This window comes from Epinephelus lanceolatus, chromosome 20 (genome assembly GCF_041903045.1).
Source record: "Epinephelus lanceolatus isolate andai-2023 chromosome 20, ASM4190304v1, whole genome shotgun sequence".
NCBI classification, from domain to species: Eukaryota; Metazoa; Chordata; class Actinopteri; order Perciformes; family Serranidae; genus Epinephelus; species Epinephelus lanceolatus.
In genome coordinates this window covers 4,156,947-4,301,125 of record NC_135753.1, presented here as the reverse complement: position 1 = coordinate 4,301,125, position 144,179 = coordinate 4,156,947, and the positions used below count along the sequence as shown (strand labels likewise).

The 144,179-nt window shown below is 40.2% G+C and overlaps 1 protein-coding gene, 1 long non-coding RNA gene and 1 pseudogene across 12 annotated transcripts; 1 reads left to right on the top strand and 2 right to left on the bottom strand.

The window, feature by feature from the left end:
- Positions 1 to 26,786: 26,786 nt before the first annotated feature.
- LOC144458970 (uncharacterized) lies at positions 26,787 to 65,478 on the bottom strand (annotated as a pseudogene). The gene is made up of 10 exons (XR_013488299.1): positions 65,166 to 65,478; positions 32,490 to 32,595; positions 32,221 to 32,367; positions 31,835 to 31,918; positions 31,406 to 31,587; positions 30,904 to 31,040; positions 30,701 to 30,794; positions 29,958 to 30,290; positions 29,673 to 29,847; positions 26,787 to 29,576 (listed from the first exon to the last, which is right to left on the bottom strand). The product of XR_013488299.1 is annotated as an uncharacterized LOC144458970 (transcript).
- Positions 65,479 to 65,487: 9 nt separating this feature from the next.
- Positions 65,488 to 70,081, bottom strand: LOC144458971 (uncharacterized). 2 transcript variants are annotated; one of them, XR_013488301.1, is made up of 3 exons: positions 69,867 to 70,081; positions 68,410 to 68,820; positions 65,488 to 66,220 (listed from the first exon to the last, which is right to left on the bottom strand). It is a non-coding gene; the product is annotated as an uncharacterized LOC144458971 (long non-coding RNA). The 2 variants fall into 2 exon arrangements; XR_013488300.1 differs by lacking the exon at positions 65,488 to 66,220 and having other exon boundaries at positions 68,241 to 68,499; positions 68,715 to 68,820.
- A 5,115-nt stretch (positions 70,082 to 75,196) lies between these two features.
- On the top strand, positions 75,197 to 126,641 carry LOC117264751 (NACHT, LRR and PYD domains-containing protein 3-like). 9 transcript variants are annotated; one of them, XM_078162989.1, is made up of 19 exons: positions 75,206 to 75,458; positions 75,898 to 76,030; positions 83,064 to 83,201; positions 83,838 to 84,073; positions 84,230 to 86,210; positions 87,882 to 88,055; positions 89,637 to 89,813; positions 93,144 to 93,317; positions 96,290 to 96,463; positions 96,805 to 96,978; positions 97,292 to 97,465; positions 98,843 to 98,922; positions 102,005 to 102,150; positions 102,499 to 102,554; positions 111,656 to 111,873; positions 112,217 to 112,482; positions 115,189 to 115,305; positions 115,451 to 115,592; positions 123,929 to 126,641. In XM_078162989.1, the coding sequence occupies exons 3-19, from the start codon at positions 83,074 to 83,076 to the stop codon at positions 124,264 to 124,266; spliced, it is 4,755 nt and encodes a 1,584-aa protein (XP_078019115.1). In that variant the 5' UTR covers positions 75,206 to 75,458; positions 75,898 to 76,030; positions 83,064 to 83,073; the 3' UTR covers positions 124,267 to 126,641. The 9 variants fall into 9 exon arrangements, 8 of the variants coding, with proteins under 8 accessions (XP_078019114.1, XP_078019115.1, XP_078019113.1 ...); XM_078162988.1 differs by lacking the exon at positions 75,898 to 76,030 and having other exon boundaries at positions 75,197 to 75,458; XM_078162987.1 differs by lacking the exons at positions 75,206 to 75,458; positions 75,898 to 76,030 and adding an exon at positions 76,090 to 76,136 and having other exon boundaries at positions 102,008 to 102,150.
- The last annotated feature ends 17,538 nt before the right edge of the window (positions 126,642 to 144,179 follow it).

Genomic DNA, 144,179 nt, shown 5'->3' with positions numbered 1-144,179 from the left:
ATTCAATAAAGTTGGAGGTATTGAGTTCTTATTAGCATGTGATTATGAAATATCTAAATTGCTTATTAAACTCTCTACTTTTCATCAACAGGTATTGTTACAGTGGAAAATGATCTTCAAACATAACTTCAGCCCTCATAATGTTCCATTATGGAACAACAGAGTCATATTGAGTAGAAGGAAATCTATATTTATGGAAGACTGGATGGAGAAACAAATATGGTCAATTGTACATATAATGGATGAAAATTGTAATATACTTGAATGGATGAATTTAATACTAAATATAATACTGACTGCTCCATTGAGAATTATAAAGAGGTAACAAAGAACATCCCAAGCGCCCTCATTCAATCAATAAAGAACAATTTACTAAACATTACAACACCAAGATTACACAAGATTAAAATTGATTATGTGGACCTTGTGAATGAAAAATGTAACAATAAATTTCTGAGACAATACTTAGTAAACACTGTGTACCCGGGTAGAACAAGAAGCACACTCATCCTTCAAAATTATGACAAATCTGGCATATCAACAATTAGAACAAAATTCTTAAAATTTCCAATTCCCCCTAAATATAAGGAAATGTACTTTAAAATAATAAATAACATATCCATCTAACAAATTCATAAGGAAAAGATTTAAATTTGAAGTGTCATATTTGTAGTACAAATGTTGAAACGACAGAGCATCTGTTTTATTGGTGTGAAACAGTTCAGAATTTATGGAGATTGCTTCACAACTTGTCCTCCAAATCTATATATGTGGATTTCTTTTCTTGTCAAAATATTCAGATGGGAGTAATCCTCAGAAATAAAAAAAAATGAATTTTTGGTTAACAATTTAATCATAGCAACAAAATGTTATGTACACAAGTGTCGATTCGCTAAGTCCTCCCCCTCATGGTCTGCACTTAAAAATGAACTCTCCCTGCTTCAAAGATGTCTTAATAAGATTGATAATGCCCAGGCTAAGAAACTGTATACACTTATGGAAACACTTCAGCTGTGCTAAGTCCCTTGTACTTTTTGTTTAATTATTATTTATTTTCATTGTTTTTTTTTCCTATTACCTTTATATCTTCTTCCTTGTCATGTATGTTACACAAGCTTTATGGCAGGTGTTTTTGATATCTGGCACAATGCAGGAGATGTGATTTTCTTTTTGCTTTGACATGAGTTGTACAGATGGACAGAAATGAGTATGTTGCTGTTTTATAATGTTCTATTGTTCTATATCTTCAATTAAGGAGAGAAAAAAAACAGGACACAGCTGATAGCAGGAATTAGTGAGCAGCTAGTAGCAAGAGGGAAACGCAAACTTGAAAAACACAGTAAAGATGGGGGAGACGGGGAGACAAGGAATTACCTCCCACGTCACTGTTTACATCACACGCTGAGATACGTTTTGTTACTTGCTCAGGCAAAATATTGCCCCGAAAAAGGCACATTCTGTATAAACAAAAGTAGGCAGGCGGCATTTTGCTGCACTCCCTGATTTTGCTTTTATACTGCCAATGCTGAAAGAAGACTGATCAGGCTTTCTTGCAAATTTGCACAATTCCTGTTTAGAAAGGGCTATAAACTGCTCAAACCAAGACAGACATTTAATATTGTCATACAAACTAGCATCTCAAAAGTTACATTGTATTTAGAATCAAATATACCCTTTTCTTCCTTGTCGGTAGAATCGTTTGCGTTCATTTGATTGTAAAGTGTTGTATATTTACATCCTCATGCAAAAAACTGCTTCTAAACATCAGAGTGAAAAACAAGATGTTCACAAAAAAGTGCCAGAAATGAAGCTTGGGGGATATGTTTTATTTCTGTTGATTGAGTTATTGATTTAGTCACTGATTTAAATGACAACAGGATAAGATACAAACAATCTGGTAAGCAATATCAAATAGAAGTGATCCACATACATATGAAAATGTGTTATGTCTCACCATGGTTAAGAACAGTTTCTGTTGCTGCTGCAGAGAGGGAAATTTGTCCTGAAGCTTGCTATTGGATTTATCCCCTCCACCTTAATGAAGGGAGCTTCATTCAGCTGTGATGGTGACTACAGACAGAGTGGGGAGGGTCTGGGAAAGGTTGTCATTTTATTTTCAAAGTTGTGACCTGAACAGTCTTCCTGTTAACTGGAGTCTGATTTGTTTTATTGTGAAAGTCATGAGTGGAAGTCACATGGTTTGTGTTTCTTATATGAAACCAGCCAGTAAACCCTGCCAGGAAAATCAGCGCGGATGAGGAGTATGTCTCTCTGAGCACACTATGGGAGCTACTTGACCAGCAAAAGCTCCTCTACAAGAATGATGGACCTACAAGAAAATAACTTTAAAACCTTCCTCACGGTAATTATGGAAACAAACGAATAGATGATCTTGTAAAAGACGGCAGGCCCCAGTTAAAACACAGTTTGGATAAGAGTCTTTGGTGGAGCTGCTCGGGGGCGGTGAGCCGCGGAAGCTAGGTAGCGATGGACGCAATACACGAGCCAGAGCAGAGCAAAGCAAAGTGGAGCAAAACCTGAGCAGCGGCACAAAGCAGCAACGAGACAAAGCAGCGTGGAGACAAAGCATCGGTAGGACAAAGCAGCAGCGAGACAAAGCAGCGTGGAGACAAAGCATCGGTAGGACAAAGCAGCAACGAGACAAAGCAGCGTGGAGACAAAGCATCGGTAGGACAAAGCAGCAGCGACCCCAATAAGCTGATTGCAGTTACCCCTGATCATGGGAAAAATACTGTTAGTGTTGCTACATTTACCAGGAAATACTGCGATTGCTTGCTACACTAAAACACACATACCTGTTTATGACCAAACATGGGGACACACACACCAACTCGCACAGGAGGAGGGAGGGAGAGAGGATTCCGGTCGCCGTCGGCGTTTACCTGGGACCACACTAGCGTTAGCCGTCAGACAGCATCAACCACAACGCCGAGAGGGAGGATACTTACCAAGCGAAAAATACACAGCAGCACATAAGGGGAACCCGGAGCAGCACGCAAGCAGTCGCTCTACAAAACAACACAAATGCTGTGAGCACACGGAGAGAACCAGGTGACCAACGTGGTGAAGCAGCGGGCAGCCATACCTGTCGGGCCAAACAACCTTGGGCCTGGAAGTGACGCACCAGGGACGACAGGGGCGCTAAAGGAAGAGCTGGTGGAGGATGGCCGCTTTTATACCGGCCCATCTCATGACGGCCACCAGTGGCGCTAAATACAAGCAGTGGCACAAAATAACATAGATGGCACATCAATCAATCAATCAATTTTATTTATAAAGCCCAATATCACAAATCACAATTTGCCTCACAGGGCTTTACAGCATACGACATCCCTCTGTCCTTATGACCCTCACAGCGGATAAGGAAAAACTCCCCAAAAAAAACCCTTTAACGGGGAAAAAATCTATGCTGCTACAATAGTATGGAGTTCACACAGGCGGAGATGGAGGAACTGAAGAGCGCACAGACAGCCAATCTGAGCGCCTTCAAAACCATCAATGTAAACTTTGATGAACTTCAAAAAACATCAGAAGCTCTGATGAGATGGATTATATTAAAAACCAGACAAGAAGGAATAATATTCTCATTGATGGCATCAAGGACGATAGAACAGAAACCTGGCATGACACTAAAGTAAAGGCCAAGAAATTCATGGCTAAACACTTCAAGCTGGATCCTAAGCTAATCGAGATGGAAAGAGCGCACCAAAATGGCACTTTGCAACCTGACGGGAGACCCAGAACCATGGTTGTCAAATTCCTTTGATAAGGAAGAAATCCTCAAAGGAGCAAAGTGTCTGAAGGGCACAAAGTTCTTCATCAACGAGGACTTCTCCGAAAGGGTGCGCTCCAAAAGGAAGGATCTACTGCCACGACTTAAGGAAGAACGAAAGAAAGGAAACATTGCCTATCTGAAGTATGACCAGCTGATTGTCCATTCCCCCACATCGAAGCCTGTTTCACCTGACAATGCAAGCGCATGAGTCTTTTGTGGGCAGTTCTAGTTATGATTCTTGACTTAGGCGTAGCCTTTAGTGTTTCTTTGTTTTTATTTTCTTTGATCACACTATGACTGAGACACTAACAGATGTAAACCAAAAGGAACATGTCTTCAACCCTTTTGATTCAAATGGAGATGATAAATACATTGACTGTCAATCCAGACTCTAAAATTTACCAGCAATGTGTCTACCACTTGAGAATATTATAATGTCCAACAATTTAAAGTTCATATGAGGATATCCCCTACTTATTTTTTCCACGTCACCTGAATGTCCGCAGTCTGCCTAAAAATTATGACGATTTCACTAATTAGCTACTTATCTTCTCTCAACCATGAATTTTCTATTATTGCTCTGTCAGAAACATGGCTAATAGATTCCATTGGAATGTTATATGATATACCTTTGTATAAGGCAGTTCACCACTATAGAACACAGGGAGCTGGGGGAGGTGTGTCCATTTATGTTCATAACAGCCTCATAACAGAGAGGATTTGGCTCTTGCATTGAGAAGCATTGATGCTGAAGCTCTCTTCATTGAAATTACTTCCTGCTCATTGTTCGTTGGTAGAAATGTTATTGTTGGATGTGTTTACAGGCCTCCTGACACAGATATAGGAGGTTTTAATGATGTGCTTGCTTCAACTCTGGCCATGATCAATTTAGAAAGGCAATTGTGTTTTCTATCCTCTTATTTATAAGCCAACAAGAGTGACTAAATCATCTGCCACCCTAATTGACAACATCTTTACAAACTCCTTGATTAACACAACTAAATCAGGCATACTTTTCACTGATATTTCAGATCATTTCCATATCTTTCATTTCTCCCTCTCTGGTAAGACCGGGCACGTTGGTACAAACTCCTGCACTAAATATAGAAAATATAATTCTCTAAAAACTGAGCGGTTCAAAAGATTGATTGATAACATTTCATGGAAAAATGTTTATAAACATATGGATGTTGAGTCTGCATACCAGAACTTAATGACAACTTTCATTTCTGCATTTCATACATGCTTTCCTTTAGTCAAAGCAAAAAAGAAAGTTGCTGAAGTGACCAGGAAACCCTGGTATACACCTGGCCTACATAAATCCACAATCACTAAAAATAAATTATACAAGAGCTTACTTACCAATCCCACATCACTGAATTTGGCAAAGTATAAAAAATATAGAAATAAATACAACCATTTGATTCGGATATCTAAAAAATATACTTCAGCAACAAATTTAAAGAACATTCTGATAACATCAAGTCTATCTGGAATGTAATCACTCAACTCATGAACAAAAGAAAGGGTCCTGCACTTCACCCATCAGAGTTCAATGAGGGAGGTGTAACATTTAATGATCCCTATGTCATTTCTTGTGAATTTAATACCTTTTTTGCTCATGTGGGTTCCTCTTCGGCAAAGAACATTAAACCATCTAATGGTAATCCATTGGCTTATATAAAGGGTATTTTTATTTTTGAAAATACTGATTCAGTAGAAGTGCTGGAAATCATTGGCAAGTTGAAATTGTATGCTGCAGGCCATGGTGATATTGATGCTTCGTTGATTAAATCTGTTTCTTCATCTATTTTAGAACCATTAGCATACTGTATATCTTCAATTTATTGTTACAGACAGGGTCTGTGCCTAAAGACCTAAAAATTGCTAAAGTTATCCCCTTTCATAAAAATGGGGACCCAAAATCTTTCAATAATTATCGACCAATTTCTATTTTACCATGTTTCTCTAAAATCTTAGAAAAGCTATTATATAAAAGAATATTAACTCATCTAAATAATCACAGTATTTTATACAAGCATCAATATGGTTTTCGGAAAAGTCACTCTACCAATATGGCCCTCTTACATCTTGTGGGTTAGGGTCTTGTGTGAAGGAGAGACTTAGGAGAACAGAGATCCACTGCTCCCAGTAAAAACACCAAAACTGAGTCATATTTATGTAATAGATATTGGGTGTAAGTGCAACATTTTGCACACAGTTGTATTATAATGGTTTTGGAGCATTTACATTTTTGTTGATTTATTTTATTTATGTTTAACACGATGAAGCTGACTAACTTGTGTTGACATTATGGCTGTTCTTTAGCCTATATACATTCAGATGTTGTTTAATGAATTACACAATTGTAAAACATACAGTATGTTTTCCTCAGGCTACAACAATCAAAATCTATGACTGCTGCATCTCAAATTGTCCCACTGTTCACATGTCTTGCATCAATATATTTTTTTGTCAGATGACAAGTAGTAGAGAGACTGGAGGAGATGGAGGAGGTGGAGGAGGAGAGGCAGGAAGAGAGACAGAAGGAAATGGAAGAGAGACAGGAGGAGATAGAGGAGAGACAGGAGCCTCACAGGTGAGATTGAATCGTGAAGGATATATGTTGATAGTGAGATTCAGCATGTGACTAGGGGTAAGTAAAAATATTGATTCATGCATAATATACAGTACAGGCCAAAAGTTTGGACACACCTTCTCATTCAATGCATTTTCTTTATTTTCATGACTATTTACATTGTAGATTCTCACTGAAGGCATCAAAACTATGAATGAACACGTGGAGTTATGTACTTAACAAAAAAAGGTGAAATAACTGAAAACATGTTTTATATTCTAGTTTCTTCAAAATAGCCACCCTTTGCTCTGATTACTGCTTTGCACACTCTTGGCATTCTCTGGATGAGCTTCAAGAGGTAGTCACCTGAAATGGTTTTCCAACAGTCTTGAAGGAGTTCCCAGAGGTGTTTAGCACTTGTTGGCCCCTTTGCCTTCACTCTGCGGTCCAGCTCACCCCAAACCATCTCGATTGGGTTCAGGTCCGGTGACTGTGGAGGCCAGGTCATCTGCCGCAGCACTCCATCACTCTCCTTCTTGGTCAAATAGCCCTTACACAGCCTGGAGGTGTGTTTGGGGTCATTGTCCTGTTGAAAAATAAATGATCGTCCAACTAAACGCAAACCGGATGGGATGGCATGTCGCTGCAGGATGCTGTGGTAGCCATGCTGGTTCAGTGTGCCTTCAATTTTGAATAAATCCCCAACAGTGTCACCAGCAAAACACCCCCACACCATCACACCTCCTCCTCCATGCTTCACAGTGGGAACCAGGCATGTGGAATCCATCCGTTCACCTTTTCTGCGTCTCACAAAGACACGGCGGTTGGAACCAAAGATCTCAAATGTGGACTCATCAGACCAAAGCACAGATTTCCACTGGTCTAATGTCCATTCCTTGTGTTTCTTGGCCCAAACAAATCTCTTCTGCTTGTTGCCTCTCCTTAGCAGTGGTTTCCTAGCAGCTATTTGACCATGAAGGCCTGATTTGCGCAGTCTCCTCTTAACAGTTGTTCTAGAGATGGGTCTGCTGCTAGAACTCTGTGTGGCATTCATCTGGTCTCTGATCTGAGCTGCTGTTAACTTGCCATTTCTGAGGCTGGTGACTCGGATGAACTTATCCTCAGAAGCAGAGGTGACTCTTGGTCTTCCTTTCCTGGGTCGGTCCTCATGTGTGCCAGCTTCGTTGTAGCGCTTGATGGTTTTTGCGACTCCACTTGGGGACACATTTAAAGTTTTTGCAATTTTCCGGACTGACTGACCTTCATTTCTTAAAGTAATGATGGCCACTCGTTTTTCTTTAGTTAGCTGATTGGTTCTTGCCATAATATGAATTTTAACAGTTGTCCAATAGGGCTGTCGGCTGTGTATTAACCTGACTTCTGCGCAACACAACTGATGGTCCCAACCCCATTGATAAAGCAAGAAATTCCACTAATTAACCCTGATAAAGCACACCTGTGAAGTGGAAACCATTTCAGGTGACTACCTCTTGAAGCTCATGGAGAGAATGCCAAGAGTGTGCAAAGCAGTAATCAGAGCAAAGGGTGGCTATTTTGAAGAAACTAGAATATAAAACATGTTTTCAGTTATTTCACCTTTTTTTGTTAAGTACATAACTCCACATGTGTTCATTCATAGTTTTGATGCCTTCAGTGAGAATCTACAATGTAAATAGTCATGAAAATAAAGAAAACGCATTGAATGAGAAGGTGTGTCCAAACTTTTGGCCTGTACTGTATGTTTTTACCCGATATCAATATCAATTCGGATCACTATTACCAACCCAACTGCAGACCGCAGGCTGGTACTGAAGTTACGCCCTTTCGGAGTATACTGTTATTGGATTGGTGGACAGTACCATACTGCCATGTGATTGGTTGACAGGATTTGCTGGAATCCTCAAGTTGTTTTCTGCCTTTTTGATCGTTGCCTAGCTAAAGCTTATTAGGTCTATATATAAACGACTCAGTAAGACTGACAGCTGATTTGCCCAAATATTTCCGCCATCAACAAGTGCGGAGGCTAGGGAGACATCATGGCTCATTTTAAGGAGCCTTTGCAGGTATGTCAAATTTTGCCTAAAAAAAAGACTGCCTCCTTCCTACGTCTCTGACCGAAGCGACCATGACAATATGCTATCAAGTGGGTAGCACTGGGCCTGAAAAAGATTCTATTAAAACAGATTACACCGTAACTACCGGGTAGTTACGGTGTAATCTATTGTACTAACGGTGTACCAGTGTAGTACGTACCAATACATATATGTAGGTACAGGGGAACAAGATGTTAAGTTATGGAATAAGGGGCTAACAATTCGTGAATTTACAGAGAATTTATATTATAGGTTTTTTTAACTACTGGGTACCTATTCTATTATAACAGGGTATGTGCGACCTACTGATTAATAATATGGACGTTTGGGGGGAATTTACAGAGAACTTACACAACAGGTATTTTTAACTACTGGGTACCTATTCTATTATAACAGGGTATGTGCGATCTGCTGATCAATAATATGGACGTTTGGGGGGAATTTACAGAGAACTTATACAATAGGTATTTTTAATTACAGGGTACTTATTCAAAACTGAAAAATTGGAGGGAAGATGGAGTGATGACTTCTGCATCAAGTAATAAATCAGATGTGATTTTATTTCAAAATGACCTAATTACAAACAAACAGTCAATCTACATTGTTCCTTTATATTTTCAGCAGGTAGCCTATACAACTACAGGGTACATCTGTGCGTTTACTTCGGAACAAAGGTCCAGGTGACGGTATGTTGTCATGGATACTGTTGGCGTCTGAAGACCGTCTCAGCTGTTGCTCACCTCACCAGCATTACATTACTTGACTTCATGACTCTGCTTGCCATCGGCAGACAGATTTCACCCACCCTAGATGTGACTCACTTGTGTTTTGGTGTAAACATGCTGACAATTTTGAAGTCATTAAAATGTTGAAGGTCTTCTCCCTGGCAATTGTGTTCGTCCGGCATTACGGCTCCTCAACATGGAAGCTTACCTTTTTCCAGCTCTGTGCACGCTCTCCTTTCATCCCAGGAAATAAATACAAATATAGCAAGATAAAACACAACGCATATGGTTGATATGCTTTACTGACAGCTTACTGTGCAGTTAATTTACAGTTTGTTATTCCATGTTTTGAGGCAAATAAAATCAAAACAAACATCTCACATTGTTCTCTGTATTTACAGAACAAGTGATATATGCAGTGGTAGTTTTCCTCTTGTTTACATTTAGTTACAGGGTAAATACAGCTATAAAAGCGCCAATAGTTCCCCCGTAGTAACATTTAGTTACAGGGTAAGTACAGGGTATGCGGGCTGTATTCTAAAGCGCCAATAGTTCCCCCGTAGTAACATTTAGTTACAGGGTAAGTACAGGGTATGCGGGCTGTATTCTAAAGCACTAATGGTTCCCCATAGTTACATTTAGTTACAGGGTAAGTACAGGGTATGCGGGCTGTATTCTAAAGCGCTAATGGTTCCCCATAGTTACATTTAGTTACAGGGTAAGTACAGGGTATGTGGGCTGTATTCTAAAACACTAAAATAGTTCCCCATAGTTACATTTAGTTACAGGGTAAGTACAGGGTATGCGGGCTGTATTCTAAAGCGCTAATGGTTCCCCATAATTACATTTATTTACAGGGTAAGTACAGGGTATGTGGGCTTTATTCTAAAACACTAAAATAGTTCCCCATAGTTACATTTAGTTACAGGGTAAGTACAGGGTATGTGGGCTGTATTCTAAAGCGCTAATGGTTCCCCATAGTTACATTTATTTACAGGGTAAGTACAGGGTATGTGGGCTGTATTCTAAAGCGCTAATGGTTCCCCATAGTTACATTTATTTACAGGGTAAGTACAGGGTATGTGGGCTTTATTCTAAAACACTAAAATAGTTCCCCATAGTTACATTTAGTTTAGTTACAGGGTAAGTACAGGGTATGTGGGCTGTATTCTAAAGCGCTAATGGTTCCCCATAGTTACATTTAGTTACAGGGTAAGTACAGGGTATGTGGGCTTTATTCTAAAACACTAAAATAGTTCCTCATAGTTACATTTAGTTACAGGGTAAGTACAGGGTATGCGGACTGTATTCTAAAGCGCTAATGGTTCCCCATAGTTACATGTAGTTACAGGGTAAGTACAGGGTATGCGGGCTGTATTCTAAAGCACTAAAATAGTTCCCCATAGTTACATTTAGTTACAGGGTAAGTACAGGGTATGCAGGTTATAATACTAAATGTAAATTGTACATTGTATATCATTTAAAAAACAAAATATTACATCCTTAACTTAGAGCCTTTACTTAACATACTTCTTAATTCAAAATAAGTAAACTGATAGCATTTAATTCTTTATTTCTTAGTTTTTCTTGCATTGCTTCATTTTGTCCTTCTTTTTCATCTTCCTTTCCACTCCTGATGAAGATGACACGGTTGAGATGAGGGGAAAGAATCTGGTGCACCTTGTCCATATGTTGAACCTATAGAGAAAAACTGTTAGTTTCAGTCTCTTAACCATAATATATAGTCTGAGATATCTGGATTTCTGACAGCCATGATGTCTCCCAGTTGGTGAGAAGCCATCAAACTGTTGGCCACACAGCCGCAAAGCCATCATTGCTGGCACTCTAGGTGTGAATAAATACAATATTAATGGTCTACATAAGGCTATACAAGAAATACTGTATAGCTAACTAAAATCAGCGCCTAATTTCTAGTTTGTCAACAGACCATTACAAATATGTAGCACATTAATAATGGAAAAGTTGCAGTTACCGTGTGGAACAAGCTTGCAACAACAGTAGCCATCTAGCAATAAGCCATGAAACCAGAAGCATGAGTGACTTTCCCTCTTATTTTATTTTACTGACAAAACCTAAATGCAGCATAGGACATGTTTGATATGCTGCTAATTGGCAGCAAAGCAATAATAAGTGTATATAAGTTCACAGGAGGAAAGTTTAGCCAGCGCAGTAACAACACTAAAGTTAGCTTCTGATTTGTAGCTTCCGAATCCCAGTTAAGTTAAACATTATTAATGGGTCATTCTCCTGTTTTGCACCACTAACACTTATTAAAGAGTGTTACGCATCATAGCAAAAGCCTTAAAACACAGTTTCGGAATCGTGAAACCTTTATTTTGCTTATGAAAACAGAAAAAGGGCGATTTCACTGATATTTCTCCATCAACCACATTAGACCAGGTCCAGATCAAATAACACTATGCTTATTATACTCAGACATATTTTTACCTTTTGAAATACGATCACACAATATCTCTTTAGAATACATTGTCAAATCTGTTTAATGTGGTCTGGGTGGGAAAAAAGCAGTGAAATTACCTTTTTTCAGTTTTCCCCAAAAGAATAAAGGTTTCACAAATTTTAAACTGTGTTTTAGTGAGTCTTAGTAAGTGTCCTTAGTAATTTAGTCCAGATTTGACAAGTCTAAGTATAACGTTAGTGGTTTTTGATTCATAAATATCATTGAAATCACCCTTTTTTCATAAGCAAAACAAAGGTTTCAAAATTCTTAAACTGTGTTTAACAGCGTTAAGACCTTTGCTACGATGTCTAACACTAACACTTTAATAAGTATAAGTGGTGCAAAAATGGAGAATCCGCCGCTAAATATCATTATTTATATTCCCTAAACTTTTCCTTTCATCCTGAATCAGATGCGACGAGTCGCAAGCTAACTTCAGTGCTGTAGTGCACGACAGGACAGTAAGGTTAGCAGATTAGCTTACTGAAAGTTGCTATGTGAATAAAATCACCTGAACATGTTTCTGTGTCTGTAAGACACAAACCCACATGCATTATATTCTATTGCATTGAATGTAATGACACTTTAAATTCTATTAGAGCAATCATAAGTGTCAGGTTGTAAAAGCTGCAGGGTAAAGTTAACTCTTTGCTCTTTTAGCTGGACGCACAGCGTTTGGATGTGAACATCCGGTAGTAAATGATTAGTGAGCTAACACTCCAACAACATCTTTCATTTGTTCAGTTAACGCTACATTTGACATGAGCCACAAACCAGACTGTTTTGTGCCAGTAAATATATTCAAGTTATTACCCACCGTATGTTTGCTGTAAAGTAGGTTAACAGCAGTGCCATCTACATCTCTCTGGTTAGCAGGAAACAGGTTAGGTACATTGCCTCATCTCACCAGCGTACGCCAAAGTGTGGGCGAGCGGAGAGCTTCTTCTGTTTCCTTATACACAATATCTCGTCTTCGTCTGGCCTGGGAACGCCTTGGGGTCCCCCAGGAGGAGCTGGAAAGTGTTGCCGGGGAGAGGGCTGTCTGGGGTGCTTTGCTTGGCCTGCTGCCCCCGCGACCCGGCCTCGGATAAGCGAATGAAGATGGATGGATGGATGGACAACACTGTCGCCCCCTGCTGTCATTTGATATTAATGAAGCGGACCCATTCAAATCGCACTGAACTTTGATGAGGCTGATGTGAAAGGTTATAGGTCACAAGTTTGATTAAAAAACAACAACATAGTACTACATCCATGAGTACTCTTGGCTTATTATTATATATATTATGCCTTATTGGCATTGCTTTTTATCGTTTTTCCTAACCAAATCTGTGTCACTTATTTTTTTTGAATACTTTATTTTATTGTCATCATGGCATTTCATACATTTAACCCATGTTATATAGCCTATGTAACGATGACAAAACATTTTTGACATACAGTACAGGCCAAAAGTTTGGACACACCTTCTCATTCAATGCGTTTTCTTTATTTTCATGACTATTTACATTGTAGATTCTCACTGAAGGCATCAAAACTATGAATGAACACGTGGAGTTATGTACTTAACAAAAAAAGGTGAAATAACTGAAAACATGTTTTATATTCTAGTTTCTTCAAAATAGCCACCCTTTGCTCTGATTACTGCTTTGCACACTCTTGGCATTCTCTCGATGAGCTTCAAGAGGTAGTCACCTGAAATGGTTTCTACTTCACAGATGTGCCTTATCAGGGTTAATTAGTGGAATTTCTTGCTTTATCAATGGGGTTGGGACCATCAGTTGTGTTGTGCAGAAGTCAGGTTAATACACAGCCGACAGCCCTATTGGACAACTGTTAAAATTCATATTATGGCAAGAACCAATCAGCTAACTAAAGAAAAACGAGTGGCCATCATTACTTTAAGAAATGAAGGTCAGTCAGTCCGGAAAATTGCAAAAACTTTAAATGTGTCCCCAAGTGGAGTCGCAAAAACCATCAAGCGCTACAACGAAGCTGGCACACATGAGGACCGACCCAGGAAAGGAAGACCAAGAGTCACCTCTGCTTCTGAGGATAAGTTCATCCGAGTCACCAGCCTCAGAAATGGCAAGTTAACAGCAGCTCAGATCAGAGACCAGATGAATGCCACACAGAGTTCTAGCAGCAGACCCATCTCTAGAACAACTGTTAAGAGGAGACTGCGCGAATCAGGCCTTCATGGTCAAATAGTTGCTAGGAAACCACTGCTAAGGAGAGGCAACAAGCAGAAGAGATTTGTTTGGGCCAAGAAACACAAGGAATGGACATTAGACCAGTGGAAATCTGTGCTTTGGTCTGATGAGTCCAAATTTGAGATCTTTGGTTCCAACCGCCGTGTCTTTGTGAGACGCAGAAAAGGTGAACGGATGGATTCCACATGCCTGGTTCCCACTGTGAAGCATGGAGGAGGAGGTGTGATGGTGTGGGGGTGTTTTGCTGGTGACACTGTTGGGGATTTATTCAAAATTGAAGGCACACTGAACCAGCATGGCTACCACAGCATCCTGCAGCGACATGCCATCCCATCCGGTTTGCGTTTAGTTGGACGATCATTTATTTTTCAACAGGACAATGACCCCAAACACACCTCCAGGCTGTGTAAGGGCTATTTGACCAAGAAGGAGAGTGATGGAGTGCTGCGGCAGATGACCTGGCCTCCACAGTCACCGGACCTGAACCCAATCGAGATGGTTTGGGGTGAGCTGGACTGCAGAGTGAAGGCAAAGGGGCCAACAAGTGCTAAACACCTCTGGGAACTCCTTCAAGACTGTTGGAAAACCATTTCAGGTGACTACCTCTTGAAGCTCATCCAGAGAATGCCAAGAGTGTGCAAAGCAGTAATCAGAGCAAAGGGTGGCTATTTTGAAGAAACTAGAATATAAAACATGTTTTCAGTTATTTCACCTTTTTTTGTTAAGTACATAACTCCACGTGTTCATTCATAGTTTTGATGCCTTCAGTGAGAATCTACAATGTAAATAGTCATGAAAATAAAGAAAACGCATTGAATGAGAAGGTGTGTCCAAACTTTTGGCCTGTACTGTACATAAATAACGTGTGTAGGTGTGTCACCCAGTGATACATCGTACAATAAATTATACAATAAATTAAAATAAATAAATAATGACAATATTTGCAGTACAGATTTAAATTACACAATACAATGTTGTAATAATTCTGAATTAATAGAAAAACGTCCTTCTTCCACCTTCTTCCTTAGAAGAAGAAGAAGGGGGTGAAAAAATCCCAAAACAAAACACTTTGGGCTGGATCTACTAAGATCCCAATTTGCGTGTACTAATTTGCCTGCGCAATCTAGAATTTTGCGTGTGGGGCTGAACCGCGGTTTGATTTACCTAGAGTGCTTGCGCAAATGACAACAGGTGCAAACGTGTTGGAGACACTCTATTTAAATGAAGGTTTTGCGTGTTTTATGGTTTGCAGCATGGCAAGTTTGGAGAGAAAGCGCAAAGTGAAATTCGACCCTATGGAATTAGAGGTGTTGGTAGATGAGGCCAATAAACACTTAAAGGCGCTGTATGTAAGAATGTGGCCAAAACGGTTACTGCACTCAAATTCAAAATACTGCCGCGAGTCATGTCCGTCCCCCCTCCCCTACAGATTCGAGATTGTTTGACAGCGGCACGCTGGAGACTGATTTGTTTGCCCACAGGCGGCTGCTGTGGCAGGGCTGCGTTGCCGTGTCCTTGATCTTTGGTTTTCCAGCGGACCGTTCAAGCAAGTCCGGCTTCTCTGCTGCTAACGCTGCTGCCGGGATACAGCTGAGCAGACTGCTAATGCTATGTACCGGGACACTGCTAATGCTGCTTGCCGTGCTGCTGTAGCTCAGTCGTAACTGTAACTGATGCTGAGACTCTACTGACTGTGTGACTGGTAGATGGCGGTGGGTGGCGCAACAGGCCAAAACACAAATTCAAAACATAAACATGATTTGCGGACCGTAAAAATGTTTTTTAAATGCGAATATTCTGGCTGTACTATTGTTGTCGGTGAGATCAGTATGTTATATTAACATTATTCCTTAGTCTCTGTGACATATTAGGATGATTTTATGACTATTTGCTTTAGATTTCTTACATATAGCTCCTTTAAATGAGCTACAGGAAAGAAACCTGACTGTCTCACAAAGGAACGCTACATCACTAGGACCACCAGGATTATAGCGCCCCTCCAAGCACCGCAACGGCCAGACCATCATATGTAACTTCATTGTTTATGCTGCCCGTGTGCTCAGAAGCACACAAAAATGCATTTTTGAGTAATTTCCAAGAAGTTATGATAAAATAAAATAAAATATTACAGACTATAGAATAGGACTGACAACCTGTCCAATGTCTCATGTCAATTAATTAACACTATTGGCCTTTTATAATGCCTTTTTTTTTTTTTTTTTTTTTGCTGCTGCTGCACTGTGTCGCCAGTTATAAGTGGCTTTGCTAAACAAACACACACACACACTGAACTCGCGATTGAATGAATGAATGAACATTGGAAGCGGTTCAGCTGCAGACCTGCCGGCTGGCGCGGTCACTGTTGAGATTAGGCTACATTCGTTTTTTATTATTAACGAAATGTTTTAGTGTGCTTTTACAGAGTTTTGCAATGCCCCCTTAGTTTAAGTTTTGTGTAACATAGTAAATCTGCAAAAACAACAAAAATACTGGTCCAACCGACCAGTATATTGTATAAGTTCTCTCTAAATTCCCCCAAACGTCCATATTATTGATCAGCAGGTCGCACATACCCTGTTATAATAGAATAGGTACCCAGTAGTTAAAAATACCTGTTGTATAAGTTCTCTGTAAATTCCCCCCAAACGTCCATATTATTAATCAGTAGGTCGCACATACCCTGTTATAATAGAATAGGTTCCCAGTAGTTAAAAATACCTATAATATAAGTTCTCTGTAAATTCACGAATTGTTAGCCCCTTATTCCATAACTTAACATCTTGTTCCCCTGTACCTACATATATGTATTGGTACGTACTACACTGGTACACTGTTAGTACAACAGATTATACTGTAACTACCTGATAGTTACGGTGTAAATTGTGGGCTGTAATCTAAAGCGTTACCAAACGTGATAATGACAGATATTATAGTTTACCCTGGGAAGCACATACAGACAGATGTGATGAAGTTATCAGTGTATATTCATGTAACTGATAACATTAGAGAATACATTAACCAAGACATTCTTGTATTTAGTGTAGATACCTAAATATGCATTATAAAGCAATGATCAGTTTCACATGACGTGATATTGCATTAAAAAATCATCAGCGTATAGGTCGCCGCCATGGAGCACTTTCATGTCCCTACCAATGTGAAAGTCAAACCTACGCCCTTGGTACTACACATAGCCACTTTTCCTTTACTTACGGAGGGAACCTGGAACTATGGAACTCTCATCTCCATATAGCAGAAACATCTTCATCTTTGATAAATTTCAAGTCAAAATTGAAGGCCTATTTGATAAATCTAGACTCCTTTAGTGTACTTTGGTTTATACTCCAGACAAATCCACACATGTACTCCCACTCATACACATCATTTCATACATACACTCACTCATAATTTCACTTTAACCTTGTTATTGTTAAGGTATTGATATTTTATTGTTTGTTCAACTTTTGTTTCCTCTTCGGGGAAGTATTTTTGTAAGCCCATTAGGGTTTTCAACCTCTCCGGCACTTAATGCTATTGTTTTGTCTCTGTTTTTTGTAATTGTTATTGTTTTTTATGGTGCAAATAAATAAACTCTAAACTCTAAAACTCTAAACTTGCTGCAGACATAAAAGCCCCTTTTTACACTGCCAGATTTTCCGCGAATGTTGGTCCGTTTTGCCGGCAAGCTGCGAGTGTTTAGACACACAGAGCCGGATTGGCGAGTTGATCAGAGGTGCCCAATTTTCCACCTCTTAGGGTATTCATATTGGCGGAACCCTTTTAGTTTAAACAGACCGAGGCCGCCTTCCGCAACAGGAGGGGCTGTTGAAGACTTGTGGGAGGAGCTGTTGATGACGCCGCACGTGTGACCCACTGGTGGTGGATAAACAGGAAACAGCTGATAGCAGGAATTAGCGAGCAGCTAGTAGCAAGAGGGAAACGCAAACCTGACAGACACTGTAAAGATGAGCAACTGGGGAGACAAGGAATTGCGCGCCCTCCTTGCCCTCGCAAACAAAGAGACCATTAACCGTCAGATGAAGGAAACGGTGAGGAACGGGCCGACTTACAAGAGAATCGCCAAAGGACTGACCAGCTGCGGCTTCCCTCCCACGTCACTATTTACGTCACACGCTGAGCTACACGTTTTGTTACTTGCTCACACCCCCCATTGCCCCGAAAAAAGTGCATTCTGTATAGACAAAAATAGGTAGGCGGCATTTTGCCGCAGTCCCTGATTTTGTTTTTATACTGCCAATGCTGAAAGAAGACTGATTGGGCTTTCCTGCAAATTTGCACAATTCCTTTCTAAAAGGGCTACAGAGAGTTTATGTTGTCTGCCTGTGCAGCTACAGTCACAGACAGATACAGCGATATCAAAGATATCCTATAAATCATCTCTGTCAAGCAAACTCCATCTGATCTGTGGTCAGGTTAGTGCATCAAAAGATCTCTGTTGTTCCTACATGATAATAGACAGCCCAGTATTTGTTCCACTGATCATGTGAGCGATAGATCTGCAGTATTATATATACACTGTAGCTGTGTCCCAATTCAGGGTCTGCATCCTTTGGAGGACGCGGCCTACGCGGCCTACGCAGCCTTCGAAAGCTAATCAAGTCGTCAACCGTTGCTAAATGGGACGGTCTAGCCTACGGAGGATTCCCTGGTTGCGTCAACACGTCATGATTCCTGTCGCCCAAGCCCGGGAAAAACACAAAAACAAAACAGAACTGATGGCAGGAACAAACTGGCAACAAATATGGAGCCAGAATTTGTCATTTTGGTTTTTTTTATTTACTTCTTGATTGAGGAAGAGGAGAGGTGGCTCTGGCGACACCGGCGGCTCATTTATCTCCGGCTGAGAGAGAGTCGTGGCGAGGTAAACCTGTTATTTTAACGCACATTAACGTTCATATAGCTAGCATAGTTCGTGGTAATTAATATACCTGTTAATAAACGATACCGTTAAGTGACAAACGCCAGCCTAAGCTATAGATTAGCATATATGGTTAATGTCATTCAACCATTAGACTTGGTACAGGGTTCATACAGGTGCTTAAAATCTTTGAAAATGCTGTAATTTTAATGCTGTGTTTTCACGGTCTGAAAAGTGCTTGAATTTCAGTTTAAATGCTTGAAAAGCAGAGCTCTACGGTGCGAGCATTTTACTCGCATTTGCGACTAAAAATAGTTTTGTGCGAGCAAAAGAAATCATTCAGGAGCAGCTGTGCGAGCACAGATTTCAACCAGCAGCAGAAAGGCGAATCCTGCCGGTTGTGGGTTGAACGGGGGTCACAGACAGGAATACAACGCAGCACTATGGCCACCGCCGCAAGAGAACGGTTTACCGGCGACCGAGAAGCCCGGTGTCCTGACAAATAGAGCTACTGCTAAGAATGACCTACCAACACGATGTGCGCATGTGCAGAGCGAAAAAAAATTCTCCAGAGGACACGCCCATAATTTTAAACTACCCGGGATCTTCACAGGTCGGAAATATCTATCAGAATGCACTATTATCTCTCTAAATGTGATTATAAGTAGAGTAGCTCATTCTGTCAGGTAGGAAATATCTATCAGAATGGACTGTTACCTCTCTAAATGTAATTATAAGTAGAGTAGCTCATTCTGTCAGGTAGGAAATATCTATCAGAATGGACTATTACCTCTATAAATGTAATTATAAGTAGAGTAGCTCATTCTGTCAGGTAGGAAATATCTATCAGAATGGACTATTACCTCTCTAAATGTGGTTATAAGTAGAGTAGCTCATTCTGTCAGGCAGGAAATATCCATCACAATGGACTATTACCTCTATAAATATGGTTATAAGTAGAGTAGCTCATTCTGTCAGGTAGGAAATATCTATCAGAATGGACTATTACCTCTATAAATGTGGTTATAAGTAGAGTAGCTCATTCTGTCAGCTATGAAATATTTATCAGAATGGACTGTTACCTCTATACCACTGTCAGAGACTGAATTTAATGTTTCTAACGAACAAAGAGAAAATGGATTATCTTCACGAAACTGGAGCCATAAAGTCGGCAAAAGACAGCAGGCAGACAGACAATCTGGCCCAAACGTCAAGGTCAGAGATACGCTGCTGATAGGAGACGGTGCTATCAGTAGCATAAACCACGGAAGAATTCAAACATGCTGCTGTCCCAGTGCCACTGTCTCTGAGATGACAACACTCCTCCCAAAAGTTTTGTTTACACACCGAGGAGTCAAACAGCTGATCGTGCACGTGGGTGCAGTGGACATCAGAAAGGAACCGTCTGAAGTCTTGAAAAGGGATTTCACTAAGTTCTTCAAGGAGCTTGATAAAGTGGAGGTCAAGGCATTCATTAGTGGACCTTTTCCAAACATAGACAGGAAGATAAACAAGTTCAGCCGGCTGCTTCAGCTGAACACATGGCTGTCCAAAGAGTGTGCGCACAGAGGATTGCACTACATTGAGAACTTTTATCTGTTCTGGAAACGAGAGGACCTGTTCAAGGGAAAGGGCCCACACCTGTGCAGAGGTGGGAGGAGAGTGCTGACGGAACACCTCCTCCACGCTCTGAGGCATCAGAATGGGCCGGGACAGGGTCCTGAGCGACCAGTGAGAGAAAAGAGGAACGAGAGAAGCATCTCTGTCGCAGAAGCCAGAGACCGAGCCAGTGTTTCAGCACCAGCTGCACCACAACAGCCTCCACCGCCTCCAGCGAAGGATTCAGCTCCAGCACCACAACAGCCTCCACTGCCCCCAGTGAAGGATTCAGGCCCGTCATCGGTTCCACCTCCCCCCGGGCCCTCATCACAGGCCTTGGACTCGTCTGTGATGGCCCCAGCAGAAGTTTCAGACCCGGCAGCACCCCCATCACCTCCTCTACCCACAGACCAGCCCTGGGCCCCCCCTGCCACATCTACCCCCTCTAGAGACTTGTCCCTCTCCTTTTCATCCCCACCTTCCCCCATGGGCTTTCCCAGCCATCTTGAAAGCCTGATCAAATCAGGGATTAAGATGGTTCCCCTCACCCCTAATACAGCAAGGTCAAGACTTCTATCACCAACTATGCTGAACTCTTCCCCGTATAAAACTGTGCCCCTCAAGTCACACAGGAGCTTCAACTCTCCTACTTCACAAACTAAAGCTCCCCCAGCTCCTCCCCCTCGGTTTTCATCTGGTCCATCACCCAAACTTCCCCCTGCTCGTCCTCCCCTGCCTGCCCCCAGAGCTGGTATCCCTAAGAGCTAGGATGCACAGGGCCTCTGCTGTAATATCAAGCTGGGGCCCTGTGAGACAATATTCTCCCCTAGTGCTATATCTACAGCCACACCACATAGACCAGATTACAGGACAGTTAGACTGTCCAATCAGAGAAATTTAATCCATATCCCTTGTAAGAAGATAATGTCCAGTCCTACTGAAACTAATCTGAAACTTGCTGTGCTTAATGTCAGATCCTTGTCTAACAAATCATTTTTAATTAATAATTTGATCTCTTCATATAATCTTGATTTTATGTTTTTAACTGAAACATGGCTTGACAAAAACACAGGTAATGCTGTTCTAACGGAATCAGCTCCACCCAACTACAAATTTGAATCTGAAACATGAGAAAACAAAAAGGGTGGAGGTGTCTGTGCAATATTTAGAGATCATATGGTTATGCACAGGTTGTCATTTGGGGTATTTTCATCATTTGAGTATGTATCCTTTAAAATGGAGCTAAAACAATCTCCATCCATACTCTATGTAGTTATATACAAGCCTCCCCAGCACCGTCAAAGTTTTATTGATGATTTTACCAGGATGCTTTCAATTGTATGCACAGACTTTGATGGTTTGGTCATTACAGGTGATTTTAATGTACATGTGGATAATGTCTGTGACAGAAATGCTAAAGAGCTCAGTGCTGTCCTTGAAACCTTTGGCCTGACTCAGCATGTGTGTGAGCCCACCCACAGCAGAGCGCAGCACACTCTGGACCTGCTCATTACAAAGGGGGTTAATATTTCAAACGTCAATGTGGTTGATGTTGCTCTGTCTGATCATTTCTGTGTCTTCTTTGACCTGTCTGTTTCTCCCAAACCACCGGCTGGCCCTGCAGTTGTTCGGAGGAGACACATAAATAACAGTACAGGTGCTCTGTTCATGGAAATGATAAACTTTGAAAATGCCTCATGTTCTAATGTTGATGATTTGTTGAACTCTGTTACTTCGAGTGTTTTGAATGTTCTGGACACCATTGCCCCTGTGAAGGTTAAAATGGTTAAAAATAAGCAGAAGGCGCCATGGAGGAATGACAACTCAGTCAGGGCACAGAAAAGGGAGTGTCAGAGGGCCGAGCGGAAATGGCGCAAGTCAAAGCTTCATGTTCATTATGAAATTTATAAAAAAAAGTTGTACGTGTTCAACCAGATCTTACATAGAACAAGGGAGAGGTACTTTTCTGAAATTATTGGAAACTGCAGTAACAACTCGCGTGTCTGATTTGCAACAGTGAACAGATTAACAAACCCTCCAGCTCAACTGCCGTTGGAACTGATCTCCACATCTAAGTGTAATGAGTTTGCAGTATTCTTTTGCGACAAGGTTCAGACCATTAAAAATGCCATCAATTCCACAACACCAATAACAACCCTGCAGCCACCTAGACACTTAGAGCTGACTCATTTTGCACCTGTAACTGACAAAACTGTCCAAGAGATCATCACCAGTCTGAGTTCATCTACATGCTGCCTCGATGTGTTACCCACTAGATTTCTAAAGTCTGTGCTGAGCAGTTTGTTACCACCACTCGCTCACATAGTTAACATGTCACTACAATCTGGAATATTCCCAAAGGCCTTGAAAACTGCGGTCATAAAGCCTCTCCTAAAGAAGAGCAGTCTTGATGCCACAGTACTGAACAACTACCGGCCCATTTCAAATCTGCCGTTTTTAGGCAAAGTCCTTGAGAAAGTTGTTTACCAACAGCTTACTGACTTTCTCCTAATGAACAACTCCTTTGATGTTTTCCAGTCAGGTTTTAGACCCCATCACAGCACTGAGACCGCTCTTATTAAGGTGACAAATGACATCCGCCTGAACACTGACGCAGGCAAAGTCTCAGTTTTAGTCCTGCTAGATCTGAGTGCTGCTTTTGACACTGTCGATCATGAGATCCTTTCACAGAGACTAGAGGACTGGGTGGGCATCTCTGGCACTGCCCTAAATTGGTTGAAGTCCTATCTAGAAGACAGGAAGTACTTTGTTGAAATTGGTAACTGTGTCTCAGACCACATGGCCTTGACCTGTGGGGTGCCCCAAGGGTCAATCCTGGGACCCCTTCTGTTCAATCTCTACATGCTGCCTTTAGGCCAGTTAATACAAAGTAATAATGTGTCCTACCACAATTATGCAGACGACACTCAGATCTATATCTCACTGACAGTAGGTGAATATGGACCAGTGTATTCACTCTGTCACTGCATCCAACAGGTCAGTGTGTGGATGCAAAACAACTTTCTCCAGCTAAATTCAGACAAGACTGAAGTCATCGTATTTGGTCCACAGAAACAAAGAGAAAGTGTCAGCAGTCACCTCCAGTCTCTCTCTCTAAAACCTACAAATCAGGTTAGAAATCTCAGGGTAATAATGGACTCAGACTTGAACTTTAACAGCCACATCAAATCAATAACATCAGCAGCTTTTTACCATCTAAAAAACATTGCCAAAATTAAAGGTATAGTGTTTTTTGTTTGTTATTGTCTCTAGTAGGTTAGACTACTGTAACAGCCTGCTCACTGGCCTCTCCAAACGGGCCATAAGACAGCTGCAGTACATCCAGAATGCTGCTGCTCGGGTCCTGACCAGAACCAGGAAGTATGAGCACATTAGTCCTGTGCTCAGGTCTCTACACTGGCTTCCTGTGGCTCAGAGAATAGACTTTAAAGCAGCTCTGCTTGTGTACAAGTCTCTCCACAGCCTAGCACCAGAGTACATCTCTGACATGTTAGTGCCATATGAACCATCTTGGACTCTGAGGACCTCAGGGACCGGCCTCCTGCTGGTGCCCAGAGTCAGGACTAAACATGGGGAATCAGGATTCCAGTTTTATGCAGCTAAAATCTGGAACAGTCTTTCTGAAGATGTGAGACAGGCCTCTACTCTGACAATGTTCAAATCTAGGCTCAAAACAGCTCTATTTCACTGTGCATATGACTGAAAGGATCTTATCTGCACTCTTCTCTTTTAAAGTTCATTTTATAATGATTATTTATGTTTTTATTTTGTATTGTGATTTTAATGCATTTTCTTGCTCTGTAAAGCATTTTGAATTACTTTGTGTACGAATTGTGCTCTACAAATAAACTTGCCTTGCCTTGCCTATAAATTTGGTTATAAGTAGAGAAGCTCATTCTGTCAGGTAGGAAATATCCATCAGAATGGACTGTTACCTCTATAAATTTGGTTATAAGTAGAGTGACTCATTCTGTCAGGTGGGAAATATCTATCAGAATGGACTATTGCCTCTATAAATGTGATTATAAGTAGAGTAGCTCATTCTGTCAGGTAGGAACTATCTATCAGAATGGACTATTACCTCTATAAATGTGATTATAAGTAGAGTAGCTCATTCTGTCAGGTAGGAACTATCTATCAGAATGGACTATTACCTCTCTAAATGTAATTATAAGTAGAGTAGCTCATTCTATCAGGTAGGAAATATCTATCAGAATGGACTATTACCTCTCTAAATGTGATTATAAGTAGAGTGGCTCATTCGGTCAGGTAGGAAATATCCATCAGAATGGACTATTACCTCTATAAATGTAATTATAAGTAGAGTAGCTCATTCTGTCAGGTAGGAAATATCCATCAGAATGGACTATTGCCTCTATAAATGTGATTATAAGTAGAGTAGCTCATTCTGTCAGGTAGGAAATATCTATCAGAATGGACTATTACCTCTCTAAATGTGATTATAAGTAGAGTGGCTCATTCTGTCAGGTAGGAAATATCTATCAGAATGGACCATTACCTCTCTAAATGTAATTATGAGTAGAGTAGCTCATTCTGTCAGGTAGGAAATATCTATCAGAATGGACTATTACCTCTCTAAATGTAATTATAAGTAGAGTAGCTCATTCTGTCAGGTAGGAAATATCCATCAGAATGGACTATTACCCCTATAAATGTGGTTCTAAGTAGAGTAGCTCATTCTGTCAGGTAGGAAATATCTATCAGAATGGACTATTACCTCTCTAAATGTAATTAAAAATATGGTAGCTCATTCTGTCAGGTAGGAAATATCTATCAAAATGGACTATTACCTCAGTGTGACATTTGTCTCCAATGGGCACATCATGACTCTGAAATCTGTTTCTGCAAATGGAAACGAAACTTACATTTGCTTGAAGTGCAAAGAATAAAGAAAAAAAAGTTTGCATTTTCTTGAGAAAATGGGTGTGCTTGTGAGATAGCAAATAATAATGAAAATAAGTGATAAATGTGTTTGTGTGTACATGTTTTGGGTGCCTATTATAAGCTACTCTACTTTTGAACATAATTATAGTAGTCCATTCTGATAGATATTTCCTACCTGACAGAATGAGCTACCATATTTTTACAGTAATTACATTTATAGAGGTAATAGTCCATTCTGATAGATATTTCCTACCTGACAGAATGAGCTACCATATTTTTAATTACATTTACTAGTCCATACCCATTGAGTGCACAGTTAAATGTGTTATTTAAAATTTTCACTGCGCTCCTAAATTCCTTTGTGTGCTCCTACATTTTTTCAGTTAGGAGCACATGTGCTCCTAGTGAAAAAGGTTAGCATAGAGCCCTGGTGGAAGGGCTTATAAAGTGCTTGAATTGGACCTAGTAAATTGTGTACAAACCCTGTAAATAGCCCTGACTTAATTTCAGTATTAAAATGTTTTGTCATTACACATCAAAACCATATTGAGAAGCCAAAGTGGATAGATGGACAGATATAGCATTGTTTATCTAGGCTATAGCATTAACTAGAATTTTCATAACTAAAATTAAATAGCTATTGTTTGTGATTATTTATGTACTCCTGTTCTTACCCTCCTTTCCCCATCCAGACCAGGCCCCTGTACTGCAGGTAAACCTGGCTGTACTGGTGCTGCAGAATTTTTTTTAACAAGGATGACACCAGGCGAGATTTCAGGCTGAGCAGAGAGTCCCTGGAGGTGCTGCTGGACCTTCTCCAATGGGACATCATACACAGCAAAATCGTGAGTGTTAATTCAACTCCCACAGTGTTAATTTTAACACTTTTTCTGAGTTTATATAATTCTCACAGATTGAGTTAAAATTACACTTTGCAAAGTGTTAATATTTTAACTCTTTAATAGTGTTAGATATTTGACACTCTTGGTGTTGTTTTATGACACCGCATAAGTGCACTTTTAACTTGAAATTGTGTTATTCCCTTTCACTGAGTGTTAATTTTTAACATAGTGTTATTTTATGACACATTAAAGTGTGGTTTTAACACTAAAATTGTGTTATTCCCTTTCACTGTGAGTGTTAATTTTTAACATAGTGTTATTTTATGACACATTAAAGTGTGGTTTTAACACTAAAATCGTGTTATTCCCTTTCACTATGAGTGTTAATTTTAACATAACCAGTGTTATTTTATGACACATTAAAGTGTATTTTTAACCCTAAACTCGTGTTTTTTCCTTTCACTAGTGTGTTAATTAGCATCGTTTTGTTTTACAATACATTACAGTAAAAGTGCCTTCTGTGTTTACTAGCCTAACATACAAGTTACCAAATCTGAAAATTCTTGTAGTCACCTGCAAGGCTACAGAAAGTTACCAGTTCAAATGTGTTGACCAGCAACAGTGACCAAGTAATAAAATCATTCAAACATACATCTCTTTTTTTCTTTTTATTTCAAAAAATATGTAACTCCCCAGCACCATAGGAATTAGCACAATAATAAGATCAGGCACAAGTTAAACATTTACAAAGTAAATAATGGCACAATATATTGGCTCTCATCTCCACCATAAGCACTTTGTAAGTCAAAGGGCTTATAAATCACAAGACTATCTGCTTTAACAACATCTTTGTCATTACTTTCAAGTACTTTGTAAGCATGAAAATGTTCACTGAAATGGTCAACCACAAGCTTGTTTACAAGGAACCAGATAACACCGTCAACAACAATTATTTTTTCTATTCTGCAAAACACAGGTATGTCATGTGCAATCTCACTGCAAATTATCAGTCCTGCCCTGTACTCTGTCCCACTGATTGTAACCCAGTTAGTTGCATGGATGTCTTGCGATACAGACTCAACATGCAACGCTCGAGCCAACACATCTCCATAGTCCTCATTGTCCACATTAATAGATTTCATTGGTCCATACTCAATACATTTTGAATGTGATGTCTCCCAATGACATGCAATAGACATTTGATGTTTTTTGCAAGAGATTTTGTGATGTTTTTGAAGTTTTTAAGAGTATTTTTGAAAATCCTGTGTTTCGCCTCAAACCTCATGCTCCACATATGTATTAGTGGTCCAATTTTTCGGATACAAGACGGATAATGAATCATGAAGTGATGTTTTGGGATCAGGTTTCTATCAGGATACAGCGCTTTGAACAACTCATGATGTTCCATTATCAAATGCTTGAGAAGCACAGTCATGCCACGTGTAACAGATGGAGAAAATATAATGTTGATTATCTGCAGTAAAAGCAGCAGCAAAAACCAGTTTCGGTTTCCTTCTGGCACAATGTTACCAAAAAGCAGAGGAATGTTTCTTACAAGACAAAGAGTCTGAATGGAATTCAGCCCTATATTATTGCCACTACTGTCCAGGTTAATCCTTGTAGGACGATTTTTGCGCTCCACATACCCATAGTCAAAGGCATAAATTCTTAACAGGTCAGGTTTCGACAAAACATTTTCTGAGAGATATTCCAACAGTAACTTCAGCTCATACTGAGCCACGCCCTCAAGAATGTCATGCATAATGTCCAAAGAATTTGCATTTCAAAAAGTTCCTTTCCACGCAAGATTATCTTGGGGTCATCCTCATTGTAAACAATCTGGCCATCACCTTTTTCTATCAAACATAAACGACAAAAATAACGTCCATTGAAAGATTCTGTAAAACCCAGAATTGCGTGCATCCCCAAGTTGTCCCCAGTTATCTGACATATAGTGCCATGGACTTTTTCAGCTGAAAATGGCAAATCAATACCACAACTCTGAAGTGTTTTGATGTCATTAATCAGTGGCTCTAGAATAGGATTAAAGTCATATTTTTTCAAATCTTCAGTGTGAAACAATGCAACCAAATGAATATTCATCAAAGCAGAGTTAAACTTTGGTGGAAGATTTCTGAGGACAAAATACAGAGCCCCTATTTTGTGAACACCACATTTTGAACCCAGTGGGTTAGCGGTCTCAAAGTCGTCATAGAACAACTGAATTTGTAAAGAATTCGGCTGTTTAGAGAACAACGGATGTGTCTTAGAATAACTTCCATCACAAAAGTCTTCGTATCTGTCAGGTCTTGATATACAAGTTTCCCCAAGCAGTTTACAAATATCAGCATTTCGGCACATAAATTTCATCGTTCCCAAAATTGGTATGTAAACAAACGTATCGTTCACTGGGACTTGATCATAAGTACCTGTTTGTTTATTTCGCCTTGTATCAAATTGAATTCCAAGAAATTTTTCAACTGGCTCCACAACACCCCATCTCTTGTTGAAATAATTCGATCTTTTACTTTAAGTGTTGAAGTTAATAAATGGGTTTTCAAAAGTCTCCAGATCTTTTTCCAGTGCAGCTCTTACAGGATTATCTTTAGGCACAGCAGACAGTACTTGCTGCTTAACCTGAGAGTGCAGTCCACTAGCAAGTTCTTCCAAATCACCAACAACTGATGAAACAACACTATTTGCTATGCCACTTCCTTGTAGTTTAGCAATAATTGAAGCACAAATATTTTGTGTTCTCTTTGTTTCTTTGACCTGATCCATTGTCCTCAAAACACTCAGACTCTGGGTTCTGCAGGACACTTGCTCCAGCAACTCCTGAGGTATCTTGGAGCATGTGGAAATTAGTTTGAGATGACTCTGGCATTGCTGCATCTCCACTTTCACTAGAATCCTTCTCATGAGAACTAAGTAAATGTTTTTTTAAACCTGAATACGTTGAAAACTGACACCTACAACGGTCTTGTGCACAAACTAACTTGAACCTGGTGCTAGGATAAAAACTGTGATCAAGTCTTGCTTGACAAATGAAACACTTAAACATTTCAGTACTTTAGTTGAAGACTTTAGCACGGAACTCATGAACTCTGGGAGACTCATTTGTTGTTGCTACATCAATGTTATAAACTGTTGTTTGCACGAAGGTGAAGAGCTGGCCCAGGCATTCATCGTACGACAGGTTGAACACGTAGTGGGATTTAAACAGTTCATCAAACGCACCCAATGAGCTAGTGGCTTGGCAGGGGATGAGCTGTTTGTCCACAACAATGTAGAAGGTGTCAATCCTGTTCCTGACTGAAAACAAAGGTAAGACAGATGAGACTTGTCCACTGCATCACTGGGACTTATCTTGGTCCTTTTCCGTCCAGCTGTGGGTGGCAGGAGATGGAGAAGGAGCAGCAGAGAAGCCATGTCACTGCCCCAGGCTATCGGGAGGAAAATGAGGTGAAACAAGCCACTAGTATCAAGTTAGAAAGCACAAAGTAACAAGTACTTCCTGTTAATCATGTCAATTAGCTTACTGGTGTCATCATTCTCTGTCAGTTTCTCAGCAGCTTTTCGAAGTCGGCACAGCTCAACTGACTGAGTCAGGTGTTTTGCCTCATTGATAACCTTGGGCCTGAAAGTTGTGTCCCATTTCTCAAGCATCTTGGAGGCTGTTTCAGCTCCAAACAGCAGAAGGAAGTCTTGATTCAGCTGTTGATCATGTAAGCAAAAAATACACAAAATTCAAAAAGGTTAGAGTATTGTACCTACATTCAAGTAACAAAACAATGAAGTGTAAATAACTGAAATAGACAACTCACCAGCCCTTTGACATCTAAAAACCGTGGAAATGTTTTAAAGACATCTGTGGTTCTCTGTGGGTCATGTACTACGTCCTGGCGATATTGAAAGGTCATCTTCATCTTCTGAAACACACTTGCTTCATCCTGAGAGTGAATGAGAAATGATAAGACTTCCCTGCAGGCATCTCCATCAAGCTGCTCAGGCAAAGTGGCTGCCAATCTTCGGCGCTTTGGTCCTTGTGCTTGAGCCACTGTAGCTGTCTTGGCTGGTCTTTTTACTGTATTCCTGGACATAGTCTTAAGGCGCCATGCTAAATATCCAGTGCCTTTCTCCGCATCATAGAAGTGCTCCTGTTAAGATATATATATATATATAAAACATTACAAAAGTCTTATCATTCATTGATTTTACAAAAAAATGTAGTAACAGTATTAATAAAAGGATAATCACTTTAAAGTAGGTTTGCCATTTTCTAATTCATGTGTCGTAACCTATTGACCAAATTCATTCTGATTGCAAGACAGAGTGGAACTTTGTAGCAATAGTTGAAACTGTGACTCAAGTTTCAACTATTTTGTTAGACTTGGATGGTATCAGTTATTTAAAGGTAGGGATGTCAACACTATTTTGTTCAGAATCTGTGATCAACAATCATTTTAACTAAAATCCCAAAACCACTGTCAGTAAAACCTGTGTGTTTTCTGGAAATAATCTTTTTTTTTTTTTTTAACATACACAACACACACAACACACAACTTACATAGCCCTTTGGAGAAAAGGGATCCTTTAGTAAAGGAAAGAGTGTTACAATTCCCAGGGCATACTTCTCCTTATGTTTACAGGAAGGCATCCTCCTTTCCAAATCAGTAACCCACTTGCTATGTTAATTCAATGCAATGTATTTTTGAAAATCCATTATCATCTTTCTTAATATAATGTTCTAATAATTCACATGACACTCACCCATGGCTCTCAGTCATATGGCTAGCCAATATGTTGACAAGCTGTCTCCGGGTGCGGTGAGTGAGTGACTTTTCTGCCTTATACTCTTCGATGACATCCTCACCCCCAGGTTTGCAAAGCAAAGCATTTTTTACCATCTATTCGTGTGAGAGAAAATAAAGTTTTCAGTGTACAAATCAGTCTTTTCAGGATAACATAATTTTAACAATATACCACAAGATTAAGAGTAAAAGTTAAAATCACTAGATCAGGAAGGTTTCTTGCACACAAAAAATGGATCAGCAATTTCAGCAAAAAAAATCGAAACAATTGTTTAGGTGATTGTGCAAGCGCAATATGATTTGTGATGAGGCAATGTTGTTCCTTATCTGCCTTAGATTACCATGTACAGAGCTATCAGCCAAACTTAATCATTCTAAATGTCGCAAATACTCTGATGAGAAACGAATTTAGTATGACACTTTGTGATGATCAAGATGTTACATCTGCTGCCCTTGAGTACCTCTTTTGCAGCCTCTGACTCAGAAACCTCTGTGGTAGGCCTGGGTATGACTTCAGAGCTGGATGTACGTCTGCCTATGGGAGTCCCATATTCTATTTGACTGGAGTGGTCATTGTCACTTGAAAGTGATGTGTTGGTATCCGTGAGGGAGGTTGATGTTGAATGATCTAAAGGAGAGAAGTCTAAAAGAAATAACATAACTGTGACATGCCTGAAATGTAGCATTTGGTTGTTGCCCAGACACTGGTTAAAAATCAAACCTGATCCCTCATTTCCAAACTGTTTTTGCAATTATATTAAGGAAAAATATAATTTTTGATAATCTACTTTATTATAGTATTCAAGGCAGAGACATGACATCTCAACTGATATTTGTGAAGCAGAAAAACCCTGAACATTGATTACAACTGATTTTATACTGAGACATACCTTCCTCTGAAATTCCGTCTTGTGTTGTTGGACTTGGAGGATCGATCTGTATCTCAAGAACGATGTCTTGCTCCAGTGTCTGAGCTGGGTAGTTAATAGATTTCATGTGATCAGAATCAGGTCACAAAAAATATCTACACTTTCAAATATAAGATGGAGAAAAGAATACAGTTAGATTATAAAGCATTATACTTAAGTCTTAAAAACACAGCTATTGTCAAGACATGAAATAGTATAATCATAGACTTATGCCAGAGGTTTTTTTTTCATACCTGATTGGTTTGGCCAATTCTAAATTATGATTATGTTCCAATGAATATCAAAGTAAGTCACTCCTCACTTTTCACTGGTGACTTAACCAATATCTGATATGGATAACAACCTACCTGCATCAGGAATTCTGTCACGTACGGTTAGGCATAAATCTGGACTGGCCTCTATCAGTTCAGAAAAGATGTCTTCCTCAACTACTGTGTTGGTTTCATCAAAAGCATCAAGTTCGGTAGCATCAGGAAGCCCAAACTTGTATTTGACTGTAAGATAACCATGAAAACAGATGTAAAATTGATACCCAAATTGAAAACCAAAATAGATCCTCAATACATAAATCCTTGTGTTTATTTGCTGTGAAGGCAACTTTGAGATGGCTATTCACCTTGAGCGATGAAATCCAAAAAGGTGAACACTGACAGTAGTCGGATGTACTTCTTGGTATTCTGGTACTTCACCTTGAGTAACATTGCCACATCTTTAGACTGCACCTTGTAGAATAAGTGGAGAAATGTGGCTGTTAAACAGACTTCATCAGGTGCAAGGAAATAATTTTTGAGACTGAGATGGACCCAATGTGGTCCCTGTAGGAAATTGATGCAACGAATAGCACTCAAGCAAAACAAACTGAAGCCTAGTTTATACTCGTCGCACGCCACAAATGACGTAAACGCACACCTCATGACGGCATCACGCGCTGGCGAGTTGGGCTGTCGCGTACCTCCAAGATTTCGAAACTTGTCACGCGCCCCGTGCGCTGTCGCGGCTTGCAAGTATAGTATTTTTCTTTCCCGCCCTCTATTTCCGGCGAATATTGCAACGGACAATGTGAAAAGTATAAACGCCTGTGCGCTCTGATCAGTGGCGGTTCTTGCCTAAGTGGCGCCCTGGGCGACACCCCCCTACAGGGCGTAAAATTAACATTTTACCTCATTTGCCATTAGCTAGTGACCTCCAAAAATTTACCGGCCAAACATATTTTTCACCAGCCAAATAAAAAAATTGTGCCTTATTTGACGAAAAATAATTACCTTACGTTTTTAGCATGAAAATCCAACTTTAGGAAAATCCAACCCTATCCTCTGTGTTTCTTTAGCATGCTTGCGGCAAAGGCTGCAGTAATAGTATCACGATACCATGGCAAAAATGAGGCAGATGTGCCTTTTTTTATTTATAAAAAGATAAATCGCTTTTCTATAACACATCAATGATATTTCAATGGAATAAATTACTCATTGACTTATTCATACTTCAAAACAGCATCAATAAGTGATTAACATAGGGGGGATCAAAATAAAATAATTAAATAAAATAAAAATCAACCAGCCACCCTCCTCCCTTGACAAGTAAAGAACAGTCCCTCCATAAGTAAAGAACAGTACCTAAAGTGCGGTGAGGTTTGTGGACCGTTACCTGCCACAAAGAGAGAAATGTGAACGGCTCGTTTCTCCTCTGACACGCCACATAGGCCTACCTGTGTGCCGCCACGGCTCGGTTGTCCAGGTACTGGGCAGTCATGACACCAACGAAAGAGGAAATTACTGGACCTGGAGTCGGACTTCTCTGTCGCCGGTAAGTTGTTATCTTGCGCCGCAGAGCACTATGAGCATCCGCCGTATTCCTGTTTGTGACCCCCGTTCAACCCACAACCTCCAGGATTCGCCTTTCCTTTCTGCTGCTGGTTGAAACGTGATAATAGGGGCGCCCACTCCACAAACTGAATGTGGAAATCAGCAGTAGTCTACAAAACTGGCGATTTTTCTTTTGTTTTGTTTTTGTTTTTTGGAGGGCGCTCGCGCGCCCTCACATAGATTGCGCCCTGGGCGGTCGCCCACATTGCCCATAGCAAAAACCGTCCCCGGCTCTGACGAGGTGCGCGCGCCATCCGCGAACGAAGCCAGGCGAACGTCCAAAATGGCACTAAAGTCAAGCCAGCCCTCACTTTGAAACATTTGGTCAAGCCAGCCCTCACGTTGTTTTGCGGTGCGCGCATATACTACACATTACGGCAAGAGCGAGAAAGGGCTGATTTCAAAGTAAAACCAAGCTTCCAAAACGACCTCAGGGTGCAGTAAAATTAAGCAATATCGCATGAGAGGGAGTGATGTTGTACTGTATATCGTCATGGCTTCGATTCGGTCGTAGGCAGAAATAAATCCTATGTTATGTAGCTCCGCGAAAAAAAAGCCGTTCCCCCGGGCTCTTGCCAGGCAACGCAGCACACACGCCAGGAACTCACAAGCTACTTTGTATTTACATTGATCTGCAACTGTGTAACTTCGTCCAGTTCGGCTGATGAAACGTTGGCACGGCCGGATTCAGCTTCCAACCTCCCTCATCCTCATCAGTACCTCATCAGATGATCATTGACAATTCCTGACTGTGTTCGCTTAATTTTTGCTCCTCTCCAGTTTGTCGAGCTCGGCTGGTGTTACACAAACACACCTGGAGGTCTGCACAGAAGAGTCCTGGCTTTCCTTTTCCTTTCCTGACGACCACTCATGATTTAATTCAAATGTAATTTTGGGGAGAATGAATCTTCTTGGTGTAACGCTATAGAGTCAGTTTGCGTCAATGTAGCGAGTGTGATAGTTGGTTAATTAACGGTTGTATTTATATTTATAACACCTGTGAGCGGAGTGATTTTACTGTTAGCTACATGTCCCAGTGATGTTATACTCTATATCAGCACTCACGGAATGCCTCTCCTCCAATCAAATTACTCGGTCGAAACTAACTGTTATATAAGCAAGCTTCCAAAACGACCTCAGGGTGTCACCCTGAAATCATCACGTCAATCTGACGTAGCATTTCAAAATAAAAGCCCTCTGAACTGTCATATTTCCCTGTGCTCCATCTACTGTAAAAGTAGTATTTTTTTTTTTTAAACTACCTGTTATTACTCAACCGTTCCACTTCAGACTGATAGTACACGACCTCAGGGTGTCACCCAGAAAATATCAGGTCAATCTGATGTAGCATTTCAGAATAAAAGCCCTCTGAACTGTCATATTTTACTGTACTCCTTGTACATTGAGAATAATATTTTTAAAAAACTACCCGTTATTACTCAACCGTTCCACTTCAGACTGACAGTACACGACCTCAGGGTGTCACCCAGAAAATATCAGGTCAATCTGATGTAGCATTTCAGAATAAAAGCCCTCTGAACTGTCATATTTTACTGTACTCCTTGTACATTGAGAATAATATTCTTAAAAAAACTACCTGTTATTATTCAACCATTCCACTTCAGACTGATAGTACACGACCTCAGGGTGTCACCCAGAAAATATCAGGTCAATCTGATGTAGCATTTCAGAATAAAAGCCCGGTGAACTGTCATATTTTACTGTACTCCTTGTACATTGAGAATAATATTCTTAAAAAAACTACCTGTTATTATTCAACCGTTCCACTTCAGACTGATAGTACACGACCTCAGGGTGTCACCCAGAAAATATCAGGTCAATCTGATGTAGCATTTCAGAATAAAAGCCCGGTGAACTGTCATATTTTACTGTACTCCTTGTACATTGAGAATAATATTCTTAAAAAAACTACCTGTTATTATTCAACCGTTCCACTTCAGACTGATAGTACACGACCTCAGGGTGTCACCCCGAAAATATCAGGTCAATCTGATGTAGCATTTCAGAATAAAAGCCCTCTGAACTGTCATATTTTACTGTACTCCTTGTACATTGAGAATAATATTTTTAAAAAACTACCTGTTATTACTCAACCGTTCCACTTCAGACTGATAGTACTCGACCTCAGGGTGTCACCCAGAAAATATCAGGTCAATCTGATGTAGCATTTCAGAATAAAAGCCCTCTGAACTGTCATATTTTACTGTACTCCTTGTACATTGAGATTAATATTTTTTTTTAAAAAAACTACCTGTTATTACTCAACTGTTCCACTTCAGACTGATAGTACACGACCTCAGGGTGTCACCCAGAAAATATCAGGTCAATCTGATGGAGCATTTCAGAATAAAAGCCCTCTGAACGGTCACATTTTACTGTACTCCTTGTACATTGAGAATAATATTTTTAAGAAACTACCCGTTATTATTCAACCGTTCCACTTCAGACTGATAGTACTCGACCTCAGGGTGTCACCCAGAAAATATCAGGTCAATCTGATGTAGCATTTCAGAATAAAAGCCCGGTGAACTTTCATATTTTACTGTACTCCTTGTACATTGAGAATAATATTTTTAAAAAACTACCCGTTATTACTCAACCGTTCCACTTCAGACTGATAGTACACGACCTCAGGGTGTCACCCAGAAAATATCAGGTCAATCTGATGTAGCATTTCAGAATAAAAGCCCTCTGAACTGTCATATTTTACTGTACTCCTTGTACATTGAGAATAATATTTTTTAAAAACAACTACCTGTTATTACTCAACCGTTCCACTTCAGACTGATAGTACACGACCTCAGGGTGTCACCAGGAATATATCAGGGCAATCTGATGTAGCATTTCAGAATAAAAGCCCTCTGAACTATCACATTTTACTGTACTCCTTGTACATTGAGAATAATATTTAAAAAAAAAACCTACCTGTTATTACTCAACCGTTCCACTTCAGACTGATAGTACACGACCTCAGGGTGTCACCAGGAATATATCAGGGCAATCTGATGTAGCATTTCAGAATAAAAGCCCTCTGAATTGTTACATTTTACTGTACTCCTTGTACATTGAGAATAATATTTTTAAGAAACTACCCGTTATTACTCAACCGTTCCACTTCAGACTGATAGTACTCGACCTCAGGGTCTCACCCAGAAAATATCAGGTCAATCTGATGTAGCACTTCAGAATAAAAGCCCTCTGAACTGTCATATTTTACTGTACTCCTTGTACATTGAGAATAATATTTTTAAAAAACTACCCGTTATTACTCAACCGTTCCACTTCAGACTGACAGTACACGACCTCAGGGTGTCACCCAGAAAATATCAGGTCAATCTGATGTAGCATTTCAGAATAAAAGCCCTCTGAACTGTCATATTTTACTGTACTCCTTGTACATTGAGATTAATATTTTAAAAACAACTACCTGTTATTACTCAACCGTTCCACTTCAGACTGATAGTACACGACCTCAGGGTGTCACCAGGAATATATCAGGGCAATCTGATGTAGCATTTCAGAATAAAAGCCCTCTGAACTGTTACATTTTACTGTACTCCTTGTACATTGAGAATAATATTTTTAAGAAACTACCCGTTATTACTCAACCGTTCCACTTCAGACTGACAGTACACAACCTCAGGGTGTCACCCAGAAAATATCAGGTCAATCTGATGTAGCATTTCAGAATAAAAGCCCTCTGAACTATCATATTTTACTGTACTCCTTGTACATTGAGATTAATATTTTAAAAACAACTACCTGTTATTACTCAACCGTTCCACTTCAGACTGATAGTACACGACCTCAGGGTGTCACCAGGAATATATCAGGGCAATCTGATGTAGCATTTCAGAATAAAAGCCCTCTGAACTGTTACATTTCACTGTACTCCTTGTACACTGAGAATAATATTTTTAAGAAACTACCCATTATTACTCAACCGTTCCACTTCAGACTGATAGTACTCAACCTCAGGGTGTCACCCAGAAAATATCAGGTCAATCTGATGTAGCATTTCAGAATAAAAGCCCTCTGAACTGTCATATTTTACTGTACTCCTTGTACATTGAGAATAATATTTTTTAAAAAACTACCCGTTATTACTCAACCGTTCCACTTCAGACTGACAGTACACGACCTCAGGGTGTCACCCAGAAAATATCAGGTCAATCTGATGTAGCATTTCAGAATAAAAACCCTCTGAACTGTCATATTTTAATGTACTCCTTGTACATTGAAAATAATATTTTAAAAAAAACAAAAAACTACCTGTTATTACTCAACCGTTCCACTTCAGACTGACAGTACACGACCTCAGGGTGTCACCCAGAAAATATCAGGTCAATCTGATGTAGCATTTCAGAATAAAAGCCCTCTGAACTGTCATATTTTACTGTACTCCTTGTACATTGAGATTAATATTTTAAAAACAACTACCTGTTATTACGCAACCGTTCCACTTCAGACTGATAGTACACGACCTCAGGGTGTCACCCAGAAAATATCAGGTCAATCTGATGGAGCATTTCAGAATAAAAGCCCTCTGAACGGTCACATTTTACTGTACTCCTTGTACATTGAGAATAATATTTTTAAGAAACTACCCGTTATTACTCAACCGTTCCACTTCAGACTGATAGTACTCGACCTCAGGGTGTCACCCAGAAAATATCAGGTCAATCTGATGTAGCATTTCAGAATAAAAGCCCGGTGAACTTTCATATTTTACTGTACTCCTTGTACATTGAGAATAATATTTTTAAGAAACTACCCGTTATTACTCAACCGTTCCACTTCAGACTGATAGTACTCGACCTCAGGGTCTCACCCAGAAAATATCAGGTCAATCTGATGTAGCATTTCAGAATAAAAGCCCTCTGAACTGTCATATTTTACTGTACTCCTTGTACATTGAGATTAATATTTTAAAAACAACTACCTGTTATTACTCAACCGTTCCACTTCAGACTGATAGTACACGACCTCAGGGTGTCACCAGGAATATATCAGGGCAATCTGATGTAGCATTTCAGAATAAAAGCCCTCTGAACTGTTACATTTCACTGTACTCCTTGTACACTGAGAATAATATTTTTAAGAAACTACCCATTATTACTCAACCGTTCCACTTCAGACTGATAGTACTCAACCTCAGGGTGTCACCCAGAAAATATCAGGTCAATCTGATGTAGCATTTCAGAATAAAAGCCCTCTGAACTGTCATATTTTACTGTACTCCTTGTACATTGAGAATAATATTTTTTAAAAAACTACCCGTTATTACTCAACCGTTCCACTTCAGACTGACAGTACACGACCTCAGGGTGTCACCCAGAAAATATCAGGTCAATCTGATGTAGCATTTCAGAATAAAAACCCTCTGAACTGTCATATTTTAATGTACTCCTTGTACATTGAAAATAATATTTTAAAAAAAACAAAAAACTACCTGTTATTACTCAACCGTTCCACTTCAGACTGACAGTACACGACCTCAGGGTGTCACCCAGAAAATATCAGGTCAATCTGATGTAGCATTTCAGAATAAAAGCCCTCTGAACTGTCATATTTTACTGTACTCCTTGTACATTGAGATTAATATTTTAAAAACAACTACCTGTTATTACGCAACCGTTCCACTTCAGACTGATAGTACACGACCTCAGGGTGTCACCAGGAATATATCAGGGCAATCTGATGTAGCATTTCAGAATAAAAGCCCTCTGAACTGTTACATTTTACTGTACTCCTTGTACATTGAGAATAATATTTTTAAGAAACTACCCGTTATTACTCAACCGTTCCACTTCAGACTGACAGTACACAACCTCAGGGTGTCACCCAGAAAATATCAGGTCAATCTGATGTAGCATTTCAGAATAAAAGCCCTCTGAACTATCATATTTTACTGTACTCCTTGTACATTGAGATTAATATTTTAAAAACAACTACCTGTTATTACTCAACCGTTCCACTTCAGACTGATAGTACACGACCTCAGGGTGTCACCAGGAATATATCAGGGCAATCTGATGTAGCATTTCAGAATAAAAGCCCTCTGAACTGTCATATTTTACTGTACTCCTTGTACATTGAGAATAATATTTTTAAAAAACTACCTGTTATTACTCAACCGTTCCACTTCAGACTGATAGTACTCGACCTCAGGGTGTCACCCAGAAAATATCAGGTCAATCTGATGTAGCATTTCAGAATAAAAGCCCTCTGAACTGTCATATTTTACTGTACTCCTTGTACATTGAGATTAATATTTTTTTTTAAAAAAACTACCTGTTATTACTCAACTGTTCCACTTCAGACTGATAGTACACGACCTCAGGGTGTCACCCAGAAAATATCAGGTCAATCTGATGGAGCATTTCAGAATAAAAGCCCTCTGAACGGTCACATTTTACTGTACTCCTTGTACATTGAGAATAATATTTTTAAGAAACTACCCGTTATTACTCAACCGTTCCACTTCAGACTGATAGTACTCGACCTCAGGGTGTCACCCAGAAAATATCAGGTCAATCTGATGTAGCATTTCAGAATAAAAGCCCGGTGAACTTTCATATTTTACTGTACTCCTTGTACATTGAGAATAATATTTTTAAAAAACTACCCGTTATTACTCAACCGTTCCACTTCAGACTGATAGTACACGACCTCAGGGTGTCACCCAGAAAATATCAGGTCAATCTGATGTAGCATTTCAGAATAAAAGCCCTCTGAACTGTCATATTTTACTGTACTCCTTGTACATTGAGAATAATATTTTTTAAAAACAACTACCTGTTATTACTCAACCGTTCCACTTCAGACTGATAGTACACGACCTCAGGGTGTCACCAGGAATATATCAGGGCAATCTGATGTAGCATTTCAGAATAAAAGCCCTCTGAACTATCACATTTTACTGTACTCCTTGTACATTGAGAATAATATTTAAAAAAAAACCCTACCTGTTATTACTCAACCGTTCCACTTCAGACTGATAGTACACGACCTCAGGGTGTCACCAGGAATATATCAGGGCAATCTGATGTAGCATTTCAGAATAAAAGCCCTCTGAATTGTTACATTTTACTGTACTCCTTGTACATTGAGAATAATATTTTTAAGAAACTACCCGTTATTACTCAACCGTTCCACTTCAGACTGATAGTACTCGACCTCAGGGTCTCACCCAGAAAATATCAGGTCAATCTGATGTAGCATTTCAGAATAAAAGCCCTCTGAACTGTCATATTTTACTGTACTCCTTGTACATTGAGAATAATATTTTTAAAAAACTACCCGTTATTACTCAACCGTTCCACTTCAGACTGACAGTACACGACCTCAGGGTGTCACCCAGAAAATATCAGGTCAATCTGATGTAGCATTTCAGAATAAAAGCCCTCTGAACTGTCATATTTTACTGTACTCCTTGTACATTGAGATTAATATTTTAAAAACAACTACCTGTTATTACTCAACCGTTCCACTTCAGACTGATAGTACACGACCTCAGGGTGTCACCAGGAATATATCAGGGCAATCTGATGTAGCATTTCAGAATAAAAGCCCTCTGAACTGTTACATTTTACTGTACTCCTTGTACATTGAGAATAATATTTTTAAGAAACTACCCGTTATTACTCAACCGTTCCACTTCAGACTGACAGTACACAACCTCAGGGTGTCACCCAGAAAATATCAGGTCAATCTGATGTAGCATTTCAGAATAAAAGCCCTCTGAACTATCATATTTTACTGTACTCCTTGTACATTGAGATTAATATTTTAAAAACAACTACCTGTTATTACTCAACCGTTCCACTTCAGACTGATAGTACACGACCTCAGGGTGTCACCAGGAATATATCAGGGCAATCTGATGTAGCATTTCAGAATAAAAGCCCTCTGAACTGTTACATTTCACTGTACTCCTTGTACACTGAGAATAATATTTTTAAGAAACTACCCGTTATTACTCAACCGTTCCACTTCAGACTGATAGTACTCAACCTCAGGGTGTCACCCAGAAAATATCAGGTCAATCTGATGTAGCATTTCAGAATAAAAGCCCTCTGAACTGTCATATTTTACTGTACTCCTTGTACATTGAGAATAATATTTTTTAAAAAACTACCCGTTATTACTCAACCGTTCCACTTCAGACTGACAGTACACGACCTCAGGGTGTCACCCAGAAAATATCAGGTCAATCTGATGTAGCATTTCAGAATAAAAACCCTCTGAACTGTCATATTTTAATGTACTCCTTGTACATTGAAAATAATATTTTAAAAAAAACAAAAAACTACCTGTTATTACTCAACCGTTCCACTTCAGACTGACAGTACACGACCTCAGGGTGTCACCCAGAAAATATCAGGTCAATCTGATGTAGCATTTCAGAATAAAAGCCCTCTGAACTGTCATATTTTACTGTACTCCTTGTACATTGAGATTAATATTTTAAAAACAACTACCTGTTATTACTCAACCGTTCCACTTCAGACTGATAGTACACGACCTCAGGGTGTCACCAGGAATATATCAGGGCAATCTGATGTAGCATTTCAGAATAAAAGCCCTCTGAACTGTTACATTTTACTGTACTCCTTGTACATTGAGAATAATATTTTTAAGAAACTACCCGTTATTACTCAACCGTTCCACTTCAGACTGACAGTACACAACCTCAGGGTGTCACCCAGAAAATATCAGGTCAATCTGATGTAGCATTTCAGAATAAAAGCCCTCTGAACTATCATATTTTACTGTACTCCTTGTACATTGAGATTAATATTTTAAAAACAACTACCTGTTATTACTCAACCGTTCCACTTCAGACTGATAGTACACGACCTCAGGGTGTCACCAGGAATATATCAGGGCAATCTGATGTAGCATTTCAGAATAAAAGCCCTCTGAACTGTTACATTTCACTGTACTCCTTGTACACTGAGAATAATATTTTTAAGAAACTACCCGTTATTACTCAACCGTTCCACTTCAGACTGATAGTACTCAACCTCAGGGTGTCACCCAGAAAATATCAGGTCAATCTGATGTAGCATTTCAGAATAAAAGCCCTCTGAACTGTCATATTTTACTGTACTCCTTGTACATTGAGAATAATATTTTTTAAAAAAACTACCCGTTATTACTCAACCGTTCCACTTCAGACTGACAGTACACGACCTCAGGGTGTCACCCAGAAAATATCAGGTCAATCTGATGTAGCATTTCAGAATAAAAGCCCTCTGAACTGTCATATTTTACTGTACTCCTTGTACATTAAGATTAATATTTTTAAAAAAAACTACCTGTTATTATTCAACCGTTCCACTTCAGACTGATAGTACACAACCTCAGGGTGTCACCCAGAAAATATCAGGTCAATCTGATGTAGCATTTCAGAATAAAAGCCCTCTGAACTGTCACATTTTAATGTACTCCTTGTACATTCCTCAATGTACAAGGAGTACATTAAAATGTGGCTATGGTCTTGCTCACAGTTTTCTTTCATGTTGTCTTCCTGCTCTGACACATCCTCCTCCAAGGCACTATCAATCTCCTCATCTTGGGAGATCAGATCAAGGGCCCTTTTCACACTCAGTCTTGGCTTGCTCCAACTATGCCAGCTTGGCTACCATTAAAATGTTCAAATCAAATCAACTTTATTTATTTTTGGCACTTTTCATACAACAGTAACACAAATTGCCTCAAAGAGATTAAAAACAACAAAGAACCCCAAAAGAAAAGAGAAAACCCAAGCCTCCAACCCCACAAACATAATTATACACAACACACACACAGACACACACACAAAAGCTCACATCCACACACACTAGCTACCCCCGTTGGTAGACCAGGAACAACTCTCAGTGTGGTAGGCCCCCATGAGGAAAATGTTATGAACATCCACCACCACCCTCCTGATTTGATTCAGATTTTTTACTTTGTAGTTCACTGTATTTAATTGTTGCTTGTGCTTGTGCTTGCAGGTACAGATACAGTCTGTGGTGTCAAGGCACCTTCTGACCTCTGAATAACTTCTGTCCCCTTTGTTTACCATGATTTCTGCACTGTTCAAGATCCCCCCAAGCCCCTTCAAAGATAAATTTGTATCTGAAAGAACCTGGTTAAACTTGGTTTGAAAACAGACAGCTCTTGTGACAGAGTCGAGGTCCCCCTTCAACTCTGTCAACACTGTTGTAAAAGACACACACAAACATGGCTGTCTCACAGTTTCAAGACTCTCTAAAATCACAATTTTCCTTCATTTGACCCACACTTTACAACACATGTCCATGGGGCAAAGGAGGAAGTGATAATGTGCTGGGCTCAAACAGTGGAGGATCTCAAAGGCCATTTGATATGACCCCCACCCTGTTTGGGTTTTGTATTATGTCCTTTACAAATTATTAATGGCATATTACATTTTGGTAAAATTAGATAGGTAGTATGCCTTTCAACATCAGTAGCACTTTATCTATTTGCTTTTGTAACATTTTATCTTATTTATTTACTTATTACTTGTATTTTTATTATTTTTTATTAATTTATTTATTAATTTTTATATTGTTATTATTATTATTATTATTATTATTATTATTATTATTATTGTGTTGAGCTGTTGAATGTATGAAGGTGTCCTTCATATCCTAATAAAAAATTTGATCACCAAAAAAAAATTATCCACACTTGGATAATCACACTTAGATAGATCTAAAATCCATCCCAGTACATTAGACCCAAAACAGCCTCAGTGTACAAAGAATTTAAAATCTAACAAAGTACAGAATATAGCAATAATTTCAGTTTTGTGTATTTTGGGTCACTTTAGAAAAAGTCGACAAATTTAGGGATGAAAGAATGGCACTTTTCATTACTTTCATTTCATTTAATTTAATCTTAGCTTTATTTATATAGCACTTAAACACAATGTAGAGTTGGTCCCAAGTGCTTTATAATTCAAATTCAAATGTATTGCTGTAATATGTCAACCCCCACCCCCTGGCCACGGCCACAAACATAAACCATTTCTCATTAATTCAAAACTCTTAATGACACAATAAATACTCAGTAATATTCAATAGGCTATTTTTTTTTTCAACAGAAGTAGTATTAAAGAATATAAATAACAAAAAAAATATGTTTTCTTCAGGGTTAATTTGGCAATACACGTGTTTGACACCAGCCCTTCCGACTAGCAAACCGGCAGGTAGGGGGGGCACTTTAGGGAGCTTCCCAACATGTCTAAAGGGGTTTCAAGTTGTGTCGCTGGTGGACCAGTGTCAGCCCTCACTGGGGGGACCCCCTTCTAGCCACTAGGCAGCAACAAGCCAGCTAGTTGGCATTTATCTCTACTTAAAATGCCCAGAATCTGTTCTTTAGGGTCTTTTCTATGTGTGGTTCATGGTTGTCTGTGCCATCACCTTTGTGAAGACTAATGGACAAAAAAAAATAAAAAAATAAAAAAATGTAGTGGTCTTTTACACAATTTTATATTGCGGTACATGATAAGGATGCTGACTATTGTTAAAACTGTCATTATTGCGTGGGAACTGTTGTTGTTTATCGCTTTTGCTTCTACTGTTTGTATGTAGTGCACATTAAATTTTATTTCTGTGAAAGGTGCTATAGGCCTACCAAATAAATTTATTATTATTATTATTATTATTATTATTATTATTATTATTATTATTAGTAGTAGTAGTAGTAGTAGTAGTAGTAGTCGTAGTAGTAGTAGTGTCTCCCATTTGGGGGATTACTGACATGCGTCTAAAGGGTCCATAACTTTGATAGGTCTAGGCGATAAGACTATAGCAATTTATATCCTCTATATGAACTAAATGCTCAACATGATAGCATGTAACAAAAAGCTGCAGCTCATAAACAGACTAATGCCCTGTCACATCCCTCACATCCCTTGACAATGGAGCCTGAGTGACAAACAACAGCGAGTCCTCTAACAGACGGCTCCCCTCACCCGCGTGCTACCTGCATGGCTCACTTAAACAGCCAATCATATCCCTGTAAGCTAGGAGTGACAGGCAAACAGCCAATCATATCCCTGTAAGCTAGGAGTGACAGGCAAACAGCCAATTATATCCCTGTAAGCTGGGAGTGACAGTCAAACTGCCAATCATGAGAATCACAACACCTATGTCTGCTAATTATGCAAGATGATTTGTATAAAGTAGCCTAATGGTACTTGTAGACTACTAATGTGCGTCTGTCACACTTCTAAAGCAGCGGTGTTAATAGGCTAATTAGATGAAGTGGTGCCGGTGTAATTTACATAGGAAACCCTTCTAAATAACAAAAGAAAATATAAATCTGGCACATAGTGCCTATTTTGCATAATATGCCTGATGTCCCGCATTGAGGGGGAATAAAATGTGTCCGATCTGCAACGTCGTGGAGAGACGGAGAAGGACGTGAGAAGATGCCGAAAAGAGAGCAAGGGTGAGTAGCCTACTGTTTTCAAAAATCTTGTAGCTCTTAACACTTTCGGCTTTGCCTTTCAAAATTTATCATTAAATGACGGAAGACTTTGACTAACAAAGTTTTTCAATCTGCCGAAAGTTAAGATAATTAATCAAAGAACAATTGTGTAAGGGGAATTGCCTACATGTTTTGATTTGCACCTCCATAATAACTACTGTATGAATGGAGACATTTTTTTTAATCCTAGTTTATTTTGTAAAGGGCTAATGAAAAAAGTTAATTCTCGAGCACACTTTCAAAGGAGTGCAAAAATTAATAAGGCTGCATGCTCAGAAGTTTTTTGTTTTTTTTTTAATAAGCAATTTATCTTTCTGTCTCATGTTAAACTTGACAAGGGCCCAGGGACGGTTTTTGCTATGGGAAATGTGGGTGACCGCCCAGGGCGCAATATGTGAGGAGCAGCGCCCTCCAAAAAAAAAAAAAAAAAACCACTCGCCAGTTTTCTAGACTACCGCTCATTTCCATGTCAAGTTAGTGGAGTGGGCGCTGGGGCAGCAGAAAGGAAAGGTGAATCCTGGCGGGGGTCACAGACAGGAATATGGCGGAGGCTCATAGTGCTCATGCGGCGCAAGATAACGGCTTACCGGCAACAAAGGGTTCGAGCGGCCGAGAGATGGTTCTCCCAGGGCGTGAAAGTAGCCAGGCTCGCCTCTGCAAGGGCCCTGTGCGGCAACGTTGTCTAACACTTTTTTCCCCTCTTTTTGCATTTGGAGCTTAGTGCAGGGTGTCATTTTTTCTGAGTTGCCCGCTCCATAGCCAGCAAAAACTACAGTTAACCTGTGGTGTGAGTTAACCTATGGGCGACGCATTTTCCTTCAAAATTCACACCTGTTCTTCTCTTTGGATTTTCTCCACAACCATTCGTCATAGCGAGAAGCGATGCATATCATCTGAAACAGCGGAACCATAGCTTTCCAACAAGACCAAGCACTTGTCGGCAGTCCAATGTTTTCACAGTGAAAAATAATGATAAATTTACACTAAAATTATGTATAACAGAGCTTTCATACAGCTTTGCACACACATTACTCTTAGATGGATTACTCGCGAATGTAGGGTCGCACAGAAATGCCACACATATCACATGAAAGCGCAGGACCAGAGCTTTCCAGTGATACCACACATCATTGTGCTGTCATCCTATCACCCTTTAAATAGGCTACAGATCAAATGTCTACAAAATAAAAACCTGACAAATTTCTTTACAATCCATTATACAGATCTTGTTATCAGTCACTTCATATAGTGAGGAATATCGTATCTTAGCACGTCTTAGGCTTGCGTGTGTTTCTCCCTGTCTATCCACATTTGTAGTCCAGCTTTCAAGATGCAAATATCTCTATATTGTCCAGTTGACACTCTGAAAACTGACACTCTATAGCTGAAAATTCCATATTTATTACAGTAACGCATTACTAAATAATGCATCACTGTTATAGGCCTAATTAGGGATTATATCTGTCAGACTTTAAATACAAGGAAACAATGTGTTTTGCAGATAGAGTCAGTGTTGACAACACTGAGAAAAGTTTCATATAAATTTTCATTGTAAAGATACAAATAGATCTGTATTTTTTTACTTATTTTTTTATTATCTGGGAGGGCATTCCCCTCAGTTGTTTCTCAGACTAAGTTTCCCGACTGCCGAAGGAATGTCGGACAAAAAGGAATGGAACAATTTCTTGTTGAGGATATTATAACAGATTTATAGAATTCTAAAGAGCTGAAATTATCAGTCTTGTAGTGGAGGTGGGGCCACTACATTTCATAAATAATACACTAGGCAGAAATACAATAACAATACCAGAAATTATACAAACCCATTATACATTAGTAATGATATTGCATACATTTTTTTTTGGTTGATTTTTGTGTTGAGGTTGAATGACTGTTTCCCCAGTTTGCCCACAGCATGTAATCACATCAAGGATCATTGTTGGCTACATCCTTAGAAAAAACATATTTACACAAGACACAATAAAAGTTATGTTAAAAGTTAAGCATTTAACATAACACATAAGGAACCATATCTGATTATTTCTTCTGATTGTTAAAGGGGTCATATTTTTCATTGTTAACAACAATTCATTTAAAAAAAAAAAGAAAATTCAGCGTCAACTGAGTATGTGGTTATATTGTTCATTATACTCTTGATTTGGTCAGATTTTGATTTTTGACTAAATGGACACAACATGTACTGTCATCCTAATACCATACGTGTGTTGTTTTTTTCTACAGAGTGTGCACTTTCAGGTTGTTTGGGGTGAGTTAATTAATAATTTCACTTTATATGGCACACATACATATGTAAGAATAAATGTCCAAATATGTTCTTTATCCTAACTTGTGTTACTTTCCCCCACAGAACAAAACCAAAATCATTTTGAAGCAAGATATTGTGAGGAAAGCACAACATCTTCAAAAAAATGTGGTAAATTTTAACATCATTGCCTCACAAAGAGAGGGTTTCTGGGGACAACTGTGCAAAGCACTTGAGATTCCAAACACCAAAACACTACTAACTGATATTTTCTGGGTGACACCCTGAGGTTGAGTACTGTCAGTCTGAATTGGAACGGTTGAGTAATAACGGGTAGTTTTTTAAGAATATTATTCTCAATGTACAAGGAGTACAGTAAAATATGACAGTTCAGAGTGCTTTTATTCTGAAATGCTACATCAGATTGACCTGATATTTTCTGGGTGACACCCTGAGGTTGAGTACTGTCAGTCTGAATTGGAGCGGTTGAGTAATAACGGGTAGTTTTTTAAAAATATTAATCTTAATGTACAAGGAGTACAGTAAAATATGACAGTTAAGAGGACTTTTATTCTGAAATGCTACATCAGATTGACCTGATATTTTCTGGGTGACACCCTGGGGTCAAGTACTATCAGTCTGAAGTGGAACGGTTGAGTAATAACGGGTAGTTTCTTAAAAATATTATTCTCAATGTACAAGGAGTATAGTAAAATGTGACAGTTCAGAGGGCTTTTATTCTGAAATGCTACATCAGATTGACCTGATATTTTCTGGGTGACACACTGGGGTCAAGTACTATCAGTCTGAAGTGGAACGGTTGAGTAATAACGGGTAGTTTCTTAAAAATATTATTCTCAATGTACAAGGAGTACAGTAAAATGTGACAGTTCAGAGGGCTTTTATTCTGAAATGCTACATCAGATTGACCTGATATTTTCTGGGTGACACACTGGGGTCAAGTACTATCAGTCTGAAGTGGAACGGTTGAGTAATAACGGGTAGTTTCTTAAAAATATTATTCTCAATGTACAAGGAGTACAGTAAAATGTGACAGTTCAGAGGGCTTTTATTCTGAAATGCTACATCAGATTGCCCTGATATATTCCTGGTGACACCCTGAGGTCGTGTACTATCAGTCTGAAGTGGAACGGTTGAGTAATAACAGGTAGTTTTTTTAAAAAAAATATTATTCTCAATGTACAAGGAGTACATTAAAATATGACAGTTCAGAGGGCCTTTATTCTGAAATGCTACATCAGATTGACCTGATATTTTCTGGGTGACACCCTGAGGTCGTGAAGTGGAACGGTTGAGTAATAACGGGTAGTTTTTTTAAAAATATTATTCTCAATGTACAAGGAGTACATTAAAATATGACAGTTCAGAGGGCTTTTATTCTGAAATGCTACATCAGATTGACCTGATATTTTCTGGGTGACACCCTGAGGTCGTGTACTATCAGTCTGAAGTGGAACGGTTGAGTAATAACAGGTAGGTTTTTTTTTAAAATATTATTCTCAATGTACAAGGAGTACAGTAAAATGTGACAGTTCAGAGGGCTTTTATTCTGAAATGCTACATCAGATTGACCTGATATTTTCTGGGTGACACCCTGAGGTCATGTACTGTCAGTCTGAAGTGGAACGGTTGAGTAATAACGGGTAGTTTTTTAAAAATATTATTCTCAATGTACAAGGAGTACAGTAAAATATGACAGTTCAGAGGGCTTTTATTCTAAAATGCTACATCAGATTGACCTGATATTTTCTGGGTGACACCCTGAGGTCGAGTACTATCAGTCTGAAGTGGAACGGTTGAGTAATAACGGGTAGTTTCTTAAAAATATTATTCTCAATGTACAAGGAGTACAGTAAAATGTAACAGTTCAGAGGGCTTTTATTCTGAAATGCTACATCAGATTGACCTGATATATTCCTGGTGACACCCTGAGGTCGTGTACTATCAGTCTGAAGTGGAACGGTTGAGTAATAACAGGTAGTTGTTTTTAAAAAATATTATTCTCAATGTACAAGGAGTACATTAAAATGTGACAGTTCAGAGGGCTTTTATTCTGAAATGCTACATCAGATTGACCTGATATTTTCTGGGTGACACCCTGAGGTCGAGTACTGTCAGTCTGAAGTGGAACGGTTGAGTAATAACGGGTAGTTTTTTAAAAATATTATTCTCAATGTACAAGGAGTACAGTAAAATATGACAGTTCAGAGGGCTTTTATTCTGAAATGCTACGTCAGATTGACCTGATATTTTCTGGGTGACACCCTGAGGTCGAGTACTATCAGTCTGAAGTGGAACGGTTGAGTAATAACAGGTAGTTGTTGTTTTTTTAAATATTATTCTCAATGTACAAGGAGTACATTAAAATATGACAGTTCAGAGGGCTTTTATTCTGAAATGCTACATCAGATTGACCTGATATTTTCTGGGTGACACCCTGAGGTCGTGAAGTGGAACGGTTGAGTAATAATGGGTAGTTTTTTAAAAATATTATTGTCAATGTACAAGGAGTACAGTAAAATATGACAGTTCAGAGGGCTTTTATTCTGAAATGCTCCATCAGATTGACCTGATATTTTCTGGGTGACACCCTGAGGTCGTGTACTATCAGTCTGAAGTGGAACGGTTGAGTAATAACAGGTAGTTTTTGTTTTTTTTTTAAATATTATTCTCAATGTACAAGGAGTACATTAAAATATGACAGTTCAGAGGGTTTTTATTCTGAAATGCTACATCAGATTGACCTGATATTTTCTGGGTGACACCCTGAGGTCGAGTACTATCAGTCTGAAGTGGAACGGTTGAGTAATAACGGGTAGTTTCTTAAAAATATTATTCTCAATGTACAAGGAGTACAGTAAAATGTAACAGTTCAGAGGGCTTTTATTCTGAAATGCTACATCAGATTGACCTGATATATTCCTGGTGACACCCTGAAGTCGTGTACTATCAGTCTGAAGTGGAACGGTTGAGTAATAACAGGTAGGTTTTTTTGTTTTTTTTTAAATATTATTCTCAATGTACAAGGAGTACAGTAAAATGTGACAGTTCAGAGGGCTTTTATTCTGAAATGCTACATCAGATTGACCTGATATATTCCTGGTGACACCCTGAGGTCGTGTACTATCAGTCTGAAGTGGAACGGTTGAGTAATAACAGGTAGTTGTTTTTAAAAAATATTATTCTCAATGTACAAGGAGTACATTAAAATATGACAGTTCAGAGGGCTTTTATTCTGAAATGCTACATCAGATTGACCTGATATTTTCTGGGTGACACCCTGAGGTCGAGTACTGTCAGTCTGAAGTGGAATGGTTGAGTAATAACGGGTAGTTTTTTAAAAATATTATTCTCAATGTACAAGGAGTACAGTAAAATATGGCAGTTCAGAGGGCTTTTATTCTGAAATGCTACATCAGATTGACCTGATATTTTCTGGGTGACACCCTGAGGTCGAGTACTATCAGTCTGAAGTGGAACGGTTGAGTAATAACAGGTAGTTGTTGTTTTTTTAAATATTATTCTCAATGTACAAGGAGTACATTAAAATATGACAGTTCAGAGGGTTTTTATTCTGAAATGCTACATCAGATTGACCTGATATTTTCTGGGTGACACCCTGAGGTCGTGAAGTGTAACGGTTGAGTAATAACAGGTAGTTTTTTAAAAATATTATTCTCAATGTACAAGGAGTACAGTAAAATATGACAGTTCAGAGGGCTTTTATTCTGAAATGCTACATCAGATTGACCTGATATTTTCTGGGTGACACCCTGAGGTCGAGTACTGTCAGTCTGAAGTGGAATGGTTGAGTAATAACGGGTAGTTTTTTTAAAAAATATTATTCTCAATGTACAAGGAGTACATTAAAATATGACAGTTCAGAGGGCTTTTATTCTGAAATGCTACATCAGATTGACCTGATATTTTCTGGGTGACACCCTGAGGTCGAGTACTGTCAGTCTGAAGTGGAACGGTTGAGTAATAACGGGTAGTTTTTTAAAAATATTATTCTCAATGTACAAGGAGTACAGTAAAATATGGCAGTTCAGAGGGCTTTTATTCTGAAATGCTACATCAGATTGACCTGATATTTTCTGGGTGACACCCTGAGGTCGTGTACTATCAGTCTGAAGTGGAACGGTTGAGTAATAACGGGTAGTTTCTTAAAAATATTATTCTCAATGTACAAGGAGTACAGTAAAATGTAACAGTTCAGAGGGCTTTTATTCTGAAATGCTACATCAGATTGACCTGATATATTCCTGGTGACACCCTGAGGTCGTGTACTATCAGTCTGAAGTGGAACGGTTGAGTAATAACAGGTAGTTTTTTTGTTTTTTTTTAAATATTATTCTCAATGTACAAGGAGTACAGTAAAATGTGACAGTTCAGAGGGCTTTTATTCTGAAATGCTACATCAGATTGACCTGATATAATCCTGGTGACACCCTGAGGTCGTGTACTATCAGTCTGAAGTGGAACGGTTGAGTAATAACGGGTAGTTTTTTAAAAATATTATTCTCAATGTACAAGGAGTACAGTAAAATATGACAGTTCAGAGGGCTTTTATTCTGAAATGCTCCATCAGATTGACCTGATATTTTCTGGGTGACACCCTGAGGTCGAGTACTATCAGTCTGAAGTGGAACGGTTGAGTAATAACAGGTAGTTGTTGTTTTTTTAAATATTATTCTCAATGTACAAGGAGTACATTAAAATATGACAGTTCAGAGGGCTTTTATTCTGAAATGCTACATCAGATTGACCTGATATTTTCTGGGTGACACCCTGAGGTCGTGAAGTGGAACGGTTGAGTAATAACGGGTAGTTTTTTAAAAATATTATTCTCAATGTACAAGGAGTACAGTAAAATATGACAGTTCAGAGGGCTTTTATTCTGAAATGCTCCATCAGATTGACCTGATATTTTCTGGGTGACACCCTGAGGTCGTGTACTATCAGTCTGAAGTGGAACGGTTGAGTAATAACAGGTAGTTGTTGTTTTTCTAAATATTATTCTCAATGTACAAGGAGTACATTAAAATATGACAGTTCAGAGGGCTTTTATTCTGAAATGCTACATCAGATTGACCTGATATTTTCTGGGTGACACCCTGAGGTCGTGTACTATCAGTCTGAAGTGGAACGGTTGAGTAATAACAGGTAGTTTTTTTTTTTTTTTTTAAATATTATTCTCAATGTACAAGGAGTACAGTAAAATATGACAGTTCAGAGGGCTTTTATTCTGAAATGCTACATCAGATTGACCTGATATTTTCTGGGTGACACCCTGAGGTCGTGTACTATCAGTCTGAAGTGGAACGGTTGAGTAATAACGGGTAGTTTCTTAAAAATATTATTCTCAATGTACAAGGAGTACAGTAAAATGTAACAGTTCAGAGGGCTTTTATTCTGAAATGCTACATCAGATTGACCTGATATATTCCTGGTGACACCCTGAGGTCGTGTACTATCAGTCTGAAGTGGAACGGTTGAGTAATAACAGGTAGTTTTTTTGTTTTTTTTTAAATATTATTCTCAATGTACAAGGAGTACAGTAAAATGTGACAGTTCAGAGGGCTTTTATTCTGAAATGCTACATCAGATTGACCTGATATATTCCTGGTGACACCCTGAGGTCGTGTACTATCAGTCTGAAGTGGAACGGTTGAGTAATAACAGATAGTTGTTTTTAAAAAATATTATTCTCAATGTACAAGGAGTACATTAAAATATGACAGTTCAGAGGGCTTTTATTCTGAAATGCTACATCAGATTGACCTGATATTTTCTGGGTGACACCCTGAGGTCGAGTACTATCAGTCTGAAGTGGAACGGTTGAGTAATAACAGGTAGTTGTTGTTTTTTTAAATATTATTCTCAATGTACAAGGAGTACATTAAAATATGACAGTTCAGAGGGCTTTTATTCTGAAATGCTACATCAGATTGACCTGATATTTTCTGGGTGACACCCTGAGGTCGTGAAGTGGAACGGTTGAGTAATAATGGGTAGTTTTTTAAAAATATTATTGTCAATGTACAAGGAGTACAGTAAAATATGACAGTTCAGAGGGCTTTTATTCTGAAATGCTCCATCAGATTGACCTGATATTTTCTGGGTGACACCCTGAGGTCGTGTACTATCAGTCTGAAGTGGAACGGTTGAGTAATAACAGGTAGTTTTTGTTTTTTTTTTAAATATTATTCTCAATGTACAAGGAGTACATTAAAATATGACAGTTCAGAGGGTTTTTATTCTGAAATGCTACATCAGATTGACCTGATATTTTCTGGGTGACACCCTGAGGTCGAGTACTATCAGTCTGAAGTGGAACGGTTGAGTAATAACGGGTAGTTTCTTAAAAATATTATTCTCAATGTACAAGGAGTACAGTAAAATGTAACAGTTCAGAGGGCTTTTATTCTGAAATGCTACATCAGATTGACCTGATATATTCCTGGTGACACCCTGAAGTCGTGTACTATCAGTCTGAAGTGGAACGGTTGAGTAATAACAGGTAGGTTTTTTTGTTTTTTTTTAAATATTATTCTCAATGTACAAGGAGTACAGTAAAATGTGACAGTTCAGAGGGCTTTTATTCTGAAATGCTACATCAGATTGACCTGATATATTCCTGGTGACACCCTGAGGTCGTGTACTATCAGTCTGAAGTGGAACGGTTGAGTAATAACAGGTAGTTGTTTTTAAAAAATATTATTCTCAATGTACAAGGAGTACATTAAAATATGACAGTTCAGAGGGCTTTTATTCTGAAATGCTACATCAGATTGACCTGATATTTTCTGGGTGACACCCTGAGGTCGAGTACTGTCAGTCTGAAGTGGAATGGTTGAGTAATAACGGGTAGTTTTTTAAAAATATTATTCTCAATGTACAAGGAGTACAGTAAAATATGGCAGTTCAGAGGGCTTTTATTCTGAAATGCTACATCAGATTGACCTGATATTTTCTGGGTGACACCCTGAGGTCGAGTACTATCAGTCTGAAGTGGAACGGTTGAGTAATAACAGGTAGTTGTTGTTTTTTTAAATATTATTCTCAATGTACAAGGAGTACATTAAAATATGACAGTTCAGAGGGTTTTTATTCTGAAATGCTACATCAGATTGACCTGATATTTTCTGGGTGACACCCTGAGGTCGTGAAGTGTAACGGTTGAGTAATAACAGGTAGTTTTTTAAAAATATTATTCTCAATGTACAAGGAGTACAGTAAAATATGACAGTTCAGAGGGCTTTTATTCTGAAATGCTACATCAGATTGACCTGATATTTTCTGGGTGACACCCTGAGGTCGAGTACTGTCAGTCTGAAGTGGAATGGTTGAGTAATAACGGGTAGTTTTTTTAAAAAATATTATTCTCAATGTACAAGGAGTACATTAAAATATGACAGTTCAGAGGGCTTTTATTCTGAAATGCTACATCAGATTGACCTGATATTTTCTGGGTGACACCCTGAGGTCGAGTACTGTCAGTCTGAAGTGGAACGGTTGAGTAATAACGGGTAGTTTTTTAAAAATATTATTCTCAATGTACAAGGAGTACAGTAAAATATGGCAGTTCAGAGGGCTTTTATTCTGAAATGCTACATCAGATTGACCTGATATTTTCTGGGTGACACCCTGAGGTCGTGTACTATCAGTCTGAAGTGGAACGGTTGAGTAATAACGGGTAGTTTCTTAAAAATATTATTCTCAATGTACAAGGAGTACAGTAAAATGTAACAGTTCAGAGGGCTTTTATTCTGAAATGCTACATCAGATTGACCTGATATATTCCTGGTGACACCCTGAGGTCGTGTACTATCAGTCTGAAGTGGAACGGTTGAGTAATAACAGGTAGTTTTTTTGTTTTTTTTTAAATATTATTCTCAATGTACAAGGAGTACAGTAAAATGTGACAGTTCAGAGGGCTTTTATTCTGAAATGCTACATCAGATTGACCTGATATAATCCTGGTGACACCCTGAGGTCGTGTACTATCAGTCTGAAGTGGAACGGTTGAGTAATAACGGGTAGTTTTTTAAAAATATTATTCTCAATGTACAAGGAGTACAGTAAAATATGACAGTTCAGAGGGCTTTTATTCTGAAATGCTCCATCAGATTGACCTGATATTTTCTGGGTGACACCCTGAGGTCGAGTACTATCAGTCTGAAGTGGAACGGTTGAGTAATAACAGGTAGTTGTTGTTTTTTTAAATATTATTCTCAATGTACAAGGAGTACATTAAAATATGACAGTTCAGAGGGCTTTTATTCTGAAATGCTACATCAGATTGACCTGATATTTTCTGGGTGACACCCTGAGGTCGTGAAGTGGAACGGTTGAGTAATAACGGGTAGTTTTTTAAAAATATTATTCTCAATGTACAAGGAGTACAGTAAAATATGACAGTTCAGAGGGCTTTTATTCTGAAATGCTCCATCAGATTGACCTGATATTTTCTGGGTGACACCCTGAGGTCGTGTACTATCAGTCTGAAGTGGAACGGTTGAGTAATAACAGGTAGTTGTTGTTTTTCTAAATATTATTCTCAATGTACAAGGAGTACATTAAAATATGACAGTTCAGAGGGCTTTTATTCTGAAATGCTACATCAGATTGACCTGATATTTTCTGGGTGACACCCTGAGGTCGTGTACTATCAGTCTGAAGTGGAACGGTTGAGTAATAACAGGTAGTTTTTTTTTTTTTTTTTAAATATTATTCTCAATGTACAAGGAGTACAGTAAAATATGACAGTTCAGAGGGCTTTTATTCTGAAATGCTACATCAGATTGACCTGATATTTTCTGGGTGACACCCTGAGGTCGTGTACTATCAGTCTGAAGTGGAACGGTTGAGTAATAACGGGTAGTTTCTTAAAAATATTATTCTCAATGTACAAGGAGTACAGTAAAATGTAACAGTTCAGAGGGCTTTTATTCTGAAATGCTACATCAGATTGACCTGATATATTCCTGGTGACACCCTGAGGTCGTGTACTATCAGTCTGAAGTGGAACGGTTGAGTAATAACAGGTAGTTTTTTTGTTTTTTTTTAAATATTATTCTCAATGTACAAGGAGTACAGTAAAATGTGACAGTTCAGAGGGCTTTTATTCTGAAATGCTACATCAGATTGACCTGATATATTCCTGGTGACACCCTGAGGTCGTGTACTATCAGTCTGAAGTGGAACGGTTGAGTAATAACAGATAGTTGTTTTTAAAAAATATTATTCTCAATGTACAAGGAGTACATTAAAATATGACAGTTCAGAGGGCTTTTATTCTGAAATGCTACATCAGATTGACCTGATATTTTCTGGGTGACACCCTGAGGTCGAGTACTATCAGTCTGAAGTGGAACGGTTGAGTAATAACAGGTAGTTGTTGTTTTTTTAAATATTATTCTCAATGTACAAGGAGTACATTAAAATATGACAGTTCAGAGGGCTTTTATTCTGAAATGCTACATCAGATTGACCTGATATTTTCTGGGTGACACCCTGAGGTCGTGAAGTGGAACGGTTGAGTAATAATGGGTAGTTTTTTAAAAATATTATTGTCAATGTACAAGGAGTACAGTAAAATATGACAGTTCAGAGGGCTTTTATTCTGAAATGCTCCATCAGATTGACCTGATATTTTCTGGGTGACACCCTGAGGTCGTGTACTATCAGTCTGAAGTGGAACGGTTGAGTAATAACAGGTAGTTTTTGTTTTTTTTTTAAATATTATTCTCAATGTACAAGGAGTACATTAAAATATGACAGTTCAGAGGGTTTTTATTCTGAAATGCTACATCAGATTGACCTGATATTTTCTGGGTGACACCCTGAGGTCGAGTACTATCAGTCTGAAGTGGAACGGTTGAGTAATAACGGGTAGTTTCTTAAAAATATTATTCTCAATGTACAAGGAGTACAGTAAAATGTAACAGTTCAGAGGGCTTTTATTCTGAAATGCTACATCAGATTGACCTGATATATTCCTGGTGACACCCTGAAGTCGTGTACTATCAGTCTGAAGTGGAACGGTTGAGTAATAACAGGTAGGTTTTTTTGTTTTTTTTTAAATATTATTCTCAATGTACAAGGAGTACAGTAAAATGTGACAGTTCAGAGGGCTTTTATTCTGAAATGCTACATCAGATTGACCTGATATATTCCTGGTGACACCCTGAGGTCGTGTACTATCAGTCTGAAGTGGAACGGTTGAGTAATAACAGGTAGTTGTTTTTAAAAAATATTATTCTCAATGTACAAGGAGTACATTAAAATATGACAGTTCAGAGGGCTTTTATTCTGAAATGCTACATCAGATTGACCTGATATTTTCTGGGTGACACCCTGAGGTCGAGTACTGTCAGTCTGAAGTGGAATGGTTGAGTAATAACGGGTAGTTTTTTAAAAATATTATTCTCAATGTACAAGGAGTACAGTAAAATATGGCAGTTCAGAGGGCTTTTATTCTGAAATGCTACATCAGATTGACCTGATATTTTCTGGGTGACACCCTGAGGTCGAGTACTATCAGTCTGAAGTGGAACGGTTGAGTAATAACAGGTAGTTGTTGTTTTTTTAAATATTATTCTCAATGTACAAGGAGTACATTAAAATATGACAGTTCAGAGGGTTTTTATTCTGAAATGCTACATCAGATTGACCTGATATTTTCTGGGTGACACCCTGAGGTCGTGAAGTGTAACGGTTGAGTAATAACAGGTAGTTTTTTAAAAATATTATTCTCAATGTACAAGGAGTACAGTAAAATATGACAGTTCAGAGGGCTTTTATTCTGAAATGCTACATCAGATTGACCTGATATTTTCTGGGTGACACCCTGAGGTCGAGTACTGTCAGTCTGAAGTGGAATGGTTGAGTAATAACGGGTAGTTTTTTTAAAAAATATTATTCTCAATGTACAAGGAGTACATTAAAATATGACAGTTCAGAGGGCTTTTATTCTGAAATGCTACATCAGATTGACCTGATATTTTCTGGGTGACACCCTGAGGTCGAGTACTGTCAGTCTGAAGTGGAATGGTTGAGTAATAACGGGTAGTTTTTTAAAAATATTATTCTCAATGTACAAGGAGTACAGTAAAATATGGCAGTTCAGAGGGCTTTTATTCTGAAATGCTACATCAGATTGACCTGATATTTTCTGGGTGACACCCTGAGGTCGTGTACTATCAGTCTGAAGTGGAACGGTTGAGTAATAACGGGTAGTTTCTTAAAAATATTATTCTCAATGTACAAGGAGTACAGTAAAATGTAACAGTTCAGAGGGCTTTTATTCTGAAATGCTACATCAGATTGACCTGATATATTCCTGGTGACACCCTGAGGTCGTGTACTATCAGTCTGAAGTGGAACGGTTGAGTAATAACAGGTAGTTTTTTTGTTTTTTTTTAAATATTATTCTCAATGTACAAGGAGTACAGTAAAATGTGACAGTTCAGAGGGCTTTTATTCTGAAATGCTACATCAGATTGACCTGATATAATCCTGGTGACACCCTGAGGTCGTGTACTATCAGTCTGAAGTGGAACGGTTGAGTAATAACGGGTAGTTTTTTAAAAATATTATTCTCAATGTACAAGGAGTACAGTAAAATATGACAGTTCAGAGGGCTTTTATTCTGAAATGCTCCATCAGATTGACCTGATATTTTCTGGGTGACACCCTGAGGTCGAGTACTATCAGTCTGAAGTGGAACGGTTGAGTAATAACAGGTAGTTGTTGTTTTTTTAAATATTATTCTCAATGTACAAGGAGTACATTAAAATATGACAGTTCAGAGGGCTTTTATTCTGAAATGCTACATCAGATTGACCTGATATTTTCTGGGTGACACCCTGAGGTCGTGAAGTGGAACGGTTGAGTAATAACGGGTAGTTTTTTAAAAATATTATTCTCAATGTACAAGGAGTACAGTAAAATATGACAGTTCAGAGGGCTTTTATTCTGAAATGCTCCATCAGATTGACCTGATATTTTCTGGGTGACACCCTGAGGTCGTGTACTATCAGTCTGAAGTGGAACGGTTGAGTAATAACAGGTAGTTGTTGTTTTTCTAAATATTATTCTCAATGTACAAGGAGTACATTAAAATATGACAGTTCAGAGGGCTTTTATTCTGAAATGCTACATCAGATTGACCTGATATTTTCTGGGTGACACCCTGAGGTCGTGTACTATCAGTCTGAAGTGGAACGGTTGAGTAATAACAGGTAGTTTTTTTTTTTTTTTTTAAATATTATTCTCAATGTACAAGGAGTACAGTAAAATATGACAGTTCAGAGGGCTTTTATTCTGAAATGCTACATCAGATTGACCTGATATTTTCTGGGTGACACCCTGAGGTCGTGTACTATCAGTCTGAAGTGGAACGGTTGAGTAATAACGGGTAGTTTCTTAAAAATATTATTCTCAATGTACAAGGAGTACAGTAAAATGTAACAGTTCAGAGGGCTTTTATTCTGAAATGCTACATCAGATTGACCTGATATATTCCTGGTGACACCCTGAGGTCGTGTACTATCAGTCTGAAGTGGAACGGTTGAGTAATAACAGGTAGTTTTTTTGTTTTTTTTTAAATATTATTCTCAATGTACAAGGAGTACAGTAAAATGTGACAGTTCAGAGGGCTTTTATTCTGAAATGCTACATCAGATTGACCTGATATATTCCTGGTGACACCCTGAGGTCGTGTACTATCAGTCTGAAGTGGAACGGTTGAGTAATAACGGGTAGTTTCTTAAAAATATTATTCTCAATGTACAAGGAGTACAGTAAAATGTAACAGTTCAGAGGGCTTTTATTCTGAAATGCTACATCAGATTGACCTGATATATTCCTGGTGACACCCTGAGGTCGTGTACTATCAGTCTGAAGTGGAACGGTTGAGTAATAACAGGTAGTTTTTTTGTTTTTTTTTAAATATTATTCTCAATGTACAAGGAGTACAGTAAAATGTGACAGTTCAGAGGGCTTTTATTCTGAAATGCTACATCAGATTGACCTGATATATTCCTGGTGACACCCTGAGGTCGTGTACTATCAGTCTGAAGTGGAACGGTTGAGTAATAACAGGTAGTTGTTTTTAAAAAATATTATTCTCAATGTACAAGGAGTACATTAAAATATGACAGTTCAGAGGGCTTTTATTCTGAAATGCTACATCAGATTGACCTGATATTTTCTGGGTGACACCCTGAGGTCGTGAAGTGGAACGGTTGAGTAATAACGGGTAGTATTTTAAAAATATTATTGTCAATGTACAAGGAGTACAGTAAAATATGACAGTTCAGAGGGTTTTTATTCTGAAATGCTACATCAGATTGACCTGATATTTTCTGGGTGACACCCTGAGGTCGAGTACTATCAGTCTGAAGTGGAACGGTTGAGTAATAACGGGTAGTTTCTTAAAAATATTATTCTCAATGTACAAGGAGTACAGTAAAATGTAACAGTTCAGAGGGCTTTTATTCTGAAATGCTACATCAGATTGACCTGATATATTCCTGGTGACACCCTGAGGTCGTGTACTATCAGTCTGAAGTGGAACGGTTGAGTAATAACAGGTAGGTTTTTTTTTTTTTTTTTTTAAATATTAATCTCAATGTACAAGGAGTACAGTAAAATGTGACAGTTCAGAGGGCTTTTATTCTGAAATGCTACATCAGATTGCCCTGATATATTCCTGGTGACACCCTGAGGTCGTGTACTATCAGTCTGAAGTGGAACGGTTGAGTAATAACAGGTAGTTGTTTTTAAAAAATATTATTCTCAATGTACAAGGAGTACATTAAAATATGACAGTTCAGAGGGCTTTTATTCTGAAATGCTACATCAGATTGACCTGATATTTTCTGGGTGACACCCTGAGGTCGAGTACTGTCAGTCTGAAGTGGAATGGTTGAGTAATAACGGGTAGTTTTTTAAAAATATTATTCTCAATGTACAAGGAGTACAGTAAAATATGGCAGTTCAGAGGGCTTTTATTCTGAAATGCTACATCAGATTGACCTGATATTTTCTGGGTGACACCCTGAGGTCGAGTACTATCAGTCTGAAGTGGAACGGTTGAGTAATAACAGGTAGTTGTTGTTTTTTTAAATATTATTCTCAATGTACAAGGAGTACATTAAAATATGACAGTTCAGAGGGTTTTTATTCTGAAATGCTACATCAGATTGACCTGATATTTTCTGGGTGACACCCTGAGGTCGTGAAGTGTAACGGTTGAGTAATAACAGGTAGTTTTTTAAAAATATTATTCTCAATGTACAAGGAGTACAGTAAAATATGACAGTTCAGAGGGCTTTTATTCTGAAATGCTACATCAGATTGACCTGATATTTTCTGGGTGACACCCTGAGGTCGTGTACTATCAGTCTGAAGTGGAACGGTTGAGTAATAACGGGTAGTTTCTTAAAAATATTATTCTCAATGTACAAGGAGTACAGTAAAATGTAACAGTTCAGAGGGCTTTTATTCTGAAATGCTACATCAGATTGACCTGATATATTCCTGGTGACACCCTGAGGTCGTGTACTATCAGTCTGAAGTGGAACGGTTGAGTAATAACAGGTAGTTTTTTTGTTTTTTTTTAAATATTATTCTCAATGTACAAGGAGTACAGTAAAATGTGACAGTTCAGAGGGCTTTTATTCTGAAATGCTACATCAGATTGACCTGATATATTCCTGGTGACACCCTGAGGTCATGTACTATCAGTCTGAAGTGGAACGGTTGAGTAATAACAGGTAGTTGTTTTTAAAAAATATTATTCTCAATGTACAAGGAGTACATTAAAATATGACAGTTCAGAGGGCTTTTATTCTGAAATGCTACATCAGATTGACCTGATATTTTCTGGGTGACACCCTGAGGTTGAGTACTGTCAGTCTGAAGTGGAACGGTTGAGTAATAACGGGTAGTTTTTTAAAAATATTATTGTCAATGTACAAGGAGTACAGTAAAATATGACAGTTCAGAGGGCTTTTATTCTGAAATGCTCCATCAGATTGACCTGATATTTTCTGGGTGACACCCTGAGGTCGAGTACTATCAGTCTGAAGTGGAACGGTTGAGTAATAACAGGTAGTTGTTGTTTTTTTAAATATTATTCTCAATGTACAAGGAGTACATTAAAATATGACAGTTCAGAGGGCTTTTATTCTGAAATGCTACATCAGATTGACCTGATATTTTCTGGGTGACACCCTGAGGTCGTTTTGGAAGCTTGCTTATATAACAGTTAGTTCCGACCGAGTAATTTGATTGGAGGAGAGGCATTCCGTGAGTGCCGATATAGAGTATAACATCACTGGGACATGTAGCTAACAGTAAAATCACTCCGCTCACAGGTGTTATAAATATAAATACAACCGTTAATTAACCAACTATCACACTCGCTACATTGACGCAAACTGACTCTATAGCGTTACACCAAGAAGATTCATTCTCCCCAAAATTACATTTGAATTAAATCATGAGTGGTCGTCAGGAAAGGAAAAGGAAAGCCAGGACTCTTCTGTGCAGACCTCCAGGTGTGTTTGTGTAACACCAGCCGAGCTCGACAAACTGGAGAGGAGCAAAAATTAAGCGAACACAGTCAGGAATTGTCAATGATCATCTGATGAGGTACTGATGAGGATGAGGGAGGTTGGAAGCTGAATCCGGCCGTGCCAACGTTTCATCAGCCGAACTGGACGAAGTTACACAGTTGCAGATCAATGTAAATACAAAGTAGCTTGTGAGTTCCTGGCGTGTGTGCTGCGTTGCCTGGCAAGAGCCCGGGGGAACGGCTTTTTTTTCGCGGAGCTACATAACATAGGATTTATTTCTGCCTACGACCGAATCGAAGCCGTGACGATATACAGTACAACATCACTCCCTCTCATGCGATATTGCTTAATTTTACTGCACCCTGAGGTCGTTTTGGAAGCTTGGTTTTACTTTGAAATCAGCCCTTTCTCGCTCTTGCCGTAATGTGTAGTATATGCGCGCACCGCAAAACAACGTGAGGGCTGGCTTGACCAAATGTTTCAAAGTGAGGGCTGGCTTGACTTTAGTAAAATGGCGCAGGGCACTCGGCGAGATGTCAGCTGCGACCCAATTATTTTGACCAGAACAGCTCAGGCACGGACATCACTCACTCGGCTACCGCTCACACAAACACAAAACTACACATTATCACTATAATTGCTATCAGGGATAATGTGTAGTTGTGTGTTTGTGTGAGCGATAGCCGAGTGAGTGATGTCTGTGTCTGAAATGGAGACGAAACTACGGCGGCGGCGCAGTTTTAAATTTGACAAAAACACTCACCATCATTAGACTTAAAAAACGTTAGTTAATCCACCTCAGGTCACCTTAGTACATTTAAAAACATTTATTTTAGCTTAACACTTGATATTTGGCTGGATAAATAAGTTGCCACACTGGATAACGTTAACTTTTTTTTAAGCAACCACTCCTTGCCAGCAAACAGCGTCAGTGCCAATTGAGTTGCTTTACACCCCCATGTTATGTTATCACGACTTCATACAGCGATTACCATCCGGTAGAAGTAAATATATTCCGTTCTTACCTTCTTTAAAACGTATAATCCACACAGTCCACACAAGTTCTTTCTTTTCCGTCTTCTCCTTTTCCAACCGACGTTGACTGAAAAAGGCGCGCATGTCTGACCACACCGGATGTTGTAATCAGCTCCGGCAGGAGTGACTGTAACTCAGTCACAGGTGTAAACATTTAACTCGCTTGACTGACAACGCACGCAGAGCTTTTTTATCACTACAAGTTTTAAAACAACACCAAAATCAACACCCACAAACTCAAAATTATTAACACTGAAAAAACAACACTACAGATTTTGCTGTGTACAGGGTGGTCTCAAGGGCGTTTGGCCATTCGCCACAAGGTCATGACAGAGCTTTTCAAAAAGCTGCTGGAGCAATCGACGGCTGCCATGTCAGGATCAAGCCACCAAGTGGCCCTGATGGTCAGTGCTACAAGAACAGGAAACTGTTTGCTTCCATCATTCTGCATGCAGTTTGTGACCATCAGGGCCGCTTCACAGACACGTATGTGGGCTGGCCGGGGTCGGTGCACGACTCCACAGTACTCGGGCACAGCCCACTGTACAGGTGGGCCATCTACCCTCCTCCTGGGTACTTCATCTTGGCAGAAGGTGGGTACCCAAGCCTCCAAAACTCACTCCCCCTCATCACTCCCTACAAGTGGCTGGTACAAGGTGTGGGAGCCCAGCGCTTCAACGCTCATCATTCCAGGGCACGTTCCGTCATAGAGCGTGCCTTTGGGATGATGAAGACGAGGTTCAGGGCCATCTTCCTCCAAGCGCTGGAGGTGCACCACCTCATTATGCAACAGAATTATTGTTAAATGGTGAATATGAGTAAATTAATCTTCTTTTTTTTTCTTCAGGTCATAACAGCATGTGCCATCCTGCACAACATCTGCCTAGGTGCTGGTGACATCATGGCCCCAGAGGATGAAGTGCTGGACGACATGTCTGAGGATGAGGGGGAGAATGGTTTGGAGGCAGTCAGTGGTGCTCCATGGCGGAACCAGCTGTCTGTCGAGGTGTCTGCCCTGGAGGAGGGTCTCGTTGACCATGATTACCTTTAGAGGGCGAATAAAATAATTTTAATGCCATTCCTATTTAAAGTGTTTAGCAAACATTTTTGTTTGTTGAAGTAGTTTATGGTGGGATATTTAAAAAGTTGTGCAGTAGTATTTTGTTTGCAATGTGTTTTATTCTTGCCTCTCTTTTAAACATTTTTTAGTGACATGGCAGCCCTTCAAACCCCATTGATGGACAGATAATAAATACAAGATTTTAATTTAACTATATACAACATTTGGAAAAGATAATGGAACAACTATAACTATATAATATTTTTAATTAACAACTATAACTATATACAACATTTTAAATTAACATCTGAAACCAGAAACAGCAACACATAAAACTTAATTGAACAGGAAAAAAAAACAGCTAAAAAAATCACTGCCTATCAATCATCCTCTCTAATAAATTAAAAAGTCTGTCCATCGTTTCCCTGCTTTCTCTTTCCCTCCTCTCCTCGGCCTCCCTCTGCAACCTCATATCCTCTCTCATCAGCTCCAACATCTCATCTTCTCTTTCCTTTCTTCTTTTCTGTGTCCCTCCTGTTGCTGGCCCTGGCTGCCTCTCCTCATCCTCCTCATCCTCCTCCTCATGCTGCTCACCCACTGCAGCACCTGGCCCTGGTGTGTCCTCAGGGATGGAGGCAATTAGGACAGGAGGGGCAATGGAAGGCCTCTGTCCTAAAACCTCATCCATGAGGACAAACCAGGGCCAGGTGGCAACAGTGGGCTTCCCGCCGACTCCCTGCCCTGTCCCTGGATCTTTGCATTCCTAAGGCAGAGGAAATCAATCACAACAGCAGCAATTTTCTGCAAAGTATTTATTAAAAAAGTATTGAAAAAGGAGTGCATCATGGACTCAAAAAGAGGTATGTTTGAGGTGCTCTTTGAAATGGGATTCACGTAGTGATAAAGAAACGAAGAAAAAACTCCAAGGCACTCTCCCAAAGCAGTTAAACTGCCTTTATTCTTAAACCACGGTCACATAAACCTTACAAACACAGTCCTTCGACACTTTTCGGCATCAAGGCTTCATCAGGAAGTTAAACAGGTTCAAGGAATAAAGAATAAAGGCATTTTAAAGGGAAATTTCGGTTTATTTCAACCCGTCTCCTATCGTCCTAAATTTGTTTCAAGTGACTGGTGACATAGAAATAATAGTTAGCATGTTAGCCGTTAGCCTAGATACAGCCGGGGCGCGATAGTAGCGTCAGACCTGTTAAAATGTAAGTGAATGGGCAACCTTCAAGTGCAAAGTTAGTCCACTAAACAAGCTTTTTTCCCACAAAGACCGCCTCATATCGTTAGGATAAATGTCAGAGAACATACAGAAAACGACATGTAAACATGTTGTCTTACCTTACCGGTGTGGTGCCGTGTTTGTTTATCCCTCTAGCTCTGCTTTCCAAAGCGCGGCCGAAATATATCTCGCCAGCTCTAGATAAAGCCCAGCTCGATACTAACGTTACTCCAGGTGGAGGTGTCTCGTCCTCGGTCACATCCAGACCTTGAAAATAGGGCTGCAACCAGTCCCATTCCTTGCAACAGAGGCATTCCTCACAGGTACACCTCCAATCTCCAGAGCTACGCAGCCTTGCAGCAGCCATCCGTCCTCTACCTGTTGCGCCTCTCTCTCTCTCCTCCTCCGTTCTTCAATTTCACGAAGCTCTTCGTCAGTGTATCCTTCCAGCTGTTGCTGCTTGTTCAGCTATGAGATCGCTGCTTGTTCTCCCGATATTTCGGCCGTGCTTTGGAAAGCAGAGCTGGATGATAAACAAACATGGCAGCACACCGGTAAGGTAAGACAACACGTTTACATGTCGTTTTCTATATGTTCTCTGACATTTATCCTATTGATATGAGGCGGTCTTTGTGGAAAAAAAGCTTGTTTAGTGGACTAACTTTGCACTTGAAGGTTGCCCTTTCACATGTTTTAACAGGTCTGACGCTACTAATGCGCCCCGGCTGTATCTAGGCTAACGGCTAACATGCTAACTATTATTTTTATGTCACTCGTCACTTGAAACAAATTTAGGACAATAGGAGACAGGTTAAATAAACCGAAATTTCCCTTTAACTACTATGGGAGAGTGCCTTGGAGTTTTTTCTATGTTTCTTTATCAAAGTATTAACTTGGGTAAAACAAATGTAGTTTCCATATCATTATCCAAACCTGCACATACTTTATTTTATTTTTTTAGGTTGTCCCACTTTTTTTTTTTGCCTGTTGAGGCTCCACTTTTCCCTCCAGGCCCATTTTTTGAATGATTGTTCTAAACAAGAGAGAAGCATGACAAAAGGTAAACACACAAGATCACAAAAGGTGACATCAGGACAGACATAAAACTCCCACCCTGACCCAAAAACAACATTCACTTGTGATCTAAAGATTACATTTGTACTTTGGTCTTTGTACAGGATTTGGGTTAATTTGAGTAACCTGTACATACAAATATGTGTAGAGTACAAATGGGCTATTTATTATTACCTTAACAGGTACCTCCATCTGAGTGTGGCTGTATTCTTGGCCCCTGTGAACAGGTGGTCGTTTTCACCACGGAGTTTTATGAATTCCTCCGTTTGGTCCTTGTTCCCTACAACAAAATGAAATGTAAGACATATTTTCTGTTATGTCAACAGGCAAAATGATATATGTATGTATATATATATATATATATATATATATATATATATATATATATATATATATATATATATATATATAATAACGATGATAACAATAATGCTCCTGAAGTTAGCTCTATATTCAATCCACACATTTATAGTTTTACAGCCTAGAAATACAGCGGGGCTCATAACCTATCCTATCATTAACTTTATATTTGTTCATTACGGTGCGTTTACGCACCTGACGTAAGGTATAAACAGCCTACAATATCTCCACAGTTACAATAAGATATAACATTAAGTCACCCTCCGAGCTTGTAACAATTGAAAGTCAAGGGGTTTAAGGCTTTAACGTTACCGTTACTTTTAATCTTGCACTCCACCCCCATTTTGTAGCAAAAACGCCTAAAATGACATACCCAAATTAAAATGACTGTAGCGTCTGAGCCGCTCTGACTACATGCATGCATGAGGTCTTGCCAGAAAGAAAATTCCCTTAAGTTTCTTGTGAAAGTGTCAGAAACACTCTAGATGATACAGAGACAGAGTAATGGGCCTCTGAAATCAGTAAAAAATTGAAAATTTTGCCTAAAATAAAATAAAAAATGTATTTCAGGATGAATAACTGTCTGTGGCTTCATCTGAGCAGGTAAATGACACTGTGGGGCTGTAGGCACACTATCAATGAACACTTGTTTCAAATTTGAAGAAGACTGCTCAAAGTATGACCATTCTACAGTGTTTTTTCCATGAAAAGATCCATGTGGAGCTCCAAATGACAAGTCGGTCACTCTGCTTCAAAACAGTACTATCAGTGATCAAACAACACTCAGCCAGCTTCTAACATTGTACCTTACTGAAATCAGATGTGATTGTGATAGCTGATGTTGTTTATGACACAGAAACACCATAAAATATCACCAACTAAAGCCATATGAAACGTGAAAGTTATGATCCCACTTTCTAGGCGGTATATTTCAGCCAAAAATAGTGGTAGGAGTGAGACTCTTACCTTTTACAAAAGATCTAAGTCCCCGCTAACAGGTCCGCATAAGATCGCGAATAATCCTTTAACTTTTCCTGTCGAAAAACGGCGTGACATGACTTGTCACCACTCATCACGATTTTGGACTTTGTGTGTTTAGGCTGCTCTGGTGCGAAATACATAATAAACAAAAGAAAAACGATGTTATTTTTTAAAAGTCGAGAGCTTCCTGAATCCGGCAGTACCAAACATCACACGATTTTATGACGTATGCGCCTGTGAGATAGCGTTTAACGGGGGGGGGGGGGGGGGGGGGGGCGTCGGCGTCCGGGCGGAGTTAGAGAGGTTAAAGGCTAACTGAGCTCCTCCTATCAACAGATTAGCCTTAAGCTAACAGTTACATCGCGGAGCTTGCGCTACCTTCCGGTGGCTACGTGTTAGCATACTACTAACGTCACATATTTTAACAGCCATTTAGAGGTTTTAAGGCCCCTTGAACTTCTGGCATTAAGTAAAAATCCGTTACTTACATTTGAAAGTGTATTCGGTGTCGGTGCCGCTGCCGCTGCTTGTGCTTTGTGCATTGTCAGAAAAAAAGAATCTTGGGATATGGGAGGCCGCGAAGGATAGTACCGGCGCATCCTCCGAATACAGGGAAAAGGACGGCGTATTTGTCAGCTGCATTCGGAAGAGCCTTCGAATTTGGAGGAATTGGGACGTAAGCGGCCTTCAAATTCGCTCTTCAAAGGATGCAGACCCTGAATTGGGACACAGCTCCTGAATTGGGACACTATGTCCAGATGTGTGACACCAACAGGAAGATGTCAGCTGGCACCGCAAGGGAGCAACACTGAGTCTGAAGGCGTTTCTCAATACTCAAGTTCAGGAGTTCGGACTTGTGGACTTGGCAAGTTCGGACTTTTCAAGTCCATGCGAGAGTCCGGACTTCCCAAGAACGGGAGTACGGGAGTACGGGAGTACAGGAGTACAGTCATTTCTGCTTTTGGAACAGCAGCGAACTTGATGATGTCACCACCTCCGCTCGCCTTGGCTGTTGTACTGTGTTGTATCCATGCATTTAGAATAAAACAATATAAACACAGCCCAGCCCTGCGTCTTTTCACTGTCATTGTAAGAAATTAATATGTATATGTCTTAACGTTTCAACATATAAAACTGACACACAAAAAGATATAAATAGCCGAAATATTTTCATAAAATGTCTTATAAAACCTTTTTCCCGCAGCTGGCTTCTGATCATATTTAATCTATATCCAATTCTCGCACCTGGCCTCTGATTATTACCAAAAGTCAGGTGTGGGGGGAAAAGTTTGTGGAGAGTTGGTGGTTATTGTGATCATGAGCATTGAGGAGATGGAAATCAAAAATCAATAACGGACATGGATCGGAGAAGGCCTCTTGGTGCAGTTATTGCAGCAGGATTGCTGTACCTGCAGGCTGAGGAGGAGGCTGCCCTGCTGAGGAGGCTGATCCGAGAAAGAGAGCGGAGGATGAGGATGAGACGTGCTATGCTTGCATGTCTCAACTGTTTGATATGTTTGTCCAGTTGTGGACAAAGTACCCAGAAAAAGTAGTAATATCACAACAAAAAACAAAAACTCAGTCACAAGCAAAAGTGCTGCATACCAAATCTGATTTGAATAAAAGTATCTGGGTATTGTCAGCAAAATGTAGGCCTACTTAAAATGAAAAGTTAAAAGTACTCATTATGCATAGTGACCCAATTTCAAATGTAATCATCATACATCAATATGTATTGAGTATTAATTGATCAATTTACACGTAGGCTACATGCAAGCAGCATTTAAATGTTGTCATGGTAGAAATAATTTGAACACCTTTCACTGGTATACTAGTCTAATTTATAACAACGCACATCAACTTGCAAAAACGAAACTTACAACATATAAAACAAACTATCTGAAAAGTAACTATAGCTATCAAATAAATGTAGCTTGAGTAGAATGTACAGTATTTCCCTCTAAGTATAAAGTAGCACAAAATGGAAATACCCAAAGTACAAGTACATCAAATCTGTACTTAAGTACTTGAGTAAATATACTTAGTTACTGTCCATCACTACATTTGTCTCATCATTATGCTTTCTGTCTACATTTTTATGGAGACTTGACAGTTTACTTGGTACACCTAGAAAAAAACAAAAGCAGTTTAATATTGTATTTAGTCTAACACTTTATTGAAGTTGTAGATTGTGGTGCTGTTGAACTGTACAGATTATACTGACAGCAGTTTCTCATTTAGCCTATCCTCACCAATATAAATGTAATCAAACAGGTCAGACAGGAAAATTTTATTCAGCCACACTTCAGACATCAGGTATACAGTTCATATCAGACAATCAATATTTAAAATGTTGTTAAATAAATACTACAATAAATACAATTGATCTTTAAATACAATAAATGAATTACAATAAATTCTTAAAATCATTATTGAATGGTAAAAACACATAAATAAGCAAAAGAATACATACAAAGAACAACTAAATTAACAATCTTACAATATTTAATAATATAATAATATATCTTATATAGCCTACTGGGAATGAATACTGCTAATTAGACATACCCCAAACGAATTACTTTTCATATTTAACCACTACAGAGATATCAGCAACAAAGGTTAAAGGACTACCCGAGAGAGGCTGCTCTTGGTGGGGCAGCCTGAGCGCTCATACACACGTTTATTATCTATGAGCGCTGACACCGCTGTCATCTGGCGGGACCTTACATTCAACTGGGCTCTATATTAATACATCGACCAGGGGTCTGAAGTTTAAACTACGCATGAAAACACTACATTCTGTGACAGAACAACAGTAACATATCAGTAATTACGACTTACAATTGTGCGCCTTTCCCTCACTTGCCATTTTCCGATGATTGTTGCGAAATGCATGCTGGGATACCTGGCTGTCTGAAGTCCACACAAGTCTGCTCTGATGCATCCCTTGTAAAAGGCATAGGTATATACGTAAATAAAAAATGCAGCTTTACATACCAAAATATTTGATCTTATGTCGATAAAGTAACAGTAATAGTTCTACAACACATTTAAACTAAACTTTCCCCATGTAATAAATATTCTTTTTTCTTACTAGATGTACAATGCTCACCATGATGTCATTTAATTATTAATTTATAAATGTTTATTTACATTTTAAGTCACACAATGTGCAAATAATAGTGTATCAGCAGGGTTGTGCCGAGCTGTAGTGTAGTTACACATTCTGATTAACAAATGTTGGTTTTGTACAAGTGAAAATAAATGACTTAGAGCTGCATGTTTACACAAAATTTTGCTTTAATCTCATATGTATAACACCGCAGTGCTCATGGGAGCCTGGACACAGAACTGTTTACATTATTAGGTCATATTTACAAAAATATAATACAGAGGGAGTCACTCCGTCCCTTAAACGGACAGTCTGCCCAGTCCTGTCGAAGTCCTCAGGTCTTAAGTGACAACTGCAGATGACTGAGGAGTCACTCGGGACAAAGTCCTTTCTCCTCACTGCTGCTACCCATGCCCGTCCTCTATCTGTGTTTTTTGGGAAACTACACACAAAAAAGTATGTCAGAAAAACGCAGTTCCACATAATTTGTAGTTACAATTCAGGCCACAAGTTAACTACTAACGTTATGCTGCGTTATGTCACGTTGGTGCCATGAAACAGATAGTTGACAATTTGGAATAACACATACACCACAGCTGTTTGACAAAGCATCATAATTTTACAAGTAATATTATATAAATGTTAACCTTTTTTCTTTAAATTGTGTGACATAGCGTTAGCTTAATTTGGCATTAGGACCAGATCAGGACAGTTACTTTACTTGATTAAGGTTAGCTTAAAAGAAGGATCACTTTTTGAGATATTTATCTCATTAAACATTTTCGTAACAGTAAAATATTGTAAAACAACTTCTTACCTGTGGAATGTTATTCCCTTCTGCTTGGTTTGAACACTTCTCTCGTTCATACACCCAAAAGCAGAGCAAAAATGTGGCATTTTTGCCAAGTCTGACACGGGTCTGAACCTGTCAGAGCACCTAGGCAAGATGGCGGCGGTATTGACGCAGCCCACAAGCCAGGGTGCGGCATCTATGTTTATCTATGGGTAAAAGGGACGTGGCGAGAACACATCCGGGCATTTGGACTGAATTTGGCTATACTAGATGTGAACTTTGAATTGGAACAGTACTTGGGCTGTGACTGATGACGTATCACAAGTCCACAAGAGCACAAGTCCGCACAAGAACGCATATTGAGAAACGGCTAGAGAGAGGATCACGCCAGGGCCACATTGCCAACTAAGTGCTGCGAAGCGCAGCCAAAGACGGTGAAGAAAACCAAGTCGGTCCACTGCGAGTCAGTTTCCTGTATCAGTATCACGTGGGGTTCGCGACCACCACGCCCCTTTAGGAGACTAACAGCAGGTCCTGAGTCCATTGACTTGGAGAAATGAATGTGATTACAGATTATGGCCGATTCTTTCGCCCCATAGTCACGGAAGCAAATACTGGACCCATTTATCACAAGCCACATATCTTCAGAACATTCCGACACCAAAATGGCAAATTTCAGATGGACAAATCAGGAGAAAATTTACTTTGTTCAAGACCTGTCTCTGTCTTAACAACACACTCTCGCGAGATCTGGCAACAGATATCTCCTCTCTGGTGCTGAAATCAGTGCAGTTTCACCAAAGATACTGGATTAAAAAAATAGTTTTTCCAGCAGATATATGATTGAGCTAGCAAAGCAGTTTTGTGTTGCTATGTGTGGTATTTATTCAGTTTTGGGAAATCACGATGTCTAGAAAGCATCAGTGGCTGCAGCTGACAGGGACAGCTAACAGCAGCAGCAGCAAAGCTAACATCAGGACGTCATCTGTTAAAAGCCTCCTGTTGTCGGATACGACATGAAACTACTCCAGTTAGCTCAATCATGTTGTAACTAAGACATCCACTGGAAAAAATATTTTTTTTTCACGGCCATCTTGTAGTAATCCAGTATCTTTGGCGCAGCGCACTGAAATTCTCGCAGACACGCATTTCTCCATGCAGGTCGACAAACTGCTCCCAGCTGTTGTCTCCATCACATTTGGGGCTGTTTTTCCATCATGGGTAAGTAAATAACCTCATAAAATTATACGCCATGATTTCCTAACAACTGTACATGTATGTCCACTTCTTAGTAATGAGTATATAAACACACACACATACATACATCGCATTTGTCAAACGGGGTATTTTATTTTGAAATTTGTTTTATTCTGAAAATTAACCGGATGCTTTTGTTGTTCCTTTGTTTGACTTCCTGCCGGGCTTGACACATTCGCTCGCGGCTCGCGCAGAAAGTAGACCAGGCGCCGAAACGATCGCTGGTGTGGATCTATGGTGTGGATGACACAATCGGTTAACATGGGCGCCGAAAGGAAACTGGCTTCGCTTCTCGGCGCTTCGAGGTTATTCGCAGCGCTTCCGCGGGCGGTGTGACCCTGACATCATGAGGAAGTGAATCAGTAAGGAAGTGTTCAGTCAGTGGGTTAACACAGCAGAAAGAAGAAAACGGGTGAGTGTTCATCAACATTATTAGGCTATAATTATTATTATTTTAAAGTGTGTGTGACTTATTGACAGTCAAACAAACAGGAAGCTGCCTCAGTGAGCTCACAGCTGAGGACAGACAGAACAACATTCAACACAACAAACTGATCAAACTATTCCAGCAAGAAAACGCCATCAAACAACACAACTATAAAAATGAATTTAGTCTAGATATTCACCCAGTTACTAAAGAAACACACACCGAACTAATCCTCTTTGGACACACAGTTTGTTGAGCAGGAAACTGAAACCTCAGAGGATTCAAAAGTTTCCACATACTGCCGAGTCTCTGCACATTTTCTGTTTCCTCATTCCTGCAGTGTGTTCTGAACTCTGTTCTCATGTTGACATTTTTAATCAAGCCTTTTTTTGCCTCTGGCTGTTGTTCTTGTCTCAACATGAAGAAGAAGTTTTGAAAGTGAAATTCCCCCACATCTTGAGGATTTCCACACTGTCTGTATGGAAGAATGAACACTGAGAGAGATCAGTTTCATCATACAGGAAGTGTCTTGAAGCTGCAAACAAAGGCTACTCCATGTATTCAATAAATTTCAATCAGCCTGTTCTGAACTTTTTTTCTGTGTTGTTCCACTTTATGGCCCATTGGTTTTATGGAGTCAAATGTTTGGATTTCTTTATCAGAGTAGGTTTATTGAGTTAATACCAATGTCTTGTCGAAATTTGATTTTAACATTGGAAATTTGTTTAATGAAATTTTCCCCTGTTGTATGTTGAAAATTATTACAAATCATTGAACCCTGTTTTTAAGTAGGTTTTACAGCGTCCCAGCTTTTTTTGGAATCGGGGTTGTACAAACTCCTGAGAGAGAGCAGATATCCAGCTATTTAAGGACATTTCCAAAGAATCATTTTACATATAGACACTGAAAACAAGACCTGCACTGAAAAAAGAAATGATCTGCCTCTGTTTTGATATTTTTTGCACCCTGATGTGTTTTTCGGTGAAAATCTTAAGATTTGTTTTTCTTCCAGTCAGTTTTATCTCAGTGACAGTTATTTTCATTTTCCACTTTGTGTCATTGTTTTGGTGTGGAGGGGAGAGGAGGGGTCTGAGGAGAGGAGCCTCCAGCATCAGCACACAGCGAGTATATGATTCATGGCTTTGTTTTAATCCACGGAAGACATGTAGTCACAAAGTTTTAATCAAGGTTCAAATCTGAGGGATTTGTCTTTGTCAGTGTCATCTGAGGTCACGTCCTGTACAGTTATGTGTAGGGAAACTCATCCAGGACTTCTTTGGTGATGTCACATAATCAACAAGATAAATGTAAAATAAGATGTGTAATACAGAGTCGTTATTGTTTGGTATATTAAATGTTACAAATGATTGCATAAATATGAGTTCTCCCCTCCACGCCGAGTGACAGGAAATGAAAAATAATAACTGTAATAACAATAACCTTATTTATATAGCACCTTTAAAGTTTACTAGTTTACTGGAATGATAAAAGGGAAAGGGTCAAACTTCATACATGAATAAATCTAAAGAATATGGTGGATTACACTACTAGACTTACAGAATTATTTTTATGCTACACAAATAAGTATCATAATGAAATGGACTAATGTTAACAAAAAATCAGTGGTGCATGATAGAAAAAGAGCTGGCTCCACTTTCAATAAAGACTTTACCCTTTATAGGTAAGAAAGGGTGGAACATATGGATTAATAATACTCTGTATTTAACTGGATACAAATCTGTCATAAACATCAGATAAATAGCAAAGTACTTCATCTCAGGGAAATGACATGAAACCCCCAGTTTAAACCAAACAAAATGGACAATGTGTTAAAAGGACAGCAAATATATTCAGAAATACTAATTCACAACTATGCTAATTCCTTTAAAGTTATATCAAATAAATTTAATCTAGTACACTCAATTTTAGAAGCTATATCAACAGTTTTCTAAACAGGTAAGGCAATCAAAAGCAGCACCCCTTAACAAGATTTATGATAAAAATTATATGAACACCAAGAATACTCTGCCCAAAATGTATCAAATACTACAGGGTAATACTGAAACACAAATACAATCAGGTCAAAGTTCAATGTTGAGCTTGACAGACAGTTAAAAGGGAAAGACTGGGGGAAAATCATATGAACCAATACAGAAAACTTTTCAAACCGGCACAAGCCTACTGTGTAGTGCATCTATAAACACTGAACTTTATAATGGCCACTCAAATAATGTGTATAGAGGCACTTCACACATTATTAAATTGAGAAAACACTTAATATACTAACTTACTTCTTAATATAGTACATAAAATGTTAAAATCTGTACAATAGTGAACAGTTAAAATACCAACCTATAGAATTATTAATAATTCAAATAGTATTGATTTTAATTTCTCTATTTGTTAACAGTAAACAACTATTAACTAAAGTTAAATCATCATGTTTTCTATTGTACCGATGTTATCTCCCCACCCAGTAGTTATATCATAACTAAGGGATTTATCCCCATCTGGGGTAATTGACATGGGAATTAATAATCTTTAAGACACACCACCAACGACTAGGAGGTTGTTGCTGGCTCAAACTCGACCGGATCGGGGGGCAGTTTGTGACATTCCTCGGGGGTTTAGTTGCCTGCTTGAACCCGACAGAGTCGGGGGGGGTGGCGAGATTCAAGATTCAAGATTCAAGATTCGCTTTATTGTCATTTTCACTGGGTACTAGACACAGAAAAAACTAAGTACTGTTTCTCCATCAGTGCAACCAGTGCATTAAAAGTCAGTAATAAATATAAAAAAATAAAATAAAAAAAAATTAGAACAAGATAGTAGAATTTAAAATCACACAACGTACTCATACAGTCACAAATAAAGTGCTGGTAGTGCATAGAGTCCAATCTGTTGCCCTGACTAGCTGTCAGGAAGGGGGGTGAGTGTGCAAGTGTGGGGAGGGTTATCTCCACAGTTAGCCATTGCGAGGTGTAGCAGTTCGCAACTGTGGAGGCTTCCTACTGGAAGGGCCAGCATATCAATGCTCTAGAACTCAGAACCATTCACCTGGCCCTCCAGCATTTTCTCTTGAGTCTGCAAGGCCACCACATGCTAGTAAGAAGCGACAGCACAGTGGCAGCAGCATATGTCAACAGGCAAGGGGGCCTAGGCTCTCCAAACCACTGCAGAATAGAGTGTGCCAGTAAACCTGGAACTCCGTTAGCGCTTTTAGCACTTGCGGTTCTCTTTTCTAAAAGTCAATACGTTTTTTGAATGGGATTTTGGTAAAATGCCTCAAATAAGGTCTGTGTTTAACAAAAGCTTAAAGCCACAGTGTGTAGGAATTTCTCCCATCTAACGTTGAAATCATATATTGCATTCAAACAGATGGCGCACTCTAGCGCCTCACTGTTTCAAACACGTATTGCAACAACTGTAGCCGCTGTGCACCAAAAAGCTATGATAACACTGATGAAACCATGTCATCCGATACTACATGGAGTATTCATTCAGGCTCCTACACAGACACACGCGACGCGAGTTGACAAACCCCCTCCTCACCATGCTGGCTGTGTTTACAACGTAGGACTGTTGGGGCGGATGTAAATTGAAACAAACCAATCACGTCTTGTCCTTTGACAACTGACAAGTGGCTCAACCTCACACACCTCATCCCTCTCCTTGCATTACTGCGCCGCTAACAGCTGTTAGTGGCCAGCGGCACTACTGCCGCATAACAAAGTCCCACTCTTTGAGCATAATGCAGGATCATGTATTATGCAGCATCACGGGAGACGGAATCCTCGTCGCCAAGAAAGTGCAAAAGGGAATCAAAAAGGCAGCGTGACCGGCGAATTAAAAAAACAAGGGTCAGCATTGGGGTTGCCTTTCCCAGGTGGAGAGAGCTGATGAAGGAGAAAGGTAATACAATCACAGGCCAGCGCTAACAGCGGCTAGCGGCTAACAGCTAACAGCAGCGCAGTGATGCGAGGAGAGGGATGAGGCTGTTAGCGACTGGCCGCTAACAGCGGCTAACAGCCAACAGTGGCGCTGGCCTGTGATTGCATTACCATTCTCCCTCAGCAGCTCTCTCTACCTGGGAAAGTCTACCCCAATGTGGGCCTTCGTTTTTTTAATTCGTCGGTCACGCTGCCTTTTCTATTCCCTTTTGCGCTTTCTTGGCGACAAGGATTCCGTCTCCCATGATGCTGCACATGCATGATCCTGCATTATGCTCAAAGAGTGGGACTTTGTTTCAAATTTGCCAGGGTAGTAGCGAAGCGCCTCTTGCTCCTCTCCTTCGGCTCCTCAGTCACGCAGTGCTGGCCTGGCTCTCAACGAATGTTCTACGACATAAAACATGTCAGTAAATACCCTACTTGTGAATTTTGAAGCTTTTACGTGTCGTAAAAAAGGCGGTTGCTAACAAGTTGCTCAATACGACTACAAACCCTGTCAGGGACATTAAATGTCATCACCCCCGTACAGGCGAGAGTGCTGGCAGTCCGCCATTACAGCTTCTTATTAAGCTTAAACAGTCTGTATTACATTGTCATTTTGTCTGGGAAATTTTCAGTTACCTACATGGCAATTCTCACTTTCCTGCATTCACATAGGCTACATTAATTTAAGTTCACCAGTCATTAATTATTTGCAAGCCTTTAATTGTCATTGTTCAGACAGTCTTGGTCCATGTTACTATCAAAAAGTACACGGACCAGTCTTAAATCTTGAAAAATGTTTTCATTACTTCAAAGAATGAACGACATATTTAAGTTTTTGGCTTTTGATATGCAGACATATTTTAATTAAATGGTTCAAACATAGGCTACATAAGCCACCAACATAGGCTCGTAGCCCTAGCCCTTAAAATCATATGAGCATTTTCAGCAGATAAATGTGAAAACTGCCTTTGAGTGTCAAGCTCTGCACATACATCATTCTGCACAGTGAGGCTCAAACATTCATCTGTAGGAACAAGAAGAAAACACATTTTTGAGTGGAGGAGGATTAAGTTATTGTAAACCATGGTTTTTCAAACCTTACAACCTGCACCTGACCCCCTATGAGAGCCAAGCCATCCCGCAGCGCCGCTGTCCGAGGTGCTGAACAGGTACTGTAGGCCAGATGCTGCAGAGAAATCCGTATTAACAAGAGGCAGAATAAAATAAAATAAATCCAATTAAATGACATATTTGCTGCCTCAGAGTAATTCTGTGAACTGACAAGGAATGACCAGTGTGTGTGTGTGTATATGTGTGTGTTTCTGTAAGTTATTTCTGACTTACTCAGAACGCTGCTCTGTCACTTTCTGACCCGCCCCACCCGACCTGCGGGTTGCTTGTCAACACACGCATCACTATTGGCAGGTGTATAAGTAAACAAACAAACAACAACAACAACAAAGATCATTATTCAGTCTCATATTACATTTGTGGGAAGTTATTTCAGTTTAGATTTTCACCTTCCCACATATGTAATAATTTCCTGCAAATGTAATAGTTATTACATTTGCGGAAAATTGTGTGTTACGTTTGTAGTAGGCAGCTGCTATTACGTTTGTGGGAAATTTATTACATTTGAGGGATTATTACATTCAAAGCTGCAGATTTGTATTATGTTTGTGGTTTATTACGTTTGTGGGCTGTTTGTACGTTTGCGGGTGTACAGTCCGATTTCCCCATTATACAATGTTTTTTAAAATAAAGCGGCTGAAATCAGTTGAAAGCTTAGTGGCGGTGACATAAAGAGTTGTGCGACCGTGGAGTAGTCATGTAGTCTATTAAAGCCTAACGTTAGCTTTTTACTTCTGGCGATCGCATTTAAGCTTCAAATGCGGTATGAAAGGTGTTCATATGTGAAGATTATGTCGCTGAACAAAACCTGTAAGTATCATAAACTTGTGTTAGCCACAGAGCTTATTTTCTGACATAATCCAAATTGCAATGCAAAAATCACATTCACTTTCTCTTCCGGGAACCAGCGCGATGCTAAACTTCCGGGTTTTGACGTCAGCTCTGGCACACTCTATAGCACACAGGCTGTGGACCTGGGCATTGACATGGTTCCTGCCTCCCAGGGCTATGCACAAACCAGGGGGCGGACCTACTCTCCAGGGGAGGCCCAAGTCCAGGGGACCGGAGGTGGTTGGGGAGATCTGGCACCGTTTTGGCAGAGCAGTGACCAACCTGTTCGCAACCAGGGACAATGCGCATTAGGGTTTAGGGGGTTTTGAGCCTGTGGAATCAGGCAGCATTAAGTGGCTGTCTCTTAAAGTATTTTTTCTCTTGGCAGTGACATCACCCAAAAGAGTGGGGGAACTGTACGCCTGCATTCCTGTCAAAAGAAATCACAGACTTTCATTTGAATCAGTTGGTGGAGTTGCGGCCCTACAACCCCCCAAAGAGGGTGGTGAAGGTCGAGAAGACTCAAATCTCTGTCCTGTTAGAGCCTTAAAGGTCTATGTCCGGCGCACTGCAGCATTTAGAAAGACAGAAACAACTCTTTGTCTGCTTTAAGGCCCAGTGCCAGGGCCAGCCGGTGTCAAAGGCTAGGCTGTCTCGTTGGGTCGTGGAGACAATTCAGCAGACTTACAGAGGTGCTGGCATGGTGCAGGCCTTGTGGCACGGTCCCACCCTCTCAGAGGTCTGTGCAGCTGCTACATGGTCAAGTCCATCCACATTTGCCAGATTTTACTGCCTGAATGTGGCTGCTGGTACCTCCTTTGGGGAGCATGTGCTGGGTGCCACCTCACAGTAGGCCATATAATTCCATGCCCCTGAGCTAGGGGGGCGCCTTACCCAGCCAGGGTAATGTCGTATATTATTGTCAGTGGCCTGGCAGCAGGCTGGCCAAGTGAGCAGTCTTCCTGCACCCAACCCCAGCATCTGGCAGGGTTGGTCATGCTTATGGTTACGTCTGACGCCTGGGCAGTGGTTCAGTGGCACACAGCGTCTGGAGGTGTCACTTACTGTTGAATGTGCAAGATGTTGTACATTTGTATATGGGTCATTGGTGTTTTTTCATGTACATATACACACTTATCGGGTATTTTCTGTTGTTAATGCACCTGGTGGCGGGGACGTCTCATTTGAGTACTGTGGACCTGCATCTGCTCTGTCTCCTGGGGCCCCTGGGTGTGTCACAAAGGGCTCCCATAGTTATGATATAACTACTGGGTGGGGAAATAATCTCGATACGATAGAGAAGGTTAAGTTACATTGTAACCTTGGTTCTCTGAGTGAGGAGATTATCTCCCCAAACTCAAGGCCACTCGATACCCATTCCAATCAATGTTAATCAGTGGGTGCATGGGCATGATGGGGCTTTTATTGCCTGGCACATGTGGGCCATGTAAAGTGATGTGTCTTAAAGATTATTAATTTTCCATGTCGATTACCCCAGATGGGGATAATTCCCACAGTAATGATATATCTACTAAGTGGGGAGATAATCTCCTCACATGGAGAACCAAGGTTACAGTGCAACTCAACGTTACCATTTATTTATGATGGTGTTACAGAAATGTCTAATGAAAGAAGTGGAGTACTGACTGGGTTTGATTAAACTGTGTGTGCCTACTGTTCCTTTACCTCTCAGACAGGTGAAGATGAGTGATGTGGAGAAAGAGGAGGACAGAACAGAGTCTGCAGTTTTCAGCTCTCTGTCTATGAAACGTGACCAGTCCAAAGGTTGTCCTCCAGTCTCCAGTAATAAACCTGGACCCTCAGACAAAAAGTAAGACGCTGTTTCTACTGTATGCTTAACATATTAGGGTTTGTAGTAATAGATAGTCGTAAAAGTAGTGACATTAAAACATCCAATGGTTATGCCCATTCACTTAAATGTTTCTGTAACACTTGTCCTCGACTTACATTAGCAAAAAAACAACAAAAAAATGTTCTGGTCAGATACATTTGGATGTTATTTATTTCTATTTAGACCAAAGTTAGGCTATGCACTGAGCTTTATAATTAAAGCATAGTTTCTAGCACAGGTGTCAGGACTGGGTCTAAATTCAGCTTTCTGGACAGCTGGTACTTTTGCTGTGTCATGTTCATGAACTCTGTTCATGAGCTGTGAGCTTTGCAAACACCACATCAACAACCTTTTAGTTACGGGGTAGAGGTTCGTGATTTGACCTTCATGAAGTGTATGGTTTTGTTCTATTAATTTAAGAGATCATCTCTCACATTCAGACAATGGTTTACATTTATGATGTAAATAAAATTTGATTTGAAAGTGAATTTAGAAACATCAGGATGTGAAAAGAAGAGACATAAATATGTAGGGGAAGAGTTGCATACATCTTATGAGCTGTGGGTTGGTCACCACTAATGTGATGTGTTATAAAGAATGTGTTTACATCCACAGAGGAAAGAAGAAGAGGAGTAATGTTTTTGTGGAGCAACTGTCCTGCTGTGCTTTGTGTCAGGACGTCCTCAAGGATCCTCTCTCTACCAGCTGCGGACACTGGTTCTGCAGACAGTGCATCACCTCATACTGGGACCAGTCTGCTTCATCAGGAGACTCCTCCTGTCCTCAGTGTGGAAAAAGATTCAGAACAAGAGCTGGACTGCAAATGACCTGTCAGATCAGCACTGTACAAAGTGAGACTGCACATCTGTCTGCTGATGTCTGAAAAAGAAAGTCTTTTTGTGTTGCAACAGTAGATACATTTAAAAAAATCTAAGGCCTCCATTCTAATTCCTTTTTTATTATTATATAACCAACACTATATTTAATGAAGCCTTGTTGTTTTACAGTGGATGCTGGTCTGCAGGAGGTTTTAGATGAACATAAGATCGTTCTGAAGAGGAGATGTGAATGTGTGACTGAAGGAACTGATGAAACAGGAAGTGGAACCCTCCTCAACAGGATCTACACTGAGCTCTACATCACAGAGGGACAGAGTGAAGAGGTTAATACCCAACATGAGGTGAGGCAGCTGGAGACAGTTTCCAAGATGAAGACCCTTCATGACACTCCAATCAAATGCCACGACATCTTTAAAGCCTTTCCCGATCAACAGGAACACATCAGAGTCATTCTGACAAATGGTGTCGCTGGCATTGGAAAAACCTTCACAGTGCTGAAGTTCACTCTGGACTGGGCAGAGGGTTTGGAAAACCAAGATGTCAGTCTGGTGATTCTGCTTTCGTTCAGGGAGCTGAACTTGTTCAAAGATGAGCAGTACAGTCTTCTCAAGCTGCTCCATGTTTTCCATCCAACATTACAGAAAGTCAAGGCAGAGGACCTCGCTGTCTGTAAAGTTCTGTTCATCTTTGACGGCCTGGATGAAAGCAGACTTTCATTGGATTTCCACAACAATGAGGTTGTGTCTGATGTCACACAGGAGTCATCAGTCAATGTGCTGTTGACAAACCTCATCAAGGGGAATCTGCTTCCATTGGCTCTTGTCTGGATAACTTCCCGACCTGCAGCGGCCAATCAGATCCCTCCTGCATGTGTTGACAGGGTAACAGAAGTAAGAGGCTTCACTGATGCCCAGAAGGAGGAGTACTTCAGGAGGAGAGTCAGTGATGAAGAGCTCTCCAGCAGAATCATCTCACACATCAAGACTTCCAGGAGCCTCCATACCATGTGTCTAATCCCAGTCTTCTGCTGGATCACTGCTACAGTTCTGGATCACATGTTGACCACAGAGCAAAGAGGAGAGCTGCCCAAGACCCTGACTGAACTGTACTCACACTTCCTGCTGGTTCAGACAAAGAGGAAGAAGCAGAAGTATGATGAGGGACATGAAACGTGTCCACAGGAGCTGACAGAGGCAGACAGGGACATTCTCCTGAAGCTGGGGAGGCTGGCGTTTGAACATCTGGAGAAAGGAAACATCATGTTCTACCAGGAAGACCTGGAGCAGTGTGGTCTTGATGTCACAGAGGCCTTGGTGTACTCAGGAGTTTGTACAGAGATCTTCAAAAGAGAGAGTGTGATCTTCCAGAAATCAGTCTACTGCTTTGTTCATCTGAGCGTTCAGGAGTTTCTGGCTGCAGTCTACATGTTCCACTGTTACACCAACAGGAAGACAGAGGTACTGGAGGACTTCCTGAATGATGAGGATGATAGCGATGAAAATTACTGTGAAAACGATGATGATGATAATGAAGATGTGAGGGAAGATGATTTTTGGGAGATGGATGATGATAATTATAATGTAGAGGGGGAGGAAGATGTTGTTGGGGAGATGGATGATGATAATTATAATGAAGAGGGGGAGGAAAATGCATTTAGGGAGATGGTTGGTGATGATGCTGACAGAGACCTAGGTGAGTTCCTGAGGAGGGTCATGGAGAAATCCCTGAAGAGCAAAAATGGTCACCTGGACCTGTTTGTTCGCTTCCTTCATGGTCTCTCTCTGGAGTCCAACCAGAGACTGTTAGGAGGTCTGTTGGGTCAGACTGACAACTGTACAGAAATCACCCAGAGAGTCATAAAAAACTTGAAGGAGATGAGCAGTGATGAGATCTCTCCTGACAGAAACATTAATATCTTCCACTGTCTGGTGGAGATGAACGACCACTCAGTTCATCAGGAGATCCAAGAGTTCCTTAAGTCAGAGAACAGATCAGAGAAGAAACTCTCTGAGATCCACTGCTCAGCTCTGGCCTACATGCTGCAGATGTCAGAGGAGGTTCTGGATGAGTTGGACCTGAATAAGTACAACACAACAGAGGAGGGACGACTGAGACTGATTCCAGCTGTGAGGAACTGCAGAAAGGCTCGGTGAGTCCAGATGTGGTTAACATTATAAATCAGTGTACATTAGGGATTCAGTTCTTAACAGATGTTGATGATGAGCTGTTTCAAATGTTGATGTTTCAGTTAGTTGTGTTTCTGGCTGTCAAGTAAATGAACATTTATTCTATTTACTTCTTACTAATAGTTGTTACTTTTGTCAGTTTTTTTCCACATTTCTCCTTTGGGAGAATCTTAACCTGATTAAACTAATGAAGGTGTTTAGAGGTCATGTTTGAGGTTTTATCACAACAGTGTTTTATCCCAACATACAACAGTATTTTTACAGTAACCAGTGAATGCAGCAAAGTTATTATTAACTCAGTAGATTCTGCAGGGTGTCTCATTATCACACATCCAGGGCATACCTGATTATTTCACTCCACAGTTTAAATTAGGATCTGTATCATTCTTCAGAGGACATTTCTTAAAGTCTAGAAAATTCATTCATTTATTCATTCATTCATTTTCCGTAACGGCTTATCCTGTTGGAGGTCGCAGGGCTGGACCCTATCCCAGCTGACATTGGGCAAGAGGCGGGGTACACCCTGGACAGGTCGCCAGACTATTGCAGGGCTAACATATAGAGACAGACAACCCCATTCACGCTCACATTCACACCTATGGCCAATTTAGAGTCACCAGTTAACCTAACCTGCATTTTTTTGGATTGTGGGAGGAAACCGAGTACCTGGAGAAAACCCACACTGACAAAGGGAGAACATGCAAACTCTGCACAGAAAGGGCTCCCCCACCCTGGGTTCGAACCCCCCACCCTGGCTGGGGTGTCATGATGGTTTCAGAGCAATTTTATAATGGCCATGGAGGATGTTAGGGGATATCACAGCACATCAATACCTGAGACTAGTTTTTATGAATTGGCTTTTAAACAGTTTTAATTATTTATGTTCTTTTTATTTATTATTACAAACTAATTTAAATTTACTTCTGTTTTGAACTGTATTCCATTTTGTATCTGCTCTGTATATAGTCTATTTTATGTCTTGAAAGAACTGTGAACTTGTTTTTGAAAAGTTTTTTATAGAAAAATCATTATTAATATTACTGTTATGTAAATAGGATGTGTTATTGAATCAGCCACTGTGGTCACAAGTGACAGGTATGTGATAATGTTGAATGTTACAACAGTAATTTGGTAACGAAGTGGAAAAAGTCATCAGATCAGTGAACTGATCTGTAATGTCAGTTACACAACAACATCTATATAAAGTTTAACATTAGCATTAGCCAGTAGCAGGTAGCTTATAAAGAAATCTCATCATCCTAACTGTAATTGTTCACTGAGTTGTAAAAATGGTTTTCTAATTAAGATTTCATCATGCTAACTTTGTGAAGACATACATGGGATCAGATCACACTGGCAAATGTTATGGAAGCCTCGATGTAACTCCATTATCTCTGCCTTCATCTGCAAGATTAAAGCAAAACACAGATTAAAGTCTGTGGGATTGAGATCAAGTGATGAGAATTATTGTTTCCTGTCAAACACAGTGAGATAAGATCAGCTAACTCACTGATGTGAAGAGCAAATGTTCATCTAAATAGAATCTGTCAAACTGTTTCATCATCAAATACATGAAGTAAATATAAAGTGTCCTCTGTCATAATAACATATTTGTAATAAATATGTCATGACAGACTTTATAACTGTGGACTCTCAGAGACTCACTGTGAAGTTGTGGCCTCAGCTCTGAAGTCCAGCCCCTCCCATCTGACAGAGCTGGACCTGAGTTACAACAAGCTGTATGATCCAGAAGTGAAGCTACTTTCTGCTGGACTGGAGAGTCCACACTGTAGGCTGGAGACTCTGAGGTTGGTTCACTGGCTGTAGTTTTTGCTGTTCTTTGTATTTATTCAACTCTAATCCTTCACTGAGGTTTCATATTTTTGGTTCATATATTTTGGGGATTAGCCTGAACACAATTCTGAAGACAGCTTTTTTCAGAAATGTTCAGTCTTTCCAAATGCCTGACTATATGGTATTAAAAGAGATGAAAAGTCTCACTGCAAAATAACAGCAGACCTTTAACCATGCGTGGAACAGGTTGTGGCACACAGCTTGACAGCGCTGGAAAACAGCTTGACAACGGCTTTAGTCCCTCCCATAGCGCTAACTAGTTAATGGTAAATCCCCCCTGCTGTGCTGATTTATTGTTTTTTATTTGAACCGAGAAACTGCTGTTTCATGGTATGATGCCAGACCAGAGTCAGTCAACTTGATCTCAGTGGAGTGAGCAAATTCAAAGGCCTGGACCCAGGCAGCCATTCAAGGTCTGTTTGGGGATTTTAGTTAGTTACTGCAGAAGAAAAAGGACTCTCTGATGTAATGACTGCAAAAAGATGTCAGATGAGACTAGGGTTTGTGAATGGGAGCAACAACAGACTGTATATAGTTTTTAAAGTTTCTGTTCTTTAACAAATCAAACTCTATTTAGGAATTAAATAACTTTCATCTTTGAGGAGTGAAACATGGAGTTTTTGCAGAGATCTTTTGATCATAAAGTTTAGTAAAGTTTTAGAAGCTGGTTCTCTGGTTCTGCTGCTCATCTGAACAGGGCAAAAGGTGCAGCACTCTAAAACAAACAAGTTCTGCACCAACTTAAAGTCACTGAAGTGATGATTATGAATGACATCATCAGATTAGATATTCAAGGCCAGCAGATCTAACTGTTGCTCTGTTTACATGTCATCATTGTCTGATTATTTGAAGTCACAGACCTGTAGACTGAAACAAAGACCAAATGAATATTCTGCTTCAGAAACATATTTGTCTTAAAGGAAAGTTTCATATTTTTTCAGGCCTCTCAGTCCAATGCTCAGGTGTCCATATGTACATTGAAAGAGTTCTTAATGTCTGTAATCTGTCTGTAATCATTCCTTCTGTCTGTACTGTCTGTGAAACAATCCCCTTATAACCTAACTCCAATGTTACCAGATGGAGGACAAAATCCAAAGTCTTGTTCTGTGTAAAATTGACTCATAAAGATGGTGTAAAACTAATCTGACGCTTCAGCAGTCTGAGTTACACATATCAAGTGTGTATGTTGTGTTTGACCGTGTTTCCTTGTTGAGCTGCAGTGGAGGAATAGTAACTCAAAGAGGGTATTTGGTCCTTAATAGTCTGTAACTCTGGTGGACACCCACTTGATCTGTCTCACTCAGACTGCTCCATATTAGTTCCAGCTGATCTAATGGAGTCATTTTTTTTTACCGTGCAGTTGTGTTATGAAGACACCACTTCACACTCAGTGTGGACAGGAGGAATGATTACTGCCGCCAATAACTCTGTTAATGTACATATGACGTGGCTGTTGTTTTAAGACACACTGAACAAATGTGGAGCCCTCTTTCAAAAACATCTGATTAATGGATATCATTTATTTCTTTATTTAGATTGAGTCACTGCAGTTTGTCAGAGATCAGCTGTGTTTCTCTGGCATCAGCTCTGAAGTCCAACCCCTCCCATATGACAGAGCTGGACCTGAGAGAAAACTACTACTTGCAGGATTCAGGAATGATGCTGCTGCGTGATTTTCTGGAGAGTCCACACTGTAGACTGGAGACTCTGAGGTCAGACACTATTTTTTACCTTTGTGCTGAGGTATGTGAAAGTTGTAGTGACACTAAACTGCAGACATAAGGCTTATATTTATGAGTTAAAATCAGAACTGATAACATTAAAAGTGAGATTGGAATGGTAGTAAGTAAGTTTTTATCATTTTTATAGTCCTGAATCACAAACAAGTCTCAGATATTTTTACAATCTGCACAACAAATGACATCACCAACATCTGACATGACTTCTCTGAGTCTTCGATTGATTTGAATATGAATGTAGTGATATGATGAAATTATCCATCCATCCATCCATCCATCTATCCATTGGAATCATCTTATCCGGGGCCAGGTTGAGGGGGGGAGGCAGGCTGAGCAACACACTCCCCAGCAACACTTTCCAGCTCCTCTAGTGGCATCCAGAGGCATTTGCAGGCCAGATATGATATATAATCCCATTCAGCACCTTCTGGGTCTGCTCTAAGGCCTCCTACCAGTTTCACATGCCCGGATAACCTCTAACGTGAGGCGCCCAGATGGCATCCTGATCAGCCATTGAATCACCTCAATGGTCCCTTTTGACGCAAAGGAGCAGCTGCTCCCCTCGGATGTCTGACCTCCACACCCATCTCTAAGGCTGAGCCCAGCCACCTTATGGAGGAAACTCATTTCAGCCACTTGCATCTGCGATCCTATTCTTTTGGTCACTACCCAAAGTTCATGATCATAGGTGTGGGTTAGGACACAGATGAACCAGTAAATTGAGAGCTTTGCCTTTTGGCTCAGCTCCCTCTTCACCATATCTATCCTGTGCAGCGCCCACATCACTGCAGATGGGATGCCAAACCACCTTCCCCCAGCTGTACCTTGAGATCCTGTCCATGAATATCACAAACGAAATCAGTGACTAGAGACAACCCTGGCGGAGGCCAATACCCACTGGAAATGTGTTTGACTTTTTGCCAAGTATGCAGACACAGCTTTCGCACTGGTTATACAAGGACAGAAAGTCTTCCTCCAAAGCCTCTCTGAGCTCCTCCCACACCTGGGCTTTTGCTTTGGTGACTGCCACAGCTGCAGACCTTCAGGCCTACTGGTACCAGTCTGCTGCTTCAGGAGACCTCTGGCCCAACCAAGCCTGAAAGGCCTCCTTCTTAAGCCTGACGGCGTCCTTCGCTGCTGGTGTCCACCAATGGGTTCATATGGTGCTGCCAAGACAGGCACCGATAGCTGTCTGACCACAACTTTTAACACCCTCCTCCACAATGGAGGCTTTGAACATGGCTTACTCAGATTCTATGTCCCCAACCTCCCCCAGGATGCACAAAGACTTTTTCCAGCTGTGGGAGTTGAAGACCTTGTTGACTGGGGGCTCAGCATTCCAAGTTCACCCTCACTACATGCTTGGGCTTACCAGGTCTGTCCAGCAGACTCCCCTGCTATCTGAACCAACTCACCACCAGGTGGTGATCAATTGACAGTTCTGCTTCTCTCTTCACTAGAGTGTCCTAGACATACAGTCACAGATCTGATGATATGACCTCAAAGGTGATCATCAGTCTTTGGCCTAGGGTGTTCTGGTACCAAGGACTCTTATGAATGCCTGAGTCCCCACCCCTAACTACCACCTGTCACACAATGCACCTGGTCCTGATGCCTATCCCTGTAGGTGGTAGGCCTATAGGGTGCTGATTATAGATGTTTCCCCCAAAGAGTTGGTTTTCATAATTAGTCTCCAAGTGAGGATAGCCATATTTTCTCAATTTGAATACTCACATCTGAAACATCAGGATGTTAGTGACAACTGTAACTTACTTCATGTATCATAATAAACTGGCCTTTAAATGAGTTGATCCTGTTTAACCTGTCAAAATCCCACATTTCACAAAATCAAATCACATCTTATAGTGTGTAATTATTGTAAATTTATTATATTTGATAAACACCTCTTATTTATGTCAATGCAGCAGAGCAATGTTGAGCTACAGATTTAACAATATTTGTTTTAAGATTTTTATTTGGCTTTGGCCTTCATCGGGTAGCACAAAGGGCCGCAAGCTGGAATTAAACCTGTGACTGCTGTGGCAAGGACATTGCCCTTGTACATGGGACCCCTGCTTTACCCACTGAGCTACTGGGTGCCCCAGATTTTACAGTTTTGTTTTTTTTTTTTACCTGTATCTTGTTGAGGTTAGCTGTTAGGAGTTTCCATTTTCTAAACTTCTACATTCTAAACCTTAAAGCTGCTACAAGGAACTTTTAACTGGATATGCAAAAGTCTCTCGTTTTTGCTGATGTGTGTGTGTGACCTACAACAGTAAATGAGACCATCGGTGTGAAGATAAGCTATTTCTATATAGTGTATATCCATACCTTTAGGAAACTGTCTCCAGGTCCGCCCCAGGTCGCTTCCAGGACGAAACGATTTACGGCACTCAGACGGCACACGTCATCTTACCTAGCTGCTTACATTTATAGTGACTCTTATAAATAGTCGCTATTCCTCCTCCTCGACCCGACGTCCGCAGGGAGTTAAAATAGCAGCAATCATTGGGTAAAAGTTCTGTGAAAGCACTGGATTCACCAACAGTCAGCCATCAGTCACACAGAGAAAATCCAATCCTTGGGAAGTCAGGAAATCCTTCAGGATAAACGTTTTGTTCGTTAGCGATCTAGCATTTACCAGCCCAATCCTGGCAGGAGCCGGCGGGTCCATGGCATTAGCTGTCCGGGGAGCCACACACAGAGGCCGCAGGTTGCGCAGATTCACCCCGTGCCAGCAGGGACGAGGAGAGCAGGGGCCGCGGGGCTGGAACACCTCATCTGGGCCGACAACAGGTACCAGCCAGGCGTCGACAGGGTCCAGCGAGTGCTGAGAAATAAAGAGGCGAGGCACCGCTCCATACTCAGTCCAAGAAGCCGTGGAAGTGCTCGCCAAATAGGCCTTCAGCCTTACAAGCCGACTGCTGCGTTTACCCCGGCAGCAGTGGCACTTACGCCGGAGAGGTGGAGCCAGGGCACGGCAGAGGTGAGCTGGGATCCCCAATAGGAGCGGGGGCAAAGTTTTCCCGTCTTGTTGTTTCATTCATCCCCAAAACAAACACATGTGCGAGCCAGGTAAGCGTCTTAACGACAATACGCGCTAGAGCTCATGGGAAATGTAGGCTTCATTCCGGCAAAACACTACCACTTTTGTCCACAGGGTCGCCAAAATCAACTCAAAATGAAAGTTCCTTGTAGGGGCTTTAAGCTCTGATCTCTGCAATTGACTGAAATGATAAAACATTGAAAGATTTCAAGCAGGAACGTTGTCTTCTTAAGTAACATTATTTATTCTGTATTCAGATTGATGAATTGCAGTTTGTCAGAGATCAGCTGTATTTCTTTGGCGTCGGCACTGAAGTCCAACCCCTCACATCTGACAGACCTAGACCTGAGTCACAATAACCTGCAGGATTCAGGAGTGAAGCTGCTGTGTGATTTTTTGAAGAGTCCACACTGCAGACTGGAGACTCTAAGGTCAGTTTACTGATTCTCTGTTACTATTGTGGATCTGCTAAGTTTAATTAACAATTGAATCAAGTTTATGTACAAACATAACTTAATTCCATAAAGTTGTAAATTCCCTTTTGTTCATATTTTCATTTTTATTGTATAAATTTAATATGCAGTCACAAAAAGCTTGTTTCTTTTTTTATAGTTTATTAATTGATTTTTTTTCTCAAATAAAGCAGTTTTGAGAAACCCCTTCCATAACAAAAACAATAGAGTCAGAGGGGAAGAGAAAAAGAAGAAACGAGGGAAGAGGGGAACATTTTGTGAAATAAACACAAAGTTAACCCACATTAGTACATGGAGATTCAACTCCACATGTCTACACAGATGCATGTGTGCATAAGTCAAACATATCTCGTCATCAACCTACAACAGACTGTAAAGTATTTCCCATGTTGCTCCCAAATCCAGACCAGCATTTATCAGAGAGATGTGGTTTTGTTTTGTGAGTGAGAATATTTTTTTTCTGATGTCATCTAAGAGGACATTTCTTAAAGCCACATGGAGATAGGGGGAGGATCTGCATTGTTCCATCACACAGCAATGAATACATTTATTCCAATGATTCTCCAATATTGATCCCCATTAAGTCTTAATTTATGACATCTCCAGAACATGTGAATCAAGTTACCTGTCTCATATTGTGGGCAAAGATAACATGGATTCATTGATCCTATGGAGTCTTTCTGGTGTCAAGTAGGTTCTGTGGATAATGTTGAACTCTAAAAGCTTACGGTGGCTGTTTTATGAGAAGGATAGTGCTTCCTCACATATTGATTCACTTTTACTGTCTTCAAAAGTACATTCCAAGTCCTGAACCCATTCAGTCCTCCTGTTTAGGGGTTTAGTCTCTGTAAGGACCAAAGATTCTGTTACATGTTAAGAACAAAATGCCTCTGGTGTTTTTAAAGACTTTCTTAACCTCACTAACTCTGCAAGGATGCCGACGTCCTTGCTTCCCTCCTCCTCTGTTAATGGTATCTCCCAGGCGTGCTACGTCAGCAAACCATGCCATATTTGGTATTGCTGGATTGAGGAAGCTCTTGATTTTTCAAAAATGACATTGTTTTTCTTTTATTTCTTATATATTTCGCACAAGACCAGCCTAAACACACACAGTCCAAAATCGCGATGAGCGGTGACAAATCATGTCATACTGTTTTTCGACGGAAAAAGTTACAGGATTACACGCGACCTTATGAGCGGCTGTTAGCATGGACAGCTGTTTTATAAAAGGTAAGAGTCTCCTCCTATCACTATTTTTGGCATCTAGAAAGTGGGGTCATAACTTTCACGTTTCATGTGTGGCTTTATTCTGGTGATATTTTATGGTGTTTCTGTGTCAAAAAACATCGGCTATCACAATCACGCCTGATTTCAATATGGTACAATGTTAGAAGCTGGCTTAGTGTTGTTTGATTACTGACAGAACTCTTTTGAAGCCGAGAGACCGACTTATCTTTTTGAGCTCTACCTGGGTCTTTTCATGGAAAAAACACTGTAGAATGGTCATACTTTGTGCTTTCTTCTTCAAATTTGAAACAAGTGTTCATTGATAGTGTGCCTACAGCCCCATACTGTCTTTATCTCCACAGATGAAACCACAGATAGTTATTCATCCTGAAAAACACTTTTTTATTTTAGGAGGCCCAAAATCTTCAATTTTTTACTGATTTCAAAGGGCCATTACTCTGTCTCTGTATCACCTAGAGTGTTTGTAACACTTTCACAAGAAACTTCAGGGAGTTTTCTTTCTGGCAAGACCTCATGCATGCATGTAGTCAAAGCAGTACAGAAGCTACAATCATTTCAATTTGGGTATGTCATTTTAGGCGTTTTTGCTACAAAATGGTAGCCTGGAAATCCAGACCCAAATCTAGAAAGATTTAGGGTCTGGCTATGAGTAATGAAAATGGCCCAACTCGAGGGGCGGCACCAAGCATGCATTTGTAAATATCACTACACGCAATTGGATAACACTACAACCAATCAGAACAATATACGGGGTGATGTATACGCTTAGCTACCAGCAGAGCTAACTGGTAGATTAGACTCTTGCCGTATCTGGTCGGCAAAACAGCAAAAACGTCCTTATTGCATAGGAAAGACTCGAGCGCCGTCTTCTGTTCCTCTTTTAGAGAAAAAGCCAAGTCTAACTCGTTCATTGTAGCGGCCAAAGCCGTTTCAAACAACTGGTGTTCATCCATAGCCATCTTGCAGTGTTTACTGACTGATTCCGGACTTCGCTGTCGCCATCTGTTTAGCTCGCCTCTTGCCCGCCTATATCAGATACACCGATGCGATTGGTGCAGCTCAGTTTCATGGGCATAGATAATGAGCATCATTACTGATTGCCAGAGTGACTCGCTGAGTAAATCCAAATTGTGCTCTTGCGAGAACTCTGGATTTCCAGGGTAACAAAATGGGGGTGGAGTGCAAAATTAAAGAAAGTGTAGAAAATATCCACTGTTAGGAACAGTATGTTTCTGTATACAGAGGATCCTCTGAACTCAGGTATGTTTAAACTTGATTAAATTTACTCACTGTTAATTTCAGTGTTTTCACAGAAAATGTCAGATTATTGTTATTGATCATTCAGAACATCCCCCCCCCCCCCAACACACACACACCACCACCACCACCATCTCACACACACACATATAGAAGAATTCTGAGAATCAATATAGTATTGATCCTCTAATAACAGACTTGACTGAGATCAGCAGCGTGTTTTTAATCTGTGTTGACATGAATAGGTGTATGAATGCTGTGGTGATATTTGGATGATGTCTGTAGAAGGTTGACATTATGATGACGTCATTTTAGGGAAAAGCTCATTGATTAGGACATAGTAATATTGAGATACACATTTAAAACCTGAAAACATCTGATTGGATTAATGGATATTTTTCTTCATCATTTATTTCTTTATTTAGATTGAGCCACTGCAGTTTGTCAGAGGTCAGCTGTGTTTCTCTGGCCTCAGCTCTGAAGTCCAACCCCTTCCATATGACAGAGTTGGACCTGAGTGAAAATGACCTGCAGGATTCAGGAGTGATGCTGCTGCGTGATTTTCTGGAGAGTCCACACTGTAGACTGAAGACTCTGGGGTCAGACACTATTTTTTACTTTTGTGCTAAGGTATTATGATGTGAGAGTTGTAGTGACATTGAACTGCAGACATCAGGCTGATATTTAGAAGGGAAAACCACCATCTCAAATTCATGTCAATGTGGGAGAGCAATGTAGAGGTAGATTTAAAACCATAATATGAAAAATAAAACCCTACACTCATCAGCACCATATCATTAATATTAATGAGAGCTCTATTTCATTTTTTGTATTTTACCGTTTTTAACCTGCATCCTGTTGAGTTCAGCTGTTTGGAGTTTCCATTTTCTAAACTGCTCTCTCTGAACACATAAACATACATACTTTATTCTTTATTCAGATTGAGTGAGTGCAGTTTAACAGAGATCAGCTGTGAGTCTCTAGCCTCAGCTCTAAAGTCCAACTCTTCCCAGCTGAGAGAACTGGACCTGAGTGACAACATGTTGCAGGATTCAGGGGTGAAGATGCTGGCTGTTGGATTGGAGAGTCCAAAGTGTCGACTGGAGACTCTAAAGTCAGTTCAGTGTCTTTCTGTTACTATTATTAGATCTTATATGTTTAATTAAGAATTGAACCTAATTGCTGGATGTAAGTTGTGTTATAAAGTTTTGTATTTGGCGTTGTTCATAATTTCAGTATTCTTGTACTAAATTTAGTTTTCAGTCACAAAAGAATTGTTTCTTTTTTACTTAACAGTGCATCTATTGAATTTTTCTCAAACACAGCAGTTCACAACACACACACATGCACACACACACACACACACACACACACATCTCATTAGATTATAAATGGATTCTTATCTTTATAATTTATTCTTTATTCAGACTGAGTCATTGCCGCTTGTCAGAGATCAGCTGTGTTTCTCTGATCTCAGCCCTGAAGTCCAACCCATCCCATCTGAGAGAGCTGGAGCTGAGTTACAATTACCTGCAGGACACAGGAGTGATGCTGCTGTCTGATCTTGTGAAGAGTCCACACTACAGACTGGAAACTCTGAGGTCCGTACATGTTGGAGTCAGTTTGATGAGCCTATTTGTTGTTCTCAGGTGGTATATTGGATAGTACAGTTGGATACAGTTAACATCCAATTAGAGAGTATCTTTAGGTACAGATATACTTTGCTTAAAGGGAAATTTCGGTTTATTTCAACCTGTCTCCTATTGTCCTAAATTTGTTTAAAGTGACTAGTGACATAAAAATAATAGTTAGCATGTTAGCCGTTAGCCTAGATACAGCCGCCCCGGCTATCGTAGTTATCGTAGCTATCGTAGCTATCGTAGTTAGCATGTTAGCTATCGTAGTTAGCATGTTAGCCGTTAGCCTAGATACAGCCACCCCGGCTGTATCTAGGCTCACGGCTAACATGCTAACTACGATAGCCGGGGCGCATTAGTAGCATCAGATCTGTTAAAACATGCTAGTCCACTAAACAAGCTTTTTTTCCACAAAGACCGCCTCATGTCATTAGGATACATGTCAGAGTGACAAAGTCGAAGTCTGGCAAAAAGTCAGCCATTATTCTATAAATCTTTCATAAAATAAATGAATGAACTTTTCAGGCTACTGTCCGGTTCTGCCTTCCAGCTGTTGCTGCTTGTTCTCGCGAGATTTCAGGTACAGTATGAGATCGCTGCTTGTTCTCGTGATATTTCGGCCGCGCTTTGGAAAGCAGAGCTAAATGGTAAACAAACATGGCACCACACCGGTAAGGTAAGACAACACGTTTACATGTCGTTTTCTATATGTTCTCTGACATTTATCCTAACGATATGAGGTGGTCTTTATGGAAAAAAAGTTTGTTTAGTGGACTAACTTTGCACTTGAAGGTTGCCCGTTCACTTACGTATTAACAGGTCTGATGCTACTATGCGCCCCAGCTGTATCTAGGCTAACGGCTAACATGCTAACTATTATTTTTATGTCACTAGTCACTTGAAACAAATTTAGAACGATAGGAGACAGGTTGAAATAAACCGAAATTTCCCTTTAAGTAAGAGTTTAAGGTGTGAGAGGAGATTGCAGCACTTAGTTCATTCAGGCTGAGCATCAGTTGCTCATCCATCAGCTTCTTGGTTAGCAGCTGACAAGTAACAACCAATAATATTCATAGTGTCTTCAATATGACCTGACACTTCTCACTGATTACTCTGACTGTGATGCGCTCACACCAATTTCTTAGTCTTGTTGATTTAAGATTGAACGTGATTGAGATTAAGATTGAACAGAGTCATTGAGAACTTCTTCAAACAGCAGAGCCTTTTCTGACTAATATGTGTGTATATTTGCTTTAAATGGCCAATTCCTTGACGTAAGTGTGTGTGAAATGCATCAGTGTATATACGTGTTGATTCTTCACCGTTAAATGTTGTTTACAGAGCAGTCACACTGACTATAGTCCAGATGAGTGATTTGGAGAAATTACCCTGCTCACCTACACCTGTCAGACATGATGGAGGTGAGTAAAAGCCCACTGAAATGCCTTAAAGAAACATAAACTGTTATTAAAGCAGGAGCATCACTGGAAGATTTTCTGCTGTGTGCTTTGTGGTGCTGGTTAATCCCAGCAAGTTCTTTGGCCTTGTTGTGTTCTGGTTTGCATGTTGGAAAGATGATGTCTTGTTGCAACAATGTCTTGAACCTCCATCTTAATTTTGTATCGACCCCCTTTAGACTTGGTCTTAATGTAAACATGATGTAAACTTTTTCTACATTTTGACTTAACTGGAGGGTTTGTTTATTATTTGATACAGGGGTTAAAGTTCTCTGGCATAGCACCGGATTTCCGGCGTGGTGAAGTTTCTGTCGGGCACGGGCATAAGTGCTGTGCAGTGCGAGCATTTCACTCGCATTTGCCCCTAAAAATATATATACAGTACAGGCCAAAAGTTTGGACACACCTTCTCATTCAATGCGTTTTCTTTATTTTCATGACTATTTACATTGTAGATTCTCACTGAAGGCATCAAAACTATGAATGAACACATGTGGAGTTATGTACTTAACAAAAAAAAGTGAAATAACTGAAAACATGTTTTATATTCTAGTTTCTTCAAAATAGCCACCCTTTGCTCTGATTACTGCTTTGCACACTCTTGGCATTCTCTCGATGAGCTTCAAGTGGTAGTCACCTGAAATTTTTTTCCAACAGTCTTGAAGGAGTTCCCAGAGGTGTTTAGCACTTGTTGGCCCCTTTGCCTTCACTCTGCGGTCCAGCTCACCCCAAACCATCTCGATTGGGTTCAGGTCCGGTGACTGTGGAGGCCAGGTCATCTGCCACAGCACTCCATCACTCTCCTCCTTGGTCAAATAGCCCTTACACAGCCTGGAGGTGTGTTTGGGGTCATTGTCCTGTTGAAAAATAAATGATCGTCCAACTAAACGCAAACCGGATGGGATGGCATGTCGCTGCAGGATGCTGTGGTAGCCATGCTGGTTCAGTGTGCCTTCAATTTTGAATAAATCCCCAACAGTGTCACCAGCAAAACACCCCCACACCATCACACCTCCTCCTCCATGCTTCACAGTGGGAACCAGGCATGTGGAATCCATCCGTTCACCTTTTCTGCGTCTCACAAAGACACGGCGGTTGGAACCAAAGATCTCAAATTTGGACTCATCAGACCAAAGCACAGATTTCCACTGGTCTGATGTCCATTCCTTGTGTTTCTTGGCCTAAACAAATCTCTTCTGCTTGTTGCCTCTCCTTAGCAGTGGTTTCCTAGCAGCTGTTTGACCATGAAGGCCTGATTCGCGCAGTCTCCTCTTAACAGTTGTTCTAAAGATGGGTCTGCTGCTAGAACTCTGTGTGGCATTCATCTGGTCTCTGATCTGAGCTGCTGTTAACTTGCGATTTCTGAGGCTGGTGACTCGGATGAACTTATCCTCAGAAGCAGAGGTGACTCTTGGTCTTCCTTTCCTGGGTCGGTCCTCATGTGTGCCAGTTTCGTTGTAGCGCTTGATGGTTTTTGCGACTCCACTTGGGGACACATTTAAAGTTTTTGCAATTTTCCGGACTGACTGACCTTCATTTCTTAAAGTAATGATGGCCACTCATTTTTCCTTAGTTAGCTGATTGGTTCTTGCCATAATATGAATTTTAACAGTTGTCCAATAGGGCTGTCGGCTGTGTATTAACCTGACTTCTGCACAACACAACTGATGGTCTCAACCCCATTGATAAAGCAAGAAATTCCACTAATTAACCCTGATAAGGCACACCTGTGAAGTGGAAACCATTTCAGGTGACTACCTCTTGAAGCTCATGGAGAGAATGCCAAGAGTGTGCAAAGCAGTAATCAGAGCAAAGGGTGGCTATTTTGAAGAAACTAGAATATAAAACATGTTTTCAGTTATTTCACCTTTTTTTGTTAAGTACATAACTCCACATGTGTTCATTCATAGATTTGATGCCTTCAGTGAGAATCTACAATGTAAATAGTCATGAAAATAAAGAAAACGCATTGAATGAGAAGGTGTGTCCAAACTTTTGGCCTGTACTGTATGTGCGAACTGGGAAAATGATTTAGGCGCACAGTGTCCGAGTAAACACAACGTACTGTTTACCATAATTGGCATCGGACATTTTTTTATCAATAACCGATCAAATAAATGTATTTTAAAACTCGCACCTTTGGCTCTGATACAGCCGTCTCCCTCCCTGCCTGCAGTCCCCACTGCACTGGGCTTTGTAACAATGTCCCGCCTACAGCCCCCTCTGATTGGTTACACGGCACAAGTGATAGCCAATCAACACTGACGCCTGTGCATGCTTTCACATCATGTCACATTGAGACACAGAGCACAGACGGAGCGGGAGAGGCTCCAGTAAGACAGCGGTAATTTTGAAGGTAAGGTAATAGAAACCAGACAGAAATGAAAGTTGCAATAAAAATCCTCTATGCTGAAGTTTTAAAGGTCACCACCACAACATTATATGATCCATTTCAATGATGACATGCTTGCCCAGAGGCGAAATTTCGACGTAACTGCCTGTTTAATTCACATCAAGCGCGATACAATTTTGCAAACACCCTAAATGATTTAGCTTCTAAAAATAAATAGCACCAAGGCAAAAAAGAGATGTAGGAGCTATAAGTCAAACAGTCTGGTAACCACTGAAAGTTTAATCTTTATTTATAAACTCATTATGCTATAAAAGTTTAATCTGAAAAGTAACTACTAAAGCTATAATCTTTTCGTTCGATTTGATACTAAACACGTTTCTTTGCAACACATACATATCTATTTCTTCATTTTGTGACCGCAACACCAAGCCCCCCGCTCCGGAAAAGATTTCAGATTTCAGGCACACAAATCTTCCGTGCTCCACATTTCAGGCACAAAATTTTTTCTTGCTTTAACCCCTGTTGATAACATCAGGAAACATGAGACAAAGACATGCTACAAAGAGCTCTGGTTGCCTTGAACTGGGAGAATTGCTGTTACAGGTTTACAAATGTTTGGTCACCAGGAAGTCCAAAAGTCAGTTTGACAGGTGCTGTGTGTCTTGTGTCCATCTCCCCACTTTTATCATCCAGCAGAGCCCTCCATGTCAAAGACAAACCTCAATGTGTCTGAGGTCAGAAGAAAGGAGAGTGTGAATGAAGAGGATCAGCTGTGTCCTGATGATCCAGAGATGTTGAAGCAGCAGCAGCTTGTGTGTGAAGAGGATCTGAACACAAATGTAAGTTTTTCACCCTAACCCTAACCCTAACCCGAACAGACTGGGGTTTCTTAGATTTACCCCCTCCAGGGTTTAATATTCCTTCTCTTCATTATCCTTTTCCTCTCACTCTCTACTCCTTCCCCGTTCATCAGAAAGTCCTCCAAACTTATTTCCGCTTTCTCATTTATGAAACCACCAGCTGATGTCCAACAGAGTCCTGCAAGCTTCACTTGTGCAGGATCATTTCACTAAATAACAATAGCTGAGTCATTTTGACAATGAACCATAAAGTGAAAGATGCATAGTAAAAAATGCAACGTCTCAGCGAGTTCTAATAAAGTCTTTTTGTTCCTTTTTGAAATTTAGGACACGTTAAGTTTCACACCTGAAATGCTGACAGAGTCTGGAAAGACTTCATACAGGTAACCAAATCAGAATATGCAGAAAACTTCAACCGTTGACCGAGTCAACTCCTCAAGCACTTACACTGTAACCTCCACTTAACCTCCTTTCAGCACGTACACTTTAACCTCCACTTCACCTTTTTTCAGTGCTTACACTTTAACCTCCTGTTCACCTACTTTCGGCACTTACACTTTAACCTACACTTCAACTCCTTGCAGTGCTTACACTTTACTCTACAATTTACCACCTGTCAGCACTTACACTTAAACCCACTTAAACCTACTCTTCACCTCATTTCAGTGCTCAAACTTTTACCTACACTTCACCTCCTTTCAGCACTTACACTTGTATTGAAAGTTCAACCTTTCTTAGTACAGTTTAGCTACTTTCAGTGCTTATAGCGTAGGATATATTCATTTTTGATTTCATTTTTAGTTTTAAATTACTTTAGTTTTGACTCTTAAAGTTTCATTTTCAATCAATCAGTCAATCAATTTTATTTCTAAAGCCCAATATCACAAATCACAATTTGCCTCACAGGGCTTTACATCACACAACATCCCTCTGTCCTTTGGACTCTCGCAGTGGATAAGGAAAACTCCCCAAAAAACACCTTTTAATGGGGAAAAAAATGGTAGAAACCTCAGGAAGACCAACTGTGGAGGGATCCCTCATCCAGGACTGATAGACGTGCAATAGATGTCGTACAGAACAGATCGACATAATAAATTCACAGTAATCCATATGACAATATGATACATAAAGAGAGACAGAGAGAGACAGAGAGAGATGCAGGACAGACAGTAGCTTACAATAACATTAATTTAAGTAATAATATGATAATAATAATAATAATAGTACTACTGCGGCAGAATCAATTGCCCCTTGGGGACAAATAAAGGTCTTGAATTGAATTGAATTGAATAATAATAATAATAATAATAATAATAATAATAATGATAATAATGATGGCTATTGTGGTACAACATGTTGTAAGGGGAAATTCAATTTTTTACTCTTTCAATTACATACAGGTCCAAACACACACCTGGACCTATACATGCACTAAGTGGAGAGATGTCAGAGTGGGCTGCCCATGACGGACGCTCTGAGCGGTTGGGGGGTTCGGTGCCTTGCTCAGGGGCACCTCGGCAGTGCCCAGGAGGTGAAGTGGCACCTCTCCCGCTACCAGTCCACGCTCCATCCGGTTCCCAACCCAAGTCCCTATTGACTGAGCTACTGCCGCCCCCAACATATATATATATATATATGTGTATATATATATATATATATATATATATATATACAGTACAGTACAGGCCAAAAGTTTGGACACACCTTCTCATTCAATGCGTTTTCTTTATTTTCATGACTATTTACATTGTAGATTCTCACTGAAGGCATCAAAACTATGAATGAACACATGTGGAGTTATGTACTTAACAAAAAAAGGTGAAATAACTGAAAACATGTTTTATATTCTAGTTTCTTCAAAATAGCCACCCTTTGCTCTGATTACTGCTTTGCACACTCTTGGCATTCTCTCCATGAGCTTCAAGAGGTAGTCACCTGAAATGGTTTTCCAACAGTCTTGAAGGAGTTCCCAGAGGTGTTTAGCACTTGTTGGCCCCTTTGCCTTCACTCTGTGGTCCAGCTCATCCCAAACCATCTCAATTGGGTTCAGGTCCGGTGACTGTGGAGGCCAGGTCATCTGCCGCAGCACTCCATCACTCTCCTTCTTGGTCAAATAGCCCTTACACAGCCTGGAGGTGTGTTTGGGGTCATTGTCCTGTTGAAAAATAAATGATCATCCAACTAAACGCAAACCGGATGGGATGGCATGTCGCTGCAGGATGCTGTGGTAGCCATGCTGGTTCAGTGTGCCTTCAATTTTGAATAAATCCCCAACAGTGTCACCAGCAAAACACCCCCACACCATCACACCTCCTCCTCCATGCTTCACAGTGGGAACCAGGCATGTGGAATCCATCCGTTCACCTTTTCTGCGTCTCACAAAGACATGGCGGTTGGAACCAAAGATCTCAAATTTGGACTCATCAGACCAAAGCACAGATTTCCACTGGTCTAATGTCCATTCCTTGTGTTTCTTGGCCCAAACAAATCTCTTCTGCTTGTTGCCTCTCCTTAGCAGTGGTTTCCTAGCAGCTATTTGACCATGAAGGCCTGATTGGCGCAGTCTCCTCTTAACAGTTGTTCTAGAGATGGGTCTGCTGCTAGAACTCTGTGTGGCATTCATCTGGTCTCTGATCTGAGCTGCTGTTAACTTGCGATTTCTGAGGCTGGTGACTCGGATGAACTTATCCTCAGAAGCAGAGGTGACTCTTGGTCTTCCTTTCCTGGGTTGGTCCTCATGTGTGCCAGTTTCGTTGTAGCGCTTGATGGTTTTTGCGACTCCACTTGGGGACACATTTAAAGTTTTTGCAATTTTCCGGACTGACTGACCTTCATTTCTTACAGTAATGATGGCCACTCGTTTTTCTTTAGTTAGCTGATTGGTTCTTGCCATAATATGAATTTTAACAGTTGTCCAATAGGGCTGTCGGCTGTGTATTAACCTGACTTCTGCACAACACAACTGATGGTCCCAACCCCATTGATAAAGCAAGAAATTCCACTAATTAACCCTGATAAGGCACACCTGTGAAGTGGAAACCATTTCAGGTTACTACCTCTTGAAGCTCATGGAGAGAATGCCAAGAGTGTGCAAAGCAGTAATCAGAGCAAAGGGTGGCTATTTTGAAGAAACTAGAATATAAAACATGTTTTCAGTTATTTCACCTTTTTTTGTTAAGTACATAACTCCACATGTGTTCACTCATAGTTTTGATGCCTTCAGTGAGAATCTACAATGTAAATAGCCATGAAAATAAAGAAAACGCATTGAATGAGAAGGTGTGTCCAAACTTTTGGCCTGTACTGTATATATATATATATATATATATATATATATATATATATGTGTGTGTGTGTGTGTGTATATATATATATATATGTATGTGTGTGTATATATATATGTGTATATATATATATATATATGTATATATATATATATATATATTAGCAAAGGTGAGAGAGAGAAGGAGAGAATATGCTCGGTGTAATATAGGAGGTGTATTATAGGAGGTCCCCCGGCAGGCTTATGTCAGCCTAACTAGGGGCTGGTCCAAGACAAGCCTGAGCCAGACCTAACTATAAGCTTTATCAAAAAGGAAAGTCTTAAGTCTAGTCTTAAATGCAGAGATGGTGTCTGCCTCCCAAAACGAAACAGGAAGATGATTCCACAGAAGAGGAGCTTGATAGCTGAAGGCTCTGGCTCCTGTTATACTTTTGGAGACTTAAGGAACCACAAGTAACCCTGTATTCTCAGAGTGCAGTGTTCTGGTGGATAATATGGCACTACATTAAATTCTGGATTTCTGGATAGCTGGAGAGTTTTCAAAGACTTATTAGAGCTACCTGATAATAGGGAGTTACAGTAATCTATATCATCAGATAAAGAGTTTCTGAGGTGTTTGGGGCCGAGAACAATAACTTCAGTTTTGTCTGAATTTAACATCAGGAAATTGGAGCTCATCCAGGTTTTTATATCTTTAAGGCATTTTTGAAGTTTAGTTAATTGATCTGTTTCTTCTGGCTTTGTCGATAAATGCAATTATGTATCATCTGTCTAACAATGGAAATTTACAGAGTGATTTCTAATAATGTTACCTAAGGGAAGCATATATAAAGTGAATAGAATTGGTCTGAGCACAGAACCTTGTGGAACTCTAAAACAGACTTTAATATGTAAAGATGATTAATCGTGAATGTGAATGAACTGAAATCGATCGATAAATAAGATTTAAACCAGCTTAGTACAGAACCTTTGAGGCCAATTAAATGTCCCAGTCTCTGTAGTAGAATTTGATGGTCAATTGTGTCAAATGCGGCACTAAGATCTAATAAAACAAGTACAGAGACGAGTCCTTTGTCTGAAGCAATCAGAAGATCATTTGTAATTTTTACTAGTGCTGTCTCAGAGCTATGATGCACTCTAAATCCTGACTGAAATTCTTCAAATAAGTTATCATGGAGAAAGTCACACAGCTGGTCTGCGACTACTTTTTCAAGGATTTTTGAAAGAAAGAGAAGATTTTGTTAGATATTGGTCTATAGTTGGCTAACACCTCTGGATCCAGGGTGGACTTTTTTAGAAGAGGTTTAATTACAGATACCTTAAAGGACTGTGGTACATAGCCTGTTAATAAGGATATATTGATCATGTCTAATATGTAAGTGTTAACTAAAAGTGAGACTTCCTTAAATAGCCTAGTTGGGATGGGATCTAAGAGACACATTGATGACTTGGATGAAGAAATCATTGAGGTCAATTGTTGAAGAGTAATCTGGGAGAAGCAATCTAAATATATATCAGGTCGTACAGCTGTGTTTGAGGGCAGATAGGTACTGTCTGAGGACAGGAGGTCATGAATTTTGCCTCTAATATTTAGAATTTTGTCATTGTCTCTCTCCCAAGCAGATACAGAAAAACTGATTCATGCTTTTATCTCCACCAGACTGGACTATTGCAATGCTCTTCTGTCTGGTGTGTCCAAGAAAGCCATTTCTAAGTTACAGCTTGTGCAAAATGCAGCAGCACGTATTCTGACAAAAAACAGGCAGAGGGCACACATCACTCCAGTTTTAAATCACTACATTGGTTACCTGTCAGTCAAAGAATACATTTTGAAATTATTTTATTGGTTTTTAAAGCTCTAAATGGCCTTGCACCATCTTATCTGTCTGACATACTCAAAATTTATGTGCCTTCAAGGTCCCTAAGATTTTCAGATTCACATCTCTTAATTGTTCCGAAGGTTACAACGAAAAGGCATGGAGAGGCAGCCTTTGCTTATTATGGTCCTAAACTCTAGAACAGTCTACCTGAGGGTCATTATCTTAGGAGCTCTAAATCTGTTGAAACTTTCAAACGAAATCTCAAGACACACCTTTTCACCTTTGCTTTCTCTTGAAATGTGTTTTTATGTATTAATGCTGTTACTAGGCATTCCTTTTTTCATGCTTTTATTTTCTTTTTTATTTCTAACAAATGGCATGATTGTCTTTTCTGTTCAGCACTTTGTGTTCCATTTTATGCATAAATTGTGCTATATAAATAAAGTTGTTATTATTATTATTATTATTAAAAAATCTCATAAAATCATTACTGCTAAGGGCTAAAGGAATACAAGGCCCAATAGAGCTGTGACTCTCAGTCAGCCTGGCTACAGTGCTGAAAAAAAACCTGGGGTTGTTCTTATTTTCTTCTATTAATGCTGAGTAATAGTTTGTTCTGACATTGCAGAGGCCCCTCTTATACCTTTTGAGTCTTCCCAGACTAAATGAGATTCTTCCCGTTTGGTCAATCACGATATTTGTTTTAATTTTCGGGTTTGGGAGTTATACCAAGGAGCAAACCTTCTTTGCTTCATTAACTTCTTTTTAAGAGGTGCTACAGAGTTGAGTGTTGTTCACAGCGAGCCTGCAGCGCTATCGACAATTTGGGAGAGTTTAAAGTCAGTATGGGAAACCTCTGTTACAGAGGGACATGGTGTTAAATTTAACACAGATGGAACCATTTCCTTAAATTTTGCTACAGCACGATCTGATAAACATCTAGTATAGTAACTGTTGCTGAGTGGCGTGTAATCGAGTAGAAATAAATCAGAAATTATTACATAATGATCTGATAGAGAGGGATTCTGTGGAAAGACTATTAAGTTTTCAATTTCAATTCCATGTGTCAACTAGATCGAGGGTTTGGTTAAAACAGTGAGTGGGTTTATATACACCCTGACTGAAGCCAATGGCGTCTAATAATGTGATAAATGCAGATATGAGGGAGTCATAATCAACATCAACATGAATATTAAAATCACTGACAATAATAACATTATCTGATTTAATTACCAAACTGGATAAAAACTCTGAGAATTCAGATACAAATTCAGAATACGGGCCAGGAGCACAGTACACTATAACAAATAAAAGTGGCTGTGAGGTTTTCCAGGTCGGATGTAAAAGACTAAGAACAAGACTTTCAAATGAATTATAATCTAGTTTAGGTTTAGGACTGATTAATAGACCAGAGTTAGAAATGGCTGCAACTCCCCCTCCTCGGCCGCTGCCTCGAGGAATGTGGGTATTATTATGACTGGGAGGAGTGGATTCATTTAGACTGACATATTCATCGTGACACAGCCAGGTTTCAGTGAGGCTTAGTAAATTTGTTTACAAACACTGCTTTAGATGACAGAGACCTGAAATTTAACAGCCAACATTTAATTCTCCTGTTTTGTCTTTCTGTCACAGAAGAAGTTGTAATTTTTTATTAGGTTTTCATGCACTACTCTTCTTTGTTTAACTTTAGATTTAAATAATTTTGGCATATCCTGGTTTAGGCTCATAGTCAGGACATTTTTCAATGCTTTATAATATTGTGTTGGGTGTCATTTTAAAGGGGGGGCTTCTTGGCTTTCTTTCAAGCCCAATTTTTGCCTAAAATATATCTTTCCTTTAAGCCCCGTGGAATCTAGAAACATCAGGGACACAAAACTCAGAAACTGGAATACTCACAGGACTCTAAAGATTCAGGAAATGCATATTATACCCATACTAAGTAGTTTTGAGTAGCTTGTAATTGGTATGTGTCAGAGCAAAAAAAAAAAATTAATAATAAATATAATTTGTAACAATATACTTTGGAGGAGAGTCATTTTAACCTGTGGGTGGGTAGACCAATGAGAAGTGGATTGCAATAGTCTAACTGGGATGTAACAAATGAATGGATGAGAGTTTCTGCAACAGATTGGGAGAGAGAGGGGCAGAGACGAGCAATGTTTTTCAGGTGAAAGAAAGCAGTTTTGGTGATGTTCTTGATGTGTGTGTCGAAGGAGAGGGTAGAGTCAAACCTAACACCAAGATTTCTGACTTCAGTGACAGACGAAGTGATGAACCCAGGGATGTTAAAGTTGAGGTGGGAGACCTTATGGAGTGTAGATGGGGAGGCAATGATGATGGCTTCTGATTTATCCTGATTAAGTCTGAGGTAGTTGCAGGTCATCCAAGTGTTTATGACATTTAAGAAGTCTAACAGGTTGGATGGTGGGAGTGTGTCTGATGGCTTGGAATGAATGTAGAATTGTGTGTTGTTAGCATAACAGTGAAAATTAAGACCATGCTGACGGATGATGTGACCAAGAGGAAGAATATAGATGATGAATAGTAGAGGACCGAGAACTTAACCTTGGGGGACACTGTGGGTTAGTGGGGATGTGGGGGATCTAAATTTGTCTATGGATACAAACTGTACTCTGTTGGTGAGATATGACTTAAACCAGGATAATGGAGTACAGGTGATACCAAGAAGGGTTTCTAGTCGGTGAAGCAGGAGATTATGGCAGACAGTGTCAAAAGCAGCAGTGAGGTCTAACAGAATCAGTATGTTGAGATGGCCAGAGTCAGCAGCTAGGAGCAGATCGTTTGTAACTTTTGTGAGAGCTGTCTCAGTACTGTGTCTAGCCCTAAATCCAGATTAAAACTCTTCCCAATGGTCATTGGTGGACATGTGGGCCTGGATCTGACTGGCTACAATCCACTCAAGGAGTTTGGTTAAAAATGGAAGATTAGAGATGTGTATGTAGTTTTGGAGGTCATCATGATCTGAGCCAGATTTCTTGAGAACGGGTGTGATAGCAGCGAGTTTTAACATAGAGGGAACACAGCCAGACAGAAGAGAAGTGTTAATTATATGTGACAGCAGGGGACAGAGAGCAGGCGGACAGGTTTTGATCAGAGGGGTGGGCATAGGGTCAAGTAGACAAGTGGTGGACCTTGACTTTAAAGCAAGTTCTGTTACAGTCTGCTCAGTGACAGGAGAGAAAGCTGACAAAGAGCTAATATTGGTAGGAGGTGGGGTGGTGATAGGATGATTTTGTGTAGCTGAGTATTGTAGAAGCTGATGAATAGAAGAGATTTTATTCTGGAAAAAGTCCATAAAATCACAGCACAGTTTAGTGGAGGGAGACAAAGGAAACTGATTAGCTGGTTGAAGTAGCTTATTGACGGTGTTAAAAAGGGCTCTGGGGTTTAATGCCATCCCTCCTAATCAGACCAGGTTTTCCCCAGAAAGTTTGCCAATTATCTGTGAAGCCCACATTGTTTGCTGGACACCACCTGGACAGCCAGCAATTGAATGATGATATGCGGCTAAACAGATTTTGGAGAGGTCCAGAGAAAACTACGGAGTCCGACATCCTTTTTGCATATTCACACACCAAGGCAACATTCATTATAGTGACCTCTGACTGGTGTCATTATCGCCGACGTGAATAACAATCTTACTAAATCTAAATCTACGTTAAATCCTTAGCCAGCAGTTTTGAATTTGATTCAATGTCACCCGCTCTGGCCCCAGGGATACATTTGACTATGGCCGCTGGTGAGGCAGGGTACACCTTGAACAGGTCGCCAGACAATCACAGGGCTATTTAGTTCAAGTTTACTAAAAATATTTTACACTGCCTATTTTTGTTTTCATTTGATTTAGTTTAATAAAGAAACCCTGCTTAAAGCACCAGTACACTTTATCAGAACTGCAGTGCTTACACTTCACTTTTTACACTCACACACTTCACCTTTCTGCAGCTGGTGCTTCATTCTATTGTGCAGAAAGTCAGGTAGTTCCCAGAATTTTTAAGTAATGCAGCATCATATGTCTAGTTTTTATACCAGGAAAAAAGCTGGATTGATTTTGTTTTTGTCTGCCTGATAGATGTTGTGTGCACTAACCCTGACTTTAGTCCCAAATTTGTTTCCTCGAATTATATTAGAATTTAGGGGAATATATGCCAGATTGGGGTTTTGTTTGATGTCAGGATGCCTGATTTTTTTGTTGGATGGTCGAATGAATCATGTGACCATGCAGAAAGGAAGACTGAAACACTTACAACACCACAAACAAGATAAAAAAATGTGAAGGGTCTGCATGGCTTAACTCAGCACATCATAGATTAACAGACTGAAAGCTTGTTGTAATCAGTTCTTCTTTGTCCTACAGGTTCAGGTGTCCTGGTCGAGGTGTGTTCCGGTGTGCTTTGACTGGAGTGGTGTTTGTTGTGGCCCAGGAGGCGGAGCTGCTGTACAGCATTGTCCAATGGGATGAGATCATCCTCCAGACAGCTGGCAAGATGGCTGCAGGGCCACTATTCAAAATCACGTGTTCAGAGGATGCTGCTGTCTGTCAGCTCCACCTTCCACACTGTGAAACAAAGGAGGGTAAACACATTGCTGTCTTCAGTGTGAAAGAAATAACGAGTAAAAGTGCAAAGATTTGTATTCATGTGTAGTGCTACCAGTTGCTGCATATGGTGACATGCAAAAAAAAACTGTGTAAAAAGTGTAATGGAGTTTATTAACACTAAATGCACACATACAGACAGATTATGTGTGAAACAGGAAAATAATAGTAAATTAGACGAGTAAAAGACAGAGGCAAACTGGCACATCCTTGATATGACAATAGATTCATTTTATCTTTCTGAACTCGAGAAGTAAGAACTGAATACAGCAGAATAACCTATTAGCAGTAAAATAAAATAACAACTCTTTTCTTTCACAGCATTGCTGATTAATGGCCTGTTGTCTGTCGTCCACATCACTGATGATGGAATGAGCATCTTGAAGCCGTTGAAGATTACAGACACTCATGTGATTGTGAAGGTCCCTCACCTCTCTGCCTTCGGTCTGATCTGGGATTACATCAAAAGGCTTCTGAACTTCAAACGGCCAATAACTTGCCAAGTTCTACTGTTCCTCAGACCTCCGAGCAGAAGGCATCAAGTACTCAATGTATTACTGCTGCCCAGCAATGTCCCTCTGAATGAGGTAAAGCTATCTGTCATATGTGCTCACTATCAGCTTAAACTTTTTTAAGCCAGAGCAGTTTTAACAAAGGAGATTCAGGTCAGTCAGACTTTGTGTCTTTTATTTACAAACCTTCTTATGCTGTGGTAAGAATCTAAATCAGTCTGAACTGTAAATCTTCAGATTGCTCATTTTCAGTGTTTTTTTCCCTGGGTTTCTCTCATGTATTTCTGTCTGCCAGTGTCATTTGTGATACATCAAACAGGTGGTGTTAATAGTAAACAGTGACCTAAATTTGTCCAAAATTAAAATATTGTCTTGAACAAAACATTAGTGAATAATGATAAGGGAAATTATGTCTTCATTTTAACTGACTTTATTAGGGTCCAGGCAGCTAAGCTGCCAGGACACTATTGTAATCCTAGGTATTCTTCTTCTTCTTCTTCTTCTTCTTCTTTCTTCTTTCTTCTTCGGAGGAAATCATACTTCCCATGGGTGAAAACTCACCAAACTTTGCACAAAGGTCCAGTCTCATGCCAGATATCCTCAGCTGTAAACTCAAGCCAATAGTCCTGATGGTGGCGCTACAGCAAGCGTCTAAAGTTCAAAACTTTGAAAATTCATAACAAATCAACCATACGTGCTCATCATCAAGTTCATCACTGTTTTTTTCAAAAACTGTAAAACTTCTTAAACCTATCTCCTCCCACAATTTTTGCTCAATTGACACCAAACTTGCTACAGAGCATCTTCAGACTGTCCTACACAAACGATCCACACAGATTTTTGATTTATCGAAAATTGAGCCTGCAGATTCTTGCTAAATAAATTTTCAATGTTCATGAAAAAAATGAGTCTAGAGTCTAGAGTCATGGTAGATGATGTGTGGCAAATTTCAGAATTTTATCTCAAAAACTGAATTTTTGACAGCATTTTGAATTTTGCTCTAATATGAACAATTGGAGTCAATGTAAAAATGGCAATTTTAAACATCAGTTTTTCACTTATGGAGCAAATCAATCATTGTTAAAAACACATTACCAATATTTCCATGCTGTCTAGATGCAATATGTGTATTTTCAGATTTTTGTCTTTATAACTGAATTTTTTTACAGTGGTTTCAAATCTGCTTTTCCATGCACGGATGGCTGCTTTCCAGTGAATGGCTTACTCAATTTGTGAAGCCACTGTTGAGTTGCTACTTGCCAATTAGCTCAGAGCGGTAGATGACCGTCTTAGGTTCCAGAGGTTGCGGATTCAAGCCTCAACTGGTGCAGAATCCACATTGTAATATAAACATCTTCTTGTGCTCCAGCTCATTGCTTAAAATTGCCTGAGCGTGACTGATCACTGTGCAGCATCTTCAAGTCTTTTTTCTGCTGGAAAATCTGCCTTCTCATGCTTGAAAATAAACCAAACTTTGCACAAAGATCCAGTGTCAATACTTCAGTGTGAAACCGTCTGAGGCTTCTCACTTTGCACATAGCTCAACTAGTTAAACATCAGTTTTTCACTTATGAAGCAAATCAATCATTGTTAAAATGAATTACCAACAGATGCTCAGATTGCTCATGATTGCCTAAAAATGCCTGGACCTGACCCATCGCTGCGCAGCAGCTATAGTTATGATTGGGTTTCTTGCGTAATTTCTTACATTTCTATCAGTATTGCAGTAGAAAATATAAGAAAGTTGTTTTAAGTTTACAGGTTGAGTAGGTGATTCTGGAGAAACATAAAAACGGGTTGGTATTCAGGCTGAATACCAAAGGGTCAGTGTTTGACAACTTGAGAGTGACACTCAGCAATCAATTATCTTTCTCCATAATCACCTACTCCACCTTTAATATGTAACTGTCATTTTGCATCCAGGAGGGTGACTCACATCCTCCAACCAAGTGAAATAATGGTCTCAACAAATAATGAAACCAACTGCAAATCCAGAAGCCGTACACCTCCTCTCTCTACAGGTCATTTCTAAATTGTTCTTTTTATTCTTTGAACTAAGCAGTTTCACAAAAATTAAATCATTGTGTTTCTTAAAAGGGTGTGCGGAATATTTAATGGCAGTGAATGAAATAAATACAGGAGAAGTTAGAAGTTCATTTACTCTTCCTATAAGACTTCTTGGCAGAGTGATCCATCACAACCAGTCTTTATAAATTTTTCCCTAAAGAGGTAAAAATTAAGTTTATTTGGATTACTAAGGTTGTTATCTGTTAGCATACCTAGGTATTTAAATAATGGGCTACAAAAGGCAAACCTATGCCTAGTGATCTGTATGATGATGAAATACAAGTAACTTTCCAAAAGTTAAGGGATTCCTGCCTGTTACCAGCAACACATATATGAACAATTGCATTATTTCATCTGGTCACTGTTCAATGGATCTGTAGAGAGGCTTAAAAAGGGATAGTTGCTAAATATATTTCAATAATGTTTAAATACTGATATTGAAATACTAATGGTAATGTTTATACCGGGTGACGTAAAATACTATTTATGTGTTTTTATTCATTTTCTCTGCAATGCTGTTGAATTACTTATTCTACACTTTAATTTACTGACATTATATCCTCATGATTATGCCTGTGCTTTTATTTGATTGTAATTTTCTCCGTAAAGCACTCTGTTAAACATTTTTTGTTTTTAAATGTATTATTATGAGTAAAATTGATTTGACTATCTGAGCATTAACCTAATAATAATGAAAATGACATGTTACTGAAGGTTGAAGAGAAACAAAGAGGCGCTGAGTACATCCCGATTGCTTCCAACTGTCTCCTTCGCTTTGGTCAAAGTTACAGTTTTCACTGTGAACCTCAGAGCTTCAAAATACAGCCTGAGGTGAGTCAAGTCACTTCTACACTTCTAATGGTTACAAACAAAATTATCATGATGGCTGTATGTTAAAATCATATTCACAACCAGGAAAGTACCAGATAAACATTTTTAACCTATTTGAAAATGACACAGTGCTTCTGGTTTTCAGTGTGAACAATTTCGCTCAGATTATGGACCAAATTATCATCCGACATTTGAAGTTTTCCTGACAACAATCCCAGAGGAATTAACTTTGATGGTCCAGGACCAAGGGAGGCAAGAAGTCTGGAAACGTGACGTGGATCTGATAGGTAAAGGCTTCACCGTCCTGTAGCACCACTGATGTCACAGTTTAGACCCCAGTGATGGAATAAAATAGAATAGATATGTAAAGCTCTCATGCACATTTGCCCCATATCATGTCATTACTTAATTGGACTGCAAGTTGCAATTCACACCTTTTCCTTAAAAAAACACTGCTGTGAATGTCTTGGCGTTGTATTTAATTCATTCAAATAAACACAAGAAGTTTGTGCTCTAAAAAAAAAAAAAAAAAGGATCAGCACTCAGTGAATAACCTCCTAAGCCCTACGATAAGCTTTGGGGTCATCGGGTGGGAACCTCCTTTCACCGGTGTTTCGTCTAGTTGGTCCCACGACACCTCCAGGAGGCTAGACAGTGATCTCTGGCGTCCCAGAGACACTCCCCTAATGCCAGGTCTCACTGCTCCCCACACTAACCGAACAACCTCCTTTACCTTACCTATACTACCACAGAGGAGGTAGACCCAGGGAAGGAAGCCTTGTTAGGCTATCACACTCCCCCGCCGGGTTAGGCTGTACAGTCTACCTCCCCAAGACGAGCCCTCACAACAATGACACCTCCAGGAGGCTAGACAGTGATCTCAGCCCAAACAGCACTGCCAACTTCAACCAAGCCCAGGCTCCGTTTATGCGAGCTCCAGGCAGAAGCAATGCTGATACTACCTTTCCTAGCACATTCACCATACTCTATTTCACACGCTACATAGCATAACTACAATGTAAGCTAAAGTTAAAGGAGATAAATGAACTCACAGGATCAGCAAACACACTCACTTTGCCGCATGGCCTCAAACAAAATAGATTCCAATAGGCCACTCCCACACTTAAATACTTCCTCTTCCTGGATTTCTCCTGACAGGAAGTGGATCTCTCCACCTGATCTCAAGGAGTTATGTGCCCTGCTTAGTAGTTCCCCCTGCTGGCCCCCAGCTGACATTATTTCTTCTGTAATAGATAAATTGGCTGCATTTAATTGCTTCATCTGACATTTCCCTCACTGTCTTCTTCAAACTCTGTCCCCGCACTCCGAGTTCCCCCAGGAGTGAGACAGTTGATCTTGCTACGAATCCCCTACACCCCACTTCCACTGGACAAATCCTAGTCTTCCATCCTCGCTGCTCAGCTTCTGCTCCTAAGTCTGCATATCTAAGCTTTTTTCTTTCATAGGCTTCTTCCACTGAGTCTTCCCAAGGAACTGTCAGCTCAATGAAATAAACTATCTGTTGACTCACTGACCACAACACTAAGCCAGGCCTCTGCCTGGTACAGACTATTTCCTGAGGAACAACAAGCTTTCCCCCTAAATCTACTTGCATTTCCCAATCACAAGCACCTTCTAGGCGGCCACACCCTTGCCTCCTCACTAACTTATCCCTTCTGTATTTCTCTCCCTCACGGACAAACTGAATTACTAAGCTCCTATCCTTAACGCCTTCTGAATTCACCTGTCTTCGTTTTCCTTCGATGCCTGCAGCTAAACATTTCAACACCTGATTATGTCGCCATGTATATCGGCCTTGTGACAAGCTAACTTTACAGCCTGACAAAATATGCTTTAAAGTTGCAGTACGTGAGCACATTGGGCATGATGGGTCCTCATTTACCCACAGTTTTAGGTTCTGGGGGGTTGGTAAGACATCGTATGTAGCCCCTACCAGGAATCTAATACGATTCTCCTCCATACTCCACAGGTCCCTCCAACTAAGCTTCCTCTTCTCTACACTTTCCCAATTCAACCACTGTCCCTGTTTAGCCTGGGCCACTACCTTTGCACCCCTTACTATCTCTTCCTGTCTGCGTATCTGTTCTACAACCAGCTTTCTTTTATCTTTTAGGCCTGCTGTATTCCATACCAGTTGACCTGAGCCAAGCCCCAGGCCTCCCCAGCCAAACTGAACATTACCTACAATCTCTGCATGTCTAAGAGCTGTCTCTGCCTCCTGAACTGCCGATCTTGGGTTCCACTTCCTCCCCTTGGTTGGATTTGGAACCACACTCCTAACTACCACGTCCTTACTCCCAGATAACAAGAGCTCTGTCCTGACCTTGGTACATTTAAATTCCTCTGTTAAACTAGATACTGGCAGCTGAAGTATCCCTTTTCCATACAATGCAACACTACTTAGGCACCTAGGAGCGCCCAACCACTTCCTAATGTAGGAGCTAACCGACCTTTCAATTCTCTCCACAACAGATATTGGAATTTCATAAATTGACAGTGGCCACATTAACCTAGGATATAGCCCAAATTGCAAACACCACAACTTCAACTTTCCTGGAAGTTCTGATTTATCTATTCTATCCAGTCCTTCAGCCACATCTTTTCTAAATTTCACCACCTGTTCCTTATCATTCAACTCTACATTGTACAACCTACCTAAGCTCTTTACTGACTTTTCCCTAATTGTTGGGATGTCCTCATCATCTATGACAAACTTCCTATCACTTAACTTCCCTCTACATATCGAGATGCTTCTAGATTTACTAGGCTTGATTTTCATGCTGGCCCACTTGAGGTTCTTATTTACCTTCTCTAGTAGCCTCTTTGTACATGGCATTGTTGTGGTCACCAGTGTCATGTCATCCATGTAAGCCCTAACTGGTGGAAGATGCAACCCATTCTGCCGTCTCTCCCCACCTACCACCCACTTAGAAGCCCTGATGATTACTTCCATTGCCATAGTAAATGCTAATGGAGAAATTGTACACCCTGCCATGATGCCTATTTCTAGTCTCTGCCAACCTGTTGTGAAACCTGCTGTACTTAGACACAACCTAATATCCTGAAAATATGCTTTCACTAAGTTAACAACTACCTGTGGCACTCTGAAGTAGTCAAACGCACTCCAAATGAGGCTGTGCGGTACTGAACCAAACGCATTTGCAAGATCTAAAAATATTACATGTAGGTCCCTTTTGTTAATCTTCGCTGCCTGAATCTGGTGCCAGATCATGCTAGTATGCTCTAAACACCCTGAAAAACCTGGTATTCCTGCCTTCTGCACCATGGTATCTATTAAGCTATTCCTTTCTAAGTAGCTAGCTAGTCTCTGCGCTACTACACTAAAGAAAATCTTCCCCTCCACATTCAAGAGAGAAATCATCCGGAACTGGCTAAGGTCCACAGACTCCTTCTCCTTAGGAATGAGGACACCCCCTGCCCTACGCCATGCTCTTGGTATAATTTGTTTTTCCCAAACTATTCTTAGCTGTTTCCACAAAAATTTAAGGGTATCAGGCGCACTTTTATGAACCCGGTAGGGGACTCCATTAGGCCCTGGGGCCGAAGAAGCCTTTGCACGCCTGACCACCTCCTGAACTTCCTTCCACCTAGGTGGCCTGACATCCATCTCATGCTATATCCCTCCTAATGGAGGGATATCAGGTGGGAAACCTACTATCCTATTCTTCTCCAAATCTGAGTATGTGTTTCTCAAATATTCTTCAACCTCTAACCTTTCTGCTTTAAGCTGCCCTCCCTTTTCCTGGCTGAACAATCCTTTAACAAACTTAAAAGGGTCCCTGAAAAAAACTGTCCTAGCATATTCCTTCTTCCTCCTCTTTTTCCTGAGATGCTGTGCCCTTCTAAGAACTGCTAGCCTGCTTCTCAACTCCTCTTGCAACACCTTAATTCCCTCCCTTTCTTCTTCTGTAGCCTTTTTCCACTGCTTTCTTAACTGTCTCCTTTCCTTGACTAACTTCTCTATTTCTCTCTGCCGCCTAGACTTACCTGGCTGTACCCTCTCACTCCTCTTTCTCTCATGCACCCCAAACCTCTCTACACCATATGAATACATTATATCTCCCATCTTTTCTAACCTTTCTATTGCATTTCCTCTAAGCCTACTCAAGATTACTGACAAATCTCTATTAACTATCTCCCATTCTTTACTGTCATTTGCTCTAGGCCATCTAACTCTAACCTTTTGCTCCATGGTTCTCTCTCTGGCTAGCATACTGGCCTCAGTGTCACCTGCATCCTCTCTTACTACCCCCTCCTCCTCAGTGGCAGCGTTACTGATATCCTGCGAGCTGTGGTTTTCTACCTGCTGCTGGACTTCATCCGACTGACTCGACTGACTTCTTAGGAAGTACTGCTCAATGCGGCTACTCTGCCCTTTCTTTGCCACACACTTCTTCTTTCCCTGATGAGTTCTGAGGCCTTTCACTGATGTTACTTTCTGCCAGCCGCAAGGACAAACCTGAAGCATCTTGTTCTCAACTGTGCTACTTTTATCCTCTACAGATGTGCTCACCTTGCCCTGAGTGCTGCTAATTCTAGCACTGGTGGATAGGTCCGTGCCCCTATCCTTCACTGAGTCACAGATCCAAGTCATAGTCGTGTCCGTTCCAATGTCTGTTACCGTGTAATCCACCTGTGAGTCATCTTCCACCCCTGCTCTCGCTGACTCTTGGGGTATTTTTCCTATGTTGGCTGTAGCTAATTTTGGTTGTAATAAGGCTGCTAGGCCTCACCACTGCTACCATGGGTTGCTAACCCATGCCAGCATCTTTGGGGTCTTTTCCCTCCTGTCAGCTGTCTTTCCAAGCGGTCACATGGTCTTTCCCTTGTTGTCAGCTGCCCTATTCACAGCAGTCACTAGCTGGGCTAGTTCTGAATTCAAATAAACACAAGAAGTTTGTGCTCTAAAAAAAAAAAAAAAAAGGATCAGCACTCAGTGAATAACCTCCTAAGCCCTACGATAAGCTATTATGGCAAGGCTTAACTATACAGACCAGTGAGCAGTGATAACTAACATGTCTTTGGGGTCATCGGGTGGGAACCTCCTTTCACCGGTGTTTCGTCTAGTTGGTCCCACGACACCTCCAGGAGGCTAGACAGTGATCTCTGGCGTCCCAGAGACACTCCCCTAATGCCAGGTCTCACTGCTCCCCACACTAACCGAACAACCTCCTTTACCTTACCTATACTACCACAGAAAAGAAAACAATGTGAGCGAATTTTAGAAACTGACTCGACCATTTAAATCACAGTTTACAGTAACTGTAAAAAACATTAACAAACCAAGAAGAAACCAGATATTTTCCAATTAGTGGACAACCGGCCCTGCCTCCTGAGCCACAACCTGGTCTTAGATTTTGTTCATAGTAGAATTATACAAAGTAATGCTGTATTTCTCTCTTTTGTCATTATTGTTTGGGCTGCAGTAGTGGTGTTTGAATAAACAAAAGCACAGATGAACCTACAGCTCAAATGAAAAGTGACCAGCATGGTTGCAGGGATGCTTGTCAACGTAACTTGGTTTTTATCCATACTCATAAATCTCTCAAATGCTCTCTTCTAAGTGTTTTTTTAAACTTTCTACTGTTAATCTCTGCTGTCTACAAAGTTAGTTCAGTCCTCTGCCCTGCTGTTATAAACAGTTGAAATAGCCACAGACACTTGACTGTCCTCTTGTTATTACAGTCACTGAAAATCAGATTTAGTTATCCTTTTTTCTGACAAAAATGTTTTTAGTTTTTTTTAGAGTTTTTATCATTAAAATGAAAGGAAAAAACTGGAAATATGCTCCTTTTCTTCTTGGCCCAGTGGGTGGGGCATATCGACTAACAGCAGCTGGCAGGCTGCCAGAGTGTCGGTGCTACTTAGTAAGGAACAAGAAAATGCCTATGTTACATGTAATGGCATTGTACTGATGTTACACCTTAGAGAATTACAGAATGTTAGTGTTACACCACAGGTAATTACACAGTGTATGTGTTGTATTGTAAGAAACGACAAAGTTCCAGTGTTATGATGTAAGGAAAAAAGGAACGTAAGTGTCCCGCCTTAGGAAACAAGAGACTGCTGGTGTTACACTGTGAGGAACTGCAGAGAGATCCCGTGTTACATGGTGGAACAAGAGAGTGCCAATGTTATACCGTGAATAATGAATGAGACAAACTTAGCTTACATGTACTGGGCAGACACAGTTGTTTGTGTTATCAAGGAGCAAGGACCAGCATCTAAACTGACCTAAGTTACATTTCAGGTCAAGTTGATTTTATTTATATAGCCCAGTATCACAAATAACAATTTGCCTCAAGAGGCTTTACAATCTGTACAGCAAGTGACATCCTCTGACGTCGATTCAGATACGGAAAAACGTAATGTAAGACAACTGTTGCAACTCATGATGTAATAACGGCTCATAATGTAATAACTTAAATGTAATAAAAGTTCATAATGTAATAATCGGCTCATAATGTAATAAAATCATGAGCACATAACGTAATAACAGCTTTGCGCATAACGCAATAATGTAATAACCTGTTACATTATGAGCCTTACTGGCGTCACTCATAATGTAATAACAGTTCATAATGTAATAACAGTTCATAATGCAATAATGGCTCATATTGTGAGAAAACTGCTGCATTATCATCATTTTTACATCTTAAAGGTGCAAATAAAGCAAACGGCATGGGTTTCAGTGCATAGTAAACTAAATTAGAGAAACCAAGAATTATTTAATCGTAATTGCATTCTCACATTTTATTATGTAAGATGTATAAAGTTGAGCCACTAGGTGGCACCCGTGTTAGGTATTTTGGGCCTTTGAGAATGCCATGCTCATTTCCACTGTCTGATTATTGCAGGTAAGCAGTTGGTGGAAAGGTCAAATATTATGACGGATGAAGACTGCTGCATAAGTATTAGTAGGTTATACAGAGTGGCTGGAGGCAATAGTGGCCTTGCATCCAATATCAGGCAGCTCTTCAGCCAAAATGCCAGGTGGATTACAGCCTGGATCGTGACTAAACATATATCCTTTGGATGGATCCATATTAAAGACATTCATTGGAAGAAGTAAAGTTTTCTTTAAAAAAAAAACAACAACTCGTTAAGCCTTGATCTGAGTGAACACTGGAACAGTCACTGACAAATGGAGCCCCCTGGACTTGATTTTTGTTGGCAAGTATGATTTATTGTTATGTATTATTTATGCGACATCTATTGCACGTCTGTCCGTCCTGGAAGAGGGATCCCTCCTCAGTTGCTCTTCCTGAGGTTTCTACCATTTTTTTGTGGATTGTGATATTGGGCTTTATAAATAAAATTGATTGATTGATTGATTAATTGATTAATGCATATTGTTTAGTTAAATTTATTTGGACTTATGTTTTACTTGGGTGTCCTGACAGGCTGTGTTTACGTTTTAAGAACTTTTGAGCTGGTCCATTGTTATTACATGGTTCTAAAACGCTCTTCTCATTCTTGCACAAGTTGCAAAATAAAGTAAATTGAATGAATATGTTACACTGCTATCATGTATTTAAACTAAGTACCAGGAAAACAATGCTTATTAAAAGTCTTTATTAAATTGGCATTAAGACCAACAATAAAATAACAGCAACATTTTGACTGGAAGGTCTTCACTAGGTTGTATGGAAGGAGAGAGTGTTCACTTACTTATTTGAAAAGACCAATCTTAAAAGTGTTTTTATTGTAGAAGTTATTGTGTCCTGCATTTATTGTAGCAATAGTAAACAAAGGAAATGCTCTTTTAAACTACATGAACTACAGTCCCCCTCCTTCTTCCCTAATCCATCCTCTTCTCCAGCTGGCTTTTGAGTTGGTTACTGTCGCGCCACCTATAAACAAATCATAGTCAAACACAAACACAGACCTCTGCCCTTAAGTGCACTCTCGTTTTCAGTGTGTGCAGTTTTGACCTAAAAATGATGATAGTGCAACACTTTTCTCACAATATGAGCCATTATTACATTATGAGCTGTTATTACATTATGAGTGGCGCCACTAAGGCTCATAATGTAATAAGTTATTACATTATTACATTATGCACAAAGCTGTTATTACGTTATAAGCTAATGATTTTATTACATTATGAGCCGATTATTACATTATGAACTTTTATTACATTTCTGTTATCACATTATGAAGCGTTATTACATTGAGCCATTATTACATTATGAGTTGCTACAACACCTCAGTAATGTGGTTGTTGTTGAGAGTTGTTGCTCTTGTGTTGTGTAGCAGCTCTCCCTATGATACAACACTGACATCACTGCTTAATAAAATATCTTATGGACTACTGTATCAAAAGAAGGTCTTCATATCAACAGATTAATGCAGAACTAGGAGGTGCCCTGATGAAACCTAAAAAAATATAAAATGTAAATGTCTCCCATTTGGATTCTGACTATTTCTTAAAGGAGAATACAGGACAAATGATGTACAGAGCAGATATGTTGCTGTATCAGACAAAAACGACCTGTAGTTTCAGTTACATTTGAAATTTCTAAGCGATCTATTTCAAATTGATTATTAAACAAATTTCTTTTCCCTGGTGATCTTCCAGGTTCAAAAAGGGACATTCCACAGAGTAATGTCCCAGAAGAGGACAGTGTCCAAGCAGAGGACAACGTCCCAGCAGACAAGAGGCTGTTCTCAGTTCGGGCAGAGTTTGTAAGCAGAGTGTCTGAGCCTAATCTGAACAAGCTTCTGGATAAACTCCTTGAGCGTCATGTTATAAATGATGAAGAAATGCAGTCAGCCAGAACAAAAGTCAGAGCAGACAAAGCACGACATGTGATCGACACGGTGCGAAACAAGGGAACTGAAGCCAGTTCAGTTTTGATCGCTGCTCTCTGTGAGGTGGATTCACATCTTTCCAGAGTGCTGCTGAAATTAAGCTGAAGAAAAAACAAGAAACTGTGGAGTGTGGTGATGAATCTCTACAAGAGCTGACTCTTACACATTACTTCTTGTCATTTTTGAATGAAAAGTTTTGCCTTTAAAGCCTGTTTCTATATTTTTAAAGATATTTTTGGGGCTTTTTTGCCTTTAGGGCAGATATAGCCCGAAAGAGGGAGAGAGAGTGGGGATGAAGGTTGGGTTGGAATCAAACCTGCGGCCGCTGCAGAGAGGACTCAGCCTTTGAATATGCGGTGCACACTCTACCAGGTGAGCTAGTGGGCGCCAAGCTTTTTTTTTTTTTCCCAGTAAGTTGACTTTCACTCTGAAAGTAATGCAGTCAAGTGAAGAGGGAAAAGAGGGAGAGGAAAAGGGGACAAAATAGCCTTATCAGAGTGTTGTCTTTGTTTTTTGCCACTAGATGGAGGCAGTACTTCACTGATGGGCAAAGATGATGCAGCTGAAGTATCTGGTAGATGTGATAATCAGAAAAAAAATGATAAAGAATTCTAAGTGAAGATTATACACTTTTACCACTTGTATGAAACTACTTAAGCATCTCAAGCCTGTGGTCACATAGTGTTTTTCTTTGGCAGAAAAACAGTGGCAGGGTGCTTGGTTTAATGACATGCTGCATTTGGCTTTTTTTCTGACATCATGGCATTATTGTTAGCTTGTTAGTTAACATAACGCTACATTAACAGAGGGTTGACTACACAGTTAACAAGCTTAAAATGGAAACACAACACCCACCATCAATATTCAGTGTCCAGCCCATTTGCTCCCACAAATGGACTTTTCTGTCTTTGCTTTTGTAGTTTCTGACTGACCAACACATTTTCATCCCAACTGGTCAAATACCACCGCTTTGTCAGTGGACATACAAGTCAGAATATGATGCACTAGGTAGCCTCTTGTGTCAGTTTAAGATGTTCAGGGACAACATGTCAATTTATGCGTGTTTCATGCATTATGTGTTTTCAAAAGATACTTTAATTTTCATGGGAAATGTACAGTTTTGCTCATTACATGCATACAGTTTTTTTTTTTTTTTTTTCAAAATAAAGTTACAGCGTAAGTTTAACAGTTCGTTTTTACGTTGATTTTCTTAGGTTTAGGCAACAAAAGCACATGTTCAGGTTGAGAAAAACAACAACAAAAAAAAACATCATGGTTTGGCTGAACAGTGGGCTCCAGGGTGAAACTCCAGAGCTTGTTTGACCCATCCACCTCTCCTCCCATCTGCCCTATATGGCCTTTGTAGCTCTTTACATTACAGTAGTTGCTGAGGATATTGCAAATTGCTGCTAACTGGAACATATCAGGTTGTCTTTCTGCCTTCATGTCTGACGCTGACATCCACTGACAAAGAGCCAGTATTTGATGGCTTGTGTTGTTGCCCACCACCCCTAAAACTGACATGCCTGGTGCGTGTGATACCACCTCTAAAGGTGCTTCTGAGTGTTGTTCTCTGACACAGAAATCAGAAAAAAGTATTTGATGAGTTGGAAGTGAGAATGGAGGCTGGACTGACATATCATACAGCTCAGGATAGACAGCAGCTAAAACAGCAGCAGTGACAACACTAGCACCTTTTTGAAAGGTTCAGAGATTTTTAACTTCAAGTGCTTGGAGTGACCACACAAAAAACCTCTGAAAATGTTGGGCACTGCACTTTCTTTCTAGGCTGTATACACGCTCTCCTCATTGGGAACATTTGAAAAAAGATGCCGGCACTGAGAAAAAAATGCTATGTGGACACAGGCCTGGGGAAGCTTGAGAAAAAAATTAGCTGTATAAAAATTTCCAAGGATGTTGTAAGGTAAAACTCCTTGAATTCTAAGTGTTTGCCCTCACTTTCCCCCATTGTCCACCTGATGCATGCTGAGCGGTTCTCACTCCTTCAGAGGAAGATCATTACAGTAAATTAACCATCAGCCTTTTTACAGCCTTGGATGTAAATAAAATAAAAAAGAGAGAAACATATACTGCTTAATAGAGCATGTCTTTTTCAGGCGGGGGGACTTTTGGCTCTGGACCTTATTTTACATTTTGTCTTTAATATGCTTTATTGGGTTGACAGAAATCTCTGGGAGAAAAAGGTCAAAAGAAAAGGAGCAATAGCTATATAGATTGACTGTTGACTGTTTTTGATGCTGAATGTTTTAGCTGGCCAACAATCCTGCAAAAACTGTTCAGCTCTTCCACTCTGAAAACCAATATTTTTTTATGAATCACCTCCCCTTCTTCCCCTTTTTTCTATTTTATATTCTGTCTCTTGACTTTTGCACTGTTTGTTATACACCAAATCTCCAAGTTAGATTCCTTGTATGTGCTAACCTACCTGGCAATAAACTATTTCTGATTCTTAGAGAAAATGTGTGTGTGTGTGTGTGTGTGATTGGATTGTACAGAATGACTTGCAGTAAGTCCCGTCTTTGTTAGCACAAAATGACACATGTCCCCTGTTAGATGGTGGAGAACAGAAAAAGACATAATTGTTTGTAGTTATGTGTCAGAGTTTGATGTTTTCAGTTTTGTGAGCACATGTGCCAATAACATGAACATCACATATTCATTAATCTGTGCATTCTATATTTGGTAAATCTAACATGTGATGTTGGTAAATTTCTAATTTACTTTTTTTTTAAATTACGCATTTCTTTTCTTATATTTGAATGTGAGTTATGTAATTCTCAGTCTCAGCATAGAAAAACAGCAACCCCAACAAACAATATAATACTTATTTTCTTCAATCTGACTTCTCTGTTTTTCCCTCTGGAGCAGGACTTGAGTTTTAATGACCTCAACTCTTCATCCATTGTGCAGCTTATCTGGGGTGTTTTTAGCCAGGCGTGGAGTAAGCCATTGTAGTTACAACTTGAAGTAATGTCCCCTAATTTGGGTAAACATCAGAACTGGAGCGTGGAGCACAGGAAGTAGTCAGAGCTACAAGCTACAGTGAGGCTAAAAACAGAGTTCATATGACGTTTTTCGAAACAACTTTTTATGTCGCGGCTGCAGCACACTTGGATCACTACGGATGAGCAGTATGGAGATACTTTGTGGATTCAATTTTGTGTTCTTGGACGTTAGTCTGGGGCGCCGTCAGCCATTAGGTGTGCTGGCCCCTCCCCCCACCGATCTCCACAAGGGATGTGAGGACTCTAAAACTTCACCAGGGCCTCTGTCGGCATATGGGTGAGTACATAATGGCTGAATTTTCATTTATGGGTGCACTATCCTTTTAAATAGTATAGAGCGTCGTTCACACTCCTATAGTTCAGAAAAAGACATATTTTCACCTTGCACAAAGCCCACCTGTATGAATTATTTTTACCCATTTTAGAGACCTGCACCCACAAAGACATTTCGCTCTACCTTTACCAGTCCCTGTAGGCTATTTTGCCTTCTAAATCATGTTAAGCAGTACAAGCTTTCCAGGTGATTTCTTTATTGTGTGTTGTTTTGACGTGTGACTGTTTTCTTGAACCATTTACTTTAATGGTGAGACTGCTTTCAGTATTTTAATTGTTTCCATGCACACAGTAATGTCAATGTCACAAATATCATGGCTCATTTAAGCTGTAAAATTAAAAACTGTAGTTATGAACTTGATAGGACAGAGCAAACTGAATTAAACTCAGCATGTAGGGAGATTTAAATAATCAATGAAACACACCTGGTGTGTCTGTGTCTACAGCACACCTGCAAATAGGGTTTCATGTGTTGAATTGTGCTTTGAACTTTGTGCTCTAAAACAGAACAGATGGTCCCCACTTGGATTGTACAGAATGACTTGCAGTCTCTCCCCCCACAAAATGACATATATCCCCTGTTTGATGGTATGGAGTGGCATTCACACTCCTGCATGGATGTGTACATTAGGTCAGAAAAAGACATTATAATTGTTTGTAGTTATGTGTCAAAGTTTGACAGAAAACAAGAAACTCAGTGTTTTGTAATTTTTTCCCTTCTTTGACTCTGCAGAGGAAAATAAATAATTTGCCTTTAGTTGGTCTTCTGCTATTCGCAAGTACAAATACACACAGAAATATTGTCATATTGTTTTTTTCCTGATGGCTGCAATATGTATGACGTAAAGATTTAAATGTATTGATGAGCAGACAAGATGGAACATATCTGATGTCGGTCTAATTATGCAGCATTACAAAGGACCCTACAAATGCTGTATTCATTTCTCATTGACTAAAGATAAAGCAAAAAAGCCTGCTTTCATTTTATGTTGGTTTGGATATAGGCTGCGGTAAACTCATCATTAGAATGTCAGTGTCTATTTCATTTAAACTGTACATGTTGAGGAATCATTTCTGACAACAATTATGGAAGCTTCAAATCAACATTGAATACATTTTTCTATTAAAGAAGGTCACCTCTTGTAAAGAATGACTGAAGCACCATTAATACACAGTTATGGATGAATAAGAACCGAAGAGCAAATTAGCACAGCAAATTATCCTTATTAAAAAAGAGAATCTTTAATCTGACCTTACTATGTTCATGAATGAGTTGAAGTGAAGGCGTTCAAGATGCTCAAACAACCACAACAAGGTGTAGTCGACAGATGATTAAAACCTGCCTAAGATTGGGAAACGTTTTAACTCCTGACCGACACCAATTAAGTTGTTAAAATCAAATGCAAAATTTGTAATCCACAGGATTAAAATTTAATTTTAAGGATTATTTTATAGGATCAAAGCCTACATAAAGTCAGCTTTGCTGCTGATACTGCAGTTTTTGATATTAGTGCATACAGCCAAGATTCTTCTGACCTGAAGGTAAAACTTTTTTTATTCTCAGTTTAAGTGACCGTGATTGTTTTTGTAGTATTTGTATCAGTATTTGCAGAGAAATGTTTAAATGGGTTAGGGTTAGGAGTCTTGGCAGTAAAGAGACATTCATGAGGTGAAAGAATGGGTATGGACAGCTCCACTGAAGTACTCTATTTGCATGTCCCCTGTTAGATAGGTCAAGGTTTTTGATCTTTAAAAAAAGATCAAAAACCACATTTTAAGTAATATTGTGGTAAAAGACCTTTAAAGAAAAATTTCTATTCATTTTTGTTTTTTCAAAATCAATCAGTCAATCAATTTTATTTATAAAGCCCAATATTACAAATCACAATTTGTCTCAGAGGGCTTTACTGCATACGACATCCCTCTGTCCTTAGTATCCTTGCAGCGGAGAAGGAAAAATGACTGGAAACACAAGTCCCCTCTTGGCAAATTAGAGTGACAGTCCACTGTTAGCAAGGTTGACGTGTATGTGTGTGTGTGTGTGTGTGTGTGTGTGTGTGCAGGGTTCGACATAAGCAATGGCCCGATGGCCCGGGGCCAATCAAAAGTATGTCAGGCAAGTTGACTGACAGGTCACAGGCCCACTCTGGCCAGTGACGCTGTAAGGCTTTTTTTTGTCAGGGGAACAACTCCAGTGGATTTTTATCCCACTTTTCTCAAGCCTTCAGTGGATTTATTGGGCTTTTTGGCCAAAGGTGCCCTCACCTTTGCTCATGCAGTGAAACACCGGAGGAGGGGGAAACGTGCCGGTGTGCTTGTGCGTCTCTGCCAACGCGGACACTGCACATCGCTGCCATGCAGGTATATTTCTCTCCAACGTGCGTTCGCTGGCCAGTAAACTGGATGAACTTCAGCTACTGATGGTGAAAAACAGATACTTTTCTACATCTGCAGTTTTGTGCTTCACGGAGACGTGGCTGTGTGGATTGATACCGGACTCTGCGCTGCAGCTGGCAGGCTTCCAACTCTTTAGAGTGGATTGTAACACGGAACTCTCCAGCAAAACTAAAGGTGGAGGTATCTGTTTTTACACTAACAGTGGCTGGTGTAATGACATACCAGTGATCCAGCAGCACTGCTCTCCTGATCTGGAATCTTTTTTTCATCAACTGCAAACCTTTTTACTCCCCCGTGAGTTTGCTTCATTCATTCTGGTCGGTGTTTACATCCCACCGCAGGCCAACGTGCAGGAGGTAGGCTACAGCGCACGCTCGCCGACCAGATAGGCTACTGTGTGTGGAGCGGACCCCTTAGTTATTGTCCTTGGCGACCGTTTCGGGCTTCCGTTCATATATAAGTAAATATGCTGAACCATTGCGATGGATTCAGAGTTTGCAGTGATGCCAATTATGTTCCGCCTCATTAGTTCACCGCACGGACCGTTTAACCTGGCAACAACTGCAAACGTGATTGATCAATATCACGCGGACTACAAACAGCCTAGCACCGGAAACCAGGGCTTTTCCGCTCTTCTTCCGGAGGCAAGATCTCCGGGGTTTGCCTACAGACTCTACATTCACTGAATGTATATAGAGACTACACAGCAGCTAATCTGAGCTGCTGAAGTTCTACCTGCAGCCCATTCATCGTACATGGGCAGAACCAGTTAATTGACAGGATTCAGACCAATCAAATGTAGTTTGTGCAGAGCTTTAAACTGCTGCTCACTTGATTTTTGTTCTGAGAACAAAAAACAATCAGGAAAGCCAGGCTACAAATACAAGGATCTATTATACGTTTAGGTGGTTGCCTGACAGTGCCACTTTGGGAATTTTACCTAAAGAATTATTAAAAATTTATATAAGTAAGACACACAGGTTCGTTTTACTCATGAACAAGAGACGTGGTTCCAAATCTTTAAAAAAGGGTACACTTTATTACAAAAATATATATATTTATGTTCTTTTAAAACTACAAAACACCATTCATACTGGAAGGGGGTAAGGGAACCTTGTCAGGAGCTGAGGCCTACTGGTGGGACAGGAGCGGGGATGGGGATCCAACAAATCAAAATATTTGAAAACAAACAAAAAAAATTATATACATACATTCAGATTCAGATTCAGATTCAGAATACTTTATTAATCCCCGGGGGGAAATTGTTTTTGTTCCAATGCTCCGTGCAAAGTAGAAATAGAAATACAGCATGAATGGAAACAAGAGATAAAGATGAAGATATAAATAAGATACTAAAATAGACAATGAAATAAATAAGATAAAATATTAAAGTAGACATTAAAATAAAATAAAATAAAATATTAAAGTAGACAATAAAATAAAATAAATAATAAAATAGTAAAGTAGACAATCTGAAATATATACAATATACAATGAAATGGTTGTAGCGTTATAAATGAAATAAGAATGAGTAATTGTATTGTGTGTTTTGTTTTAACAATAGCCAAATAAGTCCGATCATCAGAGGGAGGAGTTGAACAGTTTAATGGCCATAGGTAAGAATGACTTCCTGTGGCGCTCAGTGGTGCATTTAGGAGCAATCAGTCTCTGGCTGAAGGTGCTCCTCTGTTCGACCAGAGCATTGTGGAGAGGATGAGAGCCATGCTCAAGTATCGCCCGCACCTTTGACAGCATCCTCCTGTCTGACACTGCTGTCAAAGGGTCCAGCTCCACCCCCACAACGTCACTGGCCTTTCTGATCAGCTTGTTGAGTCTGTTGGCATCGGCTACTCTCAGTCTGCTGCCCCAGCACACCACAGCAAACAGAATAGCACTGGCCACCACAGACTCATAAAACATCTTCAGCATAGTCCGGCAGATGTTAAAGGAGCGGAGCCTCCTCAGAAAATAGAGGCGGCTCTGTCCCTTCTTGTAAAGGACTTCAGTGTTCTTAGTCCAGTCCAGTTTATTGTCAATGAACACACCCAGATACTTGTAGTGTTCTACGATGTCCACGTTATGCCCCAGGATGGAAACTGGGGTCACTGGTGTCCTCGTTCTCCTCAGATCCACCACCAGCTCTTTTGTCTTTGTTGTGTTGAGCTGCAGGTGGTTCAGCTCACACCATGAGACGAAGTTATTCACCACAGCCCTGTATTCAGCCTCCTCACCCTTGCTGATACATCCAACTATAGCAGAGTCATCAGAAAACTTCTGAAGATGACAAGACTCTGTCTGGTAGCTGAAGTCCATGGTGTAAAGGGTGAAGAGGAAAGGAGAGAGGACAGTACCTTGTGGGGCCCCGGTATTGCTGACCACTGTGTCTGACACACAGTGCCGCAAGCCCACGTACTGTGGTCGGCCAGTGAGGTAATCCACAATCCAGGACACAAGGGGGGGATTCACCAGCATCGCCGTCAGCTTGTCACCCAGTAGAGCAGGCCTGATGGTATTGAAAGTACTGGAGAAGTCAAAGAACGTGACCCTCACAGTGCTCCCCGGCTTGTCCAGGTGGGTGTAGACACGGTTCAGCAGGTAAATGAGGGCATCCTCAACTCCAATCCGGGGCTGGTAGGCAAACTGGAGGGGATCCAGGTGCGGCCTGACCATAGGCCTGAGCTGCTCCAGGACAAGTCTCTCCAGGGTCTTCATGATATGTGACGTCAGTGCCACCGGTCGGTAGTCTGAGAGACCGCTGGGCTGCGGCGTCTTTGGCACTGGAACGAGGCAGGACATCTTCCATATCACAGGGACCCTCTGGAGGCACAGGCTCATGTTGAAGACACGATGAAGCACTCCACAGAGCTGTTCGGCGCAGGCTCTGAGAACCCGTGGGCTGACACCATCAGTGCCTGCAGCCTTACCAGCGGGGAGTTTGCTCAGATGTCTCCTAACATGCAGAGGTGTAAAGAGTGCAGGTTGAGGAGGGGGAGAGTTGAAGTCCAAAGTGAGAGGAGGGCAGGTAGCATGGGAGCCAGAGGAGGTGTGAGGAGTGGGGGATGGGTGTGAGGGGCTCACCAAGTTGGGTGAGGTGCTATCAGGAGGAGGAGGGGGGGTCAGAAGTGGTGGTGGCTGGAGACAGTCAGCAGGAGAGCCAACAGGGGCCGGGACAGCAGTGTCAAACCTATTGAAGAACAGATTTAACTCATTGGCCCTAGCCACACTACCATCAGCTCCACTGCTAGTTGGTCTGTAACCGGTGATGGTCCTCATACCACTCCAGACCTCCCTCATGTTATTTTGCTGGAGTTTCCTCTCCAGCTTCCTCCTGTAGCCGTCCTTAGCCTCATTGATCTTTGCACTCAGCTCCCTCTGAATGTCCCTCAGTTCCTCCCTGTTGCCACCTCTGAAAGCCCTCTTCTTCAGGTTGAGTACGGCTTTGATGTGCTTTGTTACCCAAGGCTTGTTGTTTGGGTAACAACGCACAGTCCTTGCTGGGACAATGCCGTCCACACAGAAATTAATGTAGTCTGTAATGCACTCAGTAAGCCCATCAATGTCCTCTCCATGTGGCTCACAGAGTACATTCCAGTCAGTCACCTCAAAACAGCCCTGCAGTGCCTCATAGCAGTCCTCTGACCATGTCCTCACTGTCTTTGTGGTCACAGGCAGCCTCTTCACTAGAGGCACATAGCAGGGGGTGAGAAGCACCAAGTTGTGATCTGATCTACCCAGCGGGGGAAGGGACGTGGAGGTATATGCGTCCTTCACATTAGCATACAGCAGGTCCAGGCTCTTCTCCTCTCTGGTTTTACAGGTCACATACTGGGTGAATTTCGGGAGTGTCTTTTTAATAGAGACATGGTTGAAGTCACCCGAGATTATAATGAGAGCACTCGGGTGTGCAGTCTGTAGTCCGGCTATTGTAGAGTGGATGACGTCACATGCCGACGTCGGGTTAGCGGACGGGGGAATATACGCAGCCACTACAGTAGCATGTGAGAATTCACGGGGTAAATAGTAAGGACGGAGTCCCACAGCTAACAGTTCAATATCCGGGCTGCAGATGCGGTCTTTGACTGTGATGTGACCAGGATTGCACCACCTGTTGTTCACGTAAACAGCAAGCCCACCTCCTTTACACTTACCGCTCTTAGTGCAGTCCCTGTCAGCCCGGACAGTGTGAAAACCCACGGTGGAAACATTGTGGTCAGGAACATCCGTGTGTAGCCATGACTCCGAGAAAATCATCAGACTACACTCCCGATATTCCTGGTGACTCCGGGTTAGCGCTGTAAGCTCGTCTATCTTATTCCCCAGTGATCTCACGTTGCCCATGATGATAGATGGGAGACACGGCTTGTATGTCTTCCTCTCCATAAGTCTCCGGTGTTTCGCTCCTTTCCGCCGCCATAGCGATCTTTTCCCTCTGCATCCCCGGTGTGTTTTCCTCCAAAGTTCAGCAGGGATATCCTCCCTCACCGTAGCCAAGCCGGCCAGCTTCAGCTCCATCAGCTGATCCCTGGAGTAAACAATGCGGTGTTGCTGAGCGACGGTCGAGTGGCAGAGTAAAAGAAGCGATTCCACCACAAGCAAAAAAAACAAAAACTCTCCACGCAAACATGATTAGAGAGGACGTAGCTTAATAAGTAACTAAAGTAAAAACAGAACAAGTAAGATAAAGAAGAGAGAAAAAAAGTAGAAAACAAAGTTAAAGTAAGCAGGAGCGACTGGAACAGGCTGCATACACCGTGGCGCATGCGCACTAATATACATATATATGTACATACGTATACATACATACATACATATATATGTATATATATATATATACATATATATATATATATATATATATATATATATATATATATATATATATCACCCAGGCACATGTGACAAATCACCCGCAATCACAGGGGAGACACTGTACACAGAAGGGGGGATACCGCCATCCAAGTCACCAGTACCACCACCACCGCCCTGCAGCAACTGAAAAGGAAATAAAACAAAACGAGTTACAACAGAAATTATTTAACCAAAATATAAGACAAAATATACAAACTGAGGAAAAGTGGGCAGGTAACAACATCAAGCTAAACAAAATAACTGTCCAAAACAAAAAAAAGATGAATAAACAAAGTAAAGAAACAAAAACACTTGCCCCAAACAGATATCTAATTTACACAAAGAAATCAAATGAATCAAAACCAACTATTGAAATTTAATGGAAAGTTAAGGGGGCTGATCCAAATTAGTCAACAACATTAACAAAAATAAGGAAGTAACTCTACACAATCATATGATTAAAATAGGGAATTAAACCCAGGCAACCGGTGGTGTCTGCAGTCCACTGCGCAGCCAAGCTAGCTGTAGCCAAAGTGGCAAGGCAGACAAACCACAGTCTGAGCTGCAAAGCAGCTCCACCAAGCAGCACGCAGTTATACAGTGCCGGGACACAGCCGGAGATTAAACAGAGATAAAGCCGAAGACAAATCAAAAGAAAGCAGTAAAAATTAGGCTTTTGAGAACTTACTATAAAAAAGAACAACATACCTGTTTGTAAAGTCTAATACACACAGGGAGAGGGAGGGAGAGAGAGAGGAACCCACTCGGCTACCGGCATTCACCTGCGACCACACTAGCGTTTAGCCACACGGCTGCGGCTCAGAGGTAGAGCAGGTCATCCACCAATCGAAAGATCAGCAGTTCGATCCCGGGCTCCTCCAGGCTGCATGTTGAAGTATCCTTAAGTAAGATACTGAACCCCAAATTGCTCCCGATGGCTGTTCCATCAGTGTGTGAGTGTTTTAAAACTGAGTAGCAGGTGGCACCTTGTATGGTAGCCTCGGCCACCAGTGTATGAATGTGTGTGTGAATGGGTGAACGTGACTTGTAGTGTAAAAAGCACTTTGAGTGGTCACTAGATGACTAGAAAGGCGCTATACAAATGCAGGTCCATTTACCATTTAATATCATGCAGCATGACCAAGAGAAAAAACCTACCAATACAAAACTAGGCCAGGCAGGACACTGGAGCACAGCGCACGCTGTAGCTGCTCTGCAGTGAGACACAAATGCCTTAAGCATGACAAGAGACCAAATGACTGTGAAAGTGAAGCAGCAGCGAGTGGCAATACCTGTTAGGAAAACACACTTCTGGACTGGAAGTGACGCGGCGGAAGGGCACAAAGGAAGAGATGGCGGAGGACTGCCGCATTTATATACAGCTGCCCCAATAATCAGTCATCAGCTGCGCCCAATTAAATGCGGCCACATAATGCATACATCTCCATGCTGCTACACACACACACACACATATATATATATATATATATATATATATATACAGTACAGGCCAAAAGTTTGGACACACCTTCTCATTCAATGCGTTTTCTTTATTTTCATGACTATTTACATTGTAGATTCTCACTGAAGGCATCAAAACTATGAATGAACACATGTGGAGTTATGTACTTAACAAAAAAAGGTGAAATAACTGAAAACATGTTTTATATTCTAGTTTCTTCAAAATAGCCACCCTTTGCTCTGATTACTGCTTTGCACACTCTTGGCATTCTCTCCATGAGCTTCAAGAGGTAGTCACCTGAAATGGTTTCCACTTCACAGGTGTGCCTTATCAGGGTTAATTAGTGGAATTTCTTGCTTTATCAATGGGGTTGGGACCATCAGTTGTGTTGTGCAGAAGTCAGGTTAATACACAGCCGACAGCCCTATTGGACAACTGTTAAAATTCATATTATGGCAAGAACCAATCAGCTAACTAAAGAAAAACGAGTGGCCATCATTACTTTAAGAAATGAAGGTCAGTCAGTCCGGAAAATTGCAAAAACTTTAAATGTGTCCCCAAGTGGAGTCGCAAAAACCATCAAGCGCTACAACGAAACTGGCACACGAGGACCGACCCAGGAAAGGAAGACCAAGAGTCACCTCTGCTTCTGAGGATAAGTTCATCCGAGTCACCAGCCTCAGAAATCGCAAGTTAACAGCAGCTCAGATCAGAGACCAGATGAATGCCACACAGAGTTCTAGCAGCAGACCCATCTCTAGAACAACTGTTAAGAGGAGACTGCGCCAATCAGGCCTTCATGGTCAAATAGCTGCTAGGAAACCACTGCTAAGGAGAGGCAACAAGCAGAAGAGATTTGTTTGGGCCAAGAAACACAAGAAATGGACATTAGACCAGTGGAAATCTGTGCTTTGGTCTGATGAGTCCAAATTTGAGATCTTTGGTTCCAATCGCCGTGTCTTTGTGAGACGCAGAAAAGGTGAACGGATGGATTCCACATGCCTGGTTACCACTGTGAAGCATGGAGGAGGAGGTGTGATGGTGTGGGGGTGTTTTGCTGGTGACACTGTTGGGGATTTATTCAAAATTGAAGGCACACTGAACCAGCATGGCTACCACAGCATCCTGCAGCGACATGCCATCCCATCCGGTTTGCGTTTAGTTGGATGATCATTTATTTTTCAACAGGACAATGACCCCAAACACACCTCCAGGCTGTGTGAGGGCTATTTGACCAAGAAGGAGAGTGATGGAGTGCTGCGGCAGATGACCTGGCCTCCACAGTCACCGGACCTGAACCCAATCGAGATGGTTTGGGGTGAGCTGGACCGCAGAGTGAAGGCAAAGGGGCCAACAAGTGCTAAACACCTCTGGGAACTCCTTCAAGACTGTTGGAAAACCATTTCAGGTGACTACCTCTTGAAGCTCATGGAGAGAATGCCAAGAGTGTGCAAAGCAGTAATCAGAGCAAAGGGTGGCTATTTTGAAGAAACTAGAATATAAAACATGTTTTCAGTTATTTCACCTTTTTTTGTTAAGTACATAACTCCACACGTGTTCATTCATAGTTTTGATGCCTTCAGTGAGAATCTACAATGTAAATAGTCATGAAAATAAAGAAAACGCATTGAATGAGAAGGTGTGTCCAAACTTTTGGCCTGTACTGTATATAGATATACATATATTAAGGCATCATAGCGGCTAAGATAACTGGGCATATGGTCCAATACATGAGCAAGGCACAGAAAGGAATTGGCAGTAACACCAGAGGAGCCAAGCACCAACTACTGGTTGTCAGAGCAATCGCCCAAGACTGCACATGTGCACTGCCTAGATTGACTACAAGAAAGCCTATGACTCAATGCCACACACGGACACTGAATTGTCTGTCTGGAACTATATAAGATCAACAGGGCACTAACGGCCTTCATAAGGAACTCCATGGGAATACGGAAGACAACTCTAGAGGCCAACTCAAAGCCGATTGCCTATGTCAACATCAAATGTGGCATATACCAAGGGAATGCTCTGTCACCACTGCTGTTCTGCGTAGGCCTGAATCCCCTCAGTCAGATCATCTAGAAGACCGGCTATGGATACCAATTCCAAAAGTGGGGCAACAATTAGCCACCTGCTCTCCATGGATGACACCAAGCTGTATGCCAAGAATGAGCGAGAAATCAACTCACTGATCCACACCACCAGGATCTACAGCAAGGACATAAGGATGTCATTTGGATTAGACAAGAGAGGCAAGATGATCAGAACTGAGGGAGTTGACCTACCAGAGGACAACATAGGAGATATCCAGGTCAGCTACAAGTACTTTGCTTAAATAAACTATTTAAAACTGTCTAAAAATTCCTCATCCCATTCTCATGATTTAAAAAATATATATAATTCTGTGTTCACAGGGACAGAAGAAAAAACAAAGCAGTTAATCGATCTAGGGATTAAAAATGAGAGTCTCTTCACTAAAAAGAGGAATGCTGCAAAGCAGGGATGGAGGTAAGATTGCCCAGATGAATTAATCTGTAAATGTGTAAATGTGTAAACTGTGTCTAGAAAAATAATTTAAAATTAATTAATTTAAAAGTTAATTACTTTGATTACACTGCACTGTATCTCTTATCTGACTTATCCAAGTTTATTTTTAATTTAACTAATTTTCATTAATATTTAAATGTTTTTTTAATAGCCTGTTGCTCTATTTTGCTTTCACAAAGCTTCTGTCGGTATCCATGGTTACATCTGCTTCCTTCTCCCGTTAGAGTGGTGAGGGCGTCCCATGGTTTGGCTTCTCTTTCATACACTTTCCCTTAATCAGGAGTGCCCTCCGCAGCTGCGAGTGTAACTTGATTTGGAGTGACACTCGGTAGTGAAGTGGTAGTGGGTAGGGAGTGGTTTGGGATTGGGCCTTTCATAACTGTGTGAAAAAGTTTTGTATGCTTGCATTCAAATCAGTGAATTTGTAAAAAATATTTGAACAAATGCATTTTATTTTTGAATCTGTACAGAGATCTGTAGCTTTGTATGACATTTTGTGAACAAATGAAAAAGATTTGCACAATTCTGAAAATATTTTGTAGTTGTGAATCAAATTTTTACAGTTACAAATTTTTTTTACAGTTATGCATCAAATTTTCACAGGTACAAACATTTGTTTTTTACAGTTATGCGTCAAATTTTCACAGGTACAAAAGGTGTTACAGTTATGCATCAAATTTTCACAGGTACAAAACAGTAAACACAGAGCTTAAGCTTATTATCATTCGCCTTCCCTCTCCATAGTTAGTTAACTTTAGGAACATATTGTTCATATACAGATAGATAATGTTGGAGTCTTGATGCAGCATACTTACCGTGAGTTTACATCCATGGTCAAGTCGGGTTACAGCCGGCAGCCACTGAAGGCTTGCCCTGTGGGACCTGTGAAATTTTTTTGTACCTGTGAAAATTTGATGCATAACTGTAACACTTTTTGTACCTGTGAAAATTTGATCCGTAACTGTAAAAAAAATTTGATTCACAACTGCAAAATATTTTCATAATTGTGCAAATCGTTTTCATTTGTTCACAAAATGGCATGCACAGCTACGGATCTCTGTACAGATTCAAAAATAAAATGCATTTGTTCAAATATTTTTTACAAATTAACGGATTTGAATGCAAGCATACAAAACTTTCTTACACAGTTATGAAACTTTTCCACACGTTTACAAGACTTATGAAAGACTTTTTATTCCATAGACAGACAGCACAGAGACACTAATCATCGCAGCACAAGAACAGGCCCTAAGCACGAGGGGCATAGAGGCCAGGGTCTACCACAGCAGATCAGACCCATGGTGCAGGCTGTGCAAAGATGCCCCTGAGACGGTCCACCACATAGTGGCAGGGTGTAAGATGCAAGCAAGATCACTGTACATGGACAGGCACAACCAAGTGGCTGGGATAGTGTACAGGAACATCTGTACCCAGTATGGACTCAAAGTATCCAAATCCCAATGGGACACACCACCAAATGTAGTTGAGAACAACAGGGCTAAGATCCTGTGGGATTTTAGATTCCAGACTGACAAACAGCTGCCGGCTAACCACCTGGACATAGTGGTGGTTGACAAACACCAGATAGACCAATACCAGCAGACAGCAACATCAGAAATAAGGAACATAAAAAGGTGGATCATTATCAAGGGTTGGAAACGGCTGGAATGACTGGAACAGATGTAGAAGGTCAAAGTTGACGTGGTCCCCATGGTAGTCGGAGCACTCGGGGCTGTGAACCCCAAACTGGGAGAGTGGCTCCGGCAGATTCCAGGAACAACATCTGAAGCCTCAGTCCAGAAGTGTGCAGTCCTAGGAACAGCTAAGATACTGCGCACAACCCTTAAACTCCCAGGCCTCTGGTAGAGGACCTGAGCTTGAGGATGACACAGATACATGTATATGTATATGTGTGTATATATATATATATATATATATATATATATATATATATATATACATATATATATAGGCTATATATATATATATATACACTCACATACAGTACAGGCCAAAAGTTTGGACACACCTTCTCATTCAATGCGTTTTCTTTATCTTCATGACTATTTACATTGTAGATTCTCACTGAAGGCATCAAAACTATGAATGAACACGTGGAGTTATGTACTTAACAAAAAAAGGTGAAATAACTGAAAACATGTTTTATATTCTAGTTTCTTCAAAATAGCCACCCTTTGCTCTGATTACTGCTTTGCACACTCTTGGCATTCTCTCCATGAGCTTCAAGAGGTAGTCACCTGAAATGGTTTTCCAACAGTCTTGAAAGAGTTCCCAGAGGTGTTTAGCACTTGTTGGCCCCTTTGCCTTCACTCTGCGGTCCAGCTCACCCCAAACCATCTTGATTGGGTTCAGGTCCGGTGACTGTGGAGGCCAGGTCATCTGCCGCAGCACTCCATCACTCTCCTTCTTGGTCAAATAGCCCTTACACAGCCTGGAGGTGTGTTTGGGGTCATTGTCTTGTTGAAAAATAAATGATCGTCCAACTAAACGCAAACCGGATGGGATGGCATGTCGCTGCAGGATGCTGTGGTAGCCATGCTGGTTCAGTGTGCCTTCAATTTTGAATAAATCCCCAACAGTGTCACCAGCAAAACACCCCCACACCATCACACCTCCTCCTCCATGCTTCACAGTGGGAACCAGGCATGTGGAATCCATCCGTTCACCTTTTCTGCGTCTCACAAAGACACGGCGGTTGGAACCAAAGATCTCAAATTTGGACTCATCTGACCAAAGCACAGATTTCCACTGGTCTAATGTCCATTCTTTGTGTTTCTTGGCCCAAACAAATCTCTTCTGCTTGTTGCCTCTCCTTAGCAGTGGTTTCCTAGCAGCTATTTGACCATGAAGGCCTGATTCGCGCAGTCTCCTCTTAACAGTTGTTCTAGAGATGGGTCTGCTGCTAGAACTCTGTGTGGCATTCATCTGGTCTCTGATCTGAGCTGCTGTTAACTTGCCATTTCTGAGGCTGGTGACTCGGATGAACATATCCTCAGAAGCAGAGGTGACTCTTGGTCTTCCTTTCCTGGGTCAGTCCTCATGTGTGCCAGTTTTGTTGTAGCGCTTGATGGTTTTTGCGACTCCACTTGGGGACACATTTAAAGTTTTTGCAATTTTCCGGACTGACTGACCTTCATTTCTTAAAGTAATGATGGCCGCTCGTTTTTCTTTAGTTAGCTGATTGGTTCTTGCCATAATATGAATTTTAACAGTTGTCCAATAGGGCTGTCGGCTGTGTATTAACCTGACTTCTGCACAACACAACTGATGGTCCCAACCCCATTGATAAAGCAAGAAATTCCACTAATTAACCCTGATAAGGCACACCTGTGAAGTGGAAACCATTTCAGGTGACTACCTCTTGAAGCTCATCGAGAGAATGCCAAGAGTGTGCAAAGCAGTAATCAGAGCAAAGGGTGGCTATTTTGAAGAAACTAGAATATAAAACATGTTTTCAGTTATTTCACCTTTTTTTTGTTAAGTACATAACTCCACATGTGTTCATTCATAGTTTTGATGCCTTCAGTGAGAATCTACAATGTAAATAGTCATGAAAATAAAGAAAACGCATTGAATGAGAAGGTGTGTCCAAACTTTTGGCCTGTACTGTATGTAAATGTAGCTACCTTCGCAAAGCCTAATTTATGGTAGGGTGTTTAACAAAAATAATGTATTTTCACGTCACACAACTTTATGTAGCTGATAGTTAAGATAGCTAACAGTTAATTCAGTATTATTATTATTATTATTATTAGTATTACTATTATTACTATTACTATTATTATTTTATGTTAATCAGTGTAGCTGGCTGACAACTAACAGCTAAGTAAACCTGGTTATCTTAGTAAATGTAGTATACAATTGATTCAACTAAGTTATCTCAGTAAAATTTACTCTTCCTCTCCCCAAAAAACTTGGGGATGGTTTCGTCAGCGGTTCATTTCTTTGTTCCGTTCTCATCCATCAAACCCTCTAGAAGTTTTCAGACAATTGTGTGCACATACTTGCTATCTTAGTAGGTGTAATTAGCTGAAAGGTAATGTAGCTGAAAGCTAATGCAGTTAACAGTAACTTAGCTTGACAAACAATGTACCTAACAGCTAAGTAAACCTTGTATCTTAGTAAATGTAATTTACTGAAAGCAAATTAAATTGACTCAACGAAGTTATCTTATTAAGAGTAGTTAACTAACAGCTAAGTTATCTTAGTAAGTGCAAGAATTTGCAAAAAAAGCTTCTTTCATGTCAAAGTGAAAACTGATTTTTACAAACTAATGTCAATTAATTAAAAATATATAGTGTAAAATAAGTGTTTGCATAAATATTGAATACTTTTTATAGGCATTGTATGTTAGTAGCTCAGTGTAGGTGGCTGCCAAATGATGTAGCTAACAGCTATAAGAGAATTTTCACTCTCAAACTAAAATAGATTCACTACTTAAATGTGTTGTGGACTTCCTACATGTGAAACTGAGCTATTCTTCTTTTCTCACATTTTGACATGTTGATGTGCAGGAAATGACCATAGATTCAATCCCTCAGCTTTTTTATTTGTAACTCAGATCAGATTTGGATCAGAACCACAAATCTTTTCTTAATCTAGACCTCATATCTGCTGCCCACAGAACATCATAAATCTCCACTGTGAGTTTTATTTGAGTTATTTAAAGAGGCAACAGATAGGATTCAGGTTTTTTTTAGCTTGGCGCCACCTAGCATCAGCGGTGTTGCTTGCACTGTCGCAACGACCAAATATATCACTGTCCGAGGGTTGCCGTAGAATGGCTACGAGGATGTCAGCTGACCAACACTCGCTACCCGGTCCCTGGTTGCGGCGATTTGCAATGCTGGCCAGCTAGGAATTAACTAGCAGCCAGTACAGTACAGTTACTTACTGATCCATTAGAAAGAAAGCTAGCTGGACACCGGTGTTAAAGCCTCTTCGGTCACGGAGCTCCCTCCATCTCTTGAACGCCTGACTGAGGTTTTTCTTCTTCTTTTATCACTCCTTTTTGTGCAGAGTACCCGCCCGGACGAGACGCTCTAAAACTAAAGCAAACACGCCTGCAAGGAGGCAGGGGTCTTTCATTGGTCAACAGTACACCTGGTGTTCTATTGGTTGGGGGATTTTGACAGCATTGTTACACAACAAAATCAAAGAGCAGGGCAGAAATCTGAGAGCAGAAATCTGAGAGCAGAAATTCCACGAGCGCACAGAAGCAGTTGAGCGTGAGGAGAGGAGCTGAAGCTGGAGCAGGAAATCTGTGCAAGCAACTTTGTATCTGAGTGCGAGCACACAGTTTGAGCAGAATCAGAGTAGATCTAAGCACTCGCAGAGGCTATTTGAGTGCAAGGGCAGGGTTTTGAGGGACAATATTACAAAAT

What these genes read in the sequence shown, in the direction of transcription:
- LOC117264751 (XM_078162986.1), top strand. Translation starts at nt 76,105, where the DNA reads ATGGAGTCAAATGTTTGGATTTCTTTATCAGA. An exon ending in TGTAGGCTGGAGACTCTGAG is followed by an intron (nt 88,056 to 89,636) that starts GTTGGTTCACTG and finishes TTCTTTATTTAG; the next exon opens with ATTGAGTCACTGCAGTTTGT. An exon ending in GCTTCAAAATACAGCCTGAG is followed by an intron (nt 115,306 to 115,450) that starts GTGAGTCAAGTC and finishes TCTGGTTTTCAG; the next exon opens with TGTGAACAATTTCGCTCAGA.